The sequence below is a fragment of the Pristiophorus japonicus genome, chromosome 10, assembly GCF_044704955.1.
Source record: "Pristiophorus japonicus isolate sPriJap1 chromosome 10, sPriJap1.hap1, whole genome shotgun sequence".
Taxonomy (NCBI): Eukaryota; Metazoa; Chordata; class Chondrichthyes; family Pristiophoridae; genus Pristiophorus; species Pristiophorus japonicus.
This window is the reverse complement of record NC_091986.1, coordinates 165,739,993-165,884,171: the sequence shown is the minus strand read 5'-3', so window position 1 is coordinate 165,884,171 and position 144,179 is coordinate 165,739,993. Positions and strand designations below refer to the sequence as shown.

The 144,179-nt window shown below is 44.1% G+C and overlaps 1 protein-coding gene across 1 annotated transcript; it reads left to right on the top strand.

Annotated features, from left to right (window-relative positions):
• Positions 1-40,278: 40,278 nt before the first annotated feature.
• On the top strand, positions 40,279-136,416 carry flt3 (fms related receptor tyrosine kinase 3). The gene is made up of 25 exons (XM_070891319.1): positions 40,279-40,351; positions 42,059-42,183; positions 45,100-45,193; positions 45,365-45,515; positions 55,730-55,845; positions 57,680-57,794; positions 58,900-59,057; positions 74,847-74,998; positions 75,097-75,247; positions 80,716-80,881; positions 89,273-89,379; positions 91,898-92,000; positions 107,558-107,742; positions 109,533-109,630; positions 113,615-113,747; positions 114,957-115,061; positions 117,579-117,689; positions 117,781-117,934; positions 120,040-120,176; positions 121,306-121,427; positions 121,515-121,637; positions 127,025-127,136; positions 127,229-127,328; positions 134,742-134,847; positions 136,178-136,416. Exons 1-25 carry the CDS (start codon positions 40,279-40,281, stop codon positions 136,322-136,324), a joined length of 3,144 nt encoding a protein of 1,047 aa, XP_070747420.1. The 3' UTR covers positions 136,325-136,416.
• The last annotated feature ends 7,763 nt before the right edge of the window (positions 136,417-144,179 follow it).

Below are 144,179 nucleotides of genomic sequence, written 5' to 3'. Positions count from 1 at the left end.
GCGATATGAGCGGCTTATGGTCAGTTTCTAACTCGAACTTGAGCCCAAACAGATACTGGTGCAATTTTTCACCCCGTAAATGCATGCCAGAGCTTTTTCAATCATGCTGTAGGCCCTTTCGGCCTTGGACACACTCCTGGACGCATAAGCCACCAGTTGTAATGTTCCCGATTCGTTTGCTTGTTGTAACACACACCCGACACCGTATGAAGATGCTTCGCAAGCTAGCACTAAACATTTACATGGGTCATTCAAACAAGCAGTTTGTTGGAACATAACAGATTTCTGGCTTTCTCAAAAGCAGTCTCTTGTGATTTCCCCCATACCCAGTCATCTCCCTTGCGTAGCAACACATGTAGAGGTTCTAGCAAAGTGCTTAACCTGGGTAGGAAATTACCAAGATAATTGAAGAGTCCCAGAAATGACCGCAGCTCCGTCACATCTGTGGTCTCGGCGAATTCTTGATGGCCTCCATCTTGGCGTCGGCGGATCTGATGCCGTCTGCCGCGATTCTTCTTCCTAAGAACTCGACCTCTGGCGCCAGGAAAACACAATTCAAACGTTTCAACCTGAGTCCCACACGATCTAGCCAGTTAGAACCTCTTCCAGGTTCTGCAAGTGTTCGATGGTATCCTGACCTGTGATCAATATGTCGTCCTGGAAAACCACAGTGCGCGGAACCGACTAGCAGACTTTCCATGTTCCTTTGAAAAATAGCTGCGGCCGATCGAATCCCAAACAGGCATCTATTGTAGATGAACAGACCTTTGTGTGTGTTGATGCAGGTGAGGCCTTTCGAAGATTCCGCCAGCTCCTGCGTCATGTAGGCCGAGGTCAGGTCCAACTTGGTGAACGTCTTTCCTCCTGCCAGCGTCGCAAATAGGTCCTCTGCCTTGGGTAGCGGGAACTGGTCCTGCAGCGAAAAATGGTTAATCGTTACGTTATAGTCCCCACAAATTCTGACTGTGCCATCACCCTTGAGAACTGGAACAATCAGACTGGCACACTCGCTGAACTCAACCGGCGCAATGATGCCCTCTCGTTGCAGCCTGTCCAGCTCGATCTCCACTTTCTCTCGCATCATGTATGGTACCGCACGTGCCTTGTGGTGGATGGGTCATGTACCGGGAATCAAGTGGATCTGCACCTTTGCCCCAGAGAATTTTCCGATGCTTGGCTCAAACAACGATGGGAATTTGCTCAAAACCTGGGCACAGGAGGCATCGTCGACGGATGAAAGCGCTTGGAAGTTGTCCCAGTTCCAGCGGATTTTTCCCAGCCAGTTTCTGCCGAACAGTGTGGGGCCATCTCCTGGTACAATCCATAGTGGTAGTTCGTGCACCACTCAGGCATAGGAGACCTTTACTGCTGCACTGCCAATTACAGGGATCAGCTCTTTAGTGTAAATTCTCAGCTTGATATGAATAGGGCTCAGCTTGGGCCTTTGTGCCTTGTTGCACCACAGCCTGTCGAAGGCCTTTTTGCTCATGATAGACTGACTTGCACCCGTGTCCAATTCCATGGATACTGGAATTCCATTCAGTTCAATTTTTAACATGATCGGTGGACATTTTGTGGTGAAGATGTGTACCTCGTACACTTCTGCCTCCTCGGTTCAAGTCTTTAGTTCAGTTTCAACCACCATGGATTGGTCTTCCTCTGCAACATGGTGGTTTGCAGGATTTGCAGCTCATCTGCACATTCACTGGAGGTGTCCCATTGTTCCACAGCCTTTGCATGCATAGTGTTTGAAGTGGCATTGATGGGCTCGATGATCACCTCCGCAGCGCCAACAAGGTGTTAACTGCCTCGCATTCACACTTGATGGCGGACTCTGAGTCATCTGAGGTTATGCAGCTGCAGGCGTGTACGTTCTGCCATATGCATTCCTGCCTGAAAACGACGTTACTTTGTGTACAGTGCTTGCCGATGCATCTTTTGTTTGGTGTTATCGCTGGTGGACATAAATGCCTGGGCTATCGTTATGGCTTTGCTCAGGTTTGGTGTTTCAACAGCCAATAGTTTGCGAAGGATAACCTCATGGCCAATGCCAAGCACAACAAAGTCTCTTAGTATTTGCTCCAGGACTCCACTGAATTCGCAATGTCCTGCAAGGCACCTTAGTTCGGCGACGTAGCTCGCCACTTCCTGGCCTTCAGACCGTTGACATGTATAAAATCGATACCTTGCCATCAGAACGCTCTCCTTCGGATTTAGGTGCTCCCGGTCCAGCATACACAGTTCTTCATACGATTTGGTTGTTGGTTTCACCGGAGCAAGAAGATTCTTCATGAGGCCATAGGTTGTTGCCCCGCAGACGGTGAGGAGGATTGCCCTTCATTTGGCAGCATTCTCATTCCCTTCCAGCTCGTTGGCCATGAAGTATTGGTCGAGTCGCTCCAAGAAGGCTTCCCAATCATCACCTTCTGAGAATTTCTCCAGGATACCAACAGCTCTCTGCATTTTCACGTGATGGTTCGTTAGCTATTACTCGTCACCAGTTATGTCTCGAATAAAGCAATGTGACTGAGTACTGTAGACTTGAGTAAGTGTGACATTAGTCTCTTTATTCTGACTCCAGAGTGCCGGCACAGCATGGGAGACCTGCTTATATGCAATGCTCCCAAGGGATGCTGGAATCCCTTGGGACTCCAACAGATGTGCCCTCTGGTGGCGGTAGAATGCTGGTTACAAGGTATTACATACATAACATCATGAGTCATGGCAGGTACAAAGTGGCAACTGAAAGCTCCATCCTGCCCCAGTGTTTTGTACTGAATACTCATCATTACCTTGCCTATGTTAGATACGTTGTGTTGGTTTAGGATCTAAATCTGTAGAATGTATATTCAATAACAACTACTTGCATTTATATAGATGCAGGAAGAATGTTCCCAATGTTGGGGAAGTCCAGAACCAGAGGTCACAGTCTAAGGATAAGGGGTAAGCCATTTAGGACTGAGATGCGGAGGAACTTCTTCACCCAGAGAGTGGTGAACCTGTGGAATTCTCTACCACAGAAAGTTGTTGAGGCCAATTCACTAAATATATTCAAAAAGGAGTTAGATGAGGTTCTTACTACTAGGGGGATCAAGGGGTATGGCGAGAAAGCAGGAATGGGGTACTGAAGTTGAATGTTCAGCCATGAACTCATTGAATGGCGGTGCAGGCTAGAAGGGCCGAATGGCCTACTCCTGCACCTATTTTCTATGTTTCTATGTTTCTATGTAATAAAACATCACAAGGCACTTCACCAGAGTGTAATCAGACAAAATATTACACTGAGCCAAAGAAGGAGATATTATAACAGCAAAGAGGTAGGTTTTAAAAAGTATCTTAAAGGAGGAGAGAGACATGGAGAACCAGAAAGATTTAGGGAGGGAATTCAGAGCTTATTGCTTGGACAGCACAAGGCACGGCCACCAACGGTGGCGTAAAGGAAGTGAGGAATGCACAAGAGGCTAGAAGTGGAAGAACGCATAGTTTTCAGAGGATCATAGGGCTGGAGAAGGTTACAGAGATAGAGAGGGGTGAGGCCATGAAGAGATTTGAACATGAGGATGAGAATTTTAAAATAGAGGTGGTAGTTGACCAGGAGCCACCTATTGGAGACAAGGAGAATAACGTGGCAGTATTTGGTATATTTTAGAAAGCCTGCATAGAATTATAATGGTTCTCAGTTTCATCTCTGGGTCTTTCTGTAATTTATCTAGACATTGAGCTGTTAAAGGCACAATCTGGATCATAGAGACATGAGGTCTGCTTACATCAAGGATCAGTGACACTGATGTAACACTAAATACAATACAGTATGATGTCTCAAGTCGCTGGAGAAATACCACCAACGATGTCTCCGCAAGATCCTACAAATCCCCTGGGAGGACAGATGCACCAAAGTTAGCGTCCTCGACCAGGCCAACATCCACAGCATTGAAGCACTGACCACACTTGATCAGCTCTGCTGGGCAGGCCACATAGTTCGCATGCCAGACACAAGACTCCCAAAGCAAGCGCTTTACTTGAACTCCTTCACGGCAAATGAGCCAAAGGTGGGCAGCGGAAACGTTACAAAGACACCCTCAAAGCCTCCCTAATTAAGTGCAACATCCCTACTGACACCTGGGAGTACCTGGCCAAAAATCGCCCTAAGTGGAGGAAGTGCATCCGGGAGGGCGCTGAGCTCCTTGAGTCTAGTCGCCGAGAGCATGCAGAAATCAAGCGCAGGCAGCGGAAAGAGCGTGCGGCAAATCAGTCCCACCCACCCCTTCCCTCAATGACTATTTGTCCCACCTGTGACAGAGACTGTGGTTCTCATAGTGGACTATACAGCCACCTAAGAACTCATGTTAAGAGTAGAAGCAAGACCTCCTCGATACCGAGGGACTGCCTATGATGGATGGACAGTATGATCATTCATAAACAAACTTCAAATATGGAAAATGTAAAAATCTTGGCTGACTCATTGTCTTCAACACAATTTTTTACTCATGAAATCCGCATTTGTTTCTATATAATTTATTTTTGTTCTACAAGGTGAGGGATGTTCATACTGGGGTATTGTACTCTCCCCATACCAGGCATCCAGTGTCAGCATTAAGCACTGCTAAGTCAGATAGAAAATAGGTGCAGGAGTAGGCTATTCGGCCCTTCGAGCCTGCAGATATAGCATAGACAGATACAAACAGGAGTTTTATTAAATATAATCAGAGGTGTCCATGCCCCTCATGCAATTTCCCAACGTATGCAGGTGAAAATGTATTCAGGCCTCCCAATTGACTCTTTGGGTGGGTGCCGCGGGTGCATCACTGATGTCACGCCAGTTTAGCATCCAACCCAAAAGTCTCCCCCGATGTAAGACCAACAAATTGAGAGCTATTTATATTATGTCTGCAATTACCATCGACTAACTCCACGAGGCCTTGTACTGTGAGTAAGAGCTGTGCGACTTCAGTCCATTTAATACAACTACCGGTACATAGTGAGGAGCAGCATGGCTGGCTGCCTTTTATATGCCCCTGCACACCCTGGGCAGGAAACCACTGAGCCTCCAACAGCAGTGCCCTCAGGTGGTACATCGTACATAGTTACATAGTGAATACAAAGAGTTTGCATACATGACATCATTTCCCCGCCCCCGAAAGTCTTTGATGCGAGTTGATTACAGGTTAAGGCGAACCGGAGCCCTGCGCTGCCTGGTTGACTGTCTGAGTGTCGCTTCTGGCCTGGGTGAGTTGGTTGGGCCACTGCTGTCTTGCAGCTCGACTGGTTGGGCTGGACTGTTGGGGATGGTGGGATCATCCTTGTGGTTGGCAGCGAGGTCTGTTGTCGACTGGGCATGTGTCGGTGGGTCACTGAAGATGAGGTCCTCTTCCTGTGGTTCCTGATTATCTGTGAATCGTAATTTGGTCCGGTCTAAATGTTTCCTGCACATTTGACCGTTAAGCAGTTTGACAACAAACACTCTATTCCCCTCCTTGGCTAATACAGTGCCGGCGACCCATTTGGGGTCCTGACCGTAATTCAGCACAAACACAGGGTCATTTACAGTGATGTCATGTGATACAGAGCGCGATCATGGTATGTGTTTTGCTGATAATGCCTATTTTCCACCTGATCACTGAGGTCAGGGTGTACTAAGGAGAGCCTGGTTTTGAGTGCTCATTTCATTCATAATTCAGCAGAGGGAACCCCAGTAAGTGAGTGGGGCTGTGTCCTATAGCTGAGCAGTACCCGGGACAGGCGGGTTTGTAAGGAGCCTACCGTGACATGCTTCAAGCTCTGCGTTATGGTTTGGACTGCTTGCTCCGCTTGGCTGTTGGATGCAGCTTGAACGGAGCAGATCTGACATGCTTGATGCCATTACAGATCATGAATTCATTGAATTCCGAGCTGGTGAAGCACGGACCATTGTCACTGACAAGAAGGTCAGGTAAGCCATGGGTGGCAAACATGGCCCTGAGGCTTTCAATGGTGGCTGCGGACGTGCTGGATGCCATTATAGCACATTCAATCCATTTGGAGTAGGCGTCCACAACAACCAGGAACATCTTTCCCAGAAAGGGGCTTGCATAATCCACATGGATCCTGGACCATGGTTTTGAGGGCCAGGACCAGAGACTAAGTGGAGCCTCCCTGGGAGCATTGCTCAGTTGTGAGCACGTGTTACACTGGTGCACGCACAACTCCAGGTCCGAGCCAATGCCAGTCCACCAGACGTGGGACCTGGCGATAGCTTTCATCATGACTATGCCTGGGTAGGTGCTGTGTAGGTCACATATGAAGGTTTACCTGTCTTTCCTTGGCAAGATAACGCGGTTGCCCCATAAGACGCAATATGAATGGATCGACATTTTGTCTTTACGATGGTGAAATGACTTGATCTCGTCTTGCATGTCTCTAGGGACCACTGACCAGCTCCCATTGAGGACGCAACTTTTTATAAGGGATAGCAGAGGATCCTGGCTGGCCCAGGTCTTTAATTTGGCGGGCCGTTCGCTATCAAAGGTATCCATGGCCAGTAGCAGGTCTGCGGGTTGCGCCATTTCCACCCTGGTGGTGGGCAACAGTAGTCGGCTGAGAGCATTGGCGCAGTTTTCAGTGCCTGGCCTGTGGCAGATCACATAGTCATAGGCAGACAGTGTTAGTGCCCACCTTTGGATTTGAGACGAAGCATTGGTGTTTATGCCTTTGCTTTCTGAAAACAGTGAGATTTAGGGGCTTGTGGGCCATCTCTAACTTGAACCTGAGTCCAAACAAATATTGGTGCATCTTTTTTACACCGTAAGCACAGGCTAAAGCCTCCTTTTCGACCATGCTGTGTAGCCTCTTTCGGCCTTTGATAGGCTTCTGGATGCATATGCAACTGGTTGGAGCTTGCCCACTGGATTGGCTTGCTGCAAAACACACCCGACACCGTATGACGACGCATCACATGCTAAAACTAGATGTTTACATGGGTCATATAACACCAGCAACTTATTTGAACACAGCAGGTTTCTGGCCTTCTCAAAGGCGGCCTCTTGATTTTTACCCCAAGCCCAGTCGTCTCCCTTGCGTAACAACTTGTGCAACGGTTCCAGCAAGGTACTCAACCCTGGAAGAAATTTACCAAAATAGTTGAGGAGTCCCAGGAACGAGCGCAGTTCCGTTACATTTCGTGGTGTGGGTGCATTCTTGATGGCCTGTGTCTTCGAGTCCGTGGGTCTGATGCCGTCTGCTGCAATCTTCCTCCCCAGGAATTCTACCTCTGGCGCCAGGAAGATACATTTGGATCGTTTCAACCGGAGTCCAACTCTGTTTAGTCGACTTAAAACCTCTTCCAGCTTGTGCAGGTGTTCGGAAGTGTCACGGCCAGTGATGAGCATGTCGTCCTGAAATACAATGGTACGTGGAACCGATTTCAACAGGCTCTCCATGTTTCTTTGGAATATGGCCGCAGCCGAGCGTATCCCGAACGGGCACCTGTGGTACATGAACAGTCCTTTGTGCGTTTTAATGCATGTTAATTTTTTCGACGACTCATGTAAGCGGAGGTTAGATCCAGCTTGGTGAACGCCTTTCCCCCTCCTAATGTCGCGAAAAGGGTATCGGCTTTGAGTAGTGGGTATTGGTCCTGTAACGAGACTCGGTTGATCGTTACTTTGTAGTCGCCGCAGATTCTGACCGTGCCATCGCTCTTTAGTACCGGGACAATCGGGCTGGCCCACTCGTTGAACTCGACTGGCAATATGATTCCCTCACGTTGAAGTCTGTCCAATTCGATCTCCACTTAATCCCTCATCATGTAGGGGACTGCTGGAGCCTTGTGATGAATGGGCCATGCCTTGGGGACCAAGTGGATCTGTACTTTGGCGCCTGTGAAGTTGTCAAAGCCTGGTTCAAATAAAGATGGGAACTTGCTCAGCACTTGAGCACAGGAAGCATTGTCCACTGACGATAATACTTTGACGTCTTCCCAGTTCCACCGAATCTTCCCCATCCAGCTTCTGCCAAGCAGCGTTGGCCCATCTCACCTGGTACAATCCACAGTGGCAGCTCGTGCGCCTCTCCATCATAGGATACTTTTACGTTCGCACTGCCAATAACTGGTATCAGTTCCTTGGTGTAAGTGTGCAGCTTTCTCTGGATTAGGCTCAGCTTGGGTCTTTGTGCTTTGTTGTTGCCCCACAGCCTTTCAAATGCCTTCTAGCGTCGGCGGCAGTCGGGAGCAGCGTCGAGGAGGTTCGTTGGTGAGGCCTATAAAAGGCACAGCAGGGAGTCCGGGGTCCAGCGTCGGCGGCAGTCGGGAGTTCGTTGGTGAGGCCTATAAAAGGCACAGCAGGGAGTCCGGGGCCCAGCGTCGGCGGCAGTCGGGAGCAGCGTCGGGAGTTCGTTGGTGAGGCCTATAAAAGGCACAGCAGGGAGTCCGGGGTCCAGCGTCGGCGGCAGTCGGGAGCAGCGTCGGGAGTTCGTTGGTGAGGCCTATAAAAGGCACAGCAGGGAGTCCGGGGTCCAGCATCGGCGGCAGTCGGGAGTTCGTTGGTGAGGCCTATAAAAGGCACAGCAGGGAGTCCGGGGCCCAGCGTCGGCGGCAATCGGGAGCAGCGTCGGGAGTTCGTTGGTGAGGCCTATAAAAGGCACAGCAGGGAGTCCGGGGCCCAGCGTCAGCGGCAGTCGGGAGCAGCGTCGGGAGTTCGTTGGTGAGGCCTATAAAAGGCACAGCAGGGAGTCCGGGGCCCAGCGTCGGCGGCAGTCGGGAGCAGCGTCGGGAGTTCGTTGGTGAGGCCTATAAAAGGCACAGCAGGGAGTCCGGGGCCCAGCGTCGGCGGCAATCGGGAGCAGTGTCGGGAGTTCGTTGGTGAGGCCTATAAAAGGCACAGCAGGGAGTCCGGGGCCCAGCGTCGGCGGCAATCGGGAGCAGTGTCGGGAGTTCGTTGGTGAGGCCTATAAAAGGCACAGCAGGGAGTCTGGGGCCCAGCGTCGGCGGCAGTCGGGAGCAGCGTCGAGGAGGTTCGTTGGTGAGGCCTATAAAAGGCACAGCAGGGAGTCCGGGGCCCAGCGTCAGCGGCAGTCGGGAGCAGCGTCGAGGAGGTGCATTGGTGAGGCCTATAAAAGGCGTACTTGTGCAGCTACAGGGAAAAGGCTAAAAACAAGTAGAAAGAAACAGAAAGGTGACATCACAGCCAAGGGGATAAGTGATTGTCTGGATTGGTGAGTAGTTTTTCTTTTTTCTCTCCGATAACAGTAAGTAACTTGTTCACATTGTTATCGCCAATTTAAGTGTATCTAAGGGTTAAGTCATGACAGGAGAGCTCGGTCACGTGATATGCTTCTCCTGTACCATGTGGGAACTCGGGGACACTTCCGGTGTCCCTGACGACTACGTGTGCGAGAAGTGTGTCCGCCTCCAGCTCCTGATGGTCCGCGTTGCGGAATTGGAGCTGAGGGTGGATTCACTCTGGAGCATCCACGATGCTGAGAATGACGTGAGTAGCACGTGTAGCAAGCTGGTCTTACCACAGCTGAAGGGTCCACAGCCAGCTAGGGAATGGAAGAGCAGTGCAAAGAAGGTAGTGCAGGGGTCCCCTGCGGTCATCCCCCTGCAAAACAGATACACCGTTTTGAGTACTGTTGAGGGGGATGACTCATCAGGGGAGGGCAGCAGCAGCCAAGTTCATGGCACCGTGGCTGGCTCTGCTGCACAGGAGAGCAGGAAACAGAGTGGGAGAGCGATAGTGATAGGGGATTCGATCGTAAGAGGAATAGATAGGCGTTTCTGCGGCCGCAGCCGAGACTCCAGGATGGTATGTTGCCTCCCTGGTGCAAGGGTCAAGGAGGTCTTGGAGCGGGTGCAGGTCATTCTAAAAAGGGAGGGAGAACAGCCAGTTGTCATGGTGCACATTGGTACCAACGACATAGGTAAAAAAAGGGATGAGGTCCTACGAGACGAATTTATGGAGCTTGGAGCTAAATTAAAAAGTAGGAACTCAAAAGTTGCAATCTCGGGATTGCTACCAGTGCCACGTGCTAGTCAGAGTAGGAATCGCAGGATAGCACAGATGAATACGTGGCTTGATCAGTGGTGCAGCAGGGAGGGATTCAAATTCCTGGGGCATAGGAACCGGTTCTGGGGGAGGTGGGACCAGTACAAACCGGACGGTCTGCACCTGGGCAGGACCGGAACCTTGGGGGAGTGTTTGCTAGTGCTGTTGGGGAGGAGTTAAACTAATATGGCAGGGGGATGGGAACCAATGCAGGGAGACAGAGGGAAACAAAAAGGAGACAAAAGCAAAAGACAGAGAGGAGATGAGTAAAAGTGGAGGGCAGAGAAACCCAAGGCAAAAAACAAAAAGGGCCACTGAATATAAAGGGGCTGCAGGAGGGGTCAAAACTAAAAATCATGGTTTAAAAACTAGGAGTAAAACACTCTATCTAAACGCATGCAGCATTCAAAATAAAGTAAATGAGTTGACGGCACAAATCATTGCAAATGGATATGATTTGGTGGCTATTACAGAAACATGGTTACAGGTTGGCCAAGACTGGGAATTAAACATACAGGGGTATCTGACGATTCGGAAAGATAGACAAGAAGGGAAAGGAGGTGGGGTAGCTCTGTTAATAAAGGATGATATCAGGGCAGTTAGGAGGAATTCATAGAATGCATACGGGATTGTTTCTTAGAACAGTATGTTACAGAACCTACAAGGGAGCAAGCTATCTTAGATCTGATCCTGTGTAATGAGACAGGAAAAATAAACGATCTCCTAGTAACAGATCCTCTCGGAATGAGTGATCACAGTATGGTTGAATTTGTAATACAGATTGAGGGTGAGGAAGTTGTGTCAGAAACGAGCGTACTATGCTTAAACAAAGGGGACTACAGTGGGATGAGGGCAGAGTTGGCTAAAGTAGACTGGAAACAAAGACTAAACGGTGGCGCAATTGAGGAACAGTGGAGGACTTTTAAGGAGTTCTTTCATAGTGCGCAACAAAAATATATTCCAGTGAAAAAGAAGGGTGGTAAGAGAAGGGATAACCAGCCGTGGATAACCAAGGAAATAAAGGAGAGTATCAAATCAAAGACCAATGCATATAAGGTGGCCAAGGTTAGTGGGAAACTAGAAGATTGGGAAAATTTTAAACAAACCAAAGAATGACTAAAAAAGCAATAAAGAAAGGAAAGATAGATTACGAAGGTAAACTTGCGCAAAACATAAAAACAGATAGTAAAATCTTTTACAGATATATAAAACGGAAAAGAGTGCCTAAAGTAAATGTTGGTCCCTTAGAAGATGAGAAGGGGGATTTAATAATGGGAGATGTGGAAATGGCTGAGACTTTAAACAATTATTTTGCTTCGGACTTCACAGTGGAAGACACAAAAACCATGCCAAAAATTGCTGGTCATAGCAATGTGGGAAGGGAGGACCTTGAGACAATCACTATCACTAGCGGGGTAGTGCAGGACAGGCTAATGGGACTCAAGGTAGACAAGTCCCCTGGTCCTGATGAAATGCAGCCTAGGGTATTAAAAGAGATGGCGGAAGTTATAGCAGGTGCATTCGTTATAATCTACCAAAATTCTCTGGACTCTGGGGAGGTACCAGTGGATTGGAAAGCAGCTAATGTAACGCCTCTGTTTAAAAAAGGGGGCAGACAAAAGGCAGGTAATTATAGGCCGGTTAGTTTAACATCTGTAGTGGGGAAAATGCTTGAAACTATCATTAAGGAAGAAATAGCGGGCCATCTAGATAGGAATAGTACAATCAAGCAGATGCAGCATGGATTCATGAAGGGGAAATCATGTTTAACTAATTTACTGGAATTCTTTGAGGATATAACGAGCATGGTGGATAGAGGTGTACCGATGGATGTGGTGTATTTAGATTTCCAAAAGGCATTCGATAAGGTGCCACACAAAAGGTTACTGCAGAAGATAGAGGTACGCGGAGTCAGAGGAAATGCATTAGCACGGATAGAGAATTGGCTGGCGAACAGAAAGTAGAGAGTCGGGATAAATGGGTCCTTTTCGGGTTGGAAATCGGTGGTTAGTGGTGTGCCACAGGGATCGGTGCTGGGACCACAACTGTTTACAATATACATAGATGACCTGGAAGAGGGGACAGAGTGTAGTGTAACAAAATTTTCAGATGACACAAAGATCAGTGGGAAAGTGGGTTGTGTAGAGGACACAGAGAGACTGCACAGAGATTTCGATAGGTTAAGCGAATGGGCTACGGTTTGGCAGATGGAATACAATGTCGGAAAGTGTGAGGTCATCCACCTTGGGAAAAACAACAGTAAAAGGGAATATTATTTGAATGGGGAGAAATTACAACATGCTGAGGTGCAGAGGGACCTGGGGGTCCTTGTGCATGAATCCCAAAAAGTTAGTTTGCAGGTGCAGCAGGTAATCAGGAAGGCGAATGGAATGTTGGCCTTCATTGCGAGAGGGATGGAGTACAAAAGCAGGGAGGTCCTGCTGCAACTGTACAGGGTATTGGTGAGGCCGCATCTGGAGTACTGCGTGCGGTTTTGGTCACCTTACTTAAGGAAGGATATACTAGCTTTGGAGGGGGTACAGAGACGATTCACTAGGCTGATTCCGGAGATGAGGGGGTTACGTTATGATGATAGATTGAGTAGACTGGGTCTTTACTCGTTGGAGTTCAGAAGGATGAGGGGTGATCTTATGGAAACATTTAAAATAATGAAAGGGATAGACAAGATAGAGGCGGAGAGGTTGTTTCCACTGGTCGGGGAGACTAGAACTAAGGGGCACAGCCTCAAAATACGGGGGAACCAATTTAAAACCGAGTTGAGAAGGAATTTCTTCTCCCAGAGGGTTGTGAATCTGTGGAATTCTCTGCCCAAGGAAGCAGTTGAATGTATTCAAGTCACCAGATAGATAGATTTTTAACCAAAAAGGGAATTAAGGGTTACGGGGAGCGGGCGGGTAAGTGGAGCTGAGTCCACGGTCAGATCAGCCATGATCTTATTGAATGGCTGAGCAGGCTCGAGGGGCTAGATGGCCTACTCCTGTTCCTAATTCTTATGTTCTTATGTTCTTATGTTCTAGCTCATAATTGACTGACTCGCCCCTGTGTCCAGCTCCATGGATACAAGAACACCATTTAATTTGAATTTTATCATCATGGGAGGACTTTTTGTGGAGAGGGTGTGCACCCTGCACTCTGCTCCCTTGGGCTGAGTTGCCTCTCTAGCTTGTCCTTTGTGATCCATGCTGGATCGGGACTCTTCTGCCGACTCCACTGCTAGGTGGTGAGTCGCAGTATGTTTGCACATTCGCTGGAGGTGGTCCCTTGTTTTGCAGCTTTTACACGCATAGTCTTTAAATCGACATTGGTGGGCCCCATAATTACCGTCGCAACGCCAGCATTGTGTTAATGATTTTGCATTTACACCCCTTGGCGGCCTAGCAGCAAGCATGTAGGCTCTGCTCTGTACAGTTCTTAATAGTTCAACAGTTCTGCCTGCAATCGGCGTTATTTTACGAACAGTACTTGCCAGTGAGCTCCGATTCTGGTCGGAAGTCATCTGTATGGTATTGCGAATTAGTTCAGTCAGCTCATTGTATGTCTTATCCTTGGCCTTCGTGTGTGCCAGCAAGTCCCTGACGAGGCGGTAGACCTCGGACCCACAATTGGTCAGCAGTATAGCCTTGCACTTCCCCTCCAATGTGTCCGTCTCCCCTTCCAGGTCGTTTGCCACAAAATATTGCTCGAGCCTTTCCGTGAAGGCATCCCAATCATCACCCTCTGTGAAGTCTTTTAGTGTGCCAAAGGTAGCCATAATCGCATGAAAGTCCGTATTCTCGTCGCCAGTTATTATGTCTGCAATTACCATCAAATAACTCCACGAGACCTTGTACTGTGAGTAAGAGTGACTTCAGTCCATTTAATATGACTGCAAAGTGAGGAGCAGCATGGCTGGCTGCCTTTTATATGCCCCTGCACACCCTGGGCAGGAAACCCCTGGGCCTCCAACAGCAGCGCCCGCAGGTGAATACAAAGAATTTGCATACGTGACAATTTATACTTGCAATTCAGGCATGTCTTAAAGCAGTGCAAAGCAAATTAAAACTGACTTACATCTAAAGACAAAATTTGGCCCTCAGGTATCCAGCATCCGATTTTTATCTTTGGATGTAAGGCTTAAGGTGGAAGTTCATTTACAGAGCACAGCAATGCTGTTACAAGTAGTCAGTGTGAAGCCAAAGAAGTGTGATGGCTGCAAAGTGATGCTAAATTGCAGTATAAAATATAATTGGGGTGTGACCTGACTCCAGAGACAAGCATTGTGAGACCCTCTGGAGACAATACTTTAAAAAGGATTCGGTGGTCCATTAAACTCCTTGGGCATTTTTTAAACCTACTTGGAATTAATGTAACTGATTAGAGAATGCAGACACTTCCATCCACAGTCTCTAAACAGTTAAATGTAAACTGCTGGCACAGGATTCTGCACATGTATATACCGCGCATTCAAATAATTCTCTGCTGGCCGGAAAATTGCATTTTCAGGCAAGCTGTATTAATGAGGTACTCTCTGGCTAGAACCAATATTGCAGTCATTAATTAGAGACTATTAGCTCTGGTATAAAAACAGAATACTGTCTGGAGGTGGCATCCGCACACAAACTTATAATTACTGTATAATTTCTCTATTAAAATATGATTGAACTAAAGGAAAACTCAACCCTGTCCAAACATATAACGCCCCCCCCCCCACCCCACCCCCTCTTCCCCCCCCCCCCCCCCGCACATTGTGGATGCATTGGTTGTAATTTCCCAAAATTCCCTGGATTCTGGGGAGGTCCCAACAGATTGGAAAACTGCAAATATAATGCCCCTATTTAAAAAAGGAGGCAGACAAAAATCAGGAAACTATAGACCAGTTAGCCTAACATCTGTGGTTGGGAAAATGTTGGGGCCCATTATTAAAGAAGCAGTAGCAGGACATTTATTTGGTAAAGCAAAATTTGGTCAGGCAGAGTCAGCATGGAATTATGAAGAGGAAGTCATGTTTGACAAATTTGCTGGAATTCTTTCAGGGTGTAATGAACAGGGTGCATGAAGGGGAACCAGTAGATGTGATGTATTTGGACTTCCAGAAGGCATTTGACAAGGTGCCACATAAAAGGTTACTGCACAAGATAAAAGTTCACGGGGTTGGGGGTAATATATTAGCATGGATAGAGGATTGGCTAACTAACAGAAAACAGAAAGTCAGGATAAATGGTTCATTCTCGGGTTGGCAATCAGTAACCAGTGGGGTACCACAGGGATCAGTGCTGGGACCCCAACTATTTACAATCTATATTAACAACTTGGAAGAAGTCAAGTTTGACTTCTTGACTTCAAACGTAGCCAAGTTTGCTGACGATACAAAGATGGGAGGAAAAGCAATGTGTGACGACACAAAAAATCTGCAAAAGGACATAGACAGGCTAAGTGAGTGGGCAAACATTTGGCAGATGGAGTATAATGTTGGAAAGTGTGAGGTTATGCACTTTGGTCGAAAAAAATCAAAGAGCAAGTTATTATTTAAATGGAGAAAGATTGCAAAGTTCTGCAGTACAGTGGGACCTGGGGGTACTTGTGCGTGAAACACAAAAGGTTAGTATGCAGGTACAGCAAGTGATCAGGAAGGCCAATGGTATCTTGGCCTTTATTGCAAAGGGGATGGAGTATAAAAGCAGGGAAGTTTTGCTACAGTTATACAGGGTATTGGTGAGGCCGCACCTGGAATACTGCGTTCAGTTTTGGTTTCCATATTTATGAAAGGATAGACTTGCCTTGGAGACAGTTCAGAGAAGATTCACTAGGTTGATTCCAGCGATGAGGCGGTTGACTTAGGAGGAAAGGTTGAATAGGTTGGGCCTCTACTCATTGGAATTCAGAAGAATGAGAGGTGATCTTATCGAAACGTATAAGATTCATTGGGGGCTTGACAAGGTGGATGCAGAGAGGATGTTTCCACTGATAGGAGAGACTAGAACTAGAGGGCATAATCTTAGAATAAGGGGCCGCCCATTTACAACTGAGATGAGGAGAAATTTCTTCTCTCAGAGGGTTGTAAATCTGTGGAATTCGCTGCCTCAGAGAGCTGTGGAAGCTCGGACATTGAATAAATTTAAGACAGAACAGACAGTTTCTTGGAGAACGGGTAGGGAAGTGGACCTGAGTCCATGATCGGATCAGCCATGATCGTATTAAATGGCGGAACAGGCTCGAGGGGCCATATGGCCTACTCCTGCTCCTATTTCTTCTGTTCTTATGTTCTTATGAGGCTCCACTGAGGCAGAGAGCTTTGCTCCTGATGAAATCCTAAATTTAGATACGCGTCTTCAAGAATCCAGTTTGTAGTGTATAATTTTACAAGTTGAAATTTTTGCGGCAGAATAAAGGCAGCACCACAGGCACGCACAACCCATATTTCAATTGTAAAATCAATCAAAGTCAGTTCCACACTGAATTTCATGGCTTTGGGTAAGAATATTGTTGTGTATCTGTAAAGCATGCACTCCCATGTTCCGCCACCAGGGAGTGCATCCCCTGAAGTCCCATGGGATCCCAGCATCCCTTGGGAGCCCTGTATATAAGCCAGCACCTAAGGGCTGTTCCTCACTCTGGAGTGTCTTAATAAAGACTGAGGTCACTGTTACTTTAACCTCCCTGTGTGCAGTCTCATCTGTGTTAGGGGAACACAATAACTGGCAACGAGTATACGAATCCAACGCAAAGATGCAGCAAACTGTGGGCATCCTGGAGAAGTTCTCGGAGGGTGAAGACTGGGAAGCCTTTGTCGAACGGCTAGACCAGTACTTTGTCGCCAACGAGCTGGATGGAGAAGGAAGCGCTGCAAAAAGGAGAGCGGTCCTCCTCATGGTCTGCGGGGCACCGACCTACAGCCTCATGAAGAATCTTCTGGCTCCGGTGAAACCCACAGATAAGTTCTATGAGGAGCTGTGTACACTGGTTTGGGAGCATCTTAACTCGAGGGAGAGCGTGCTGATGGCGAGGTATCGGTTCTACATGTGCCAGCGATCTGAAGGTCACGAAGTGACGAGCTATGTCGCCGAGCTAAGGCGACTTGCAGGACAATGTGAGTTTGATGGCTACCTGGAGCAGATGCTCAGAGACTTTTTTGTACTGGGCATTGGCCAGGAGACCATCCTACGAAAACTTTTGACTGTAGAGACACCGACCCTCAGCAAGGCCAATGCGATAGCACAGGCGTTTATGTCCACCAGTGATAACACCAAACAAATCTCTCAGCACACAAGTGCTAGCAATGTTCTTAAATTAACTGGAACTGTGTTTGCGAGCAGAAATGTACAGGGCAGAAACCACGAGTCTGCAACTGCCAGCAGGCCTCAGGTGACCCAGATGACTCAGAGTCCGCAACAAAGGATAAATGCAAGGCAATTCACACCTTGTTGGCGTTATGGAGGCTTCCATTCAGCCTATTCATGCGGCTTCAAAGGGTATGTTTGCAAGAGCTGTGGAACAATGGGGCACCTCCAACGAACTTGCCGACGGGCTGCAAGCTTTGCAAAACCTGCTAACCACCACGTGGCAGAGGAAGATTGGTCCATGGTGGATCAAAGCAATTTCAAGCCTTAGAGAGAGGAGGCAGATTCAAAAGTACATGGGGTGCACACATTTTCGATAAAATGTCCACCTATAATGCTAAATGTAAAATTGAATGGCTTACCCGTAGCCATGGAACTGGACACTGGCACTAGCCAATCCATCATGAGTAAAAAGATGTTTGAGAGACTGTGGTGCAACAAGGCACTCAGATCAGCCCTGAACCCCATCCACACAAAACTGAGAACGTACACCAAAGAGCTTATCACTGTCCTGGGCAGCGCCATGGTCAAGGTCACCTACGAGGGCACAGTGCATGAACTGCCACTCTGGATTGTCCCGGGTGATGGCACCCACACTGCTTGGAAGGAGCTGGCTGGGCAAAATCCGCTGGAACTGGGATGACATCCGAGCGCTATCACATGTCAATGAGGCCTCATGTACCCAGATTCTTAACAAATTTCCTTCCCTTTTTGAGCCAGGCATTGGAAACTTTTCTGGGGTGAAGGTGCGGATCCACTTGGTCCCAGAGGCATGACACATTTACCACAAGGCGCGAGCAGTATCTCACATGATGAGGGAGAGAGTGGCAGTCGAGCTGGACAGGCTGCAACTCGAGAGCATCATCTCCCCAGTGGAATTCAGCGAGTGGGCCAGCCCGATTGTTCCAGTACTCAAAAGTGATGGCACGGTCAGGATTTGCGGCGATTATAAAGTAACTATTAATCGTTTCTCACTACAGGACCAATACCCACTACCAAAGGCAGACGACCTATTTGCGACGCTGGCAGGAGGCAAGACATTCACCAAGCTCGACCTGACTTCGGCCTACATGACACAGAAGCTGGAGGAGTCTTCGAAGGGCCTCACCTGCATCAACACGCACAAGGGACTGTTCATCTACAACAGATGCCCATTTGGAATTCGGTCGGCTGCAGCAATCTTCCAGAGAAACATAGAGAGCCTACTCCAGTCGGTACCACGCACAGTGGTTTTTCAGGATGAACTCATTGAATGGCGGTGCAGGCTAGAAGGGCCGAATGGCCTATTCCTGCACCTATTTTCTATGTTTCTATGACATATTGGTCACGGGCCGGGACACCGTCGAGCACCTACAAAACCTGGAGGAGGTCCTCCAGCGACTGGATCGTGTAGGGCTGCGGCTGAAAAGGTCGAAATGCGTCTTCATGGCAACAGAATTGGAGTTTTTGGGGATAAAGATCGCGGCGGTCATTCCTGGGACTCCTCAACTATTTTGGTAACTTCCTACTGGGGTTAAGCACCCTCTTAGAGCTCCTACATGTGTTATTGCGTAAAGGTGAGAACTGTGTATGGGGGGGAAAAAAACAAGTAATTGCTTTTGAGAAAGCCAGAAACATTTTATGCTCCAACAAGCTGCTTGTATTGTATAACCCTTGTAAAAGACTTGTGCTAGCATGTGATGCGTCGTCATATGGAGTCGGGTGTGCATTACAACAAGCTAACATTGCGGGGAAATTGTAACCTGTCGCCTATGCGTCCAGGAGCTTGTCTAAGGCCGAGAGGGCCTACAGCATGATTGAGAAAGAGGCATTAGCGTGTGTGTTCAGGGTAAAGAAAATGCATCAGTTTGGCCTCAAATTTGAGCTGGAAACCGATCACAAGCCCCTCATATCCTTGATCGCTGAAAACAAGGGGATAAATACTAATGCCTCAGCTCGCATACAAAGGTGGACACTCGCGCTATCAGTGTATAACTATACCATCCGCCACAGGCCAGGCACCGAGAATTGTGCGGATGCTCTCAGTCAGCTACCATTGCCCATCACGGGGGTGGAAATGGCGCAGCCTGCAAACTTGTTGATGGTGGCGCAGCCCGCAGACTTGTTGATGGTCATGGAATCGTTTGAAAATGATAAATCATCTGTCACAGCCCGCCAGATTAGGACTTGGACCAGCCAAGATCCTCTGCTGCCCCTAGTAAAAAAACTGTGTACTGCATGGGAGCTGGGCCAGCATCCCCGTTGAAATGCAAGAACTAATCAAGCCGTTCCAGCGGCGAAAGGACGAGCTGTCCATTCAGGCAGACTGCCTGTTGTGGGGTAACCGCGTAGTGTTACCTAAAAAGGGCAGGGAGACGTTTATCTTGCATCTCCACAGCACACACCCGGGTATAGTAAAGATGAAAGCGATAGCCAGATCCCACGTGTGGTGGCCTGGTATCGATTCTGACTTAGAGTCCTGTGTACGGCAATGCAGCGTGTGTGCTCAGTTGAGCAACGCGCCCAGAGAGGCACCACTAAGTTTGTGGTCCTGGCCCTCCAGACCATGGTCAAGGATCCATGTCAACTATGCGGACCCATTTCTTGGTAAAATGTTCCTGGTGGTGGTGGATGCTTTTTCAAAATGGATTGAATGTGAAATAATGTCGGGAAGCACCACCACCGCCTGCATTGAAAGCCTGAGGGCCATGTTTGCCACCCATGGCCTGCCTGACATACTGGTCAGTGACAACGGGCCATGTTTCACCAGTGCTGAATTAAAAGAATTCATGACCCGCAATGTGATCAAACATATCACCTCGGCCCCGTTTAAACCAGCCTCCAATGGGCAGGCAGAGCGGGCAGTACAAACCATCACATAGAGCCGAAAACGGGTCAGAGAAGGCTCACTCCAAACCCACCTGTCCCGAGTACTGCTCAGCTACCGCACGAGACCCCACTCGCTCACAGGGCAGTGGTGCCCCCAGCTGAGCTACTCATGAAAAGGACACTTAAAACCAGACTCTCGCTGGTTCACCCCAACCTGTATGATCAGGTAGGGAGCAGGCGGCAGCAACAAAATGTAAACGATGGTCGCGCCACTGTCACGGGAAATTGATCTGAATGACCCTGTGTATGTGCTAAACTATGGACATGGTCCCAAGTGGATCGCGGGCACGGTGATAGCTAAAGAAGGGAGTAGGGTTTTTGTAGTCAAACTAGACAATGGACAAATTTGCAGAAAGCACCTGGACCAAACGAGGCTGCGGTTCACAGACTGCCCTGAACAACCCACAGCAGACACCACTTTCGTCGAGCCCACAACACACACCCAAAGGATCAACGACACCATCCCGGACCAGGAAATCGAACCCATCATGCCCAACAGCCTGCAGGGCCAACAATACGCCAGCCCAGCGAGGGCACAGCCAACACACCAGAACAGACATTTGTACCGAGGCGATCCACCAGGGAAAGAAATGCTCCCGATCGCCTCATCTTGTAAATAGTTTTCACTTTGACTTTGGGGGGGAGTGATGTTGTGTATCTGTAAAGCATGCACTCCCATGTTCCGCAACCAGGGAGCTCATCCCCTGAAGTCCCAAGGGATCCCAGCATCTCTTGGGAGCACTCTATATAAGCCGGCCCCTAAGGCTTGTTCCTCACTCTGGAGTGTCTTAATAAAGACTGAGGTCACTGTTACTTTAACCTCCCTGTGTGCAGTCTCATCTGTGTTAGGAATACAATAAATATAACCCCAGCATACACTTTGCCTATATAAAATGGATGCATGTGCACTCAATGAGTCTGGCACACTTTGACCTAATTCTTAAAGTACAGTTATCATTGTTTGAGTTAGTATAGCTGTGTTAATTTTCTTTCGCTAGTGAGAATTTATTTCACATACTTTTTCCACTTTCTACTTCTGTCTTTTTGCCACGTGTCTTCAGTTCACTGAACAAGTCTTTCCTGTCATATTTGCAATGACAGCTGCATTACAAATTTTGGCTAATAAAGCCAGGGGTAGGATCCTTTTGCCTGTTTCATTGTGCTTCATAATTGGACGAGGAGAATATATTCAGCAGAGAACAAAATCTTCAGGTTGAACAATATCTCAGGTGATATGTTCACTTCTATCAATACCCAAGGAACAATCATAATTTATAATGTCACTTCTAGCTGTGCATGTTGGAGGGGTATTGTCTTTGCTGCCTCTGCTTCACTGCAAAAGCAGTGATTACACTCTACTAACAGCTGCAGGCTGACTTGCATACTCAAGGGGCTTGCTTTTTCCTCCCGTGGCAGGAGAGAGGCGGGCGATGTCCGAGGCGGGCTGCGATACCCGCTCCTGGTTCCATGACAGTGCCCCCCACGACTTTCCCCAGATTGGGTTCGTTAAGCCCGCCTGTGAAGTTCTCAACCAATTAAAAAGAAGCGGGTCTGATGATGTCATCTGATGATGCATCATCAGCTGGTTTCCTTAAAGGGACCATGCCCACATACATTTTGACTGTTGTGCTGTCTGTGTTCTACAGCATTGAGGTGCTGCACACACTGACAAGCACTGCACAAAGGTGCACAGCTCACCCAAGCTCTCCCATGACTCCCTCCATATGTTTATGTGCATTATATAGTTGCACAATGTACAGGAGGGCACAAGCAGGGGTGTTGTCAGGTGGACCTGGCTGCCGTGGTGTAAACCTTTCAATGATCTCATGAAATGTTACTGCAAAGCCACACTCAACATCATCCTGCTGTGCCATTCATCACATCCACATCACCCTGCCTTCCCTACCCTACCCCTGCACATCCTTACTCACACCAACTTAACTTGCACCTCTGCCCATCCCTCTGTTTCTATCTAAATTATCACATCCCTGTCTCACTCGCCACCCCTCACACTCACCCTCATCCTTGTCCAGTCATACCAACTATCAACAAACAAGGGTAGGTACTTGGGTACTATCGCCAATGCTGATGTAAAGTTTCTGCTAATGTGTTGTCAAACAGTGAAATCTTTATTTTCAACATTTTGCCTTCTTGGACAGATCTGTGTGCATCTTTGGAAGTGGCTCAGTGAGTTATAGTGAATGGTGAGACATAATGTCCCCCCCCCCCCCACCTCGCTCCACAATGGTGTTAAGTGCGAAAGGGATGGCTTGGCCATTGTAGGGCTGCTTTATGGTCTTTGTGTAGGGTGGTGCCAACCTGGCGCATCATGTGACAGCCAGGGTGTACAGCGTCAAGTGAAGTAAATGTGGCCATGGTGAGATCATTCCTGGCGTCCCGGGCAGCAATGTGATCAGGTGCTATTAACCTGTGTCCTGTGCGGCATCAGGTGTTTGCGAAGAAGGTTGGTGTTGTTGTTGGTGATGCTGATGTGCCTAGTGCTTTTGGTATTGGGGCTGATCATGGTTGGATTCTGAGGACCAAGATCATAACCAGACCATAAGAAATAGGAACAGGAGTAGGCCATACGGCCCCTCGAGCCTGCTCCGCCATTTAATACGATCATGGCTGATTCAATCATAGACTCAGGCCCACTTTCCTGCCCGCTCCCCATAACCCCTTATTTCCTTATTGGTTAAGAAACTATCTCTGTCTTAAATTTATTCACTGTCCCAGGTTCCACAGCTTTCTAAGGCAATGAATTCCACAGATTTACAACCCTCTGAGAGAAGAAATTCCACCTCATCTCAGTTTTAAATGGGCGGCCCCTTATTCTAAGATTATGCCCTCTAGTTCTAGTCACCCCCATCAGTGGAAACATTCTTTCTGCATCCACCTTGTCAAGCCCCCTCATAATCTTATACGTTTCAATAAGATCACCTCTCAATCTTCTGAATTCCAATGAGTGGAGGCCCAACCTACTCAACCTTTCCTCATAAGTCAACCCCCTCAACTCTGGAATCAACCTAGTGAACCTTCTGTGAACTGCCTCCAAAGCAAGTATATCCTTTCGTAAATATGGAAACCAAAACTGAACGCAGTATTCCAGATGTGGCCTCACCAATACCCTGTATAACTGTAGCAAGACTTCCCTGCTTTTATACTCCATCCCCTTTGCAATAAAGGCCAAGATTCCATTGGCCTTCCTGATTACTTGCTGTACCTGCACACTAATCTTTTGTGTTTCATGCACATGTACCCTCAGGTCCCGCTGTACTGCAGCATTTTGCAATCTTTCTCCATTTAAATAATAACTTGCTCTTTAATTTTTTCTGCCAAAGTGCATGACCTTCCAACATGATACTCCATCTGCCAAATTTTTGTCCTCTCACTTAGCCTGTCTATGTCCTTTTGCAGATTTTTTGTGTCCTCCTCACACATTGCTTTTTCTCCCACCTTTGTATCATCAGAAAACTTGGCTACATTACACTCGGTCCTTTCTTCCAAGTCGTTAATATAGATTGTAAATAGTTGGGATCCCAGCACTGATCCCTGCGGCAACACCCACTAGTTACTGATTGCTAACCAGAGATTGAACCGTTTATTCCAACTCTTTGTTTTCTGTTCGTTAGCCAATTCTCTATCCATGCTAATATATTACCCCCAAACCCATGAACTTTTATCTTGTGCAGTAACCTTTTATGTGGCAAATTGTCAAATGCCTTCTGGAAGTCCAAATGAGGTTTTAAACACCACATCCACTGGTTCCCCTTTATTCACCCTGTTCGTTACATCCTCAAAGAATTCCAGCAAATTTGTCGAACATGACTTCCCCTTCACAAATCCATGCTGACTCTGCCTGACTGAATTATGCTTTTCCAAATGTCCTGCTACTGCTTCTTTAATAATGGACTCCAACATTTTCCCAACTACAGATATTAGGCTAACTGGTCTATAGTTTCCTGCTTTTTGTCTGCCTCCTTTTTTAAATAGGGGCATTACATTTGCAGTTTTCCAATCTGTTGGGACCTCCCCAGAATCCAGGGAATTTTGGTAAATTACAACCAATGCATCCACTATCCCTGCCATTACTTCTCTTAAGCCCCTAGGATGAAAGTCATCAGGTCCAGGGGATTTATCTGCCTTTAGTCCCATTATCTTACTGAGCACCACCTCCTTAGTGATTGTGATTGTGTTAAGTTCCTCCACCCCCCCCCCCCCCCTATAGCCCCTTGACTATCCACTATTGGGATATTGTTAGTGTCCTCTACTGTAAAAACTGATACAAAATATTTGTTCAGAGTTTCTGCCATCTCCATGTTCCCCATTACTAATTCCCTGGTCTCGTCCTCTAAGGGACCAACATTTACTTTAGCCACTCTTTTCCTTTTTATATACCTATAGAAACTCTTGCTATCCGTTTTATTCAAGGGCACTGATGGCAGGTGAACTTGAGATGGCAGAGGCGATCTGTCAATGGTTAGATAGGTTGCTCCAAGGAGGTGACACTGAATAGAGAGTTCGCTGTAAACACTTCAAACCTCCATAAAGCTGAAATGTGTATTCCAAATCCTGAAGCCTCCAGCTTATTTGAGTGAAAATTAGAACAGCTGTGAAATGGTAGCTTCTATACCACTTCTGTAGCTATCAACTAGTCAAACCAATCCAGAGTTGTTGAGAACCCAACGCACTTACCTGATGCGATATCCGAGGAACGTGAACCTCGTAAAAATCTTGGAAAAAATTTTTGAACCTGGTAAAATGCTGCTTAAATAGCTTTAAGCAGCTTCTTACCAATCACAATTACCTGACACGCCGCTTAGTGCCGAGTCTTCAAACCGCAGCCAAAGCCAGCACTTTGGAAATTCACAAGGAGGCAGGTTCAGAGCGGACTTCTGCCCCGCTGTCAATCACGGCTATTTTAACAGCAGACCCACCTCCAAATTCACACTTACCGGGCTGGTAAGAGGAGTGGGAGTCAAGGAGTGGGACGGCTCTTCCCATGGCTGTGAGAGTCACAACAGCATCAAGCTTCTATGCAACAGGATCATTCCAGGCCACCGCAGGGGTCATCTGTTAGTTAAGACAATTTGCAGTTCATAACTGATGTCATTTGCCAGGAAAAACACCGTTACCAGTTTTCCAGAGGAAACGAGACACCAACTGTAGAGGGATCAGAACTATTATCGGCTGGGAGGTTTGCCAAGAGTCCAGGGAATTATAGATGGAACCCATGTGGCCATCAGGGCTGTACGCATCAATGATAATGCACACATGAACAGAAAGGAATACCACTTCATGAATGTTGAGGTAACATCTGACCACAGAAATGTGATCTTACACATCAATGCTCAGCACCCGAAGAGGTACCGTGATGCTTTTATTCTTCAGAAGTCCACAGTGCCAGCATTATTTGAGGTACCAAGTAAATTAATAGATGGCTGTTGGGAGACCAGGGCTATGCTTGGCAGCCATAGCTCAAAGCCCCTAATCCGAAGTCCCTCCCCCCCAACATAAAAGCAGGTCACAAATACAATGAGGCCAGTGCCACCACTGGAGGTCTTGTTGAGCACACCATGGGGATATTAAAGTAATGATTCCATTGTTTGGAATTTTTAAACAGGGTACTGCAATACCATCCAAAATCATCACGGTCCATTGCATGCTGCACAATTTTGTCATCAAACGAGAAGGGGGGCATGCGGCAAGATGATGAGGGACTCCCTGGGAAGTGAGGAAGAGGACGATGAAGAGGAAGAGAGCAATAGAGAGGGAGAATGATGTAGAACTCTGATATAAAGCTACTTACAGTAATGGACACAGTCTGCCACTGGCCAACTTTGGTTTTGCTAGGAAGGCTCATACAAGAACATACCAAATATTACCTCCAGTGAAATTGAACTACTATCTTTCAATCCTGTCCCAGCACTTACAACTTTTCTACTCAATAAACACTGTCCACATTAATTAGAAATAAAAAAAACAACATTTATTTTGTGCTAATTGCATTAATTGCATGAACTCATTGAATGGCGGTGCAGGCTAGAAAGGCCGAATGGCCTACTCCTGCACCTATTTTCTATGTTTCTATGTTTCTATGTTTCTAATTGCATGCTTTAATCTTTCCCTTGCACCGTGTGCTTGTCATACTATACAATCTGAGACTGTATCAAAGCCCTTCCTGAGTGGGGGAAGCAACTGTGGTGGCAGGTGTACCCTTTCGGGAAGGTTGTGGCCTTGAACCTCTGGGTGTAGGGTCATGAGAGTCCCTGCAAAATCTGGAGACACGTCTTACAATGCATTGACTGCCAACACCTGCCCTTTGCAGGGACTCTCATGATCCTGGGACTTAATTAATCTTTTGAGGGTCCTGGCTAGAGTGAGAGGATGTGCAGGCACCCTGAGATGTCTCAACGAACCCTTCTCCTGCCATGCCCGCAGTCCTGGGCACCCTACCTGAATGATCAGTAATCTTCATGAGAGTCAAACAGGAAGAAGTTATAGATTCATGTAACTAGGTACCCAAGTTCTCAATTGTACTGCTCACATCATTCATGAGAGGATTCAAGGAACAAAGTAAAACAGCGAGATCCATTTATTTTAACTTTTGTTCTCCTCTTCCACTTCTGATTCCTTTGGTGGGGTATGGTTTCACATATGCTGTTCCTCTCCAAAGTGGGCATTGTGCATATGTGAATCTTGACTGTGACTGTTGGCATGCTATTTGACTATGAGGGCATGTCAGCTGAGTCTCTTCCTTTGTTATCTGAATAAGTGCATTTCTGGCAGGGAATACTGATCAGGGACAAGAACCCGGACTGATTTTCCCCTTCCTAACCTAGGGGTATTAGGCAGATTAGCTCTCCTAAATAAATGGGTTCCAGGTACTCTTTCAAATGTCTGAAGGACCATCCTAACTGAATCATAACATGCACATATGATAACTGAGAATGACTTGAACTTGCAACCTGGAATGGAAATAGGAAGAGAGATTCTGACAGTGGGTACAGACACTATCTGGTACAAATACAAAATAAAACTACAATTTTCCATCAAGCACTTACTTTCACCAAATCGCTGTGAAGAGCCTGATCTAACATTCTTGTTTCTACTAATTTTAGTGAAAACGGCAACATGATTTTATGCAGGGAACACAACTTTATACTCATGCCAATTTTTTATTGCGAAAATTGGCAAAGGCAGGAATTTCAATCCCCTCTCCCCTGTCCCGCCCACTACAAGCCTGTTAGGTGCTAAACCATTGTAAGTGATCACTATTTCAAAAAAATATTTTCATTAACATTGATTCCTGATTTAATTTGTATATTTTAACCTCAAAAGGGATACCTTTAATGCCAGGTTTCTGGCCCTTTTATACATGATGCACATTCTGGTGCCAAATAGGCAGTGCAAAAAGCTCCAAATAAAACAGATGAGAGCAAAAAGATTTAATTGAAAGGCTGCAATCGGCCTGAATCCAGTAGCAGCTCCAGGCCTTCTGCAGCATAGCCCCTCACAGCATAGTGCCAGTATTCGTATCTCTCAGCTATGCACAAATTGCTGCAATTCAAGCCTTCAGCTGCAATGTTACTTCCTCAATAGCTGATGAGCTTGTCCAAATGAGGTGAGAGACGGTCATCGGTTTCCTTGATGTCACTGCTGCAATATGGTTTGCTCACCCACATATCAGTGGGCAAAACCCGTGGAGGCCATAAGCATGAGCTGGTTGGAACTGGCAATGGATGATATCACTGTCTCTTCCGACAGCCAGATATCCATATCAGTCCAACACCCCTCTCACCTCTCTGTCACAATGCCTGCCCAGAAACCTGAAAACAGGAACACCCTCTGCACCAGAGAAAGAGCAACAGCCTGAAGTAGGCCCACCTGGGTGGATCTTATTGACAGACTACGGGAACCATTTCGGTCACATGAGCCACTCAGTGGCACTCAGCGGCCAGTTGCCTGCTTGGTTTCCACTCCAGAGCTAGCACCAAGAAGAAGCAAGAGAATAGGCAGGAGAGCCCAACACTATGAATAGGAAAGGTGGGGGAAGACACTAGTTTCAGGCACACTTCTGTTTTTGGTAATTAAATATTTTAGAACAGTACTGTAGTGTAGTTTCACCTTGAGTTGTGAGGCTGAGGTCAAGAATGTGCAGAGAAAGAAGTTGCTGGGGATTGAGTAGAGTGAATGAAAGATATCATTCAATCAATATACAGGTGGCCGCAGACCACTACAACAAAATAAGGTCGGTTACTGCTAGATCCTCCTGCAGCAACCACAATACTTTTATCTTACAATCGCTAATGGAACAGGACAAATGGCTGACTGGCTGTTGGGGGACCAGGTACATCCCTTGCAGCTCTGGCTATTAACACCATTCCAGCACCCCCGTACTGATGCAAAAAGAAAATGTAATGAGACTTCTGGTTCCACCAAAATTCTCATTGAACATAACATTGGAATGTCAAAGCAGTATTTCTGATGCATTTGCTGTGTTTTGTAAAACATTACAATTACAAGAAGTGAAACTATGAAACCAGAAAGGCTGGAAGGTGAGCCTTAGCGTTGTAGAGGAGGAATAAGCATAAGAGGTGGAATACGAGAAAGAGTGAGCGACTAATGAGGCTTTTATTAAAGGGAAACCAACTGCCACAACATGTGATCCTATGGGCCTTTCTGAACTCACCTCAAACCTGCAAGCTGGGTCAATTCTCCATTACCTGCACAGCCATCCCTATGTTTGCCTCAAACACCAACAGTCATATGTTCCATTGGGCCAACAAATCATCGGCAGCCATTCCAAAGAAGCTCCAGTCAATGAATTTTTCTGCTTCATATCATTCAGCACCAACAGTCATAGGTTCCTGTATCAGTTTTCTTCCATGGTGCTTGCCCTTGATGATAGTATGGGGTACATGTTGTCCACTTTCTAATCGATCGCTAAGTGCCACCTCAATGGGAGGAGCAAGTGTGGTGACATACCACTCATCAATGGGAACTGCATGACGTGTTTGCAATGACTGCCCAGTTTCTGCTGGGTCATGCGATAGTCTTGAAACTACTGACAGCATTTTGGTGTCTGCACTGATTGGCTACTGTTGTGCCCTATATACCTCTTGTAGTCCTCAGAGATGACCAATTGGGATAGGTGGATGCATCCTCACCCAAGGAGGTGAAATTCTCTCATTCTGCCATTGCTGACTGCAACGTGTGGACCACCAGAGATTTGTATAGGAACAGACACTTGCTAGAAGCCTGCCATCAAATTGTTGTCAAGCTGATCCCCTTGCCTCTGTAGAACATACGTAAGTTCCTCTTGTAAGTTGGAAACCAAGTGGACAATGTATTCTGGCGCATTATCAACCTATTTACTCAATCTGTACTTATACTGTAGGTTCATGTTAATCAAGTAAAAAATTGTTATGGTAACATGAAAGGAAAAATAATTTTACACTGTGCAAATCAATGCCACAAAGCAATGTTCAAATTAAGTTGTGTACAAATTACCATGAATCACCTTGGAACTTTCCTCCAAGAACCAAGTTACTATCTTTCACTATTAGCACACATTAGTGCTGTTAAATATCATATTTGTAGCTGCTTTTATACTGCAGTTCAGATCTTGTATGAGTGAACTAATTGAGCCACTTTCCTACATTTCTTTTTGCAATGTATATTTGATCTTCCTGTAAACCAGATGCATTATGAGAGTCCCACATGCTCAGGCTAGTTGTGATATTTTGGTGAGCATGCTTGCATGGAGCAGTGACATCATAACATTGTAATTTTTCTGCCATTCCACCCTATCTAGACTAATATTTTTCTAACTTCTGCCATTACCATCTCAAGTCAGCCCATCATCCCTTTTGTCTCTCTAATCTCTCCTGTCTTCCACCCTATCACAGACTTTTGTTTTTGTTCTTTCCTCCCGTCCCCCTTTTAGGGCTCTTAACAGTCTGTTCATTTCAAACATTCGCCAGTTCTGACGAAGGGTCATCGACCTGTAACTCCGTTCCTCTCTCCACAGATGCTGCCTGACCTGCTATGATTCTATGAATTTGATTCCTTTTCGTTAACATTTATACTGTCATTCAAACCAAATAACATTCCATTATCATTAGTCATTCCCGTTAAATCTGCTTCCCTAGACTGTTGAAGAGTCTCTGGAGGTGAAATTGGATCTCGTCAGCCTGTTTTCCAGGCAGAAAGCGAGGCATATAGGTGCAAATTAGGGGGCCAACCTCTCAATATGTCATTATCTATAGGACGTGACTGCTGCCAACGAACCGGAAGTAGCTGCGCATACTCCGATTATGGAATGGGGTCTTGTTTTATGTTATGATGTCACAGTAGGATGTTGTAGCTCAACTTCAATTGAACATGTTTTTACCTCATCTTGTCTTTGCGCGATAGCGAGTCGGTAGCCTGTTTTACATCTCTCTCGATTTTTATCGTCTGATGCTATGTTGTTTCAGGTGCTGTAAATAAAATTGGATAATAATTGATTCATAGCTCCAACCCTGAGATCCACGTACCATTCTCCTGATTGGTATACATTGTTATTAAAATTTCATTTAGAATTGTACTGATAATATTAATAAATTCTGCCCCTGATACCAACTAGCCATGACGCAGGTAAAGATTATATAAGCTACAGTAATAAATCTCAATATGTCATTATCTATAGGACGTGACTGCTGCCAACGAACCGGAAGTAGCTGCGCATACTCCGATTATGGAATGGGGTCTTGTTTTATGTTATGATGTCACAGTAGGATGTTGTAGCTCAACTTCAATTGAACATGTTTTTACCTCATCTTGTCTTTGCGCGATAGCGAGTCGGTAGCCTGTTTTACATCTCTCTCGATTTTTATTTCCATTGGAGACCTCCTCTGCTGTTCTTCAAATAGTGCCATGGGAGTTTATATGCACATGAGAGGGGTGCACTTGGTATAACTTCTCATCCGAAAGATGGCACTTCCAACAGAGAGAGAGAGAGAGAGAAAGAAAGAAAGAAAAAAAGAGAGAAAGAAAGAAAGAAAGAAAGAAGAAAAAAAACAAGAAAACTTCCATTTACATGGTGCCTTTCACGACCTCAGGTGTTTTGAAGTGTAGTCATTGTTGTAATGTAGGGAATTGCAGTAGCCTAGGTCCCACTAACAGCAGTGAGATAATGACCAGATAATCTGTTCTGGTGATGTTTGTTGAGGTATAAATATTGGGCAGAACACCAGGAATCCTCACTTGCTGTTCTTCAAATAATGCCATAGAAACCGTTTACGTGCACTTGAGGGTAGATGTGGCCTCAGTATAATGTCTCAGCCAAAAGAGGGCACCTCCTCAGTACTGCACTGTCATGGTAGTCTAGATTATATGCTTAAATCTTTGGAGTGATAGTAGAGCCAATGACCTCCTGATTAAGAGGCATGAGTTCTACCGCTGAGTTAATGCTGAATTAACAGCCATGTTAAACCATTGTCATGAAAGAACATGCTATTTCCTGTCTCGGGAGAGCATCCTTGATGCATCATGCAATATTATCTTTCTCAATATTATTAATCTTGTTCTTTCAAATTTTTAAATGAAATTACTGAATTTTACTCTATTAACTCATATCAAGTAGACTTATAGGACTTACAATAGGCTTGCTTTAATTATCCCCAACACTTATGCCTACCTCCCCATTGAATACATCAATTGCATTTTTTAACTCCTTCTACTTCTAATGTACCCGGTATTCATTAAAACATTCTACTACTGACTGATCTCTATTGTCATATAATTGTTTATCCATTTCCATGATATTGTGGGGGGAGGGGGGGATTAAGTTTCTGTGCAGGTGCATAGAGCATAGAGAATGTTGGGGGGAAATTTCTTCCACTGAATAAGTGAGAGGGTAAAACTTGGCAAGCTTTGCCTGAGATGAATACATCAACACTAATGCTTCAGGTGAAATTACTTTCACCATGTTATCATTCTACCAGAAATGTTAGAGATCTCTTAACTGTTTCACATTTAGTTTTTATCGGCTCCTTTTCCTCTCCAAGGTCCTTGAACTTGGTCACCTCCCAGCTTCGTGTGCATCTCTCCCACAACTCCCAGTATGAATATCTCCAATTTGGCTTCACCCCTTCCACAGAACAGAAAGGACAGTAACCAAAGACACAAACAGCATTCTCTGTCACTGTCGTGAATTATCCATCTTTGTCTTCCTCAACATCTCTGCAGCCTTTGACCTGGTTAACTATACCATCTTCCTCTGGTGTCTTCCTTCATTGTTTATCTATATGGGACTGCTCTTTTTTGGTTCTATTCTTATGTATCCAAATATAGCCAAAGCATCGCTGCCAATGGCTTCTCTTCCCACCTCTGCAATGTCATCTCAGAAATCCCAAAAGATTCATCATTGGTCCCTTCTTCTTCATCATCTACATGCTAGCTGTCAGCTTCCACAGATATATAGATGACACCTCCACTGCTTATGTGCTGTCATATTGCTTGTCCGACATCCAGTCTTGAATGAATTAAATTTTCTCTTGTTAAACATTGGGAAGACCAAAGCCATCATTTTTGGAACTTGATACAACTCCCACTCCATTCTCCTTATCAGCCACTGTCTTGGGTTGAACCAGATTGTTTTGAACTGTGGTGTCCTATTTAACCCAGAGTGGAGTTCTGATCCATAGCCTCGCCATCAGAAAGACTCCCACCTCTACTACCACCTCCATAATGGAGGCGGCTCACCACTGCCTTCTCAAGGGCAATTAGGGTTGGGCAATAAATCCTGGCCTTGCTAGCAATGTCCACATCCCGAGAATGAATAAATAAATAAATAACATCACACGCTTCCGCCCTGAACTCAGACCATTTGATTCTCAAACCCTCATTCATGCCTTTTTTATCTCCAGACTCTAATATTCCAATGATCTTCTGGCTGGCCTCCCATTCTGCAACTTCCAAAACTCCAGCTCATCCAAAGCTGTCCTACACCAATTCCTATTCAATCATCACCCATCTGCCATGGCTCCTTATCCTCCAGTGTATCAAATTTAACATCCTTACCTTTATGTTTAAATCCTTTCATGGTCTTGACCCTCTCTATCTCTGTAACAATCTCCAGTGCTACAAACCCCTCCAAATTCAATTTGAGGTAGAGGAACAATGGGATTGCGGAGTACAAATACACAAACCACTAAAAGTTGCAACACAGGTTAGCAAGGCTATATAAAAAGCAAAAAAAGCAAACCAAGGTACTAGGGTTTATTTCTAGAGGTATAGGAGCCAAAATTACCCCTTCCGATAGGCCTCTGACCATCTGAAAGTGGTGGCCACGGCGGGGGGGGTGAGGGGGAGGGGGCACGGAATGGCCACTGACTCTCTGTGGAGGGGCCTTCATTTTGTGAATTGCCCGTCCTCAGGAGTGGAGTGGCGTGCACGCGTCGACCCCTTACCATCTGGTGGGGATCCCCTTGCGAAATTGCCCCTTACCCAAAATTGCCCCGCGGGAGCGGCCTCGCCACTGACCGGTGCCCCTGACATCAATGTCGGTGCACTCTGTGGGAAATGGCGGTGCGGCCGCCCTTGAAGGGGAGGGCGCACTACCACGGCTGTCATGTTATTTTTCTTTGTCGGGCCAACTACAAAGTTCAGCCAGGTCGCCAACTGACAGCCTGGCACCCCCTTTTGGGTGCCAGGCCACTGGCCCGGCCAAAACCCTCCCTGGTGGCCCAGTGGGCACCACTGAAGTGGCTACAGAGTTTGCAGCGGCTCTCCCCTTTAATTGAAGGGGAGAGACGTTGTGACGCGTCAGCGCGATGTGACATGTCCGCGTCACGCTGACATCATCAGCGCGGCGCTGATGACTGATCGGGGCGGCGGACCCGCTGCGAGGGCACTTCCGCCCTGCACCCGACTGGATCACCACACCACGGAGAAAAAAAAAACAAAGTGCTGAATTTCTCCGGTATCACGAAGAAAAACTTTTCAAAAACGGTAGGTGTGCCCCGTTTCTGGTAGAAGGCAATTTCTACCCCATAGAATTAAAAAATAGAGACGTTATGCTCAACCTATATCAAACCTTGGTTCGACCACACTTAGAGTACTGCGTACAATTGTGGTTGGCACACTATTCTAAAAAAATATAGAGGCACTAGAGAGGGTGCAGAGAAGATTTACAAGGATGATACCAGAAATCCGAAGGTTTACATATCAGGAAAGAATGAACAGGCTGGGTCTCTATTCTCTTGAAAAAAGAAGACTGAGGGGTGACCTAATGGAGGTCTTTAAAATTATGAAAGGTTTTGATAGAGTGGATAGAGAGAGAATGTTTCTACTTGTGAGGAAGAGCACAACTAGAGGCCATCAATATAAGATAGTCACCAAGAAATCCAATGGGGAATTCAGAAGAAACTTCTTTACCCAAAGAGTGGTAAGAATATAGAACTCGCTATCTCAGGGAGTGGTTGAAGCAAATAGTATAGATGCAGTTAAGGGGAGGCTAGACAAGCATATGAGGGAGAAGGGAAATAGAGGGTTATGCTGATAGATTTATATGAGGATAGACAGGAGGAGGCTCGAGTGGAACATAAATGCCCGACATGGACTGCTTGGGCCGAAGGGCCTGTTTCTATGCTATATATCCGATGTAAATTCTCTCTTATTCTGATTCCACCCTCATGTGCATCCGCCCTCCATTTGCCCTTCCATTGATGGCAATACCTTCAGCCACCAATGTTCTACTCTCTGGAATTTATTTTCTAAATTTGGAGAAATTCCCTCTCCTCTTTTAATACCTTTCTTTAAGTGTCAGCTGCGGCTCAGTGGGTAGCACACTCGCTCGCCCCTGAGTCAGAAGGTTGTGGTTTCAAGTCCCACTCCAGAGACTTAAGCACATAAATGTAGGCTGACATTCTAGTGCAGTATTGAGAGAGTGCTCTGTACTGGGCTCTTAAAGACACTTAAATCTTGAATAAGTGCCTCATTAATATTCTACAGAATATTGATGCTCTTTAAGATAAAATCAGCACAGTTTATTCTAGTGGTAACTGTCATGTATCCTACATGGCTACTGTTGGTACTATCACAAGGTGTGCCACCAGAGGGCACAGCAGTGGGAGACTTGTAGGTTACCTGTACAGGTGTGCCTGGCCTAGTATAAAAGACAGGCCACCAGGAGTGATCCTCACTCTGGAGTTAACAAATAAAGGACTAAGATCACTGCAGTTCAAGTACAACACATTGCCTCATGGAGTCATTACTAGAACATCTAAGGACACAACAATTGATTTGATGAGATTACGCACTTTCACGCGAAAATGGTTACCCTTGGTATGTTGCAGCAGTTCGCCAATGGTGATGATTGGGACGTCTTTGTGGAGAGGCTAGAACATTTCTTCACAGCAAACGACTTGGCAGGAGACAACCCGGCCACACTGGCTGATAAGCGCCAGTTGTGGGCCCACCGTCTATGGCCTCGTCAGGGACTTGCTTGCACCAGCGAAGACAACGACCAAGACGTATAAGGAGCTCATAACCCTGATCCATGAGCAACTCAAGCCCAAGGAGAGCATCCTCACAGCCAGGCACCGGTTCTATACCTACCGACGGCCCGAAGGCCAGAAAGTCGCGAAGTATGCCGCAGACCTCAGGAGGCTGGCTGCACCGTGTGATTTCGGTACCCACCTCGACGAAGTGCTGCGGGACATTTTTTTCATTGGAATTGGTCAGTCATGAGGGCCTTCTTCACAAGCAAATGTCGGCGGATACCACAGTCACACTGCAGAAGGCCACCTCTGTGAACCAGTCATTCATGACCTCGACCTGTGGCTCTAGGCAGATGGCTCACCCTCGGGACTCAAACTCGGCAGGTACTGTGCACAGAGTGGCGCCGTTTGGAGGTTGGACTGTAGAGCGCGAATCCTCTCAGGGAAGAGAGAACAGGCCCCCGAGTCCCTTAGCTCAGAGTCCACCGAGGGGGCTAATCGAGTAGCACCATGCTGGCGTTGCATAGGGATTCACAGGGCTCACTAGTGCCGCTTTAAAGACTATATATGCAAAAGCTGCAGCACAAAGGGCCACCTCCAGCGAATGTGTAAGAGAAATATGACTCACTGTGTCGATGAAGAGTCTGCAGATGGCCAGGAATCCAGCGTGGATTATGAATCGATAGGCAGAGAGGCAGCCCAGTCCCACGGGGAGGTATATTGCATGTTTACCTGCACCACCGTATGTTCCCCGCTGAAGATGGAAGTCGAGATAGAGGGCATTCCAGTCTTCATGGAAGTGGACACGGAGGCGAGTCAGTCAGTAATGAATCAAGAAGCCTTTGAGAGGCTATGGGACAATCAAGCTGAATGACCCAAGATGGTCCCGGTTCAGGCAAAGCTGCGCACCTACACCAATGAAATCATCCCAGTCGTTGGTAGCGCGGATGTAATGATACTCCATGATGGCGCGGTGCACAAGTTACCTCTGTGGATTGTTGCAGGTGATGGACCAACGCTGCTCGGCAGAAGGTGGATGGAGAAGATCCATTGGAAATGGGAAAACTTCACCCCTCCAGCGATTGACGTCCTTTGCGCTCAGAGGCAAAGCAAGCGCTCACCTGAGGGTGGACCCGGCACCAGAGAGCAGACCAGCACAGCACCCGAGGCACAGACCGCTCAGCACGACTGCGTGGAGATGATCCAGCTGAGACGACCCGAACGCACCTTCCAGGCTCCAGTGGCAGGACTCCGGAGGAAGAAAATCGGATCCAGAGGCAACTTCCCAGCTTCGGAGGCAGAACCGGGGGAGAAGAGGATCACAGCAGTCGACATTGTGGATGGAGGAAAGATGGCGCCCAAACCACGAGGTGAGGCATTGAAGACAAATGTGGCCGCGGCCAGAACATGAGGTGCAGCGCTGATGGAGCAACACATGGCATCAAACGGAGAAGCGGATTGGGATAAGGATAAAGAAAGCAAGGCTTTCTTAAAGGAGGCCTGAAACCCACTACAATTAAAGGGACAGTTCCACACACTTAAGCAATGTAACAATAATTGCAAGTCAGAGGAAAAAGGTGTAATTGATCATGTAAAATGTGCAACTGATAATCTGAATTGTATATATGCAACCAGCGAGGAAAAGTCGCGCGATTATGTAAAATATGTAATTGATGATCTGAACTGTGCATATACAGCCAGCGAGAAAAAGTCACGTGATCGCAATCGGACCCACAGTATGTCCAGCATAAGTAATGAAAAGTTGTGCGATGCAGGGTTTCAACTGCACGCAGCCAATGCAGCGGGCAGACACCCATCAGGAGCACACAGGTCCAGCGAGCTACCCAATGCTGTAGCCTGCGCCCCGGAGGCCAGAGTCATGCACCATGGAGTGTGGCCACAAGCAGCCAACACACACGAGCTACAGAGCAAGCGGCCTCAGCAGGGCAACGGTACCGGTATTGATACCACGATGCCCCCGATCGGCTCCACTTCTCAGCCACCCGCTGGCACCAACTGCCACGAGCCTGTACTGCTAGGAGCAGACTGTACTAAGGCGCAGTCCCCAGACCCTATCACCACCAAGACCATACCCCTAGATGCAGGGTCACCCACCACACTTCCCCCAAAGGGAATCGGCACCAGCCAGGATACCAAACCAAACGACGCCCAGGCCAGCGAGTCAGCAGTTCCCTCTGCACTGCTAGACGACAGCTCCTCAGGGAGCAGCAGCTCCAGGGCGCAAAGAAAGAACAGGGAGGTCACAGGCATCTGTGAACCAACCCGACACTAGGGACCACGGCAACAGCCCCGAAAGCAGGCTACTCGAGCCAACCGGGTTCCCACTGCCAGCACCGGGCACTGAGCCACCACCAGACTGCAGGGACACCACCAACAGCTCCGGAACTAGTTTGTCCTCACGCACCGGTCACTGCATCGATAAGGCATCTAACGTACTTGTCACACTATGGAACCACAAATATAATGCAAAACCCATTTTCCTGAACTTGAATGCTAGGAGCCCCGCCATAATCAATGTGGAGGGGGGGGGGCGGGGGCGGTGGGGGCAATGGAGTGGTCAGGGACACACACACAAACAGCAACCACCAGCACGCTACTGCACCAACCGCTCATCCCAGATTGAAATGACCTGCCAAGGGTCAACCAGACAGAGCCCACATATAGCACAGTTAAAGCAGAGGCGATTTGCACTAAAGGCTCAGGGGAGAGTGATGTCACGTATCCTACATGGCTACTGTTGGTACTATCACAAGGTGTGCCACCAGAGGGCACAGCAGTGGGAGACTTGTAGGTTACCTGTACAGGTGTGCCTGGCCTAGTATAAAAGGCAGGCCACCAGGTGTGATTCTCACTCTGGAGTTAACAAATAAAGGACTAAGATCACTACAGTTCAAGTACAACACATTGCCTCGTGGAGCCATTACTAGAGCATCTAAGGACACAACAGTAATATATTTTTTTAAATTGCTTCTTTTGAAAAACGACCAAAGGTGATGTGCTGGCAAGCACCATCTATTACTGCAGCAGATACTGGAAAGAAGTCTCTGGTATAGTCGCCGTCTTTCAGATAAGATGTTAAACCGAGGCCCCGTCTGCTCTCTCAGATGGACGTAAAAGATCCTATGGCAATATTTCAAAGAAGAGCAGGGGAGTTATCCCCAGTGACCTGGCCAATATGTATCCCTCAATCAATATAACAAAAACAGATTATCTGGTCATTATCACATTGCTGATTGTGGGAACTTGCTGTGAACAAATTGGCTGCTGCGGTTCCTACATTACAACAGTGACTACACTTCAAAAAGTACTTCATTGGCTGTAAAGCGCTTTGGGACGTCTGGTGGTCATTAAAGGTGCTATATAAATCCAAGTCTCTTCTTTTTTTAAAACCCATCTCTTTGACCAAGCTTTTGTCCACCTTTCCTAATTTCTCTTTCTGTGGTTTAGAATTATTATTGCACCTCGATAAAGCACCTTCGGACCTTTTTTTTGCAAGAACGGTTCTGTACACTTGCAAGCTGTTGTTGTTACTCAACAATTTCCCCTGACTTCCTTTACCCCACCATTGGTGACGGTGCCTTCAGCTGCCTATGCCCGAAGCTCTAGAATTTCTTCCCTAAACTTCTCTGCCTCTCCACCTTGCTCCTCGTTTCAGATGCACCATAAAACCAACTCTTTGACCATGTCACCTGTCCAAATGTCTTCTTCTTTCGCTCGGTGTCAATTTTTGACTGGTTACGCTCCAGTGAAGCACCTTAGTTTTATTATGTTTAAGGTACAATGGGCTCAAAATTCCACATGGACTTTTTTTGGCGCAGTTGTAGAGGTACATCTGATTTTTTAGTGGCCCGACTGCGCCAAAAATAAAGTTCCAAGTTTCGTCGGCATAACCTTTCATTTTGGAGAGGCGCAGATTGACCTTAAGCTCTGTGGGTGGAGCTTAAGGTCTGCGCCGAAAAACTGATATTGCCAGGGTAACGAGGGACTGTACCTTGACTGTATCAAAATGTGACATTTATTATTGCCTATTTGACATATATATGCTCCCAGGGCTTACACATTTTTAGAGCTTTCTTACTCAGATGATTCTTAAGTTATTGAGATTCTGTGTTATCTTCCCGCTCCAAGCTAATTCAGGATTCACTGTACTACCTTAAAAAAAAGTTTCAGGATACGTTTAAACAAATATTTCAAAATGCTGGTGAATAAAATCTAATTCTAAAGTTGAGTTCTATTCTGTGCCCTTTTGTGTTGTTTCATATAGTTTCTGGGATTCAATGAACTTGTTCTCGATTATCCTGGTTGCTGCTTCTATCCCAGGCCAAAAGGCCCCCCGCACCCGGTTGCTGGTGCCACTCCTATCCCGGGCCGAAAGGCCCCCCCACCCCCGGTGCCGTGTCTTCAGCTCCGCTAAACCAATGGTGTCTTCTCTGCGCTGATTTTCTCTTCCCTGCACCGATTTTCTTAAGTGTAGGTAAGGTTTTCCAGAATGGTGCACTGTGCCGCTTTTTGAAAAAATCCTACTTGGCCAAACTCGCTTAAATGGTCAGAAATGGTGTACCTGGCAGGTTCCGTCCCCGTGACGTCAAAAAATCAGGAACTAAAAAATTTGGAGGTAAGTACTTTAGAATGGCGTAGAAACTTTGGCGAAACTTGCAGATGTTAGTCTGCTCCAAAATAAAACAACGTAGGCCAAAAAAACGGCGCAGAATGGGGGTGAAAATTCAGCCCTATATACATTTTATTGTTTATTGTATATTGTTAAGTGAGGTACTAGTAGGAAGAGAATGTGTGGTAGCTTCCTGAGCGGTCTACTATGGATCTCCTTGAGATGCTGTTGGTCATTAACCTCAATGTGTTGCAAACCGCAACAATTCTGCCTATGTGTCAGGAAGAAGCTATCCTATTCCAGCTGGGAAGTCTTCATGCTGTTACTTTCTCAGATGCAGTTGCTGGCAAGGGAAGAATGATGTCTTGAGCCACCTGCCTGTTCCTGTGCTTCTGCACATATGTTGCTGCCTGAGGATGCTTCACTGTTGCACTGGTGTGAGGTCTTTGAATCCCTTCCTGATGGCTCATAAATAAGTAAATCAACATCCTCTGTTCCACTCTGGTGGTTAATATCACAACACTGATGTTAGGTATCAATTCCCAACATTCTGGAATCAAGAAAAGAGTTTGGAGTGTATCTCTTCATTATGTGCCAATGAAGAAATGCTGTTGCCCAGCAAGGTAAATCCTCTCTGCAGATTTGGCACTGGTGTCATTAAGGTACACCTCCAGTTGCTATCAGGAGTTACTTTTCAGATCAGGATCTCCGCCACTGAAATTTCAACTAACACGACTTGATACTGACCAAAGATAATGGCACTCAGCACTGATGTTGCTCACCATCCAAAAGTAAATCTTCGAAAGGATGCCAGCTGCAGGAAATCATTCAACACTTGGTGGTTCAGGGATTCCTAACTTCAGCTCCAAGTTGGACTTCTCTGCAAGATTCCCAGCACAACTCAGCCATTTGTGCTGGTTGATATCGCTGAACCAACCAGTACTAATGGTGCAGGTCGAATAAATCAGGTAGTAGGGGATTATAATCCTTTATTGCCTGTGTGGACTTAGCCCACTACTACAGACTTGTAACCCACTCTTGTCAGCGGATAAACTAACTTTTATTGATTGTCAGTCACTGTCCAGCTCATCTCATAAGAACATAAGAACATAAGAAATAGAAGCAGGAGTAGGCCATATGGCCCCTCGAGCCTGCTCCGCCATTTAATACGATCACGGCTGATCCGATTATGGATTCAGGTCCACTTCCCTGCCCGCTCCCCATAACCCCTTAATCTCTTTTCAGTTAAGAAACTGTCTATCTCTGTCTGTCTCATACTTGGGATCTCCTAGAATGAGGGACATACATTTTCATTTTTGGCTGTGCAAAATGTTTACACCAACCTCGCCCAACCACTTTACTCAACTGAAAATTCTAGACTTGTCACAGCTTCCTCTTCTAGTTTCATCTCCACAATGGCTCACGAACTGTTGTGCACTCTGCCTATCCAGCAGAGGTGGGGGAGGTGAGGGTAAGGAATATTCACCCTATGATATTGAATTTATCATTTTTGAATTGTGGGACCAGTATAATGTCATGTTTCCCACCACATCTTTTACGGGCTTTTGCTAGATAATTAACAAAGAAAAGTCCCAAAACGGAATCTAAAAACTTTGCTACTATTTCTGTACAGTTGAGCTCATAGGATACTTTCATTGGGTATGTGTGTGTGTGTGTGGGAAAAGTACTTAAGAACAATTTCATTTTCAACAGTGGTAAATGCTGCACTCCCTGTGGTTTCCGAACAAACAGTAAACAAACGACCATCTAAAACGGAATACATTTTGATCTATCTTACCAATATGGATCATCTGGAATCATCACAGGTATTAAACAAGGTAAGTCATTGTTTGTTCTGGTCTATAATTTTTTTCTCTTCTGCTGTAAAAAATAAATATTTTCTTTTTCCACTTCTGAAGTTGCTGACTCATACTTCTCTACAGCCCACAGGTGCCAATAGCCCTCTGTGTAGCTCACTAAAGTGACCACTCTTCATGTGTTAACTCACACAATGTCAGTCAGCTATTAAATAACTGGGGCATCACAGCTAAACCCAATCCTGTGCTCAGTCAACATCCACAATGGGTATTTTTCAGTAGGAATCGGTGGACATCAATCAGAATGGGAACATTAATTAATTTTTGACCCTCCAACCCAGGGCAGTGAGACCGAAGGTAGCATGTCCACTATAATAATAAAAGCAGAGAATGCTGGAAATCTCAGCGGGTCAGGCAGCATCTGTGGAGAGAAAAACAAAGTTAACATTTCGGGTTGACGACCCTTCGTTAGCATCTCCAATAATGCACAGGCTAATACCAGCAAATTCATCAAATTCCTCCAATCAAACCCAGGACAATCCGGGTATGTACGGCTTAGTACCGCACAAAGCAATACATTTATGGACTAAATATCAGGGTATCTCTATGTAATCTTAAGATTTAGAATTAAATAATGTTGTTCATTTGAAAGCGTAGATGCTGCTGACTATTGATCTTTTCAACCGATGTTATCTGAAACAGTTTTTTAAATTTCTTGTTCCAAGCAATAGTAAAGATTCCCACCTCACACATACATTGCCACTTTCCTCTGAAATAAAACTAATATGGCCCAGAAAATCTGTGGCCCTTCCTACACATTCCTGTAATGACATTGGCTGGAATCGGTCAGAAGATCTGCAAAATCTGCCGGGTGTTGTTCTAACGTGAGAGGTTGGCTTTGTTGAGATAGAGTCCTACACAATGAGTTCCCGTGTTCTTGGTCCTCAGAGGGACTCGGCAAAGGAGCAGCAGTCACCTGGTGAGATCAGGTGTATCTATTTGCCAAAGGGCAGAAGTGTTTCCCACCTACTCCAAGCTGGGATCATGGCCAGGACCCCCAAAGGAATATAGTCAATTTTCTTTTACTTTTCAAATAGAAGCCTCATTAAGGAGGCTGTGGGAGTCATATAATGATAAGCTCAAAAGGAGTAATTCCTTAATTTTTTTTTTGCATTTCAATTTCATACTCTTAGGTAATTAAAAAGTGAAAAAAATACGGTAATGTTTCACAAGGCTCCAATCACTGTCTGAAGCTGAATTCAGTATGAAATCACAATAGTAACAAAGGCAACTCTAACATAGCCCAACATTCTTTAGGTGACAATTGAACATGCATTTCAGATGATCTGCTAGATTAGGAATTGGCTCCAATCCTGTAGCCACAAAGTTGTAGTCAACGGTTGTGAATCAGCCTCGAGACAGATTACTAGTGGTGTCCCCTTGGGATCAGTATTAGGTCCACTGCTGTTCACTGTTTTTATGAATCCCCTGGACAGTGGTGTTGATGGTGTGGTCAGTAAATTTGGGGATGATACTAAAATTTGTGCAAAGGTTAAGACAGTAGAGGAGTACAGTCCTTTGCAAAAAGATTTGGATGCTAATGTAATGGGCAAAACAATGGCAAATGGCATTTAACTTAGATGCCATGCATGTAGTTAGTACCAATACAGAATACATTTAACATTAACAGAGAATGATACTGAAAGTGGTTGAGAGAGAAAAGGATCGAAGTGCTACTGTGCACAGATTACTGAAGGTTCACGACCAATGCAGAGACGCTATAGCCAAAGCAAATAGGGTATTGAATTGTATTAATAGAACCATTCAATATAAATCAAAGGGCACCATTCTGTCATTATACAGGCATTGGTTAGATCACATCTGGAGTACTGCGCCCAGTTTTGGTTCCCTCACATGGTAGGTGATCTAGTGACCTCTCAAAGGATTCAGAGAAGAGCTATGAGACTGATTTCGAGCTTAATGAACCATAGTTACTCAGATAGGTTTAAAGAGCTGGGTCTGTTTACTTTAGAGCAGTGTAGGCTTAGAAGCGACATGATAGAGGTCTATAAAATAATGAAAGGCCTGGATAGCCTGCCTACTGGTAGATTATTTCAGTTTGACATGTTGGGGGGGGACCAGGAGACATGTATTTAAACTACACAGAAGTAGGAATTGGTGAGATGGATAGGCAGTTCTTCTTTTCCCAGAGAGTAGTGTGCCTCTGGATTGTGCGGTGAGTCCCTTCAAAAGGGAGCTGGACCGGTTCTTGGCAGGGGCAGAGATCACATCATACAGAAGATAAGTGGATTAACCGTTAATTAACATTGTCAATGTAATCTGCTGGACTGGTTTTGATCGCCTGAGGGGGCCGGAGAAGAATTTTCCAGAGTTTTATTTTTCCTTATTGGTCCTGTTTTTTCACCTCTCCCAGGAAATTACATGCCCACGGGGGGAGGGGAGATGGGGCAAGAAATGATGCTCCAGGCATTATGTTTGTAGGAAGGCTTGATGGACCAGATAGCCTTTTCCTGCCCGCCATTTTGTAGGATCATATGATCTCAAGATCAGTATCAACTATCTGCATGCAGAGAGAGATTGTATAAATGATAATGTGCTCCATCAAATTGAAGCCATATGCTTAACATCACAGGATATTATGGATGAGGAAAGCCATTCAGTCCACCTAAATTCATCCATCCAGAGGAACCTGCAGTCCCTCATTGGGGCATACATTTGTTTCTTAAATAAATCCACATTTTTTCTTGTTCCAGTATCCTACCTGGAAGATTATTCCACATGTTGAACTTCAAATGTTACTGACCACATGTTCAGCTGTATTTAGTGTTTCAAATTCATTCTGTTCATACGAGCAAATTATAAAAAATAGATACCAAATATATATGAGGCATTTAATTTCAGATCTTTTTTTTATAGACATTTGCCATGGATGAAAATCCTAACCAAAATCAAGACTGTTTGAACATGAACAATTCAACAAGAGGACCAGTTTGGATGAACAAAACCAATGGTATGAATTATGTGATCGAAAGTGATTTTTTTTGTACTATGTTAAACTATTTATTAATGTTTCAGTAAGACATGCTTCTTTAACCAAGGATTATAACTAAAAAAAACTTTCAGATTTCCAGAATTTGCCATTTCTTTTCCACAAATTACTTTGACACATAATATGATTTAGAATTTCAGGTTAATGGCAGCAAAGTGGTAGTTAATGTTTTGGACACCATAATACTGAAAGTGATCATGAATATTTCCGGGAATATATCTTGCCATTGGGACTTTAAGAACAACAGAACTCAGTGCAATGTGAATTATTGCACCATGCACAGGTATTTTTTAATATTCTTTTATATTACAGATTAGGCCGTACATTAGAAGTTGTTAAGTGGTGTTCCTGATTTGTAATGTGAACTGACATTTGTATGAGAAAAAGATCATGTTTCTACAAGCACCATGATTCATAGGAGCATAGGAACAGGAGTAGGCCATTCAGCCCCTCGAGCCTTTGCCACCATTCAATTATATCACGGCTGATCTTCCGGGAATGATAGCATAGTGATTATATTGGACTATTCATCTGGAGGCCTGGACGAATGATCCAGAGACATGAGTTCAAGTCCCACCACGGCAGCTAGGGGATTTAAATTCAGTTAATTAAATAAATCTGGAATAAAAAGCTAATATCAGTAATGGTGATGATGAAACCATCGGATTGTCGTAAAAACCCATTTGGTTCACTAATGTACATTAGGGAAGGAACTTCCGTCCTTACCCTGGTCCGGCCTATATGTGACTCCAGACCCACAGCAATGTGGTTGACTCTTAATTGCCCTCGGAAATGGCCTAGCAAGCCATTCAATTATAAAAAAATTGCTACAAAAACAATAATGAATAAAACTGGATGGATCACCCGGCACCGACCTCGGCACTGGCTACGGACACTACAACGGCACACCAAACTCAGTCAACCCTGAAAAGTCCTCCTCACCAACATCTGGGGACTTGTGCCAAAATTGGGAGAGCTGTCCCACAGACTAGTCAGTCCGACATAGTCATACTCACAGAATCATACTTTTCAGCCAATGTCCCAAACTCCTCCAGTACCATCTCTGGGTATGTCCTATCCCACCGGCAGGACACACACATCAGGGTTAGTGGCACAGTGATATATAGTCAGAGGCCCTCGGAGTCCTCAACATTGACTCCAGACTCCATGAAGTCTCATGGCTTCAGTTCAAGCATGGGCAAGGAAACCTCCTGCTGATTACCACCTACCGCCCTCCCTCAGCTGTTGAAAAAGAAAGACTTGCATTTATATAGCACCTTTCATGATCACCAGATGTCGCAAAACATTTTACAGCCAATGAAGTACTTTTGGAGTGTAGTCATTGTTGTATTGTGGGAAATGCGGCAGCCAATTTGTGCACAGCAAGCTCCCACAAACAGCAATGTGATAATGACCAGACAATTTGTTTTGTTTTGTTGATTGAGGGATAAATCAATTATGTTGATGAGGAAATATATTGGCCAGGACACCGGGGATAACTTCCATGCTCTTCTTTGAAATAGTGCCATGGGATCTTTTACGTCCACCTGAGAGAGCAGACGGGACCTCGGTTTAATGTCTCATCTGAAAGACGGCACTTCTGCAGCATTCCCTCAGTACTGTACTGGAGTGTCAGCCTAGATTTATGTGCTCAAGTCCCTGGAGTGGGACTTGAACCTTCAATCTTCTGCCTCAGAGACGAGTGTGCTACTCACTGAGCCACAGCTGACACGAATCAGTACTCCTCCATGTTGAACATCACTTGGAAGAAGCACTGTGAGTAGCAAGGGCACAGAATGTACCCTGGGTGAGGGACTTCAATGTCCATCACCAAGAGTGGCTCGGTTGCAACACTACTGACTGAACTGACCAAGTCCTGAAGGACATAGCTGTCAGATTGGGCCTGCAAGAGGTGGTGAGAGAACCAACATGAGGGAAGAACCTACTTGACCTCATCCTCACCAATCTACCTGTTGCAGGTGCATCTGTACATGACAGCATTGGTAGCAGTGATCCCTGCACAGTCATAAGAACATAAGAACATAAGAAATAGGAAGAAGGAGTAGGCCATACGGCCCCTCGAGCCTGCTACGCCATTCAATAAGATCATGGCTGATCTGATCATGGACTCAGCTTCACTTCCCTGCCCGCTCCCCATAACCCGTTATCCCCTTATAGATTAAGAAACTGTCTATTTCTGTCTTAAATTTATTCAATGTCCCAGCTTCCACAGCTCTCTGAGGCAGTGAATCCCATAGAATCACAACCCTCAGAGAAGAAATTTCTCCTCATCTCTGTTTTAAATGGGCGGCCCCTTATTCTAAGATCATGCCCTCTAGTTCTAGTCTCCCCCATCAGTGGAAACATCCTCTCTGCATCCACCCTGTCAAGCCCTCTCATAATCTTATACGTCTCGATAACATCACCTCTCATTCTTCTGAATTCCAATGAGTAGAGGTCCAACCTATTCAATCTTTCCTCATAAGTCAACCCCCTCATCCCCGGAATCAACCTAGTGAATCTTCTCTGAACTGCCTCCAAAGCAAGTACATGTCATTGCAGAGATAAAGTCCCGTCTTCACACTGAGGACATCCTTCATCATATTGTGTGGCACTACAACTGTACAGATCTAGCAGCTCAAAACTGGGCATCCATGAGGTGCTTTGGGCCATCAGCAGCAGCAGAATTGTATTCCACCATAATCTGTTACCTCATGGCCCGGCATATCCCTCACTCTGCCATTACCATCAAACCAGGGGACTAACCCTGGTTCAATGAGTGTAGAACAGCATGCCAGGAGCAGCACCAGGCGTACGTAAAAATGAGGTGCCAAACTGGGGAAGCTGCAACACAGGACAACATGCATGCTATACAGTGGAAGCAGCATGCTATAAACAGAGCGAAGCGATCCTACAAACAATGCATCAGATCAAAGCTCTGCAGTCCTGCCACATCCAGTCGTGAATGGTGGTGGACCATTAAATAACTAATGGGAGGAGGAAGCTCCATGAATATGAATGCAAAAGATAAGGCTGAAGAGTTTGCAACCATCTTCAACCAGGAGTGTCGAGAGGATGATCCATATCGGCCTCCTTCTGAGGTCCCCACCATCACAGAAGCTAGTCTTCAGCCAATTCGATTCGCTCCATGTGATATCAAGAAACGGATACAGCAAAGTCTATGGGCCCGATAACATCCCAGCTGTTGCGCTGAAGACTTGCACTCCAGAACTAACCGTAGCTCAAGCCAAGCTGTTCCAGTACAGCTGCAACACTGGCATTTATCCGACAGTGGAAAAATGCCCAGATATGTCCTGTCATACCTGGACAAACAGGACAAATCCAATCCGGTCAATTACTGCCCAATCAGTCTACTCTCAATGATTAGCAAAGTGGAAGGTGTCATCGACAGTGCTATCAAGTGGCACTTACTTACCAATAATCTGCTCATTGATGCCCAGTTTGAATTCTGCCAGGACTACTCAGCTCCAGACCTCATTACAGCTTTGGTCCAAACAGCTGAATTCAAGAGGTAAGGTGAGAGTGACTGCCCTTGACATCAAGGCAGCATTTGACCGAGTGTGCCATCAAGGAGCCCTACTAAATTTGAAGTCAATAGGAATCAGGGAAAAAACTCTCCACTGGTTGGAGTCATACTGAGCACAAAGGAAGATGGTTGTGTTGCTTGGAGGTATATCATCACAGTCCCAGGATATCGCTGCAGGAGCTCCTCAGGGCAGTGTCCTAGGCCCAACCATCTTCAACTGCTTCATCAATGACCTACCCTCCATCATAAGGTCAGAGTGGAGATATTCGCTGATGATTGCACAGTGTTCAGTGCCATCTGCAACTCCTCAGAAAATGAAGCAGTTTATGTCCACCTGCAGCAAGACCTTAACGACATTCAGGCTTGGGCTGATAAGCAACAAGTAACATTCGTGCCACACAAGTACTCGGCAAGGACCATCTCCAACAAGAGAGTCTAACCACCGCACTTCGATATTCAATGGCATTACCATCACAGCATCTCCAACCATCAACATCCTGCGGATCACCATTGACCAGAAAGTTAACTGGACCAGCCACATAAATATACACCTCCTGACTCCCCAAAGCCTTTTCACCATCTTCAAGGCACAAGCCAGGAGTGTGATGGAATACTCTCCACTTGCCTGGATGAGTGCAGCTCCAACAACACTCAAGCTTGACACCATCAAGGACAAAGCAGCCCGCTTGATTGGCACACCATCCACCACCTTAAACATTCAGTGCCTCCACCCCCGGCGCACTGTGGCTGCAGTGTGTACCATCTACAAGATGCACTGCAGCAATTCACCAAGGCTTCTTCGGCAGCACCTCTCAAACCCATGACCTCTACCACCTAGAAGGACAAGGGCAACAGGCGCATGGGAACACCACCACCTGTAAGTTCCCATCAAAGTTACACACCATCCTGACTTGGAAATATATCGCCGTTCCTTCATTGTTGCTTTGTCAAATTCCTGGAACTTGCTCCCTTCACCTCACTGCAGAGGTTCAAGAAGGCGGCTCAGCATCACCTTCGCAAGGGCAATATGGGATGGGCAATATATGCTGGCCTTGCCAGCGAAACCCACATCCTATCAACGAATAAAGTAAAAATCTGTATCTTAACTCCATCTACCCACCTTGGTTCCATAACCCTTAATATCCTTACCTAACAAAAATCTATCAATCTTAATCTTGACATTTTCAATTGACCTAGCCTCAACTGATTTTTAGAGGAGAGAGTTCCAGATTTACACGACCCTTTGTGTGAAGAAGTGCTTTATGACATCAACCCCTGAATGGCCTATATCTAATTTTAAGTTTATGCCCCCTGCTCTTGACTCTCCCACCAGAGGAAATAGTTTCTCTCTATCTATATCAAATTCTTTAATCATCTTGTTATTCAATTAGATCATCCCTGAGTCTTCTATATTCAAGGCAATACATGCCTAGTCTATGCAACCTGCCTTCATAATTTAACCCTTTTAGCCCCAGTATCATTCTGGTGAATCTGCACTGCATCCCTCCAAGGCCATTATATCCTGAGGTCCAATGCTCAGAACTGAATACAGTACTCCAGATGTGGTCCAACCAGAGCTCTGTACAGCTGTAAGATAACTTCCACCCCTTTGTTATCCAGCCCTCTTGAGATAAAGGCCAACATTTCATTAGCCTTTTTAATTGCAAGATTCACAAGTAAGAACCAAAAAGATACTGTAATGCTTGTTGTATGTATTGTACTGTAAGGAGCTGTGTTGTGCCAAACATATGTCCTGATGCAGTTCACCGGATTGGGGTCTCAAGCTCAGGTCAGGGTGGCCACCAACTGGTGGGCCACAATGGCAGAAGGTGGGGGTCCAGGGGTGGCAGCAGCCCAGATTATTTTTGTGGGCCATGGAAAGCACTCCTGCTCCTGTGGGGCCCAGAAAAATAATTCAACTTTTACCTTTGGCAGGCCTCTTTGGTTCCATCACCCGTAGAACTGGTCGGACCCTCTACGATGCACACTTGGATCAGTTACGACCAAAAATGGCAATCAAGGTCCTATTTACATCATTTGGTATGTGGTTTCTTCACTGCCCTTCATGAAATATGAAGGGTAAGCTAACTTGGTCACCTTGTGCCTTTTTAGTGGAACTAATTTTCTGACTTCTGTAAAGTCCTGTCCCTGCAGTACAGACTCACACGAGGCACATGCTGAAGTCAAGGTCACTCAGGACCTGCACCTTTATTTCTCAGCTCTCCAATCCCGCACTTGCCTGAGACCTGTCTTTATATACCTGTGTGGAACAGGTATGCAGTGTCTCCTGCAAGTGCATCCCTGGTGGTAAGGTATGCTTGTGGTTACAGGTCATATCTAGTTACAGTCATGTATAGCATGGTAAGATACAGTTATGTACAGTAGTGTGAGGTACATGACATCACCCTCCCTCAAGGTCTTATTGTCTTTATAGGTTCAGTCTCTCAGGTGGTCTACGCTCTCGCGTGGAGCGTCTTAGTTGTGGTTCAGTTGTTTGCCTTGTTTTTCTTTCAGTGTGATTGCTGGTATCTCACCTGGGCTGTCTGTTGAGATTACCCTTTCCTCAGGTTGTTCTCTCTGTCTGTCCACCAGGTGTGGTGTGAGTTCCACATTGTAGTCTGGTTCTGCAGTGTTGTTGGTGAATCTACATTTGACTTGGTCTACATGCCTCCGGCAGGTTTGGCCATTGTCCATTTGTACCACTAGTAGCCTGTTTCCTTCCTTGCCTATTACTGTCCCTGCAAGCCATTTGGGACCCCTGCCATAGTTTAGCACAAACACTTTGTCCCCTATCTCATTCCACCTCCCTCTCGAATTTCGGTCATGGTACTTATTTAGCTTACGGCGCTTTGCCTCAACGATTTCATGCATGTCTGGGAGGATTAACGAGAGCCTTGTCTTTAAGGTCTGTTTCATCAATAGTTGCGCGGGGGGAATCCCCAGTCAATGAATGCGGACGAGACAGGCGGCCCTGCAGCGTGGGACCTTGGATTTTAAGCATACCTTGTTTAATTATTTGCACTGCTCGCTCCACCTGGCCATTGGAGGCCGGCTTGAAAGGTGCCATCTTAACATGATTTATGCTATGGTCAACTATAAAATCTTGAAATTCTGCGCTGGTGAAGCACGGACCATTATCACTGACCAATATGTCAGGAATTCCGTGCGTTGCAAACATGGTTCCATGGCTCTTCACAGTGGTGGAGGTGGTGCTCGAGTTTAAAATTCGATCCAATTTGAAAATGCATCGACGACTACGAAAAACATTTTGCCCAGGAATGGGCCCGCAAAGTCTATGTGCACCCGCGACCACGGTTTGGTGGGCCAGGGGCTCAGGGGGGCCTCCCTGGGGGCGTTACTGAGTTGGGCACAAATGGTGCACCGTCGGACGCAGAGCTCCAAGTCCGCGTCAATGCCATGCCACCAGACGTGGGATCTGGCTATGGCCTTCATGAGAACGATCCCCGGGTGCTCGCGGTGGAGCTCCCGGACAAATGCCTCTCTGCCTAGCAGAGGCATATCTACTCGGCTGCCCCACATCAGGCAGTCTGCCTGTAGTGATAGCTCATGCATGCGCCTATGGAAAGGTTTGATCTCCTCGGGGCAGGCATCGCGAGCCTCTGCCCAGTCACCAGTTAAGACACATCTTTTGACTAAAGATAACGTGGGGTCGCTGGTCGTCCAGGCTCTGATTTGGCGAGCCGTCATGGGCGAACCTGTGGACTCAAAGGCATTGATTGCCATGACTATCTCACAGTCCTGTTCGTCAGACCCTTCCGTGGTCGCCAGGGGTAGCCTGCTAAGCATGTCGGCACAGTTGTCTGTGCCTGGTATGTGCCTTATTGTGTAGTCGTAAGGCGCCAGCATGAGTGCCCACCGTTGAATGCGTGCTGAGGCGTTGGCGTTTATTGCCTTGCTCTCGGATAGCAGGGATGTGAGGGGCTTGTGGTCGGTTTCTAACGCGAACTTGACCCCGAAAAGGTATTGGTGCATCTTTTTGACACCGTACACGCACGCGAGCGCCTCCTTCTCCACCATACCATACCCGCGCTCCGCCCGCAAAAGTGACCTGGAGGCATAAGCTATGGGTTGTAATTTGCCCGCACTATTGACATGTTGCAAAACGCATCCGACCCCATACGCTGACGCATCGCATGTGAGAACTAGCTTTTTACCTGGGTCAAAGAAAGTTAAAACACTGTTGGAACACAGAAGGTTGCGTGCCTTATTGAAGGCGCGTTCCTGGGCGTCCTCCCAAAACCAATCGCACCCCTTTCTGAGTAGCACGTGGAGAGGCTCCAGCAGCGTGCTTAAGTTCTGGATAAAGTTCCCAAAATAATTGAGTAGCCCGAGAAAGGCACACAGTTCTGAGACATTCTGGGGCTTGGGTGCCAGGAGAATTGCTTCTGTTTTGGACTCTGTTGGACGGATTCCATCAGCAGCAATCCTTCTGCCCAAAAGTTCAACCTCGGACGCGAGAAACAGACACTTGGATTTCTTAACTCTTAGGCCTACCCGATCCAACCGCTTTAGTACTTCCTCCAAATTGCGGAGATGGGAGTCAGTGTCCCTGCCTGTGATAAGTATGTCGTCTTGAAACACAACCGTCCCCGGGATGGACTAGAGCAGACTCTCCATGTTGCGCTGGAATATAACAGCTGCCGACCTGATGCCGAATGGGCATCGATTGTACATGAAAAGGCCTCGACGTGTGTTGATGGTGGTGAGTAGCTTGGATTCCTCGGTCAATTCTTGCGTCATATACGCAGATGTGAGATCTAGTTTCGAGAAAATTTTCCTCCAGCCAATGTGCCAAATAGGTCCTCCGCTCTGGGCAGAGGGTATTGGTCCTGTAAGGAGACTCTGTTTATGGTAGATTTGTAATCCCCACAGATTCGTACGGATCCATCAGGCTTCATGACTGGGACGATGGGACTTGCCCAGTCGCTAAATTCCACAGGTGAGATAATGCCTTCCCGCAGAAGCCTGTCCAGTTCATGTTCAATCTTTTCCCTCACACATAGGGCACAGCTCTAGCCTTGTGATGGACCGGTCTAGCATCCTGTGTGATGTAGATTTTAACTTTAGCCCCTTTGCAGGTGCCCACACCTGGCTGAAAGAGATGTTCAAATCGACTTAGAACTGTTGAGCAGGAGGTCCGTTCCTCTGACGACATGGCGTGAACATCATCCCATTTCCAATTTAGTTTTGCCAGCCAGCTTCTCCCCAACAGTGCTGGGAGATCTCCGGGGACAATCCACAGGGGAAGTCGGTTCACTGTCCCTTTGTGTGTGACTGAGAGCATGGCGCTGCCAAGGACTGGGACGATTTTTTTGGTATAGGTCCTTAGTTTGGTGTCGATCCTTGTGAGTTTTGGTCCGTTGCTTTTGTGCGGCCACAGCTGTTCAAATTGTTGAGCGCTCATGAGAGATCCAGTTCCATGTTGACGGGTATCCCGTTGAGTAGGACCCTCATCATTATTGGAGGCGTCTTATTGTAAGAACAGTGGCCATTGATCATGTTGACCCGCTGTACCTCGGTATCCCAGGCACTGTCCCCACCATCTTCTGGTCCGCTTTCCGACCCTTCCGATTCGTATACCAGCCGAGCTGCTGTTTTTCTGCACATGCGGGCCAGGTGCCCTATATAGTTGCAATTTCTGCAAACGGCATGCTGAAATCGACACCCCCTTGATGAGTGCCTTCCCCCACATCTCCAGCACAGACTGCTTCCATTGTTTCGAAAGGATGAGCTGCATCTGGCTGATCTCTCTTGAGCTTCTCTCAGTTTACAGTTGATTGCTCGCATTGTAGGTTGATGAGGTGTGAACGGCCGTTCATGTGGCCCTTGATGGCTTCTGGTGCCACTGCCTGCTGTTGAGAGCCTGCTCTCCTGCCTTTGTCTGTGTGTGGCTTGTTTCACGCTGTGAACCCCTTGTTCCGATGTTTCGTTAGTTGTCGTACCCGCAGTGTAGATCAACCTCGTTTCTTCTTCTCCTGCCAAGAATATCTGTGCAACCAGTGCTGCTGCCTCTAGGGTCAAGTTCTTGGTCTCTATGAGCTTTCGGAATATGCCTGCATGGCCTATTCCTTCAATAAAAAAGTCTCTCAGTACTTCTCTCCTTAGTTCATCAGAGAACTCACATAAACTAGCCAGCCTCCGAAGTTCCGCCCCAAAGTCGGGTATGCTCTGGCCCACACAGCGTCTGTAGTTGTAGAACCTGTGTCTGGCCATGTGTAGGCTGCTCGCTGGCTTCAGGTAGTCTCTTACCAGTGTGCTCAACTCTTCAAACGACTTGCTTGCTGGTTTCCCGGGTGCCAGCAGGTCCTTCATTAAGGCGTATGTTTTCGAGCCACAGCTGGTCAAGAGATGGGCTCTTCTCTTGTCTGCCTTATCGTCGCCTAACCAGTCTTTGGTTACAAAGCTTTGCTGGAGCCTTTCTATGAAGTCCTCCCAATTATCTCCAGCATTATATTTTTCATCTGAGCCATTGGTCGCCATTCTGTGGATTCTGTGATCCCGTAACTCGTCGCCACTGTAAAGTCCTGTCCCTGCAGTACAGACTCACACGAGGCACATGCTGAAGTCAAGGTCACTCAGGACCTGCACCTTTATTTCACAGCTCTCCAATCCCGCACTTGCCTGAGACCTGTCTTTATATACCTGTGTGGAACAGGTATGCAGTGTCTCCTGCAAGTGCATCCCTGGTGGTAAGGTATGCTTGTAGTTACAGGTCATATCTAGTTACAGTCATGTATAGCATGGTAAGATACAGTTATATGCAGTAGTGTGAGATACCAGACAACTTCTACATTTTGTCTAGTGAGGGGAGTGAAAATGCATTAAAGAGTAATAATGCAGCAATAAAGAACAATTTCACAAATTACATTACCAATGTGCAATACTCTTATATGTTGTTAACTTAATATAATTCTTACTTTTCTTTACAGTCAAGTTATTACATTCACAATTTCTCGAGTCAGAGAAAAGCATATTGGGATATACACCCTCACAGTTGAAAGCGGAAACACTAACTATTCAATTAGCTTTACAGTTCTTGTTCGAGGTACGTAATGAATAAAATAAATATAATTTTAAGTATGTGCCAAACTACTGGCTTCTGTTCAACCACATATCCACATCAATAGTGTTCCACTTCTCAGATTTTCTCCTGATTTTACCGCACATTTTGACGGAGTCAATGCAGACTGAGGTGGTACCAGTAAATTAAAAATAGGCTAATATAGTGCCCATATCAAAATAGAGTGACAAAATAAACACAGACAGCTACAGACCCAATAGATTTACTTCCATTCTATGTGGAATGCATTGTCGCTGTCTAATTTTGTGGACATCACGCCCACCACTTCTTGATTGATTCCTTTTATCCTGGATTCCATCCACCCACTTTGGTGACACTGCTCTGGTCAATTACTAATTACATTTAATGTGACTGTAACTTTTCTGCAATGCTTTCTTCTTCTGTGCTTGCAAAGTCACCTCTGGTGTAACCTAAAGTTCCAATCTTGGCTTCCTCCTATTTCTTATCTATATACTGTCAGTCGGCAATGTTATCTGTTAGAATGGAGTCAGCATTCATGCATAGGCTGATGAAACCCGGCTGTACTTCTCCATCACCACCAACCTTGATTCCACGATTGTCGCCATGCTGTCCAGTTGCCTATTTTGCATCAAGTTGTGGATGAACCAGAGCTTTCTACAGCTTAACAATGACAAGATCCAAAGCCAGCCTGTAGGACCCCCTTCAGAAACAACGCATATAGATCCTGATTCCATCCCCATTCTTGAATGCCCACTCAAGCTGAACTTGATGATACGCAACCATAGTTCCCTTTTAAACCCTTTAACTTCAAACCCCACATTCAGTCTATCACCAAGACCACTATCAGTTTTGAAATATTGTCCTTCTCCATCTCTATCTCAACCCCACTGCCACTGAAACCCCCTTCGATGCATTTATTACCTACAAATCTGATTTCTCCAATGCCTCCTTCACTGGTCTTCCAAACTCTACCTATGAAAATTCCAACTCATCCAGAACTCTGTCTATCCACACAAAGTCACATTCACTGATCATCCCTATCTTCACCAACGTTCATTTGTTTCCTTATCCCTCATTGAATCAGTTTCAAAATCCTTTTCCTTGTCTATGTTTGTCTCCACAGACTCACTCCTTCCTACTTCTGCAGCCTCTGCTCTTCCAGCTCTGACCTGCTATGTGTTCCCTCCTCCCTATGCTCGAATCATCATTGGCAGAATCTTAGCCATCTTGCCCCTCAGTCTGGAACTCTCCTGACAAACTCTTGTGTTTTTCTACATTTCACACCACTTTCGAAAGCTTCTTTATAGCTTTGACTGTGCCTTTAGTCACCTCCCTAATTCTCCACTTTTTTCTTGCTTTAAAAATCATCCTGCAGATATGGGCCTCACAAGCAAGGCCAGCATTTATTGCCCTGGGTGGAGATGAGCCTTCTTCTTGAACTGCTGCAATCCATGTGGCGAGGGTACTCACACAGTGCTGTTAGGTAGAGAGTTCCAGGTGTAGCTTCTTGTGATGGTTTGCGATGTTAAAAGTACCATAAGTTGTTATTCTTGTTGTTGATTCCTGTACAAATGTTTTGACATTTAAACATGATATTTCTGATAAAATTTGCTCAGCGTTGCCAGACACGTTGAACCTTTTGACAAGCCAGAGATTCAATTTCATGGCCTTATAGTAGGGAGCCAAAAGTTCCATAATTTGAGTGAACTGGGCATTCTCACAAACTATCATTAGTTAACTGTACAGACTTCCTTCATTAATGTGAGCTGTAAAGTGTTATGTGTTTCTGTTGCCCAAATGAATTCTCCCATTAATGTTCTGTAATTCCATTCGGCAGCAACACCCAGGAAACCAAAGATAACTATGAAAACAGAGGGAAATAATATTACATTGGATTGCACATCAGAAAGTTACCCTGCTCCTGTCCTCAGTTGGAAACCTAATTGTGCAAGGTATGCTTTTCACTTTCATGATTTAGTTATTGCCACCTTCATTTGATTTCTTTGTGGCATGCACTATTCCTCAGCTTAAAAGATGGGCAGGTAGCATATCCCCAGGCTTTTACTTAGTCACTCTTTAATAGGCTTCTGGGGAAGTATGTATGAGGTTGAGCTGGGATAAGTTTCACACTGTTGTGACTTCCTCCTTCCCAATAGGGAAGTACTTGACTTCTGCATGTAGCACCCCTAATAACTAAATCTGGGCCAGGAAGTCACCATGTGGCAAAATCATGGTGCAAACATGCATCCTCCCACTCTGTGGTTCAACTTATTGATACGCGAACTCAACTGGTGCCATTAGTCTTAACCACTCTGCTGATAACTTTGTTAGAATTACTCTGCTTTTATTGTTTTGTTCTTTGATAGTTTATAAAACATGTAAATGCTAATATTTATAAAATCTGTGTGTATATTTTAATGTTTATTTAAATATACCAAGTTTTAAATAGCAGATCAGACTGCACAAAGGAAGCATTTATTAATCATGTAGCTGAGGTATCACAATATGTTTACATCATTTTTCAATTTGTTTGAGTCAAATCCTATAGGAGTATATTTCCACCGAGTTCTCCCACTTGACTGGCATAACATAAGAACTGTGGAAACCCAGGAAAATGGTGTAATTGCTGTTTACGCTGTTTTTCCTAGGATTTCCATGGCTCTTCCGCTTAAGCTACAACTGACGATGGGGCGAACTCCCTCAGAAGTTAGCTCCCATAGCCATTTTTCTGGGGTTTCTGTCGCTCTTCCACCAGAGTTAACGAGGAAAAATGAGTGGACCTTGCCCTACAGAAACTTACCATGTTGATCCTCATGGTCAGACAGAAAAGCTTTATAATATGATTCAAATGACATACTATTGCTATGGGCAGGTGGAAAAATAGTTTAAGAATACTGGCTGTTCAATAAACTTCACTTTTGAAGAAAATTTCACAGGGCAAAATGCTGCAATATAATTTCCACAATTGGCCACGTTGTTGGCGTTACATATTTTATAAAATGCTGCCGTAAATAATTTGGTAGTTTGCTGCAATAACAATATATTTTGAAGTTACAGCTCTTCAGAAATACCATACAGGTGTGTTGAATCCACTGACACCTTTGGAGTGACGAGAATTAAGAAAAAGGTTTCTACAAAGGATCTCCTTTATCGTAATGTATGCTGCTGTGCAAGTAATAGTCTTGGATCAGAGTGTTCAAGACTTTACACTCAAGGTAATTATAACTCAAAAGCCAACATCAATAACAGACATTGAAGAGTGAATTTTAAATGATAATTCCATGCAGGAATTCTGATAATGTCATAAAATATGATAGAACTTGCAGTGAAATGACTACCTCTTGCTTCCTAGTGTTTTATATAATATTCTGTGTACTTTGGACTGTGACCCTAAAATTCTCGGGACTGGAGATGCCAGAGAGCCTGAGTTCTGGCAGGGGTGAACCTGGAATATTGGTTGGAACCTCGTAAGGCTGGAATTCCATCCCATATAACCTGGCCTTTTAAATTCTGATGGTTGTGGGAGTGGGGGTGCTGGGTAGGGGGTATGGGCAGATCTTTGGCCCCACCTTCATATCAAGGGGGTGTGTCAGGGTGAGTTCTTGTGCTACCCTGGGAACTCTGCTCTTTACACCATGAAAATGCCTTCGTCGAATTCATTCCAGCTGGTGTGAGTCTCCTTGAGGCCTTCTGAAGCCCCAAACCTTATTTAGGCTAAGGTAATCAATACTGGTGAGCTCAGTTAGATTGTCTGGAGGCAGAATGGCTCCTTTTGTGGCTAAAGACTGACAAAAAAAAAATTGCCTTTTTTCGCAACCCTGTTGAGCAAAGAGGAACCTTAAGCAGAACGGCTGTGGGCTGCTTGCCCTTATTATAGGGTGGATCAGGTTAGGTGCCACTGATGCACCTTTCAGGCACAAGTGGCCTGCCTTGATTATGGTGATGATTCTGTCCCCAGGATTTGGGATGGTGTCTAGGGTTACTGGCACTGACAGATCCTCAGGAATCTTGGAACCTGTATCTTTTATTCTTCCACCTACTAAAGTCAGTATTTTTACAGAGGAGATGGGTGCGAATGACTGTGATTGTTGCCGCATGTGAAGAAGTTATTAGTTATCAAGAAATATAGAAACTCTACTAGGCCATTCGACTCATGAAACTTGCTCCACCATTTTGTTAGCCATGTCAACTCTGTATTTTTAATCCCAATTTCCTGTTTGTCCACATCCCTAGACACAATTGTTCCTAAGTATCTATCTCTCTTTCAAATACCTCAGTTGGCTGCATATTTATGGCTTTCTTGGGCTGTGCAACATCAAAACTATGGGCTCACCTTTGACATGTACAGTGATACCCAGTTCTACTTTGCACTTCCTCTCTGGACCCTCCACTACCTCTGGGCTATCCCAGTCTTGGATGATCCATAATTTACTCGAGCTAAATATTGGGAAGACTAAACTCAACATCTTCAGCCCCTGCCAAAAATGTTTCACTCTTTCAATTGACACCATCTCCCCACCAACCCTCGCCCACCCCCCACACACTCCCAGCCCACCCTGCCCAGCTACTGTCTCAGGCTGAAGTAGATTGTTTGCAACTTTGGTGTCCTATTTCACTGATGTTCTGACCTCATATCCTTTCCATCCACTTCTATAACGTTGTGCATTTCCATCTCAACCCTCAGTCCATCTGCCACTGAAACCCTTATACGCTCCTTTGTCACCTCTAGACTCAACTATTCCAATGCTCTCCTGGTCAGTCTCCCATCCTTCATGAACTTTAAGTCACCAAAAACTCTGCTGCCTGGATCCTATCCCACACTAACCCATCGCACATGTGCTCACTGATCTAAATTGGTTCCCAGTTTTCCAGTGCCCCAAATTTAAAATTGTCATTCTTGTGATTAAATACTCCCACGCCCTGACCTTCCCTATTTCTGTAATCTCCTCTAGTCTTAACAACCCCCAGCATTCCCAAAGCTCTTTGTTGCTCCAATTCCAGCTTTTTGTGCAACAGCCCCCTCCCCCCATCATTGGTGCTATGCCTTGCTATCTAGGCCCTACACTCTGTACTTGCCTGTCTGAATCCTCTCTTTCCTCCCTTAAGACTCTCCTTAAAACCATCTCTTTGACCAAGCTTTTGGTCACCCACTCCTAACACCCTTTCTTTGATTCAGCGTCCATTTTTATTGCATCTCTATGAAGCGCCTTGAAAAATGTTTCCACATTAAAGACACCACATAAATGCAATTTGTAGTTTCAGGTTTTTTTTGGATTGACTTTTAACCACCTTCATTCGATTACAAAGATTATGCCCCTTTGTTCTCGATTCCCCTACTACAGGAAAGTATCGTTCCCTATCTATCGTGTCAATTCCTTCACTATTTTAAACTTTTCAATTAGATCATCCCTTAACGTCCTCATTTTCATGGAATGTGACCCAAATTTACCCAGTCTCTCATCAAAACCCAGTCATTTCATCTCAGGTGCACTTTTACTAATATGACTAAATAATGACAGTATGATTACCTATCAAATATGGACATAGGTTTTTTACAAACAAAAAATATTTTTTAAATGAACAACTTGAAGAAATGCAATGATCTTTTCAATATATTTGTTTTTATAATCAGTTCTTTTGATGGTAGGCTGTTATTTTTCTTAAGACAGAAAACATAATGGTGGGCACGTGACTTGGCATGTCACAGCTCATCGCTACATGTAAATCCTTATTGTCCACTTGAGTATTGAAGGGAAGATTTCTTTTTACCATTTGCAGCAAAATTGTAAAGGTGTCCTTCACAACTAGATTTATGGTTTCACTACAAATAGTACGCAGAGAAACTCTTCTTCCTCAAGTGATTCGACCACTTACAAAATAGAGTTGAACAAACCATACTACAGAAAAAAATAAATCTCTTTTCACTTTTCATATATTTGATATGAATTAAATCTAGTACTTAGAATCAGCTAGGAACGTGACATTAATTAGCAATGCCTGAGACATGCCATGTCACTTGGCAATACTGAAAAGATCATTAGATTTCTTCAAATTGTTCATTCATAACAAATATGTTTTTTTGTAAAAACTTATGTGCATTTTAATAAGCAAACATGCTGTCATTATTTAGTGGTGGGAACTGGACCAGTAGCATTTAAATGAGGCCTGGGAGTTAAAATACCTCCCAGGCCTGAAACTTAGGCCAGCAAGACCCCACATGCCCAAAACCTACCCCTATATTCGCATCCAGTGGACGTGAAAGACGCTATATGAATGCAAGCCTTGCTTTCTTTCTGTATATCAGTACAGTGGGTTTTTTGCATATGACTTTTTAAGAACTTCAGCTTCCCATCCTGTCCACATATGTTCTTTGCTGCTACTTTACAACAATCTTCACACCTTACCTTTGTGAACTTCTTTATTCTGGCCTCCAGTCAGGTTCTCTAAGTAGTTAACACAAAGTTCACTCTTTCAGTTCCCTATGTAGGGGATCATACTCCCCACCAAAAAGGTTATTGCAATGCTCCATTATAGAAGTTGTCATTGCCGGGATTAGTTAATATATTGAGCTTTTCACAATTATTTTTGAGCCTAAGGGCAGAATTTCCTGCTCAATATACCAGTTTTTTGTTAGATCTCCAATGGATGTGGGGTAGGCATAATTGGTTACCGGGCTCTTCCATTATCTCCCCACATCCTCCGCTATTTCCAGAAATTTCTGTCAGAAGTGACATGAAGTGTCGAATGGATCCTAAGGATCTATGTAATTGATAATCAATTGCATAGACCAAGGTGTTTGATGACTTTTACAGCTACTTTCCTTCCACCCCAAGCAGCTCCCGAGTGTAGGTGGGAATCCTGCTGGAATCTCACCTCACGTACTTTAATAACCACAACCCCGGAAAATTAGCTGCAATTGGATGGCCTCTGAGTGTGAATAGAGTGGGAAAAGTTGCTGCAGGATTCTGTCAAAGTAGAAAATCCCAACCATAAAATACAGGTCGTGCAAATTTCACAGCTGCATCATCAAACTTTTGACATTTATCTCAGTTCTGTAATAAAATGCACAGTTACAGCAAGATAAGTTTTAAATGTTCGATTATGTTGTTGTTTAGAAAAGCAAAAAGCAAAAGAAAAATTGCCTGAGAGATTGGGATGCTGGAACATTGCTAAGCGAAGTCAAAGATAATTATACAGCACTGTGTTGGCCTTGTCTCCTGATCCAACCTGACATTACAATTAAGTAATTATGTATTAGACAAATTCAAATCAGGTTAGAAAACAGCTTTATTTCAAAGTTGTAAAATGTAATATTCAAACATATTTATCATAGTTGCAGTTTTATCTATTCAATTGTTTTATACATATTTTTATTTGCAAAACCTGTGAAGTACTTTAAGAGTAATACATACAAGAATTTCAGAAAAAAAACACAAACCAGTGCTGAATACTTCACTCCACTGGTGATTATAAGCACAAAGCATTTAAATGAGATGCTCCTATACCAAGGTCTTTGGCTTTAAATGATCATGTACTGCCTGATAAGGGGTTATTGTTACTTATTATGATGTGACTTATATAACAGTAAACCCAGTTAGGAGGGCATTGTGATCACTAATGGCTCTGAACAAGCAATAAAGCCTGTTAACATGGTCTTTAGGGCTTATCATGATCATACTGCTCTAAAACTGTAAAATTATGCTATGGTAATAGTATTCCTTGCATTGTCATGATGTGAGCACTAACAATCAGGTAACAGCTTTCATGATATGAATCTAGTTTTTAGTTATTGCAAACTGGTATTTTAAATATCTGATTCACTGAAAGGGTTTGATAGGGTAAAGGTAGAGAAGATGTTTCCAGTTGTGAGGGAGATCAAAACTAGGAGCCATAAATATAAGATAGTCACTAGTAAATCCAATAAGGAATTCAGGAGAAACTTATTTACCCAGAAAGTGGGTAGAATGTGGAACTCACACCACTGGGAGTAGTTGAGGTGAACAGCATAGATGTATTTAAGGGGAAGCTCGATAAACACATGAGGGAGAACTAAATATGCTGATAGAGTTAGGTGTAGAGGGGTGGAAGAGGCTCGTGTGGAGCTGGCATGTACCAGTTGGGCCAACTGGCCTGTTTCTGTGCTATACATTCTATGTAATTACATTTAAATAACTTGGATACTATAAAAGATTTATAAATTCTAGAGGTAAGTGAGACCACACTTCAATTTTTATGATTTATAAATTTACAAGAGAATTTTATTAGTTTACACAATTAGATATACTCATTTGACATTTTCCCATCTTTATCGTCAGCCAGAACTTGAGACAAGACATAACAGGATAATTATTGTTGAGGAAGAGCATTTGGTCTATCTTAGTTCATCCATACATAAACACCCTAAAGTCTCTTCTATCATAACATTAAATTATCTCCTAAACAATTTCAGGGTTTTCACTTCCCCTGTTTTATCGAGGAGTCCATTTCACCTGTTGATTATTCTTTGCGTGAAGAACTTCCCGATATCAGTTATAAATTTGCATTTTCTTAGTTTGAACCTGTGTCCCTGGGCGCAAAATTCAGATACATAGTGATGTTTTCTGGATGCTACAAGAGCCCTTAGAAGTCCAAAATGGCATCCGCGGTGCACGGACACATCTGGTGTGAGTTGCGTCGAACGCCATATTGGTGTGGACGTTAACGCACGCAGTGAGGGTCTGCCGGAAGTATGCAGAAGAGGCAGGTCAGCGGTGCCATTTTGGAGCTCAATGATCCAGCTAATACCCTCTCATAATCATGCACAACTGAACAAGTGTTCAGCAACAGGAAAGACCGCCCCCCCCCCACTCTCCCCAACCAACGTTATTTAAAGGGACCATCACAAACTTTCAAGTTAGATGCTGATTGATTTCTGTTGGCTGTTGCTATGATTGTACAAGTGTTTGATGCTTTCTAGAGTTCTTTAAAGTTGCTAAAGGGACTGGTGTGGCAGACGCTGAAGGACATGTCCTGATTTCAAGGCTTCTGCACAAACCAGTTGCTCCCAGACATGGCTGCACTAGTAGGAATTTCTCTTGGAATGCAGCGTGACTTGAAGAATAAGCAGAGGGCTCGCAGGACAGGGCAAGCTGCTGGAAAAGGGAGGAGGAGCCGGCGAGAAGGGCTCTCAGCAGGAGACCATATCTGCCCAGGGTGTTCAGGGAGCAATTCTTCTACCTGAACCACAGTGAGGAGCAATGTGTCAGACATCTGTGCTTCAGTAAGGACGACCTCACTGAAATCTGCCACTTGCTGCAGCCACAATTGCAACCACAGAGCAGGCCAAGGATCACATAGCCAGTGGCTGTGAAGGTGACCGTGGTGAAGTACTTTTATGCGTCGGGCTCCTTCCAGAATGGAGCTGGAGATATTTGCAACATCTCACAGTTTGCCGTCCACTGTTGTATAAGGGAGGTCACTGAGGCTCTGTATTCAAAGAGAGCCGACTACATTTCATTCTCTTTTGCTAGAGAGCAGCAGGCAGAGCGAGCATGTGGCTCGAATTGCAGGCTTCTCCATGGTACAGGGAGCTTTGCGGGTGGCGTATGTCAACTCTGCCATAAAACTGAACCGAAAGGGCTATCACTCCGTCAATGTCCAGCTGGTGTGTGACCATCGGCAGCTAATCATGCAGGTCAGTGTCCGGTATCCTGACAGCAGTCATTCTGCGGCAATCCGCTGTGCCAACTGCATTTGAGTCACCACGGCAAACCAAAAGGTGGCTACTGGGCGACAAGGGCTATTCGCTGACAACATGGCTTATAACCCCAGTGTGCAACCCATGCACACGTGTGCAGCATGCATACAATGATAGCCATGCCACCAGATGAAATATGATAGAGCAGACCATTGGTGTGCTGAAACAATGCTTCCGCTGCCTGGACCACTCTGGAGGAGCCCTGCAATACTTGGCAGAGTGTGTCTCAAGATTTGTGGTGGTCTGCTGCATTGCTGCACAACCTCGCCATCATGAGGCCACAAACCTTGCCACCAGCTATACGACGAGCAGCTGCGGAGCAAGAGGGGGAGGTGGAGGGGGAAGAGGAAGAGCAAGGGAGGAGGCACCCTCGCCAGCCCCTTTCTGGCCGGGCTGTCCATGAAGAACTCATTCAAGTGCAATACCAGTAAACACAACCCCAATTCCCATTCACCAACAGTCCCACACCTTACCTTCCCTCTGTCATGGACCATCATAGCGTCCGCTTGGCCACAATGTAAAAATAAAAACCAATACTAAATAAACATTCCAAAACAAATTTATAAATGAAATCATGCCATTTTGCGTACAAATGTAAACTAGTCATTCTTATGAGTGCATGCCCTCAGTGCCTATCTTCCGTGTCCCTTTGCCAGTCGTAGGGCTCCTACGCGGTGTTACCCTGAGCAGCATGTCTGATCGAAGGCTGCTGACTTTCAGTGGAGGAGACTGCAGATGGCCTTGTAGGACAACCCCAAGCAGCTCTGGCCCTAGAAGGACTGCACCATCTCAGCGTGGGCAGCAGCAGTCTGGACTGGCTGGCTGACAGGACAGGCAACAGCATGGGCAGTGGTGAAGTGGCAGGGGTAGGAGGATGAATGCTCTCATCCTGAGAGCGGATGGCAGGTTTGTGCACCATGGAGCCACTGCTACTCCCCCAGGGCGGTGCCTCAGTAATCCTAGTAATCTGTTGGCGGGCAGAACGCTGGACTGCTGTGACACCCTATGTTATGTTCAGAATAAATCCACAGGGCTGTATTGTAAGCTCAAAGTGTTGTGACCTTGGCCTCTTTATTCAGACTCCAGAGTGCAGAAGCAGCGTGGTGAATCACCTTTGATACCTGCTTGCCCCAGGTGCACAGGTGACCCTTAGGTCTCCCACAGGTGTGCCCCCTAGTGGCAAGTGTTACATATTGGTGAGGTTTACATACTTACATAACATCACTCCCCTGCCCCCCCCCCCCCAAAGTTTTATGTACGAGTTATTTGCAAGTTGAGGTGATCTGGTGCCCTGCATCCCTGGGTCGATCGCCTGAGTTGAAGTCCTGACGTTGTGGGTTCATCCTTGTAGTTGACAGCGAGGTCGATCGTGTTAGTGGGTCGCTGGGGGCCAGGTCCTTTCACAGTGGTTCCTGATTATCTGTAGTTCGCAGCTTGGTCTGGTCCAAATGCTTTCTGTTTTTGCCCATTACATGGTTTAACAATCAAACGCTCCATTTTCCTCACACACACTCCATTCCCCTCTTTGGCTGGTGCAGTGCTAACGGCCCATCTGGGGCCCTGAACATGGTCTACATCATTTATTCTGATGTCGCGTGGAGGAGTCATGCGACCATGGTACATTCTCTGCTGATAGCATACGGAAGGCATGGTTCTGAGTGCTTCTGTCTGTTGACTACATAGCACCAGTGATAGCCGGGTCTGTGGAGAGTCTACCGTGACATGTGTGGTGCTTGGCTTCGTGATTTGTGCTGCCCGCTCCGGCCTATTGTCGCTGACCTTAAAGTCTGGCAAGCCCAAGATGGCCACTATGGCCTTGAGACTTTCAGTAGTGGCGGGAGGCCGCATGGTCCCCGTGGAATCTGGGCCATGGTATGGAGGCCCCGGACCACCGACTGTGTGTAGCCTCCCTGCCTTTCTTTGCAACATTGCAGGGTTGCCCCATAGGGGGCAATATGATGGGATGAGCCTTTCGTCTTTGCGACGGATAAGCTGCAACATCCCGTCTAGCGGTTCACCGTTGGTGGGCGGTAATATGGGATCCTGGCTGGTTCAGGTCCTAAACTGGGGGGCCATTACGGTTGACCCCTCGCTTTCTAGCACTTCCACGGCAACGAGTAGATCTGCAGGCTGCGCCATTTCCACCCCAGTGGTGGGCAACTGTAGCCAACTGAGGGCATAAGCACCGTTCTCAGTGCCTGGCCTGTGGCGGATCATGTTACAATGCATCGACAGTGTTAGACATTCTTGAAACAACGCATCGATAATGGTGCCTCTGCTCTCCCAAAACTGGGGGACGAGCAAATACTGGGACATTCTGGTACGTCTCTTTTGTCCCGTGAGCCCAGGCTATTGCCTTGGTTAACTTACTGGATACATGTACGACTGGTTGGGGCTCGCCCGCTACTTTGGCTTGCTGCACAACACGCCCAATCCTGTGTGGTAACACATCACTTGCTACAATTACTTTGTTAGATACGTATACAACTGGTTGGAGTTCGCCCGCTACTTTGGCTTGCTGTACAACACACCGACCCCGTGTAATAACACCTCACTTGCTACAAGTACTTTGTTAGATACGTATACAACTGGTTGGAGTTCGCCCGCTACTTTGGCTTGCTGTACAACACACCGACCCCGTGTAATAACACCTCACTTGCTACAAGTACTTTGTCAAATACATATACGACCGGTTGGTGATCGCCCGCTACTTTGGCTTGTTGTAAGGTACCCTCGACCCCATATGATAGTACATCATTGGCCGTGAAAGAACGCTCACATGGGTTACACAATGCAAACAACTTATTGGAACGTGGTGGATTCCTGGCCTTCTCAGCGGCCGCCCCTTTACCTTTGCCCCAAACCCAGTCGTCTTCCTTGCTGGGCACCACATGCCTCTTTTTCGTTGCGGCAACATCCCGTGGTCTGGATGCACTCTCGACCCGTGGTCTGGATACTCTTTTGTTCTGTGGTCTGGATGCACTCTTGTCCGTGTCCGTGATGTCGACTGCCGCGATCTACCTCCCCAGAGATTTTGCCTCTGGCGTTGGGAAGGCGCATTCGGATCATTTCGGCCGGAGTCCCACTCTGCTTGGTTGACCTGGAGCCTCTTCCATCGTCGCGAGGAGCTCGTCGGCTTCAGGTGGTGGGTACCGCGCCTGTATCGCTGCTCGGTTGATCTTCACCTCCCTGTGGTCGTGATGAGCAGCCTGTGCCTCGGGGATCTGCAAATGGATCTGCATTTCAATGCCTGGTTCAGCTGAAGGTGGGGCTTTGCTCAGCCTTTGAACAAGAGAGACATCGTTTGCCGGAGATGGTACGCAGAGGTCTTCCTAGTTCCATCGAATCTTCCCCATCCATCTTCTACCAAGCAGTGTTGGCCCATCACCTGAAACAGTCCACAGTGGTAAATTGTGCACCGCTCCCTCATGGGATACTCTTATGTCCACACTACCAATAACTGGTATCAGTTCCTTGGTGTAGGTGTGCAGCTTTGCTTGAATCGGGATCAGCTTGGGTCGTTGTGCTTTGTTGCCCCACAGCCTTTCGAATGCCTTCTGGCTCATAACTGATTGACTCGTCCCTGTGTCTAATTCCATGGAGACTGGAGTGCCGTTGAGTTCAACTTTTAACATTATCGGAGGGCTTTTGGTGGTGAAGGTGTGTATCCCATATACTTCCTCTTCATCCTCAGGTTGAGTTGCCTCTCCTGCTCGTTCAGCGTGATCCTCGCTGGATTGGTCATCCTCCCCTGACTCTGCCATGTGGTGAGTCACAGGTCGTTTGCACATTCGCTGGAGGTGCCCCATGGTTCCACAGCCTTTGCACACATAGGGCTTGAAACAACATTGATGAGCTCTATGACTGCCCCCGCAGCACCAACATGGTGCTAATGGATACGCATTCATGCCCCATGGCGGACTCTGAGTCACTCTAGGCCTAGGTCTGGCCTCTGCGGTCATGTAGGCCCTGCCCTGTACAGTTCTGCCTGCTGAAAACATTTTGTGCACTGTATTTGCCGGTGAGCTTCGATTCTGTGAAGATATCTGTTTTGTGTTATCGCTAGTGGATACGAAGGCTTGGGCTATCGTGATGGCCTTGCTCAGATCTAGGGATTCGGCATACAGCAGTTTGTGAAGAATGACCTCGTGGCCGATTCCAAGCATGAAAAAGTCCCGCAACACTTCCCCCAAAGATCCTGCAAATTCGCACTGTCCCGCAAGGCATCTTAGGTCGGCGACAAAACTCGCCACGTTCTGGCTGTCGGAGCGATGGTGCGTGTAAAAGCGATACCTGGCCATTAAGATGCTCTCCTTCGGCTTGAAGTGTTCCCAAACCAGCGTACACAGCTCTGTGTAAGTCTTGTCTGTTGGTTTGACCGGTGCCAGCAGATTTTTGAGGAGGTCATATATCGAAGACCCACATACGATGAGGAGAATCGCCCTGCGCTTGATCGCCGTCTCAGCCCTGTCCAGTTCATTGGCCACGAAGTGCTGGTCGAGGCACTCAACAAAGGCTTCCCAATCATCACCCTCAACAAATCTCTCAAGAATACCAACGGCAGCCATTACTGCATGAAAGTTCATGATCTGTTGCTTGTCGGCAATTTGTTATGTTCAGAATAATCCACAAGACTGTATTGTAAGCTCAAACTGTTATGACCTTGGCCTCTTTATTCAGACTCCAGAGTGCAGAAGCAGCATGGTGAATCACCTTTTATACCTGCTTGCCCCAGGGTGCACAGGTGACCCTTAGATCTCCCACAGGTGTGCCCCCTAGTGACAAGTCTTACACATTGGTGAGGCTTACATACATCCATAATACCCTGCAAGCCCCTTTTCACACTGTAATCCAAACCATGATGGCAGCAGTCTGACCTTGCATGACAGCAGCCTGAGCTTCCTCTGCAGTACTCAGACATCAGAAGGCTGCTGCTTGTGCTGCAGTGGAAACGGAGACCCCGATATTGATGGCCTTACCGCCCACTGCCACCTGCTGCCGCTGACTATCGCCAAGTTTTGTTGCCAGTTTCCCTTCTTTGCCATTTTCCACTTGGGTTGGAGCAGGCAGGAGGAGAGTACCGCCAGGAACCGTCCGCTGAAATCCTCTGACGGCCAAGTAGCACATGTGACCTCCCGCCCGCCGAGCTGCCAGATTGGTGCGGGCAAGAGTCTACGGGATTCAGCGCCAGCAGGGGGAAGGATCGCTGCGTGGAGGCTGTTCTAACCCCGATGGTAAGTACAAAGAACGGAATTAAAGGTTAGTGAACTTATTTAAAAAGCAATTTTTACAGCGACTTACCTGGATGGAGTCCCCTGAAGGTGTTGTAGTGGTTTTTTTTGCTATGATTTTATTTTCACCCTCCCTGGGCCTGACTCCATCCTCGGTGACACTTGGGCGGCAAGATTGAGAGTTCCCGCCTGCTGCCACCCAGATTGACAGTGTAAGCCGTTGTTCTGCCACCGGGCTGTATTGCCACCTCTTTTAGAGGAATCTTCCAGGCAAAGTATTGCCCGGTTTCTCGGCGGCCATCGGCGATCCGTTGGGTGGCAAATAGGCAGGCCTTGGCTTTGACCGAGTTCGGGCCCTGAGACATTGGGCAACAGATGCTGCATCATGGTTGGGTCCACAAGTGTGCTCATGGAGTTGGCCACCACTTCGATGCTGGAAAGGATGGGCTCCAAGCTATGTGCAAAGCCTTGTGCCAAGTTAGTATCGGACTCCTCCATGCTCCTTGACATTGCGCACAGGCTTTCTGACAGGGTTCCCAACACACCAGACATTTCATTATACATACCCATCAGCCTTCTTCTGTAGCCTGCCCCATCAAAGCGCTTATTTGAGTCCTCTGCAGCAGAACTAATGTGTGACCTCGCCCTCTGACAAGCTGGCACCTCTGCTTTCTGTGTCCCCTTCCCTGGCTGACGACCACTCATGCCCGGTGTATCACCACGTGCAGATCGCACCTCTATGCTCGCCTCTAAATTACAAACATTGTGCGTATCTGAGCTGGTGGCTGCAAGTGTGAAATCGAGTGATGGTGTTTTTTCATCATCACTGTCTTGTTGCTCTTCCACCTGTTGCTCTTCCACCACAGGCTGGCCAGGTTGCAGCTCTGGGGTATCTCAAAGGAGAAAAGCACAAAGGTAAGGTTGTGGTGAGGCGGAGGGAGCGGGGGGGGGAGGCAAAAGCTAGAGTTGAATCCTTACACCATCAGCAGCTTGTAAATCAGAAGAGATTGTGGGATAAGAAGGAAGTGCAATGTGAGAAGGATGATTATGTATGAGGACACCATCATGCTCAATGGTTTCAGCCCCGCCACCGGCCATGGCCTCAGCAATGACCGTTCCAATGATGGTGAGCACCGTCTCCACCATGGGGTTAAGGATATGCTGGCGTATCTGTCCCCCGCCGATTAGCTCCTACCGTCTCTGGTTGTGCAGCACCTGCAAGACAGAGCAAAATGTGTCAGTGAGTGTGGTGCAATCTGTTTGGGTGATGTACCTGTCATGATTCAATGTGAGGCTTGCAGCACTACTAAGTGTGTGAGGGTGAGTTGAAGCTATAAATGTTATGTAGGAGTTCTGACTGATAGAGATTGTTGGTAGGTGAGTGATGGGGGTGTGGTGCATTGAGCAGTGGCTGAGGCTAGTGGTGCAGTTGGTGGGATATGGCATTTGAAGATGCATTCACTGACTTTGAACACTTATGTGAGGTTATTGAACTTTTTGCGGCACTGCATCCAGGTCTTCGGGGCTTGACTTCTGGCATTGACCGCCATGGCTATGTAGTCCCACAGCCTTCTAAGCGCTTGTCTGGAGGGCCTCCTGGTCCCCTGTAAATAAAACACAACTCTCCTCCTTTCTACCTCCTCTAGCAAGGCCTCCAGTCAGAAAACCTTGGAGCACACTCCTATGTCATGACATTATTGAACGTTGCCCATGTCAAAAATCAGTTGTAGAATGATTTCCACCACCTACTCCAGCCACAGTGCACTCACACCAATTGGTTTTGACACCACATGGAGTTAACTTCAATCTGGTGTCAAACCAGGTTCACAAAGTGCTCAGAATATAATTTCAACCTTCTAGACATTTTATAAATATAATCAGAATTTATTTAAATGTTTTGAGAGTCTGGATACTCTAGGTTGAATTGTTAGAGGGCTTGATAGGGTAGATGCTGAGAGGCCTTTTCCCTGGCTAGGGAGTCTAGAACTAGGGGTCATAATCTCTCAGGATAAGGGGTCGGCCATTGAGGACTAAGATGAGGAGAAATTTCTTTACTTAGAGGGTTGTGATTTTTTGAAATTCTCTACCTCAGGGGGCTCATCCATTGAGTATATTCAAGGCTGAGATTGATAGACTTTTGTGCATTAAGGGAATCAAGGGATATGAGGATAGGGCGGGAAAGTGCAGTTGATGTAGACAATATTATTGTATGGCGGAGCAGGCTCAAGGAGCTGTATGGCCTACTCCTGCTCCTATTACTTAAGTTCTCATTTTAATTAGCGGATGGCTGACCGGCGGAGCATACTGACCAGCCATGCGATCCTGGGCAGAAGGCCCGGTTCATTTTGAGGTCCAGGCCTCATGACCATGCCACCGGCAAGATGCGGGCACCAGACTGAGGCCTCCCTGCAGCTCGTCATCTCCAGACAGGGTAATATCTAACGGCTAGAGGCTGACCCAGTTAGCAGGAATATGTAGGTCTGGTGGTAGGAGCCTAGGGCACCTGCTCTTCTCGGCCCCACAAAAATCGTTTTAAACATATCTTTTTGTTGCCTCTTTTGCTGTATCGACTGGTAAAACTGGATGGAGCATGTGCAGCAAATGCTCCGTCCAGTTGTCCAACAAAATTACAATTGGAGTCCTAGCAGAAGGCCCCTTTGAGGATGGCAACAGCATAAACAGGGCAGACAGCCATTTTAGGGCCACTACTGCCGCATTTACATTGGGTAAAGGTAAAAGTAAAATCTAGACCTTTAGGTTTTCCATTGCAAAATATAGAAGTGCTTCTTTGGTGTGTTCAGTAGCAAACTGTACTGGACACACTCATGCCAAGCATTTCCCATTGTTCTTAGAGTTTATGCTTTTGTGAAGATTTTTGTACCGATAAAAATATCCATTCTCTATTTGTCAGGATTTCTTTCGATAATTGGAGAGAGAGGTCAATGTGTTCACATTTTCCATTTAATCAAATATTTGCATCGAAAACACATAAGGGAGCTATTCAATTGTTTTTTTTAATTAATAACAAATAAGATCATAATGAAAGCAAATTAAATGTTGCAGTCGGTGCACCATAGAGTATAACTAATGACATTCTGAATGCGGTGATTGATTCAGACAGGATTTAAAGATTCTGCTGCTATGAAACATTGCTTAGACTCTGAACCCCCAAGGTTACCTCTCAGCGACTTTGGAAGTGTCCATTTCAAAGGGGATTCATCCAAAAGCTTCATTTTTACCCCTCTTCAAATCACGACTGAATTATAAACACAATAATGTAGGTCACATTATTAGTGAATCAGCTTAGCAGCTGTTACAGATAAGAGAGATCTTTATCTCCAAAACCATTTTTTTCTGGTCTGGTCACCATCTTTTAAGGATAATTTAGCAAAATGCATAACCTATAACTTTTATACAACTTTATTTCAAATAATTGCACTACTATTTTGATAGCAATTACTTTAAAGTGAACAAATTAGCCTGTTATAATTAGATCAGGATTCCTGTTCATCTTATGTCTATCTTTTCCCTATACCATCTATTACTTTCCCACCATTTTCCTCTCTGAAGTCACAATCACTTCCCTTTGCTATTCTTCCTGTCCTGCCACCACTTCTCTTTTCCGAGACTACCTCCACTTCTCTCTCGAAGGACACCGCTGCTTCCCTTCTGGAGATCACCTCAGCTGTCATTTGTGAGACTATAGCATGTCCTTCCCCAGCAGCACAGCTACTCTCATCAGGGCCAGCAGTACCTGCTCCTACAATCCATACTAGTGCAACTGTAATTAATCAGCTGAAAATGTATTAACTGCAAAAAGACTGATATTATGGACATCTACACATCCAGCGCAAAGGATACTTGAAATTGATTTTAAATCCAAACATTTCTATCTGAAAATTAGTCACGGAAATTTATTTCCCTGGCTAAAGCTGAATCTTCTTAATTCATTTCTGTGGTGTCGGGTGTTGCAAAGTCTCTTGTAATTGAACACCTTCCAAGTCATTTTATAATATTGTTTTCTCTCTGAATTGTAGATCTTGATATCAAATCAGATAAAGAAAGCTCAGTCTTGAATGTTTTCCTCAAAGTTGGTGATCCATTTCTGATAAGATGTGTTGCTTCATATAAAGACTACAGATTCAGCATAGATTGGACTAGTAACACAAAGGCAGGAAAAACCACAGAGGTATGACACTGACTTGAGATTGCCTATTACCTTAGTGTGTAATTAAGTTTTACTTAATAAAGTTCAGCACAGTTTTTGTTGTTTCAACAATGATACAGGTCCAGGAAAAGGAAGAATCATTTATAACACAATCTGGACATAAAAGGATTCAGTTCCTGTTCATTAGTTCAGTACATGTGGAAGATAGTGGATCATATACATGTGCTTCTCGCAGTCATTCAAACAAGACAGTCAGATTAACAGTATTTGGTAAGTTTATGCTTCACAATTGAACAGTCTGTTAATTAGGGTTGTAAAGTTTCACAATATTTTAAATCAGTGTTGAATTTTACAATGTGCTTACATGCGAATACAGAAATAAATATATAATTGCATAATCTTCCTAACAGCACAGTGGATGTAAGGTTTGCAGTCACCATGTTTTACAATTCTGACCTTCCATTGATACAGCATACTTGTTATTGTTAAGATTTTGAAATAAAGCTTACTTTTGACAGAATTTTATTTCAACATATTAGATATGCACATAGGATAACTGCTTAAACAGATATATTCTCTCTTATTTGCAGCATAATGAAAGTTGCTTCAGTCCCAGTTATATTATTAGTATCTAATTAGAAACCACACAGAAATATTTTCTATTGTATTAGTGGGAATATGACATCGTACCTAATTTAATATTCCTTCACACATAAGCCACACTTTCATACAGGTTTTTGTAGCCTGCAAACAAGGGATATGACTTATGTTCTGGCATTGACTATACAATCTTTTATGGAAATTCAACCAGGTGCATATGCTCATAAATGCTTATAATCCAGCACATAATCAAATCACTATCGTTTTGTTGGATATAGAGCTTAGTAGAACTGATAATGTAATGATTTCGTTGAGGCATATGAAACCCTTCACATCTGTACTATGCTTCTTTTATAATCTAATTTCAGATGCAATGCATAATAAGAAATGTTGGAAACCTTTCTGGACTGTGTGTCTGTTCTTTCTAATCAGTCACTTTTAGTTGTTGTTGTATTGTGGCTTCATCATTCTTTTTTTGATCTAGTTGGTTTATTAACAAAGTTTTAACAATCAAACTACACGTTAACAGTTCATCCACTAGGCTCACAACTGCATACCTCATCGTGGATGACCTAGACTCAACTGACTGGGGTTTTATTGAGTCTTGTGAACATCATGTGACTGGCTAAGCCACTCACAATGCAACAGCTCTACACCTTGTTTAAATTATAACTTTAATCCAAGTGCCTCCTTTGGTAAGGGCACGAGAACACACAAAATAACAAATAAACTTTAAGGGAACCTTAACAAATCAAATAAAAATTCTGTTCCCTACTGTAATGATGCACTCCAGTTCCTCCGGTGCCCACCTGTCGCAGAAGGCTGCGAGTGTCCCGGTGGACACCGCATGCTCCATCTCCTGGCACGAACGTAGCTACGGAAGAGAGGCAGGCAGTCGGGCTGAATGACTCCCTCGACTGCCCCATGCCTGGACCTGTTAATGGCCACCTTTACTTGGCCCAGGAGCTGTCATACGAGGAGGCCCTCCCACCTGCCTGCTCCCCTCCCTGGGTGCCCAAAGATCAGGAGCATGGGACTGAAGTGCAGCCAGAAATCGAGAGCAGCCCCTTCAGATAATGGAAGAGGGGCTGCAATCTCAGTCACTATATAAAAACATGGAACACGGACTCTTCAGACCTCAGAAAATGCAGGCGGCTTGGGAGTTCGTGAACCGACTTAAAAACTTATTTCAGGGGACTGCCCCATGCAACACCCTCCAGGCCAAGTCCCCAGTAGATAAGGAGAGGACTCCCACATAGAGAACCCTCTGGATGGCAATGCCTGTCCGGACGGCAGACGAGGATGGCAAAATGGAGGGTGCACAAGAGCAGCCCAACAGGACTCCCCTTGCAACAGTTCTGCAAGCCTGTGAGCATTACAGTACCCTTCTAACACTGAATCAGTCCACCACATGAGGCTGGAGTGACAGACATGTGTCCAGCTTTCAGATTATAAGAATCTCAACCTCATGGGAATTTGTGGTAATGTTACATTGGTATTGTAACAACTTTAAAAATGGTTTTATATGACTACTGACCGATAACAGCATGCCTTTGAAGAGGTAGAGCATGTCCCCATCCCTGGCATCAGAGAGTTGTCTGATCTCTTAATGTCCTATTAAAATCTGCAGAGCTATAGAGAAAGAGCCGGGGAGTGGGATTAATTTGATAGCTCTTTTAAAGAGTCGGTACAGGCACAATGTCCACATTCTGAGATTCTAATGTGGACTGCTTAACAATTATTGGGAGACACAAAGTCCACTCAAGTTGAACAATGAGCTAGCTATAAGTTGCTTATACTTGCATCTGTGGACGTGCAGTGACCCATCACGGGATCCTGCAAGCAAGTCTCTCAGTTTGACTATGCGATGTGAATTACTTGTCTTGTTTTGGGGGACTGCTCCAATACAGGTGAGGACTAATTTGATTAGCATGTCTGTCACTTCAAGGAGTGTTTTTGCTTTGATTAATTGTGAACGATAGCCATCTACTTTCTTTCTGAAATCTGAATCAAAATACAAGACATTAATAAACTTGCAGAATGGATGTATAGATAGCCAATGAATTTCAATATAGATAAATGTGAGGTGATATATTTTGATAGGAGGAATACAAAGGCCACATACGAATCTAAATAGGTAGAGGAGCAAAGGGATCTAGGGGTATAGATTCATGAATCATTAAAAGTAGCAGCACAGGTTAACAAAGCCATAAAAATTACAAACAAAACACTGAGGTTTATTTCCAGAGGAATAGAATTAAAAAGTAGAAAAGTTATGTTAAACTTATATAGAACCTTGGTGAGACTAACTTAAAACACTGTGTGCACAGTTCTGGTCTCCATATTACAAAAAGGATATAGAGATTTACAGGAATTATACCAGAACTGAATGGTTATAACTGATGTACAAGAATGATACCAGAACTGAGAGGTTATAACTGATTTACAAAAATGATACCAGAACTGAGAGGTTATAACTATCAGGGAAGATTGAACAGGCTGGGGCTCTTTTATCGAGAAAAGGGAAGGCTGAGGGGTGACCTAATAGAGATCTTTAAAATTATGGAGAGGTTCGTTAGGGTAGACGTAGATAAGATGTTTCCACTTGTGGGAAATCCAAAACTAGGGGTCATAAATATAAGATAGTTACTAATAAATGCAATAAGGAATTCAGGAAAACCTTCTTTACCGAGAGAGTGGTTAGAATGTGGAACTTAGGGCCCAATTTTAGCCATGACTTGCATCAATTTTTTTGGAGAAAGTTGTTTTTCCTGACGTAAGTTAAAAAATGCCATTTCCCCCCCAAAATTTGCTCCAGAGTAAGTCAGTTAGGTACGATTTTTTTTAGTTCAGTTTTTTTTTCAAAAGGGGTCATTCCCAGCCACTTACGCCAGTTTTGGCCATTTTTGCCACTTTGGCCAGCTAAAACTTACTCCAAATCCACTTAGGTCAGAGTATGTGGCCAGCTCTGAAAAACCTTGCGGGCAGTTAAGAAATCGGCACAGGTTAGTACATTTAAAACACCAAGACTTACAAAGCACTAAACAAACCACAAAAAGTAATAAGCAATTAATCAATAACAAATAAAAAATAGAAGTCCTAACTTTATGCCAGAATCAAGTTTTTTTTAAAAAAAAGTCCCCCCACTCCCGTCCCACCAAAATACTTTTTTCCCCCCTTCCCCCAAAACATTTTTTCTCCCCCACCTCAAAAAAACCTCTCCTCCTTCCCCCCCCCCCCAATCAAAACTCTCAAGCACAATCATCAATGAATAAAAAATAAAACTGAAGTCCTACCTCGGCCCGGGAACTCAGCGGGCCGGCTGGCTGATGCTGGAGGCCACTCGGCCGGGGACAGGGTGCGGCGAGATCGGGGCGTCCCTTCGGCTGGGGATAGGGGCTGCGAGCATCGAGTCCTGCTCACAGCTCACAGGTCACGCTGGGAGGGCAGGAGCATGCGCGCAGTCTTCACTGCGCATGCGTGCAGGTGCCGTCACTGTTTTTGGCGCTGGCCTGTTGCTCCGCCGCCCCACTTCACAATGCACGTCACACTGGGACTCTGGGGACTCGGAAGAGTGGCCAGGATGGGGCGACTTTTTTCCAGCGCCATTTCCAATGCGCAGTGCACCGAAAAAAGGGGTGGGCAAAATTGAGCCCTAAATATGGACTTAAGGGAGAAGTGAATAGAAGGATATGGTGATGGGATTAGATGAAGAGCAAAAGGAGGAGGCTCGTTTGAAGCACAGACCAGTTGGGCTGAATGACCTGTTTCTGTACTGTAAATTCTATGTAAATCAGCAGCCTTATATCCAGGGTGGAAGTCTCTTACATTTTTTATCTTCTCATCTCCATCTAGCCTACATTGGAGTCCAAATTTAAGTAATTGTTTCCTCCACTTGTCTTGCTTCCTCTCCTGAGGCACTAAAATGCTGGAGTAGATTTCTACAGGTGTCAGGCTTCCTCTGGGACCACACCTAGATGGCTAATCTTTTGAACAGCTCAGACAGTGAGTGCCAGCAGGTAATTCAATCACAGGAACATCAGCATATGTTTGATTACCTTTAGTGAACAGGAACATTTATATGGAACTTTCTGTCAGGAAGTTAAATGGCCAGAGCACAATCTATGATAGGGTAGAAGAAGGTGTTGCATTTCTATCGTATCTTTCCAGTCAAAAGGATGTTCCAAAGTACTCACAGCCAACAAATTACTTTTGAAGTGTAGTCTCTGTTGTTTTGTTAACAAATAATTAATACTCAGCAAGGTCCCACAAACAGTAATGAGATAAGTGACTAGCTAATCTGTTTTGGTGGTGTTGGTTACGGGATAAATATTAGGCAGGACAACTCAGCCTGTTCTTTCTCAAATATTACTAAACGATCTCTTCCATCCACCTGAACAGCCAGATCGGCCGCAGTTTAGCACCTCATCTGAATGGCACTTTCAACAATGCAGCGCTCCTTCAGTACTGCACTGATGTGTCAGCCTAGATTATGTACTCAAATCGCTGGAGCTATGCTTAAACCCACAAATTTCTGACTGAGGTGAAAACCACTGAGCCAAGCTGACACGCCGATATGGAGGAAGCAACTTGATGAGCCAAGTGGCTTTTCCTTGATCTATTACAAAAGTAAAATACTGTGGATGTTGGAATCTGAAATAAAAACAGAGAATGCTAGAAATCTCAGCGGATCAGGCAGCATCTGACGAAGGGTCTTCACCCGAAATGTTAACTCTCTTTTTCTCTCCACAGATGCTGCCTGACCCGCTGAAATTTCAAGCATTCTCTGTTTTTATTTCCTTTTTCTATGTTTTCTTATGTTTTAATCAAATCGGAGTACTATCCTCAACTGATATCCAGCAGTGATCACTGGATAGCGCTCAGGAATGGGAATATTTAAACAATTTCCACTAACCAAATTTAGAAATCCAGGCTGGGGCAGCATATCTTCCTCTATGTAACATCGTACAAACTATTTTAATTACGTAATATTTGTTACTAATGTTAAAAAAGAAATGGTGAGTTAAGTTTAATGCAATTTGAATACGTTAATAAATGTAAAGGCTTTTTAAAGTAATATATGGTAAAATGATAAAACATTACAGTAAATTGGTACTCTGGTTATTTTTTTCTTACAGCGGAAGGATTTATAAATTCATCAACTATAAATGAAATCCATACTTTTGGTGAAGAGGAAAACTTTTGCTTTAAAGTCAGACTGAATGCATATCCACTTGTAAGATGCCAGTGGTATTTTTCCCAAAATGTTTTCTCATGTTATCTTACGAATGCATCTGGCAACAGGTAAAGCTTTTTGAATTTACTGGATAGTTTACGAAAATGTAATATTCTTTGCAAAAGAGTACATTTCAAGAGGAGTTTATTACAATATTCATACTGTCTGTCGTGTTCTGCCCTAGGGCAGGTCCTAACTCAAGTCTCACAGATGAGACTCTTGTGTGAGGGAAGAGTAGCTGAGATAGTTTCCTGTTGTCTTTCTCATGGTTTTAATTTTCAGGATAGTTTCTTCTAGGTGGGCTGCAAACAAGGCCAAAGAGCCTCACCTAATCTTTTCGATGGGGGTTGCCCATATTCACCATAAGCAAGTACTTGTGCTCAACATCAACCCAGTATTTAGAGACCATGGGGTGAAATTCATTATCGCCCCTTTTGGAGACAGTAACAATTGGAAGGCATGAAACTTAGTGGCAGGCGCTAAAGTCTCGCCCCTCTCAAAAAAGTTGGGTTATCGCCCCCAGAAGGAATTGGAGCGTTAAATCAAGCTCTCCACTTCCTTCTTGGAGCGCTAACGGAGCAGACGCCTCAGCAGCACTGCACACTGGGCTGTGCAATGTGCTGTGTCCAAGGGGCTCTTCCCTCCCTTAAAGGGAAGGGCCAAGTTGCAGGCTCTGCAAAGTAAAGAGGGACCTACCTGGACCACCATTTGAGCGAGGGTGCCGTGCGATCAACCTGGCACTCAAGCAGAATGCTGAGCTGAGCGATCGTGGCCAGAACCCTTTGAAGAAACTGGATCAGCAGCGCGAACAACAAGGTAAGTTTTTTTTTAATTTCCATCGGCCACCTCACCTTTAATTTTCACTCCTGTTTTAAAAATTTATTATTGATGGTTTTTATGCTTCTTTAATATTGTTTTGAAGGTGTTTAGTGCTTTGCAAGGTCCTCTCCGCTTCCCTTCCCCCCCACCCCCCAATCTCTGGCTACCACTAAGCCAAATACTCTTATTCATGCTGTAGCAAAGTTATATTATCTAAAAGATAAAAATTGGCATATTACAAATCAGGAAAGCTAAAATGGAGTGCAGTTAATCCTATGCATATACATGATCCAACCTTAGAATTCCAAGGTACCAATTCACTTCCAATTTCCTTCAAATACACTGAATTTCTGATGTAACCATTGGACTGGGATACAATCTGATCTAACTAAAGCATGTATCTCCATGTACCCAGTTTTTTAAGTCCATTGCCAGAGGTCACTTAGGCATAGCAGTACATTAAATGAGTTGCAATACTGAGTATCAACTGAGTATCTGAATCTGAGTTTAGATATAAGTGTTGTCATCTATACCTAGAATTTTTAAGCAACCTATTTATGGGGTTGTCAAAATTTGACTGAAATTCCCTGTTAATTTTGTATCCTTTTAAAAAAGCTTTCCTTTAATGTGTTTTGAATATACTCTAAAAATACTTTGATAACTTGCAATAGTGCAGAAAATTAAAGTGTCTACATCTATAAAAAAAAAATTTAGGCATTGTAAAATGCATTTCTCTGTATTGTATATATCCATGTTAGTTGCTACTTCTGTTTATTTACTGCTGCACCATTGCCCACTGGAGTAAGATGTGCTGTTGACTTTATTCCAGAAAGGAAGTGTAAGTTGAAGCAACTGAAATGTATTTATTTGAGAAAATATTCTTTATGGCATTTTTAAAATATGTTGACCAAGGTGCTTAAAAGGAGAACATTTTCAATTTCTTGTGGTGACTTGTTAGGCGAGGTTATTAGAGTTACGAAATTAAGGCGGGTAGTGGGAGTTAAGATACCGATCAACCATGATCTAAATGAATGAGGGAAACAAGCGCGAGGGGCTGAATAGCCTACTACTGGGCCCAAATTTGGCCAGGAGTTGCTCTGTTTTTGTTGGAGCAACTTGATTTTTCTGGAGTATCTTAAAAATCCCCATTCTGCACATTTAATTTGCGCCAGTGTAAGTTAGTTAGGATTTTTTTTAGTTTAGTTTTTTTTTCAAAAGGGGCATTACCAGCCACCTAGCTTGTTTTGGCCATTTAAGCCAGTTTGCACAGCTAATAATTCCTCCAAACTAACTTAGGCCAGCGTATGTGGTCACGTGGCCCGCACAGAAAACCCTTGCGGAGAGTTAAGATATCAGCGCAGGTTGCCAGAGATGGGGGGGAAGGGAAGTGATAGGACCTTGCAAAGCACTAAACACCTCCACAACAACATTAAAGAAGCATAAAAACCATCAATAATAAATTTTTAAACAGTAAATAAAAAATAAAATGTCCTACCTCGGCCCTGGGAAGTCAGCGGGAGAAGGCACCGTCCTACCTTCGGCCAGGGCTAGGGGTGGTGGGTAGGAAGCCCGGGTGGGAGAGCAGTGAACTGGCCACACACCCAAGATGCAGCAGGCTGGGCTCGCAGAAAGTGGCTGGCAGAAGGGACCTTAAAGCGGGGCTGGGAACACACAGGCTGCAGGAGGGAACTTAAAGGGGGGGCTGGGCTCGGCAGAACACATAGATTGCAGGAATGAACCAGGTTGCAACAGGCTGGGGGGCCGGGGGGGAGGGGGGGGCAGGATGGGTGATGAGGAGGGAGAGAGAAATCACATGACTGAAGGGGGGAGGGGGAGAGAACAAATATGCATAGATGACCTGGAAGAGGGGACAGGGTGTAGTGTAACAAAATTTGCAGGTGACACAAAGATTAGTGGGAAAGCGGGTTGTGTAGAGGACACAGAGAGGCTGCACAGAGATTTAGATAGGTTAAGCGAATGGGCTAAGGTTTCGCAGATGGAATACAATGTCGGAAAATGTGAGGTCATCCACCTTGGGAAAAAAAACAGTAAAAGGGAATATTATTTGAATGGGGAGAAATTACAACATGCTGCAGTGCAGAGGGACCTGGGGGTCCTTGTGCATGAATCCCAAAAAGTTAGTTTGCAGGTGCAGCAGGTAATCAGGAAGGCAAATGGAATGTTGGCCTTCATTGCGAGAGGGATGGAGTACAAAAGCAGGGAGGTCCTGCTGCAACTGTACAGGGTATTGGTGAGGCCGCACCTGGAGTACTGCATGCAGTTTTGGTCACCTTACTTAAGGAAGGATATACTAGCTTTGGAGAGGGTACAGAGACGATTCACTAGGCTGATTCCGGAGATGAGAGGGTTACCTTATGATGATAGATTGAGTAGACTGGGTCTTTACTCGTTGGAGTTCAGAAGGATGAGGGGTGATCTTATAGAAACATTTAAAATAATGAAAGGGATAGACAAGATAGAGGCAGAGAGGTTGTTTCCACTGGTCGGGGAGACTAGAACTAGGGGGCACAGCCTCAAAATACCAATTTAAAACCGAAGGAATTTCTTCTCCCAGAGGGTTGTGAATCTGTGGAACTCTCTGCCCAGGAAACAGTTGAGGCTAGCTCATTGAATTAATTCAAATCACAGATAGATAGATTTTTAACCAATAAGGGAATTAAGGGTTACGGGGAGCGGGCGGGTAAGTGGAGCTGAGTCCACGGTCAGATCAGCCATGATCTTGTTGAATGGCGGAGCAGGCTTGAGGGGCTAGATGGCCTACTCCTGTTCCTAATTCTTATGTTTTTATGTTCTTATGTTCTTAAAAGACCTTTGGCTGTGGTCTATATACATACCTTGGGTGGAGAGGGAGAAGTGCTGTGCTGTCATTTTTCACCTTCTTTGACCTTTGAAAGTTTAAGTTTTACTTTAAGTATGGGTGCTGCAACAACAGGCACCAAAAATCAATGAGAAGGCTTGCCCTTTAAAAAAGGCCGATTACCAATGTTAGTCCCCCATTGTGCATGCGCGAACACTCCAATGCGCATGTGCAACACTGCTGGCACTGTTACAGACACTGGCCCCTAGCCCCGCCCCCTGCTGGCTCTCTTTCAGCAGCAAGGCCCTAGCTCCGCCCCCCACTGCTTTTGCCACGCCACGTCAAGCCCTCAGACGGTCCACGGAGCGGGGAGAATACGGAGCTACATTTTCGGCGCCGTTTTCAGAGCAGAAAGTCGGCGCACCTCAGGCAAGTGCGCCGAAAAAAACGGAGGGCCAAATTTGGGCCCATTGTTCCTATGTTCCAATGACATTACTTGCCTTCCCTTGATGAGCAAAAAACTTCACCATTTCTTTTTTGTAAGATAAAAATCTGAAAAATCTCTGCCAATGTCTTTGGCACAATTACACACTTAACTGCCAAAAATAGGAAACACCACATAAATATCCTACTTAAATTTAAATATATATGCAGTTCATATTTACACTTGCAGGAGATAACAAATATCTATTTTGGTACAGATAAGCAGAGTACTAACTGCATGAGTGTATCCACTGAATTTATGATGCTGAGATGTCCAGTTAAATAACCTCCAGATAAGTTTTTTAACTTTCCGTTGTGGGTCCAGGAGGAGCACGAGTGCTCTGCCAAGCCCCGCAAAAAAGTTTATGTCTCCCATGCCTTAGACCCTCAACCCCATTCCTTCTGGCCCCTGTTCCAACCCTGGAACCTCCTTTCCTCACACTGAGGCAGGCAGCTGTTGGCGGACTGATATTCCGGAGGCCAGCAGCCTCCAGGCGGGAAGTGGACCAGTTACATGAGGCCCGGCGGTTAAAATTGCCATGGCCTCATACTACTGTGAGCAGGTGAGAAACTAACTGAAACCAGCGGTGGAAACCAGCTGGCTGTTAAAATCCGCCCAAGGTGTCAAAGGTTAGCTTTTGATATTGTTAACCATCGCCTAGTTGCATGCATATAATTAGCACAACAAAGACAGTGATTATTTTTAAGGTGAACCTTTAATAAACTGGTATTGCATGCAGAGCATCAGATGCACTGCACCAAAGTGTCCCAGAACACAGGTTGATGTCAGCAGTTCAGAATACCCAATTGCACCATCAGGGAAAGATGTAGAGTGGCGGTCAGGTGCTTTATGAGAGGCAGTGAGGCACCTCAGGCCATTGTCATTAGCATCTAGTTACCTCCCAAATGCACGACCTCTACCACCGAGAAGGACAAGGCAGCAGGCGCATGAGAGCACCACCACCTCCAAGATACACGCCATCCTGACTTGGAAATATATTGCCGGTCCTTCATCATCGCTGGGTCAAAATCCTGGAACTCCCTCCTAACAACACTGTGGGAGTACCTTCACCACAAGGACTGCAGCGGTTCAAGATGGTGGCTCACCACCACCTTTTCGAGGGCAATTAGGGATGGGCAATAAATGCTGGCCTCTCTCGCAACGCCCACATCCCAGAAACGAATAAATAACAAAAAAGAATGTCATTGACAGAGACCTGGTGGTAGATTAGTTGTTTGCCTGGTATAGGGAGTCTTACGACAAAAGAAGAGGAGAAAATATGAAATAATGAGTAAAGCACAGGACTGTACATAAGAACATAAGAACATAAGAATTAGGAACAGGAGTAGGCCATCTAGTCCCTCGAGCCTGCTCCGCCATTCAATAAGCTCATGGCTGATCTGGCCGTGGACTCAGCTCCACTTACCCGCCCGCTTCCCATAACCCTTAATTCCCTTATTGGTTAAAAATCTATCTATCTGTGATTTGAATACATTCAATGAGCTAGCCTCAACTGCTTCCTTGGGCAGAGAATTTCAGATTCAGAACCCTCTGGGAGAAGAAATTCCTTTTCAACTCGGTTTTAAATTGTCTCCCCCGTATTTTGAGGCTGTGCCCCCTAGTTCTAGTCTCCCCGACCAGTGGAAACAACCTCTCTGCCTCTATCTTGTCTATCCCTTTCATTATTTTAAATGTTTCTATAAGATCACCCCTCATCCTTCTGAACTCCAACGAGTAAAGACCCAGTCTACTCAATCTATCATCATAAGGTAACCCTCTCATCTCCGGAATCAGCCTAGTGAATCGTCTCTGTACCCTCTCCAAAGCTAGTATATCCTTCCTTAAGTAAGGTGACCAAAACTGCACGCAGTTCTCCAGGTGCGGCCTCACCAATACCCTGTACAGTTGCAGCAGGACCTCCCTGCTTTTGTACTCCATCCCTCTCGCAATGAAGGCCAACATTCCATTTGCCTTCCTGATTACCTGCTGCACCTGCAAACTAACTTTTTGGGATTCATGCACAAGGACCCCCAGGTCCCTCTGCACCGCAGCATGTTGTAATTTCTCCCCATTCAAATAATATTCCCTTTTACTGTTTTTTTTCCCAAGATGGATGACCTCACACTTTCCGACATTGTATTCCATCTGCCAAACCTTAGCCCATTCGCTTAACCTATCTAAATCTCTGTGCAGTCTCTCTGTGTCCTCTACACAACCCGCTTTCCCACTAATCTTTGTGTCATCTGCAAATTTTGTTACACTACACTCTGTCCCCTCTTCCAGGTCATCTATGTATATTGTAAACAGTTGTGGTCCCAGCACCGATCCCTGTGGCACACAACTAACCACCGATTTCCAACCCGAAAAGGACCCATTTATCCCGACTCTCTGTTTTCTGTTAGCCAGCCAATTCTCTATGCATGCTAATACATTTTCTCTGACTCCGGGTACCTTTATCTTCTGCAGTAACCTTTTGTGTGGCACCTTATCGAACGCCTTTTGGAAATCTAAATACACCACATCCATCGGTACTCCTCTATCCACCCTGCTCGTTATATCCTCAAAGAATTCCAGTAAATTAGTTAAACATGATTACCCCTTCATGAATCCATGTTGCGTCTGCTTGATTCCACGATTCCTATCTAGATGGCCCGCTATTTCTTCCTCAATGATAGCTTCAAGCATTTTCCCCACTATAGATGTTAAACTAACCGGCCTATAGTTACCTGCCTTTTGTCTGCCCCCTTTTTTAAACAGAGGCGTTACATTAGCTGCTTTCCAATCCGCTGGTACCTCAACAGATTCCAGAGAATTTTGGTAGATTATAACGAATGCATCTGCTATAACTTCCGCCATCTCTTTTAATAACCTGGGATGCATTTCATCAGGACCAGGGGACTTGTCTACCTTGAGTCCCATTAGCCTGTCCAGCACTACCTCCCTAGTGATAGTGATTGTCTCAAGGTCCTCCCTTCCCACATTCCCGCGACCAGCAATTTTTGGCATGGTTTTTGTGTCTTCCACTGTGAAGACCGAAGCAAAATAATTGTTTAAGGTCTCAGCCATTTCCACATTTCCCATTATTAAATCCCCCTTCTCATCTTCTAAGGGACCAACATTTACTTTCGTCACTCTCTTCCGTTTTATATATCGGTAAAAGCTGTTTTTATGTTTTGCGCAAGTTTACTTTCATAATCTATCTTTCATTTCTTTATTGCTTTCTTAGTCACTCTTTGCTGTCGTTTAAAATTTTCCCAATCTTCTAGTTTCCCACTAACCTTGGCCACCTTATACGCATTGGTTTTTAATTTGATACTCTCCTTTATTTCCTTGGTTATCCACGGCTGGTTATCCCTTCTCTTACCGCCCTTCTTTTTCACTGGAATATATTTTTGTTGAGCATTATGAAAGAGCTCCTTAAAAATCCTCCAATGTTCCTCAAATGTGCCACCGTTTAGTCTGTGTTTCCAGTCTACTTTAGCTAACTCTGCCCTCATCCCACTGTAGTCCCCTTTGTTTAAGCATAGTACGCTTGTTTGAGACACTACTTCCTCACCCTCAATCTGTATTACAAATTCAACCATACTGTGATCACTCATTGCGAGAGGATCTTTTACTAGGAGATCGTTTATTATTCCTGTCTCATTACACAGGACCAGATCTAAGATCGCTTGCTCCCTTGTAGGTTCTGTAACATACTGTTCTAAGAAACAATCCCGTATGCATTCTATGAATTTCTCCTCAAGGCTACCCCGTGCGATTTGATTTGACCAATCGATATGTAGGTTAAAATCCCCCATGATTACTGCCGTTCCTTTTTCACATGCCTCTATTATTCCCTTGATTATTGTCCGCCCCACCGTGAAGTTATTATTTGGGGGCCTATAAACTACGCCCACCAGTGACTTTTTCTCCTTACTATCTCTAATCTCCACCCACAATGATTCAACATTTTGCTTATTCGAGCCAATATCATCTCTCACAATTGCCCTGATATCATCCTTTATTAACAGAGCTACCCCACCTCCTTTCCCTTCTTGTCTATCCTTCCAAATTGTCAGACACCCCTGTATGTTTAATTCCCAGTCTTGGCCACCCTGCAACCTCAGAGTTTATTTTAAGACCAACATGAATGATGCAGAAGAAAGCAGAAATTCTAAAATGTTCCTTGTAAGATCAAAGAATCTCTCATACTAATTTCAGTTTAAGAATTGTATTTAGTAATTAATAATTGATAATTTGCTTTAAATGTTTTGTTTGAAGATTGTTTTCTGCTAAGGATATGTTGCTTGTATATTACATAATATTGTCATTCTCATTCTTTCTACTGGTTCCCAGTTTTTCTGCATCATTTTGCGAGCATGGACATAAACCAGGAATCTATGAATTCTTTGCAGAAAATGAGGCAGCAGAATTTCAGACATTTGTTACTTTATATATAAAGAGTAAGTCAAGTTATAGTTAAATTTGTTATTAAAGTGCCAGGTGTACATTTAGTTTGAATTTCTTATCTATTTAATCGTAGCCAGAGAATCAACTGCAACGGTTTCTCTTCCCACCCCCGCATCGTTACCTCTGATGTCCCCCAAGGATCTATCCTTGGCCCCCTCCTATTTCTCAGCTACATGTTGCCCCTTGGTGACATCATCCGGAAACACAGCATCAGTTTCCACATGTATGCTGATGACACCCAGCTGTACCTCACTACCACTTCTCTCGACCCCTCCACGGTCTCTAAATTGTCAGACTGCTTGTCATACAACCAGTTCTGGATGAGCAGAAATTTTCTCCAATTGAATATTGGGAAGACCGAAGCCATTGTTTTCGGTCTCCATCACAAACTCTGTTTCCTAGACACTGACTCCATCCCTCTCCTCAGCTCCTGTCTGAGGTTGAACCAGACTGCTTGCAACCTTGATGTCATTTTTGACCCTGAAATGAGCTTTCAACCACATATCCGCATCATATCTAAGACCGCCTATTTCCACCCCCCCGTAACATCGCCCGTCTCCATCCTTGCCTCAGCTCATCCGCTGCTGAAACCCTCATGTTTCCTTTAGACTTGACTATTCCAATGCACTCCTAGCTGGCCTCCCATATTCCACTCTATGTAAACTAGAGGTGATCCAAAACTCAGCTGCCCGTGTCGTAACTCGCACCAAATCCCGCTCACCCATCACCCTTGTGCTCGCTGACCTACATTGGCTTCCGGTTAAGCAACGGCTCGATTTCAAAATTCTCATCCTTATTTTCAAATCCCTACATGGCCTCACCCCTCCACTAAAAATGTAATCTCCTCCAGCTCCACAACCCCCTGAGATGTCTGCGCTCCTCTAATTCTGCCCTCCTGAGCATCCTTAATTATAATTGCTCAACCATTGGTGGCTGTGCCTTCTATTGCTTAGGCCCCAACTTCTTGTCTCAACCTCTCTGCCACTCGACCTCTCTTTCATCGTTAAGATGCTCCTTAAAACATACCTCGTCACCTGCGCTAATTTCTATTTATGCAGTTCGGTGTCAAATTTTTATTGTATAATACTGTGAAGTGCCTTGGGACGTTTCACTACTTTAAGGCAATATGTAAATGCAAGTTGTGGTTGTTACTTTGAGAAGAAGGATGGTGCAGTTGGTTACCTAATATTCATAAAAATAAATTATGGAATTAGAATGCTAAAAGCCTGAAATAAAATTAACTCTAGAACATAGAATTTTCCTCTTGACCCTATTAAACTCTCTCAGTTTTTTTGGTGTAGAATGTGCACTCAATGCTTATGTCTAAGAAATTGCCAGGCCTTTGGCCATTGACAACGGTGAGGCATTATTGTGTTGATCTTTTTGTGAGTCTGTTTTCTTCTGAACATGCTGATCTTTGTTGAGCTATTGCCCTCTGGTACCTTGGTCAGATGGCCATTCTTCAAGTGTGAGTGAACTGGTTATTCTGTCATGGAGGACATTGCAGACAAGCTCAATCCTGTCCTTATTCAATTTCCATACATGTGCACTCTCCAGCTGGAGTCACTGGATAACAATCAGGAGTAGGAACACTTGCTGATTTCCCCTGCAGTTGCGTTGGGGCTAATTATGATGCTGCAAGTGCTGCACTGACTGAGATGAGCTAACTCAGCAGAGTGAGGATTATCTATGGTTTAGTACACTACTGTGCCATTATCCACCAGACTATGATACTCATCTTGTTAACCTTCAAAACATATTGTGAAGAAAATAATGATCAATGACTGTAGTTTCTTACTTTCTTTTGAAAATGTTAACATTTTTAAGTGCATCCATTGTAGTATCTGTCAAACATCAGTGCAGCAATTGTAACTTTAAAGATTCAGACAGAAAGACCTAGAAATTCAATCACTCTGCGCTCATTTTACATGTGTAAAATTGGCCCCGAAGAATCCAATATGGCAGGTGGCGTGCATGCACTCAGTCTGCGCCGGAAGTGTGCCGCCCTCCATACTGGACAGGGCTCCTCTGTAGGTATCCAGGGCGAGCGCCGGAATCATTTAAAAAGCCTTGTTATCATATTTAAATAAGGGCCCTGCACTTGTTGCAGGAGCCTTTTGTGAAATTGGTCAGCCCCAATGCCTTACTCGCCATGCGATTAATTCTGCATCCCTGCATCATTATAATGAGCTGGCAGCAACAACTTAACGTGGTTCCTGTGACCACGTGAACAGATGCATGCCCATTTTCGAGCACAATTGAATTTCTAGGCTAATGACAACTTATATTCAATAGGCCATTTTTATGTTATTCACTTCTAAACAACCTGTACATACATTGCAATTAGGAAACTATCATATCTGTATTCAACTAGTAGAAATATGCAGACTAGCAATTATATCTGTGACATTGATTTTTTTGTTACTGTAGTAGTTCAGATGAACCTGATAACCTCTACATATGGTCACAAATGGGACATTCCACTAAATTTGTAAACTGCACTTTCTACAGCAAAACCGTCTCTAGAGCTTTCGCCGACAAAAAATCATATTTCATGCATGGCTGAAAGCCATCCTTTAGCCAGAGTGACTTGGACAAAATGCAATGAAAAACTGTAAGTAAAGAAACAAGCAACAAGATTACACTATTAAAGTAATAGAGTGAAAGTTGTCCCGTTGACTAGGAACAAAAGAAGTTCCGGACCCATTTACTCTGTGTAAACCGGCCACAGCTTTTAAAGGGCTTTGCATCTGACTTACCCAACACAAACACAACCACAGATTTTGGGAGCACAAATGTGTTTTTGTGTGTCAATGTGTGTAAATCAGATATCTACCCCATTAATGAAACAATCCAATTGTTGTAATATTTTGCAATTTGGGTATTGTCATAACCATCAAAGTGAAATGTATACAAGGCATGGGACACTCACAGTGGATAATGGTCTGGTCCTCAACTTTTAATTTTGGAATAAATTAACGGACAACATTTTAATTAAGGGTCAGTGGTTGGGCTCCTACATCAATATAAACAGGACTTTTGTTTGTCCAACAAGTAAGTTTGGGGCAACCAGTGCATACCACTTCAGCACTCACAATTTAGAATCAGTCTCTCTCAAATATGAGCCGGCAAAGCAAAATTCCTACGGTCAGTTGGAGCAGAGAGGAGTACCAAGTGTATGACATAAACCTGTCAACACTTGTATTGCCTATGTGCATCATTGCACTCAAGACCAAAAACTGACCATAGATAGTACCAATAAACAGGGGCACTAAATAAACAACCAAAAGCCAAAATTTGTGTGTGTGTGTATGTAGTTCTGTGCCCAGAGGGAATTTCATTTTATCTGATTACAATTGCTTATCAGCAAGGCCACTGTTTTTTCTGTTTTCATGAAAAAATGGATAAAATTGCAGAATATGATCTTTAAAACAGTGGTAAAAATCATATAATCCATGTAATAAAAATGTAATTTGAATATTCAGTCACTGTAAACGAGTGTTCTTTATTAGAACATCTGTAACTTTGTATGTTAAGCATATTGATTGCTATTTTCATGAAAAAAATTACAACTCTAAACCACCTGTAAAAGACTCAATAGAATTTTCAATAGAATTTTAACAGATGTTTAAAAAAAAACTCTACAAATCTTTTCATTTTCTGGAATCCAGAGGCTTCAGAACAAATTTAAGGTTATTTTGAAGTCACGGGGATAGAAATTGGCCTCTGCCCGAAACGGGCCGCATCCTCTGTTTTTTGAAGTTTTTTTCGCCGCATGGGCCGTTGATATTTGACACGTTGTTGTTTTTTTATGGCTCGGGGTGGAAGTCGTGGTGGTTGAGGGGCGGTTGTGGTTCCGCCGCCCCGATCAGTCATCAGCGCCGTGCTGACGCATCACAACTTCTCTCTCCTTCAGTTAAAGGGGAGAGCTGCTGCGAACTCTGCAGCCATTTCAGTGACAAACACTGGACCATCAGGGAGGGTTTCAGCCGGGCTAGCGGCCTGGCACCTAAGAGGGGGTGCCAGGCTGCCTGTTGGTGGCCCGACTGAACCCGGGGGAAAAATTGTCGGGCCGACCTGGCAGTTGGCCGACAATTACAAATATAATGGCGTCACTGGCAGCGCCACCTCCCCTTTAAAGACGGCCGCGCCGCCGACCAATAAGAAGTGCACCGACAGAAAAAGCTGTCGGGGGCACCGACTGGTGGCGGCACCACTCCCGTGGGGCAATTATGCAAAAGGGATATTTTCCAAGAGCCATTTTCGGGAAGGCCACTGCGGAGAGTCGCCGGCCAATCTATTCCGCCCCATGGCTGCTGCTTTCAGGCGGCCAGAGGCCTTATCGGGAGGGGTAATTTCGGCCCCAAGGATTTCCCACTGTTGTCAATTGAGCCATTTGATGATGCACTCCAGAATGATTCTGCCCATTAATGATGTCATGAAGCAGTTTAGCAGGGAGAGAGACCTGACTTGAGAATCTCCATGCAGGTAAGATATTTGACATTTTTAAAATAAACATTCATCAAAAATGTCCTGAGTTTCATATTCTCTTCTACAAAACAGGAGAGTACGTTGAACAAAAAGTACTTTCCCTAGATTTTTCTAACCCTTCAAGGAATGGAGTATTTGTGTATTGAGCCACACTACTCCTTTGAACTCCAATCTGGTTTGTGTCTGATGACAAGGACTGTGAATAAGGATGAGAAAAGATCATCTGGTCCACGAAGCCTGCCCCATTCAGAAGGTGCATCCTTGTGTACTATTGATCTCATCTCCCCCTTTTGGACCCACTTCCCCACCCCCCACCACACCCCCACTCAATCAATCACACAATCTTCTATAAGAAGCAAAAACTCTGAGTAAAAAATTCTAGCCAATTTAGCATCAAACTCTGGGAAATTCTTCTCTGACCTCTTAAGCATGCTCCAGAAGTCTACAGTAATTCCTGAGTATCTTTTTGGCAATCCATTCCAGAGGGTGAAGACTCTCTGTGAAACAAATACTGCCGAGCATCTAACCTAACTCTTTGCTTATGTATTATATAGAAACATAGAAAATAGGTGCAGGAGTAGGCCATCCGGCCCTTCAAGCCTGCACCACCATTCCAATAAGATCATGGCTGATCATTCCTTCAGTACCCATTTCCTGCTTTCTCTCCATACCCCTTGATCCCTTTAGCCGCAAGGGCCATATCTAACTCCCTCTTGAATATATCCAATGAACTTTAACAACTCTCTGAGTGAAGAAGTTCCTCCTCATCTCAGTCCTAAATGGCTACCCCTTATCCTAAGACTATGTCCCCTGATTCTGGACTTCCCCAACATCGGGAACATTCTTCCTGCATCTAACCTGTCCAGTCCTGTCAGAATTTTATATGTTTCAAGAGATCCCCTCTCATCCTTCTAAACGCCAGTGAATATAGGCCCAGTCGATCCAGTCTTTCAACATATGTCTTTCCTGCCATCCCAGGAATCAGTCTGGTGAACCTCCGCTGCACTCCCTCAATAGCAAGAACATCCTTCCTCAGATTAGGAGACCAAAACTGAACACAATATTCCAGGTGGGGCCTCACCAAGGCACTGTACAACTGCAGTAAGAATTCCCTGCTCCTATACTCAAATCTCCTTACTATGAAGGCCAACGTACCATTTGCCTTCTTCACCGCTTACTGCACCTGCAAGCCAACCTTCAATGACTGATGAATCATGACACCCAGGTCTCGCTGCACCTCCCCTTTTCCTAATCTGCCGCCATTCAGATAATATTCTGCCTTCGTGTTTTTGCCCCCAAAGTGGATAACCTCACATTTATCCACATTATACTGCATCTGCCATGTATTTACCCACTCGCCTAACCTGTCCAAATCACCCTGCAGCCTCTTAGCATCCTCCTCATAGCTCACACCGCCATCCAGTTTAGTGTCATCTGCAAACTTGGAGATATTACACTCAATTCTATCATCCAAATCATTAATATATACTGTAAAGAGCTGGGGTCCCAGCACTGAGCCCTGCGGCACTCCACTAGTCACTGCCTGCCATTCTGAAAAGGATCCGTTAATCCCGACTCTCTGCTTCCTGTCTGCCAACCAGTTCTCTATCCACGTCAGTACATTACCCCCAATACCATGTGCTTTCATTTTGCACACCAATCTCTTGTGTGGGACCTTGTCAAAAGCCTTTTGAAAGTCCAAATACACCACGTCCACTGGTTCTCCCCTGTCTACTCTACTAGTCAAATCCTCAAAAAATTCCAGAAGATTTTTCAAGCATGATTTCCCCTTCATAAATCCATGCTGACTTAGACCTATCCTATCACTGCTTTCCAAATGTGCTGCTATTTCATCCTTAATGATTGATTCCAACATTTCCCCCACTCCTGATGTCAGGCTAACCGGTCTATAATTATCCGTTTTGTCTCTCCCTCCTTTTTTAAAAAGTGGTGTTACATTAGCAACCCTCCAGTCCATAGGAACTGATCCAGAGTCGATAGACTGTTGGAAAATTATCACCAATGCATCCACTATTTCTAGGGCCACTTCCTTAAGTACTCTGGGATGTAGACTATAAGGCCCTGGGGATTTATCGGCCTTTAATCCCGTCAATTTCCCTAACACAATTTCCCGCCTAATAAGGATATCCTTCAGTTCCTCCTTCTCACTAGACCTTTGGACCCCTAGTACATCGGGAAGGTTATTTATGTCTTCCTTTGTGAAGACAGAACCAAAGTACTGGTTCAATTGGTCTACCATTTCTTTGTTCCCCATTATAAATTCACCCGAATCTGACTGCAAGGGACCAACATTTGTCTTCACTAATCTTTTTTTCTTCACATATCTATAGAAGCTTTTGCAGTCATTTTTTATGTTTCTGGCAAGCTTCCTCTCGTACTCTATTTTCCCCTTCTTAAGTAAACCCTTTGTCCTCCTCTGCTGTATTCTAAATTTCTCCCAGTCCTCCAGCTTGCTACTTTTTCTGGCTAATTTGTATGCCTCTTCCTTGGATTTAACACTATCCTTAATTTCCCTTGTTAGCCACGGCTGAGCCACCTTCCATGTTTTATTTTTACTCCAGACAGGGATGTACAATTGCTGAAGTTCATCCATGTGATCTTTAAAGGTTTGCCATTGCCTATCCACCGTCAACCCTTTAAGTATCATTTGCCAGTCTAATCTAGCCAATTCGCGCCTCATACCATCAAAGTTACCTTTCCTTAAGTTCAGGACCCTAGTTTCTGAATTAACTTTGTCATTCTCCATCTTAATAAAGAATTCTACCATATTATGGTCACTCTTCCCCAAGGGGCCTCGCACAACAAGATTGCTAATTAGTCCCTTCTTATTACATATCACCCAGTCTAGGCTGGCCAGCTCTCTGGTTGGTTCCTCGACATATTGGTCGAGAAAACCATCCCTAATACACTCCAGGAAATCCTCTTCCACCGCATTGCTACCAGTTAGGTTAGCCCAATCAATATGTAGATTAAAGTCGCCCATGATTACTGCTGTACCTTTATTGCACACGTCCCTCATTTCTTTTTTGATGCTGTCCCCAACCTCACTACTACTATTTGGTGGCCTGTGCGCAACTCCCACTAGCATTTTCTGCCCTTTGGTATTCCGTAGCTCCACCCATACCGATTCCACATCATCCAAGCTAATGTCCTTCCTTACAATTGCATTAATTTCCTCTTTAACCAGCAATGCCACCCCGCTTCCTTTTCCTTTCTGTCTATCCTTCCTAAATGCTGAATACCCCTGGATGTTGAGTTCCCAGCCTTGGTCACCCTGGAGCCATGTCTCCGTGATGCCAATTACATCATACCCGTTAACTGCTATCTGCGCAGTTAATTCGTCCACCTTATTCTGAATACTCCTCGCATTGAGGCACAGAGCCTTCAGGCTTGTCTTTTCAACACACTTTGACCCTTTAGAATTCTGCTGTAAAGTGGCTCTTTTTGTTTTTTGCCTTGGGTTTCTCTGCCCTCCACTTTTACCATTCTCTTTTCTATCTTTTGTTTCTGTCTCCATTTTATTCCCCTCTGTCTCCCTTTATAGGTTCCCATCCCCCTGCCATATTAGTTTAACTCCTCCCAAACAGCACTAGCAAACACTCCCCCTTGGACATTGGTTCTGGTCCTGCCCAGGTACAGACCATCTGGTTTGTACTGGTCCCACCTCCCCCAGAACCGGTTCCAATGTCCCAGGAATTTGAATCCCTCCTTTCTGCACCACTGCTCAAGCCACGTATTCATCTGAGCTACCCTGCGATTTCTACTCTGACTAGCACGTGGCACTGGTAGTAATCCTGAGATTACTACTTTTGAGGTCCTACTTTTTAATTTAACTGCTGGCTCCCTAAATTCGTCTTGTAGGACCTCATCCCGTTTTTTACCTATATCGTTGGTACCTACATGCAACAGGACAACTGGCTGTTCACCCTCCCTTTTCAGAATGCCCTGCACCCGCTCTGAGACATCCTTGATCCTTGCACCAGAGAGGCAACATACCATCCTGGAGTCTCGGTTGCAGCCGCAGAAACGTCTATCTATTCCCCTTACAATCGAATCCCCTACCACTATTGCTCTCCCACTCTTTTTTCTGCCCTCCTGTGCAGCAGAGCCAGCCACGGTGCCATGAACCTGGCTGCTGCTGCTCTCCCCTGATGAGTACCCAAAGCGGTGTATCTGTTTTGCAGGGGGATGACCGCAGGGGACCCCTGCACTACCTTGCTTGCACTGCTCTTCCTGTTGGTCTTCCATTCACTATCTGGCTGTGTACCCTTTACCTGCGGTAAGACCAACTCACTAAATGTGCTATTCACATCATTCTCAGCATCGTGCATGCTCCAGAGTGAATCCACCCGCAGCTCCAGTTCCGCAATGCACTTCGTCAGAAGCTGGAGGCGGATACACTTCCCGCCCATGTAGTCATTTCCCACATGGTACAGGAGGAGCATAACACGTGTCCGAGCTCTCCTGCCATGACTTAACCCCTAGATTAACTTAATTTGGCAACAACAATGCTAAAGGTTACTTACTGAAATAGAAAAGAAAAAGAAAAACTACTTACCAATCAACAGCCAATCACTTACCCCCTTGGCTGTGACGTCACCTTTCGATTTATTTCTACTTTTTTGCCTTCTCTCCCCGCTGCAGCTGCACAAGCACGCCTTTTATAGGCCTCTCCATGCATCCCGGACTCGCACTGCTCGAACTGCCGCTCCTCCTCCGGCGTTGGGCCTTTTATAAGCCTCAGCACGCACCCCGGACTCGCGCTGCTCGAATCATATGATCATATTCTCTAGTTCTTTCAACCCTATTAATCTTAAATAGCCTATCCAACTAGATAGAATCTATTTTCTTCATTATTTTAAAATTATCTCTCCTGGGTCTGCATTTCTCTGTTAAAAATAATGTCAACCCCTGGTGCCTATCTTGATAGCTAAGAGCCCTAAGACTGGCTTTCTTTTTGTTTGCCCTTTTCTGTACCATATCCAGGGCCACGATATCCCCTGCCAAATATGTGGACCGAACTGGGCATAATACTCCAAAAGAGGGCAAGAAAAGTCTTGTACATTTAAATACAGTGATGGATTTTGCTCTCAGTGACGAATGAATGGCGTCCAACAATAATTAAAAGCTGAAGGTTGTAAAAGTTAATTTTCAGTGCCAGAGAGGTTGTTTGGCAGTAATTTTTGTTGTTGTTATTCGTTCCTGGGATGTGGGCGTCGCTGGCAAGGCCAGTATTTATTGCCCATCCCTAATTTCTCAGAAGGTGGTACTGAACCTCCTTTTGAATCGCTGCAGTCAGCATGGTGAAGATACTCCCGTAGAGCAGCTAGGGAGGCAGTTCCAGGATTTTGACAATGAAGGAATGGCAATATATTTCCAAGTCAGGATGGTGTGTGACTTGAAGGGGAACTTGGAGATGATGGTGTTCCCATGCGCCTGCTGCCCTTATCCTTCTAGGTGGTAAAGGTCGCGGGTTTGAAAGGTGCTGTCAAAGAAGCCTTGGTGAGTTGCTACAGTGCATCTTGTAGATGGTACACACTGCAGCCACAATGCGCCAGTGGTAGAAGGAGTGAATGTTTAAGGTGGTGGATGGAGTACCAATCAAGCGGCCTGCTTTGTCCTGGATGGTATCGAGCTTCTTGAGTATTGTTGGAGCCACACTCATCTGGGCAAATGGAGAGAATTCCATCACATTCCTGACTTGTGCCTTGTAGATGGTGGAAAGAACATAGGAACATAAGAATATAAGAAATAAGAGCAGGAGTAGGACATTTGGCCCTTTGAGCCTGCTCCGCCATTCAGTAAGATCATGGCTGATCTAACCATGGACTCAGCTCCACTTCCCTGCCCACTCCCCATAACCGTTTACTCCTTTATTGCTCAAAAATTTGTCTATCTCCACCTTAAATATATTTAATGACCCAGCCTTGACAGCTCTCTGGGGCAGAGAATTCCATAGATTTACAACCCTCTGAGAGAAGAAATTTCTCCTCATCTCAGTTTTAAATGGGCGGCCCCTTGTTCTAAGAATATGTACCCTAGTTTTAGATTCCCCTCTGAGTGGAAATATCCTCTCTGCATCCACCTTGTCGAGCCCCCTCATTATCTTGTAAGTTTCAATAAGATCATCTCTCATTCTTCTGAACTCCAATGTGTATAGGCCCAACCTACTCAATCTATCCTCATAAGTCAACCCCCTCATCTCCGGAATCAACCTAATGGACCTTCTCTGAACAGCCTCCAATGCAATATCCTTCCTTAAATATGGAGACCAAAACTGTACGCAGTACTCTAGGTGTGGTCTCACCAATACCCTGTACAGTTGTAGCAGGACTTCTCCGCTTTTATACTCTACCCCTCTTGCAATAAAGGACAACATTCCATTTGCCTTCCTGATTACTTGCTGTAAAAGGCTTTGGGGAGTCAGGAGGTGAGACACTCGCCACAGAATACCCAGCCTCTGACCTGCTCTTGTAGCCACAGTATTTATCTGGCTGGTCCAGTTAAGTTTCTGGTCAGTGGTGACCCCCAGGATGTTGATGGTGGGGGAACTTGGCAATGGTAATGCCGTTGAATATCAAGGGGCGGTGGTGAGACTCTCGCTTTTTGGAGAAAGTCATTGCCTGGTACTTGTGTGGCGTGAATGTTACTTGCCACTTATCAACACTCTGGGATAAATGTTTCTGGTGCAGCAGCCCAATCAATTCCAAGTGCTTTAATTCTAGCCAAAAATATTTTTGCATTTACCTCTGGAATTGACTTTAGGAAGACCCTTATTTGTAACCATTGACACCGTCAAGTCATTTCCAACAGTAAAAACATATGGAAAGTATCCATTTAGCACTTCAACGCTATATTGGTCAGCAAACTAACCTGCCCTGCAGTCTATCAAGGGACCGAAGTAGCCTTTAATCACATTAGGAGTAAAATTCAACTTCTGTGGGTGTGCGAAATGGATGGTAGCTGATTAGCCGTCCGTATACACCCTGCCCACTTTTCCTTTCCAAGTCAATGGGAAGTAAAATTGAGTGCAGTATTTAATGGATGGCCAATCCACTACCGTTTGTTTACGCCCCTGCCAAGTTGAATCTTATCCCTGTTTTGTCTCCTGACATAATTGGATAAAGCGTTACTATTGCTACTACCATCCACAATCCTTTTCTTTAGCATTCCTAATAGTAACTTTAGTTATTCTCAACTGTATTGTAAACTTGGCCCTATGCTCTTGATGGTTTGTTGCTTTACCCTGGTGAAATATTCTTTTTTGATGTTCTTTACCCTACAAATCTACTTGTTAAAACATTTGGGTTTGATTTTTAAACCGACCCTCAGTTTTATCTGAGAAATGTACATTTGCTTTGGAGAGGAAGTTCCCAGATTTTTTTCCCCAAGTTGGCCTCAGTTTTTCTTGTTTTTCTCCTCTCACAGGAGATCACCTGGGCTAGTCTCTGGTGAGGTGGGGTGTGAATATATTTGCTACACAAGGCATCACTATTATATGGGACAGACTGGATGGACCTAAAATGGAAGAAGAACATAAGAACATAAGTATATAAGAAATAGGAGCAGGAGTATGCCATATGGCCCCTCGAGTCTGCTCCGCCATTTAATATGATCATGGCTGATCCGACAATGGACTCAGGTCCATTTCCCTGCCCGCTCCCCACAACCCCTTATTCCCTTATCGGTTAAGAAACTGTCTATCTCTGTCTTAAATTTATTCAATCACCCAGCTTCCACAGCTCTCTGAGGCAGCAAATTCTACAGATTCACAACCCTCTGAGAGAAGAAATTCCTCCTCGTCTCAGTTTTAAATGGGCGGTCCCCATTCTAAGATTATGCCCCCTAGTTCTAGTCTTCCCTATCAGTGGAATCATCCTCTTTGCATTCACCTTGTCAAGCCCCCTCATATATTTCGATAAGATCACCACTCATTCTTCTGAATTCCAATGAGTAGAGGCCAAACCTACTCAACCTTTCCTCATAAGTCAACTCCCTCATCTCCGGAATCAACCTAGTAAACCTTCTCTGAACTGCCTCCAAAGCAAGTATATCCTTTCTTAAATATGGAAACCAAAACTGTACGCAGTATTCCAGGTGTGGCCTCACCAATACCCTGTATAACTGTAGCAAGACCTCCTTGCTTTTATACTCTATCCCCTTTGAAATAAAGGCCAAGATTCCATTGGCCTTCCTGATCATTGCTGTACCTGCATACTAACCTTTTGTGTTTCATGCACAAATACCCCCAGGTCCCGCTGTACTGCAGCACTTTGCAATTTTTCTCCATTTAAATAATAACTTGCTCTTTGATTTGTTCTGCCAAAGTACATAATCTCACACTTTCCAACATTATACTCTGTCTGCCAAATTTTTGCTCACTCACTTAGCCTGTCTATGTCCTTTTGCAGATTTTTGTGTCCTCCTCACGCATTGCTTTTCCTCCCATCTTTGTATCGTCAGCAAACTTGGCTACTATACACTCGGTCCCTTCATCAAAGTTATTAATATAGACTGTAAATAGTTGGGGTCCCAGCACTGATTCCTGCGGCACCCCACTAGTTACTGATTGCCAACCTGAGAATTAACCATTTACCCCAACTCTCTGCTTTCTGTTAGTTAGCCAATCCTCTATCCATGCTAATATATTACCCCGAACCCATGAACTTTTATCTTGTGCAGTAATCTTTTATGTGGCACCTTGTCAAATGCCTTCTGGAAGTCCAGATCCACTGGTTCCCCTTTATCCACCCTGTTCGTGACATCCTCAAAGAACTCCAACAAATTTGTCAAACATGATTTCTCTTTCATAAATCCATGCTGACTCTGCTTGATTGAATTATGCTTTTCCAAATGTCCTGCTACTGCTTCTTTAATAATGGACTCCAACATTTTCCCAACCACAGATGTTAGGCTAACTGGTCTATAGTTTTCTGCTTTTTCTCTGCCTCATTTTTTAAATAGGGGCGTTACATTTGCAGTTTTCTAATCTGCTGGGACCTCCCCAGAATCCAGGGAATTTTGATAAATTACAACCAATGCATCCACTATCCCTGCTGCTACTTCTCTTAAGACCTTAGGATGCAAGCCATCACGCCCAGGGGTTTTATCCGCCTTTAGTCCCATTTCATACTGAGTACCACCTTCTTAGTGATTGTGTTAAGTTCCTCCTCCCCTACAGCCCCTTGACTATCCACTGTTGGGATATTGTTAGTGTCCTCTACCGTAAAAACTGATACAAAATATTTGTTCAGAGTTTCTGCCATCTCCATGTTCCCCATTACTAATTCCCCAGTCTTGTCCTCTAAGGGACCAACATTTACTGTAGTCACTCTTTTCCTTTTTATATACCTATAGAAACTCTTGGGTAACCAAGGCTGGGAACTCAACATCCAGGGGTATTCAATATTCAGGAAGGACAGACAGGAAGGAAAAGGAGGTGGGGGTAGCGTTACTGGTTAAAGAGATTGATGCAATAGTAAGGAAGGACATTAGCATGGATGATGTGGACTCTATATGGGTAGAGCTGTGAAACACGAAAAGGCAGAAAACGTTAGTGGGAGTTGGGGATGGGATCAAACAGGAAATTAGGGACGCGTGCAATAAGGGTACAGTAGTTATCATGGGTGACTTTAATCTACATATTGATTGGGCTAACCAAACTGGTAGCAATACTGTGGAGGAGGATTTCCTCGAGTGTATAAGGGATGGTTTTCTAGACCATTATGTCGAGGAACCAACTAGAGAACAGGCCACCCTAGACTGGGTCTTGTGTAACGAGAGAGGATTAATTCGCAATCTTTGGGGAAGAGTGACCATAATATGGTAGAATTTTTCATTAAGATGGAGAGTGACACAGTTAGTTCAGAGACTATGGTCTCTGGTGAATTGGCTAGGATAGACTGGAGAATGATACTTAAAGGGTTGATGGTGGATAGGCAATGGCAGACAGTTAAATATCATATGGATGAACTACAACAATTGTACATCCCTGTGTGACATAAGAATAAAAAAGGGAAGTTGGCTCAAACGCGGGTAACAAAGGAAATTAGGGAAAGTGTTAAATCCAAGGAAGAAGCACATACATTGGCCAGAAAAAGCAGCAAACCTGAGGACTGGGAGAAATTTAGAATTCAGCAGAGGAGGACTAAGGGTTCAATTAGGAGGGGGGAAATAGAGTTGAGAGTAAACTTGCAGGGAACATAAAAACTGACTGCAAAAGCTTCTATAGATATGTGAAGAAAAGATTACAAAAAAGATTAGTGAAGACTAATGTAGATCCCTTGCAGTCAGAATCAGGTGAATTTATAATGGGGAACAAGGACATGGCAGACCAATTGAACAAATACTTTGGTTGTGTCTTCACTAAGGAAGACATGAATAACCTCCCGAAAATACTAGGGGACCGAGGGTCTGGCGAGAAGGGGGAACTGAGGGAAATCCTTATTAGTCAGGAAATAGTGTTAGGGAAATTGAAGGGACTGAAGGCCGATAAATCCCCAGGGCCTGATAGTCTGCATCCCAGAGTACTTAAGGAAGTGGCCCTAGAAATAGTAGATGGTTTCGTGGTCATTTTCCAACATTCCATGGACTCTGGTTCAGTCCCTATGGATTGGAGGGTAGCTAATGTAACCCCACTTTTTAAAAAAGAAGGGAGAGAAAACAAGGAATTATAGACAGGTTAGCCTGACATCGGTGGTGGGGAAAATTATTAAAGATGTAATAGCAGCGCATTTGGAAAGCAGTGACAGGATCGGTCCAAGTCAGCATGAATTTATGAAAGGGAAATCATGCTTGACAAATCTAGATTTTTTGAGGATGAAACTAGTCGCGTGGACAAGGGAGAACCAGTGGTTGTGGTGTATTTGGACTTTCCAAAGGCTTTTGACAAGGTTCCACACAAGAGATTAGTGTGCAAAATTAAGGCATATGGTATTGGGGGTAATGTGTTGACTTGGATAGAGAACTGGTTGGCAGACAGGAAGCAGTGAGTTGAAATAAACAGGTCCTTTTCAGAATGGCAGGCAGTGACCAGTGGGGTGCCGCAGGGCTCAGTGCTGGGACCCCAGCTATTTACAATATACATCAATGATTTAGATGAAGGAATTGAGTGTAATATCTCCAAGTTTGCAGATGACGCTAAGCTGGGTGGCGGTGTGAGCTGTGAGGAGGATGCTAAGTGGCTGCAGGGGGACTTGGACAGGTTAGATGAATGGGCAAATGCATGGCAGATGCAGTATAATGTGGATAAGTGTGAGGTTATCCACTTTGGTGGCAAAAACAGGAAGGCAGATTATTATCTGAATGGTGACAGATTAGTAAAAGGGGAGGTGTCATGGTACATCAGTCATTGAAGGTAGGCATGCAGATATAGCAGGCAGTAAAGAAAGCAAATGGCATGCTGGCCTTCATAGCGAGGGGATTTGAGTATAGGAGCCAGGAGTGCAGTTGTACAGGACCTTGGTGAGACCACACCTTGAGTATTGTGTGTAGTTTTGGTCTCCTAATCTGAGGAAGAACGTGCTTGCTATTGAGGGAGTGCAGCGAAGGTTCACCAGACTAATTCCCGAGATGGCAGGACTGACATATGAGGAAAGAGTGGATCGGCTAGGCTTATACTCACTGGAATTTAGAAGAATGAGAGGGAATCTCATTAGAAACTTATAAAATTCTGACGGAACTGGACAGGTTAGATGCAGGAAGAATGTTCCCGATGTTGGGGAAGTCCAGAACCCGGGGTCACAGTCTAAAGATATGAGGTAAGCCTTATAGGACCTAGATGAGGAGAATCATTTTCACCCAGAGAGTTGTGAACCTGCGGAATTCTCCGCCACAGAAAGTTGTTGAGTCCAGTTCATTGGACATATTCAAAAGGGATTTAGATGTGGCCCTTACGGCTAAAGGGATCGGGGGGTATGGAGAGAAGGCAGGGTGGGGTACTGAGGTTGCATGATCAGCCATGACCATATTGAATGGCGGTGCAGGCTTGACGGGCCGAATGGCCTGCTCCTGCACCTATTTTCTATGTTTCTATGTTTCTATCTGTTTTTAAATTTCGTGCTAGTTTACTTTCATAGTCTATCTTCCCTTTCTTAATCATTTTTTTAGTCATTCTTTGCTGGCTTTTAAAAGCTACCCAATCTTCTGTCCTCCCACTAGTTTTGGCCACTTTGTATGCCCTTGTTTTTAATTGGATACTGTCCTTTATTTCTTTAGTAAGTCACTTTTTAATGAAAAGAAAAGATTATTATGTTATATTATTGTGCTGGTTCATGGAAGATTTCACGTTTGTGATTATGCGAATTATTTTTTTAAATAAAGACTTGCATTTATATGGTGCCTTTCATGACCACCAGATGTCTCAAAGTGCTTTATAGCCAATGAAGTACTTTTGGAGTGTAGTTACTGTTTTAATGTAGGAAATTTGAGTGGTGACTTTAATTGTAACCCAACCAGCGCAATTTAAAATGCATTTTCGACACCATTTGCGTGCAAAGCGGAAACTCTACCCCTATGTTCTTCTAAAACTGTCCATGTGATTTGACCAAATATATTGATACTCTTCTCTATTGTAAACAAGGGGCAGAAAATTCCAGCCTCACTAGGTCCGGCGAAACCTTGCAAAAGCCGATATTCGGATCGTGATGCGAATGCATCGAAAACCGGCTTTTCTGATCTGTCAAGATTTCTCTTGACAGATCCTCCGCATCCCTGGGAGAAGGATATCCGCATGGGAGAGATTGGGCTATTTGCCCAACTCATGCCCAGCGAATGTCCTTCAAACTCTTACGGCTGGTAAAAGCAGGCGCATAGCTTACTTTTACCAGCGTAAGAGTTTTAAAACATATAAAAATTAAATTTAAACACTCATTTTTATATTAAAAATCCTGTCCATTAAGGTAAGTTTATTTTTAACCCTATTAAAACACACTTAAAAAATTCCAAAAAATATTTATTTTTTCTACAATATTTAATTACATTTAATTTCAATTCATTTTAACTATGTGAGGTGTTTTATTTATTTATTATGCTGTGTTTCGGTGTTTTCGGGGATTTTCTCATTGACAGTCATGGGAGTCCGTACAAACAGAGCTCCTATTTTTATTAATGAGAATACTGCATAGTGATTGGTGGTCCAGACCCACGTGACTCTAGCTTGTACATATGTACTTGAAAGACATCTTCCCATGCGCTGCGCAGCGAATCTTACGTTCCTCTGGGACCACCAGGTACTTTTGTAGGTTTTTTTCGGGTGGGAGGCGTTCATGCGAAGGAAGCCTCAGACCGCAATTTTCCCCCCAAGAAATCGGAAAAAAATGATGTAATTTTTCTAAATATTCTTACAATCATGAAAAGTATTGTGATACCGTTATCCTGTTTTTTAATCAATGGCCAAAGCAAATAATTGCAACTGTAACCCAAAGTTACCTCTACAGCACGATTCTTCTAATTTTGGCTAATTTTTCTATATTCTCACGACTTTTAACACAAAGCTGAAACAAACAAAATAAAAATCGAAGTTTTCAAGAATAAACATTTGATCGGTGTCTTCTGTCCACTGCACTCAAATGAACGACAATTTGATTAAGACTATTTGATACCTGAAAGATTCAGTAACGTAAATATTTTACTTGGCCTGTTTTTGTTGTTATATTTAAGCTGCGTTAAAGAAGAAAATATTACTGAGGGCATTCAGACTGAGGTGTCAGATGGAAAAGAATTTGGGTCCAAAAATATAACAAGTGTACTGGACACAAGCGACATGGTGGGTGGGCTTTACATAAGGTGCTGTGCGAAGAATGCCGTAGGCTCAAACTGCGAGAAATACTATCTTGAAAAGAAAGGTAATGTCGTTTGTATAAGTTTTGAAGCTATATTAATGGTAACATTCTGAACTAATTATGATACATCCCTAAATTTGCATATTTCTCTAATCTCTCTATCTCCCCTCTTGTCTTTTCAAAGCTCATTTTGTCAATAAGACCGATTTCCTGCTCTCTCGAACTTACTCCGACTAAATTGCTGACCATCCAACTTTCCTTCCTGGCTCCCATGTTAACGGATATTGTTGATGGTTCTCTCTCCTCAGATATTGTCCCCTTTTCCTTCAAATCTGCCATCATCACCCCTCTCCTGAAAAAAACAACCCTTGACTCTCCGTCCTTGCAAACTATATCGCTCCATCTCCAACCTCCCTTTCCTTTCCAAAGTTCTTGAATGTGTTGTCACCTCCAAATCCATGGCCATCTTTCCTAGAACTCCTTGCTTGACTCCCTCCAATCAGGCTTCCTCCCCCGCCACAGTATTGAAACAGCTCTTACCAAGGTCACAAATGACATCCTAATTGACTGCGACAAAGGTAATCTATCCCTTCTCATCCTTCTGGACCTATCTGTAGCCTTTGACACGGTTGAACACAAAATTCTGCTCCATGCTTCACTACCACTGGATGGGACTGCTCTCACTTGGTTTCATTCCTATCATTCCAGCCGTAATGATGGAATCACCTGCAATGGCTTATTTTCCTGATCCCGCACTGTCACCTCTGGTGTCCTAAAGGATCTATCCTTGGGCCCCTTCTTATTTCTCACCTACATGCTGCTCTTCAGTGACATCATCCGGCAACACAACGCGAGTTTTCACATGTATCCTGATGATACCCAGTTCTACCTATCCTCCACCTCTCTCGAACCATCCACCATCTTTATGCTATCAGACTGCTTGTCCAACATCCAGCACTGAATTAGTAGAAATTTCCTCCAATTAAATATCGGGAAGATTGAAGCCATTGTCTTCGCTCCACGCCACAAACTCGGTTCCCTTTTTCCATTGATTCGATCTCTCCCCCCGACAACTGTCTTCGGCTGACCAAGTCTGTTCGCAACCTTGGTGCCTTATCACAAATTGAGCTTCCTACCTCAAATCCATTCTATCACTAAAACCGCCCATTTCCACTTTCGTAATATTGTTCATCTCCATCCTTACTTCAACTTATCTGCTGTCAAAACCCTCATCCATGTTTATCATCTCTAGACTTGACTATTCTAATGCATTCCTGGCTGACCTCCCTCGTTCTAACCTCCATAAATGTGAGGTCATCCAAAACTCTGCCGCCCGTATGCTAACTCGCAATAAGTCCCGCTCATCCATCTCCCTGTGCTTGCTGATCTACATTGGCTCCCAATTAAGCAATGCCTCGATTTTATAATTCTCATCCTTGTTTTCAAATCCCTCCATGACCTTGCCCCTCCTTACCTCTGTAATCTCCTCCAGCCCCATAATCCCCTAGACCTCTGCATGTCACCTATTCTAGCCTTTTGAACATCTCCAATTTTAACCATTGGCAGTCATTCCGTCTGCTACCTAGGTCCTAAGCTCTGGAATTCCCTCCGTAAATCTCCCCACCGCTCCACTAACATCTCCTTATATGGCTGGTGTCAATTTTGTTTTTGATAACACTCCTGTGAAGTGCCTTGGGACGTTTTATTGCATTAAAGGCGCTGTATAAATATAAATTGTTGTTGCTCTTGTTGCAGGGGTAAGTAGTCTGTAATAGAATGCACATGGAATAGTAATGTTGGTACTGCATTGTGTTATTTTCACACATATATAAATACCCTTTTCTTTATTCCAGGTACACAAATCCAGGAGTCTATTTTCTACATGACAGTTGGAATCTTTGTTATTGTTACATTCCTGTTAATAGTTTTCATATTCTACAAATATAAAAAGGTAAATAAGCACCATTGCTTATTAATAATGTATCTCTGAATTTAATATTTTATGAACATCATATCACTAAGCCAAAAATTGTGCTCACTCTGCAAGTGATTGTTTTTCTGCATGAGCTCTGAAATGGTTGCTCAGATCACAGAGCAAACAGTTTAAATCTAGTTGACAAACAGTTCTAGAGGATTGTGGGAGATATGCAGGGTGTGTCTCAGTCGGCGCCAATTGGTTTGTGATTGCTGATACAAAAACTGGGAAAGGAAATAAGGTGTAAATCAACTGTTTAAATGTGCTCTTCAAAGCAATTTTTTTAATGATGAAAAATTATGGTACTTTCATCCCTTCCAGAGAATATTTTGCTGTAATATTTCTATGTAGATTTTACTATTTTTTCCTGCACTATGACAGCATACCTTTAACTTTAATCATACCCACTGGTCCTTGAAATTCTAGTACCTTGGTTATAGTAAGAGATGCAGTAGTGAGACTATAGAGTTTGTAGGTGGCAGTGGGGTTGTGGGGGGGGGGGGGGGGCGGCGTGGGGGGATATGTAATTGCAGTTTCCTTATCCTGCCCTTGTAGAAAATAATTACTGTGAAGACACAAATGGGAAATCTTAACTTTGGCCGATATTGTAAAATGCGCAATGTTACATCAGCCTGATTGTACAACTCTCCTGATTTTAATTTCCATTGATTTCAATGGGAGTAAAAATCAGGAGAGGGGTATAACGTGCAGTCCATCTGATATTATTCATTTTACACTATTGCCAAAAGTTTAAATTACCCTAAGGGCCCCGCTATTCTTCTCTGTGGCAAGTGGACATAAAGCACCTCTCACACAGCCTGAGCTGCCTGGAATCCCTTCAATGTTCCTCCTTTCATTCTTCCTAACTACTTAGATAAGAGGATTAATACTGGGAAACCAATTGGTACCTGTAATGGAGCCATGGGCAAATGTAGGGGGGAATTTTAACATGAAAAACCAGGTGGGCTGGAGACGGGGATGGAGGGTGTGGGTTGAAGTTAAAGGGGGCAAAATTGTCCGCCACCTGTTTCAAGGCGGATAATTCGAATTATTTCAATTATAACCGGCCAGCGGAAGGCGGGAAATTGCGCTCTTTAAACAAAAAAACTGCCTCCCAGCATTTTTGGGCGCTGGGAGGTGGTAGCGGCGCGGAATCAGGGCGGTGTCCATCAGCGCGACGCATGAGGTATCGCAACGTCCCTCCCCTTCACTTAAATGGGAGGGACACTGCGAGGTCCAGTGAGGTCTCCATGGAGTGCACTGGGCCACCAGGGAGGGGTTTGGCCAGGCCAGAGGCCCGGCACCCAAGAGGGGATGCCGGGCTGCCTGTTGGGGGCCCAGCCGAACTAACAGCCGCCATTGTCGGGTCGATTAAGGAGACGACTGACAATTCAAACAAAATGATGGCCGCAGTGATATGTCCTCCTGTTTAAGGGCAACCACGCCGCCCAGCCACCTGCAGCTCTATGCCCCGCAAAGGGGTCGACACGGGTCGGTGCGCACAGCGATGACATCATCATCGTGCGTGCGCCGGCCTGTGCGCAAATCGCGGGGCACGTGCTACCAATGCAACAAACCCCCAAACCTCCAACAACATTTCCCTGGAGGCGCTATCGAGCCCTTCCCCCGGGCAATAACCTCAACTGCGCCCCATTAATGCCACCCCAGAGGTGCTAATGGGGTTATAAAATTTCACCTCAAAAGTTAAAAAAAATCTAAAACCTGCCTACTTTCACCTTTTACTCAGGTGGGATAGGGGAAGAGCAGCCAACCTGCTGTCAGAAAGCGGATTGGCATTTTTAGTATGAGAATGAGGCCAGAAGCCACTGCTTTAACCTGCTGTGCAGGTTTTCCTGTGGGTGACCAGGGATCTCGGGGCTCGGGATTCCCGGTAGCTGCAGTGAGCCAAGCACAGCCACGGGGAGCAATCCCTGTGGGCCAGGAGTGCTTACTCCCAACTCCCGAAGATCACCCACCAGCAGCCCGCCCCTATTCCCGGGATCGATCTCTCCCCCACTTGGTCGGGAATCAGCCCCCCCCCCCCCCCCCCCGGGATCAGACCCGCCTTCAGGGCTTGGAACCCCCTCCCCCACCGTACCCTGCACCTACCTCGTCAGCATTCCCCACCTAACTGGAGCCCAAACCTGTCAATTAGGCTGGCTTTTGGGTGGGGAACCTGCCAGTAATGTCACATGCACGCTGTGTAGTTAAAACTCCTCAGCGAGTTTGGAGACTCGAAACTCCGGGTTTCCCGCAGTCTACTGCCTCTCTGCCCCCCCACCCCCCCCCCCAAAGTGTTTGCAGAGATGAAAAAAACACCAAAAAATCCAGAAATGGCCATAAAAACCCATCTTTATATTACTGGGTGCTTTAGACAAAGTGCCTCCCCACCTCTTAGTCCCTAGCAACCTAATTTTTGCAACATTGTTTTTACACGATGTCCTGCACACAATAATATTGGGGAAGTGCATGCAAGATGCCTCTGTCACCGTTCCCATTCCCATTTTGATATTAAAGTGCATCTTGTACCTCTGCTGCCCACTCCAAATCCCATTTGCAAAGCATTATGGTTCTGAAAATCCTCAGGCCTACTGTAGGTGCTGCAGAGTATCTACAGCCAATCTGTGCTCCTTGGGGTCAGGACGGAATCATCTCATTTATATCGCTTCAGTGGGTGCTTGCATAGTTCCTACATAGCAATTAAAATGTAGTGTGAGGGTTTGGTAATAATTGGAAATATATCAGCCCAAATTACTGGAGAGAAATATGCTTTCAAGTAGGTTTGATATGCTACCTCTTTTATCACCTAGTTGAAATAACCATAATACATTCTTTTGCCAAAGACATCAATTGACAGGTTGTCACACTGAGGAATGTATTCAAATTATTACTGAGCTCCATTCACACAACTAAATAGTGCAGTAAAAAGAATAATCTGAGACATTCACATTGAATATAAAGCACTAGAGAAAAAGACATGAATGCTTATCACCAACATTCATGATAGCTTTTCAGAATTGTATAATCAAATTCAGATTACACTGAATGAGGTAGATTTTACAACTTAGTCTTTCTGGCACAGAGCTTCGTGTGATGAGGCCTCTGTCAGTACCACTTGGTAACCAGCCACCAGGGATGTGTGAAAGTAGCTGTCTTTCTCATCGTCCTTTCTGTGCAGAAGTGTCTGGCTTCCATTCAGCACTTCCCCTAATGGCACAGCCAAGACTAGGATCTCAGGGTGAGGGAAATTATGTACAAGACTGCGCCATGACACATTCCATTGGAGAATCAACACACAGAACAGCTTAGGTGCACAGACTGGCTTATTATTCTTTTGTGGCCCATGTGGCAGCTTTTAATCATATTAAAGAGCTTATCTATTTTGTAGCAATGCAATAGCAGAGTGATTTGGAATGAGCGAGTGGTGGTATCTGAGTTTACCCTTTGTGGTTCAACCACCAGTAAATTCCCAGTTCTGTCACTGGAGGGAAGTGTTGAGTGCAGACTACATGTTGCTTCACATAGGAAAAGGTGAAACTAGCACGGCAGTCGTCATCTGTCTGCTCTCCTCATTTGCAAGTATCTGGTTCATAGCTGTATCAGTGGATGCCAGAGAATAAATTACCTATTCCATTCCTCAGACACAGTTGCTGCACGAGCCATGGCAACAAAGGAAGAGGAAGGAAATAGAGAGTAGTCTTATCCAACTAAAGTATTTTAGTGTTCTTTCCAATAAGAACTCTTCATAAAATGGGAAATGGGATTAGAGTTGAGACTAGCATTGGATCTGTGGATCTAGCAGTGACGCAGTGTCCCAGCTGTGTTGAAATTTCTATGATTCTATAATGAAACCTTTTCTTCTTCAGTACAGTTGTTTATAATATATTGCATAATAACTGATGGCATATCAGAAATTTGTACATTGATTAATATACAGTCTCTATCTGGTGTTAATTTCAGCAACCTGGCTACGAAAGACAGCTCATCATGATACAGGGTGATAGATCCTCTAGGAACGAATACGTTTATGTTGATTTTAGCCACATTGAATATGACATAAAATGGGAATTTCCTCGAGAAAACTTGGAGCTGGGTAAGTAATCTGTTCCAAAGTCTAATACAAAATAAATATTTTCACTAAAATAGCATGAATGGGCCTAAAGTGACAAAATAAGACAGGCCCAGCACCAGAACATTTTTTTATATTTAACGTGGTTTTTTTCATATTTTACTGAAAGTGTACATTAAAAAGAAATAACTCACCTTATCTTTCAAAACTATTAGTTATTTGAAAACATTAACAAGACCACGTGAGGTTTCAGTGCTTCCTCTTGTATACAAAGTAATCTCACAGCATTGATTATCAATGACTAACAGCTTCTGCTGTTGAACCTGCACAGCAGAATCATAGACAGTCCCTCGGAATCGAGGAAGATTTGCTTCCACTCTAAAATGAGCTCTTAGGTGACTGAACAGTCCAATACGAGAACCACAGTCCCTGTCACAGGTGGGGCAGACAGTCGTTGAGGGAAAGGGTGGGTGGGACTGGTTTGCCGCAAGCTCTTTCCGCTGCCTGTGCTTGATTTCTGCATGCTCTCGGCGACGAGACTCAAGGTGCTCAGCGCCCTCCCGGATGTACTTCCTCCACTTAGGGCGGTTTTGGCCAGGGACTCCCGGGTGTCGGTGAGGATGCTGCACTTTATCAAGGAGGCTTCGATGGTGTCATTGAAACATTTCCTCTGGCCACCTTTGGCTCGTTTGCCGTGAAGGAGTTCCGAGTAGAGCGCTTGCTTTTGGAGTCTCGTGTCAGGTATGCAAACAATGTGACCTGCCCAGCGGAGCTGATCGAGTGTGGTCAGTGCTTCAATGCTGGGAAAACAGCAGGATAGATAAGGGTTGAAAACACGAGTTCAAGTGAAGCGGGTCTGTATTTGATAATTCTTAATCTGAAAATGGTTTCTGAGAAAAAGAGGAAGAACAATGAGCCATCCCAATAATTTGCAAATATTCATTTTTCTTTGAAAAAGTGCTTACCTTTTAAACTAAACTCGGCATCATCTAAAATAAAAACACAAAATGCTGGACATTCAGAGCAGATCAATCAGCATCTATAAAGAGAAAAGGCAGGTTATGACATTTTAGGTGTTTATCGAATTGACATCCAAAATACAATCCCAATTTATTTTATTATTTCATGTTTGTAATCCACAATAAGATAACATTCCTGATACCATTGTTCAGTATACGTTTAAACCGTAGAGAAATTTGGTACGGTTCTTCGTAAATTGTTTGTGCCCTACAGGGAATGTACTTGGCTCTGGTGCATTTGGAAAAGTAATGGAAGGCACGGCATATGGAATTAGTAAAGCAGATGTCCCTGTCCAAGTAGCTGTGAAGATGTTGAAGGGTATGTGCAATTTATGCCACGCTGCTCTAAATAGAATGTTTATGTTCAATATTGTACAAATATTGACTCACACTCAGATAGCCATGCAAATATGAATGATGTCATTTTTCAAAATATGGATAAAATTGTGTATTCAGCAGAATGAATAATGAATATCAATTTATTAAATGATTGTATTTTGGTTCATATTTGTCAGTTTAAATAAAACAAAGAAGTAAAAACTACAACTCACAGTGACCATTGCTGATAGCATTTTGCTAGTTGCAAGCATTTTGTTGTTGTTCTTGTACCGTATTTTTGGAATATTATTGAGTTTAACAGAATTAGCCTCGCCAATATGTTTTTATAGACAGTTATGTTTAAACTTGAATTGGTCCACCTTTAAATGCATTGCATTCAACATAGCAGCTCTAATTTTAGCAGGTGCTCGGAAGAAGCCATGATGAAAGACCGTTTAAATAAAACATTAAAAAGATTGTGTTTTATTTTCCTACATTACAGATTAAGTAATTATAATGAACTAATTTAAAGCTTGAATAAATAAGTCCAACTGGTTGGATAACTCCTAAATGACAAAGTTATAAATGAAGATGAGTGTTGAAACTTTGCCAGTCGGAGGCTACGACAGGCAGATAATAATGAAAGATAAGAAGCCTCACTTCTTAATTCAGTCTTTTTGTGGGGCATCTTTCTATAGAATTAGCTATTGGAATCTTGGAAAGGATTTTTGCTTAGATCAGAGCAAATGGTGAAGGTAGATGTGGAGTAAACAGCAAATGTCATGTTGCCACCAAAGCAGCAAGGACCATATTAGACCAATATGAAAGATACCATCTTAACACCTACCAATTGATAGCTTGGAAGAGAGGATATCTGAACACACAAACACACACTTAAATCTTATCACTGCCATTGATGTCTTCATTTGGAAGTCACCGTTAACATTTTTGAGAGATTCTGGAATCAGTCCACCTAGAGCAAAAGTTTGGCCTTACTCCAGATACAGAAACATCCGAATAGAGTGACTATCAATTCATACATGCTCAACTGTACATTTTTTCTGCAATGTAATTGCGTAGATGTAATCAGGGTGGAGCAAAATTGCTGAGGCAAAAGAGGCATTACATGAATATTACAGGGCAGAAATTTTAAATCAGTGGGCTTCCAGCAAATAGAGGTCCCAAAAATTTAACAACTGATTTGGAGCCTTGGATATTTAACTCAAAAAAGTTGAAATCTCCATGTGCTGTATTTTAACATACTGGTTATCATGTCAGTGTTAAAGACCTATGTGCACCATCTTAAGAAGTATGTTAATCCATTCAAAATAAACAGATTAATGACTTTAATAAAGTAGCACACACAGGAATTTCAGAAGAAGATAACCAATATGCTAAAAGCAATTTCAGCTCATTAATATCACTCTTGTCAATTATCTGAGAAGGTGCATTCATTGACAGAATTACTGTCTGATGGCAAATCTTCTGTCTTGAGTCATCCATACATTTCTCCTAGAGGCATTTGATGAACTAAATAAGCATCTTGAAAATCTAATTTATCTGCCTAGAAATTCAGGCGCGCCCATTCTTGATGAGATCTTGATGAGGTGCCCCTGCTATTGAACAATAGTATGCAAAGGGCCTGCTTCAAGCATAGGTAAAGAATGCCTCTTGTTTTTCCTTACCTACTATGTTGGGCATTGCACTTCTCGATGGAATTGTGTGCCTGACACGTTGGGGCCTCAGACATCCTTGCAGTGCTCGAAAAATGGGCGCTATGCAATACAATTTCTAGGTTATCTTATCCAAACTAAAGGCAAGCTGGAGAAGGCAAAGGCCACTGAGGTGTTCAGATATTTATGGGGGTAAAATCAGAGGCAACTAGAAACTGGTTTCAAGTGTGGCTTATTCTTTATTTCTTTAAAGGTATAGTGAGATTGAAATATACACAAGTTGATATCTCTTTATCTGTTTAATATCAAGGATAACTAACAATGTAATATATTCTGTTTATTAATTTAGCAATTTTGTAAAGGAGTATAATGCAAAACAAATCTAGATGTGATTTAAAATTCTGATTTGCATTATCAAGTTCAAATCCCTCCACTGCAGTTTGAGAATTTGAAGTCAGTTTTAAAAATTTGCAAAAAAAAAGCTGGTATCATTAAAAATGACCAGAAAGCTGTTGGATTGTCCTAAAAACTCAACTGGTTCACTAATGTCCTTTAGGGAAGGAAACCTGCTGCCCTTACTCGGTCTGGCCTATATGTAACTTCAATCCCATACCACCGTAGTTGACTCTGATGTGGCCTAGAAAGCCACTCAGTTACCATCACTTTCTCAGGGCAACTAAGGATGGGCAGTAAATGCTGGCCAGTATATCCCAAGAATGAATTTTTAAAAAGAAACTAGTTGCGCAGATATTTCAGCAAGTTAACAATATCAGACAGTGCCTTGAATAATAATTAAAATTAAATGAGCATGGACTCATGAATATCTTTTATTCTTCACTTAAAAGAAAAACATGAACCTTCTGAAAAAGATGCCTTAATGTCTGAACTGAAAATGATGATTCATATGGGACACCATGAAAACGTTGTGAACCTTTTAGGAGCTTGTACTCTTTCTGGTAAGAAGCTATTCCTGAAATCTTTGTTTACATATCTAAATCATGCTATTTAAATTTTCTTACTAAATGTTTTAATTATGTGCTATTTTAGGTCCAGTATACTTAATCTTTGAATATTGTTGCTATGGAGACCTTCTTAATTACTTAAGAAATAACCGGGAGAAATTTCATAAGACATTGACAGATGTCTTTGCACACAACAACTTTAGCTTCTATCACAATCTTTACAATGATCAACAATTCAGGTAAAATATATTTTTACTGAATTTACTTCTGGTTAATATTGTTATTTTCCAGTGCCTTTTATTATTTCTGCCATGTTTGTTATCAACAAATGTAAGCACATAGCAATAAAAATGTTTTAGTTCCATATTTAGTGAAAAATGTTATTAAACTCACCAATATATAAATCAGATTGTTTCAAATTTGCCTTAGATTCCTATTCACTAATATTCTGTAAGTGTTAGCATGGCTCAGTGTTAGCACTTACTTGAGTCAGAAGGTTATAGGTTCAACTTCCATTTCAGAACTAGCCTGACATTCCAGGCTGAGAGGGTGCTGCATTGTCAGCACTGCTGCCTTTGGATGTAGACTTAAACTAAGGTCCTTATACAAAAGCAAAATACTGTGGATGCAGGCAATTTGAAATAGAAACAGAAAAGTCTGGAAATACTCAGCAAGTCAGGCAGCATCTGTGGAGAGAGAAACAAAGTTAATGTTTCAGGTCGATGTGTTTTGACGAAAGGTCACCGACCTGAAATGTTAATACTGGTTCTCTCTCCACAGATACCAGACCTGCTGAGTATTTCCAGCATTTTCTGTTTTTAAACTAAGATCCTTTCTGCCTGTTTAGGTGAATGTAAAAGGTCCTATGCCACTATTTGCAATAGAGAATAGTACCTGCAATTATCCCTCAGCTAATACGCCCAAGACAGATTAATTGGTCATTTATATTCTTTATTTGTGGGACCTTGCTGTGTGCAAATAAGTTGCTGCATTTGCCTACAGCACAACAGTTCAAAATTAATTGATTGACTGTGAATCACTGACATATCCTCAGGACATATATAAATTCAAGTTCTTTCTTTCCGTTATCAGTAAATGTAGTTTGTATTTGCTGAAAACCATTCAGTCACTATTCACAAAGGTTTTGAAAAATGTTTTGCGATTATAGTGAAAAGAAATAATAATGGCCATGAAAATAATATACAAAGCACCCTTAGATAATCAATGGAGCTGAAAAAATGATTTGATCCTTGCTGTCACAAACAAATTGCATAATCATGCCAAGGTGCTTATTTTTTCCCAAAACATGTCCTCATTCTGACAGAAGGGGGTTGATTTTCCTATCCACTGGGTCCCAGCATAAACTGGACAATGCACATTATGCAGAGATCTTACTGCGACTTGTTTGAACTCACCCATATTTTTGGGTTCACCGCTTTTAAATATGTTGAATGAGCATCAGCAGCACTACTACCTGAGAATTGATGCTCACAGCAAATCGTGGGAGGGCAGTTGTACACTGCTGCAGGTCGTGAAGACCTGTAGCAGTGCAAGTGCCCAGTGATGTTTTGGCATGTTGTCTGCTGTACGTCAGCAACCTCTACCACTCGTTTTTTTTGGGTGATCTTCAGGGCAGGCATCTACTGGATGGAATCCCTGGAAAATGCCATTGGAGGCGTCACTGCCCTGTCATAAAATGCGTGCTAAGTGCCAAAAGGACAGAAACCTGGTGTTACGGGGCTCTGCTCCTTTCTCTTCTTTTCTACCAATTTTCTCCCCTCCCCCTTTCTCTCCTGGAGGCATTCACTCCATGGTAGGTTACCGTTCCACTGTAACAGTCTCCCTGATGTACCTAAACCAACTGGCAATTATTCACACGTGCGGCTGCACTGTGAGTGTCAGTGGGCAATTACACCAGTGGTGTCACAGTCAAGTGATTATGTTCTCTCTCAACGTCTATCCACACGCACTTCCAGCAAGGTTTTCTGGATAGCGATCAGAAACAGGAATCCTGGTTTATTTTGTCCTCTCTGTCCCGGGTCACTGCCGCCTTGCCAGAGATCAGCTAACTCAGCAGATTGGGGATAAAACCTGGAATCTCCCTCCCTCCCTCTCTCAATCTCCTCAACTACTGCCTTAACCAGCTGATTCATTTTAAATGAATATCGTACAAGATCATTCTTATTTTCAAATTTACTGCTCAAGTGTGAATTAATTACAAGCAGTAATACATGTTTATTTTATCACAGGATATATAATATGTAGATATTTACTTTGTAAGAAAAAGCTTTTAAGTAGGAAGTGTACCTATTCTCTTAGTATCTTTATTTCATATTTTGAACAGCTGCAAAACTAGAAATTTTCTGCAAAATGAATCTTATGTACCAATGAATAGAAATCCTGATACTGGCACCATGTCACAAAGGGGTGATTGTGATTTACAATGCAGCAAGGATGAACTAAAATGCCCATTAACTACAGGTAAGAAGTTTTGTATGCAGAAATCAAAACAGTTCTTAAGCAACTGGCTCTTTGGTACTGCAAGTATAAATACTGAGAAGTAGAGCATATGTGATTAGTAACAATAATAAATGATCTGTTGTTTATTTGAGCACACATGAAAAAGCCATAGTCAAGGTCAGTGCTTTGTATGCTGCAAATGCAACTAGTTCATATGGCATCTCATACAGTTCAATAGGAAGCAATCACTATTGCTCAATGTGTATGTGTGATATACATTTATACTGTATATATTGGATTGCAATTCAAGTATGTCAACTGACAAGAGAGAAACATCATATCAGGCTACTTCTTCCATGGCTGAGCTGTAGGAGGACGCACTGATATGTGAGCAAGCTCCCAAAAGTGGTGCAGAGAATGTTCCCTAGAGAATACTTGATGTAAAACAGTGACATATGCAGGTTACTTCGTGAGTAAGGAAGACCTTGTTACAGAGTCACAATTTGCTTTATTTACCCCAAGAAATAATGTATACTCATATATACTATACTAATCAAAGATTTACTTTTAATTATACTAAACACTTACATGCATGGAAAGGCTATTAAATATCAAAGAAGCTATTATTGGGAAAGTAATTTCCACTAATCATTTTTATTGTCTTAAAAGAACAAAAATGGATTCCTGGCTACTCTGAGTATATGCTTATAGTATAATAAATTCCACTGTGAAACAAACCAAAGTTTCAACAGGAGATTCCAGCCTTAAATTGAATTATTTTCTGTGTAATCTCTATACAAAGCGTCAGAGAATATATTCTAATCTGAGGAAGTTTTACCCTAGCATTGAAAACATTTCAAAAGGTTAATATTTATTTTGTAGGTACTTGTCCTTTTTAGAACAAATTGGCAAACTTAATCATCTAACACTAGAGTAAATGTATGGCAAAACGTCAATAATCTAATATTGAGCTGCAACTTTGTCTGTTCTCCAATACAAATAGCTGTGGCAGTTAACAAATACGATATAAAGATTCCAACAAAATGTAAGGTGCAGGTTAGTATCTAGAGAAGAGCACACAAGAGATTCCATGAATGCCAGTTACTCACAATCACACAATCAATACATTTTGAGACATTTCTTTATATAGAAGTTAACTATCAGAATTCCAGGAGATACGAAGATGAAGATTTACACGTTCTTACATTGGAGGATCTTCTCAGCTTTTCCTATCAAGTTGCCAAGGGGATGGAATTCCTCACTTCACGAAGTGTAAGCTTACTTAAACAGTCTTTGGGCCAAATATTCAAAGTTGCTGATCTGCCTTACCATAGTAAATTAATCATTGATTTTTGTTAGTGTATTCACAGAGATCTGGCAGCTAGGAATGTGTTAGTGACACATGGGAAAGTAGCAAAAATATGTGATTTTGGATTGGCCAGGGACATCATGCAAGATTCTAACTACGTCGTCAGAGGCAACGTAAGTCCATGCACATGATTTTTTTGTCCTCTCCTCACTTGACATCTACACACACTGGGAGTAATTTTAACATTTGGCGATCGTGTAAACCGGACGATAGCGGATTGGCCCATTATACACCCCTCGCAATGCAAACGAAAATCGGGAGAGGTGGTTAATGGATGGCCGATCCACTATCGTTCGCTTTTAACAAAAGTTAAAATTATCCCCACTCTCTTCCAGTAGCGGTTGCTGGATAGCAGTCAGGAGCAGGAATCCTAATTTTCCACTTCCTAACCCAATAGCAACACCTTAATAATCACTGTCACAGCTAATTCAGCACAGGCTGAGGTTTGAACTTTTTAGGGCTTACTCGCTTGCCCAGCTATTCACTAGCAAAATTAATAGATATATCACGGCAAACAAATGTTTTTAATGTACATTCTTTAAAAATTCACACAAATATTGGAAATCTGATATAAAAACAGAAAATACTGGAAATGCAAGCATTTCCATCAATATTAGTAAAAGGAAATAAAGGTTAATGTTGCTGATGTGACCCTTCATCAGTCCCCTCAAGCTCTCAAGGAGCTAAATAAGTTGCTCTTCATGTCTGCTATGCTATCTGAACTGAGGGAAGGACCTACGGTAGTGCTGAACACAATTTATTTTATTACTCGTAGATCTTCCACGATGTTACCCAGAGTGATGTAAAATCTGAAAGAAATTTTATTCAATTAAATTTTAAATCAATTTTCCTGAAAAATATGGTGAGAAATCAAAATGGCACCTGGACCTGGGCAACCCACCATAGTGTCACTAGTGGTGGGAGGACTGAATAATAACAACAATAACAACTTTTATTTATATAGCGCCTTTAACGTAGTAAAATGTTCCAATGCGCGTCACAGCAGTGTTACAAGACAAAACAGATACATTTGACACCGCGCCACATTATAAGAAATTACGGCAGATGACCAAAAACTTGGTTAAAGAGGTAGGTTTTAAGGAGCGTCTTAAAGGAGGAAAGAGAGGTAGACAGGCGGAGAGGTTTAGGGAGGGAGTTCCATAGCTTAGTGCCGAAACAGCTGAAGGCACGGCCACCGATGGTTGAGCAGTTATAATGAGGGATGCTCAAGAGGACAGAATTTGAGGAGTGCAGACATCTTGTGGGGTTGGGAGGCTGAAAGAGATTACAGCGATAGGGAGGGGCAAAGCCATAAAGGGATTTGTAAGCAAGGAAGAGAATTTTGAAATCGAGGCATTGTTTAACCAACGTAGGTCAGCAAGCACAGGGTTGATGGGTGATCGTGACTTGGTGAGATTTAGGACATGGGCTGCCGAGTTTTGGATGATCTCAAGTTTACGTAGTGTAGAATGTGGGAGGCCAGCCAGGAGTGAGTTGGAGTAGTCAAGTCTAAACAGGCATCATAGTGTTAATTAATAAGAATGTTAGAAGTAAGCATTATCTCAGTGTTAGTTAAGACAGTACACTTTACATAAGAACATAAGAAATAGGAGCAGGAGTAGGCCATACGGCCCCTCGAGCCTGCTCCGCCATTTAATACAATCATAGCTGATCTGATCATGGACTGAGATCCACTTCCCTGCCCGCTCTCCAAAACCCCTTATTCCCTTATCGTTTAAGAAACTGTCTATTTTTGTCTTAAATTTATTCAATGTCCCAGCTTCCAAAGCTCTCTGAGGCACTACATTCCACAGATCCACAACCCTCTGAGAGAAGAAATTTCTCCTCATTGCAGTTTTAAATGGGCGGCCCCTTATTCTAAGATTATGCCCTCTAGTTCTAGTCTCCCCTATCAGTGGAAACATCCTCTCTGCATCCACCTTGTCAAGCCCCCTCATAATATACATTTCAATAAGATCACCTCTCATTCCTCTGAACGCCAATGAATAGAGGCCCAATCTACTCAACCTTTCCTCATAGGTCAACCTCCTCATTTCTGGAATCAGCCTAGTGAACCTTCTCTGAACTGCCTCCAAAGCAAGTATATCCTTTCGTAAATATGGAAACCAAAACTGAATGCAGTATTCCAGGTGTGGCCTTACCAATACCCTGTATAACTGTAGCAAGACTTCCCTGCTTTTATACTCCATCCCCTTTGAAATAAAGGCCAAGATTCCATTGGCCTTCCTGATCACTTGCTGTACCTGCATACTAACCTTTTGTGTTTCATGCACAAGTACCCCCAGGTCCCGCTGTACTGCAGCACTCTTCTTATTCATATGATGTGATGACCTTGTTTTACAACAATCCATCTAACACCTTCTTGCAAGACCACAAGGAATCTGTCTTACATAAGAACATAAGAAATAGGAGCAGGAGTAGGCCATCTGACATCTTGAGCCTGCTCCGCCATTCAATAAGATCATGGATCTTTGAACTACTTCCAATGCAAGTATATTCCTCCTTAAATAAGGAGACCAAAACTGTACGCAGTACTCCAGATGTGGTCTCACAAACGCCCTGTACAGTTGTAGCAGGACTTCCTTACTTGCAATAAAGGCTAACATTCCATTTGCTTTCCTAGTTACTTGCTGTACCTGCATGCTAACTTTTTGAGTTTCATGTACAAGAACCCCCAGATCCCTCTGTACCGCAGCATTTTGTAATCTCTCCCCATTTAAATAATAGTTTGCTTTTTTATTTTTCCTACCAAAGTGGATAACCTCATATTTTCCCACATTATACTCCATCTTCACTTACTCCTCTGGAATTCTGCTCCACAGGTCAAGTATCCTCTGGGAAAAGTAAAAATCCAGGCATCCAACCTCATCCTCTACTTCCACAGCTTGTATGGGTGGCCTCTACTTCTAGCGAACCTCATCACATCAAACGTTCTATCTTTTTTCATAATCGCCATTTGATAGTGCTGAATACCTGAATCAGATCTCCTCTAAGTCTCCATCTGCCAGGAAATATAAGCCCAAGACATTAAATCCATTTTCATAGCTCAGTGTCCTCAGTCTAGTGTTCATCCTTGTTGCCCTTCTCTATACTTGCTTACTTGCTCTTTTGCCACAATATTCTACCTGAGTTGTCTGTGGGGTTGGGGTCACAAAAACTAGACACAGTAGTCCGAAGGTGGCTTGCCAAAGTCTGATATAACTATGTTACTGTGGTCCTAGCTTTACAATGAATTGTCTTGGCAATACAGCCCAAGATTGGGTTTGCTTTGGTTGCGGCCTCCTGAAAACAGATTGTCACTCATTCTCTTAGTCAGGGAATGGTGGACAATATAAAGCAATCTACAAAATAGTTTCAACAAGTGGAGCAATCCAATTTGAGAATTCTGAGCATTATTGAGGTGGTACAGAAATTTCCACTTCTTAAATGCAACCCAAGGTACAGCTTAATCTGGTTTGCTGGTTCATCCAGACAACGCCACCTGTTTGTAGCAGGTACTTTGTAGCATCTTCCAATTTGGTTGTTAATAGAATATTAACTCCAGATTGAAGGAGAGGATCTGAATTTGTGTTTGAGTGTTTCAAAATCTGCAAATAGCTCTCTTATCTCTCTGGCAACATGCTGAAGCACTTCTTGGATAAATACTGGAAGAAAATTGAGGTGTGTACTTTCAGATCACATGCTTTGTTATTATTCCAGTCTGTGCTTCCTTCAAAATAGTTCTTTAGACTTTTCTGTACTCTGCATTATATCAAATTTTCTAGGATATAGCAAATGCTCCACATAATTTAACAAAGAAGGCTTTATGATTCTGCTGGATAATCTGTTGCTTTTATAATATAGAAAAGCAGACTTGCAATGATATGATACCTTATCATGTCACTCAAAAATGCCTCAAAGAATTTTGCATGCCATTAATGTAATTAATGGCTGTTACTGTGTGGGAAAATGCAGCACCTATTTTGCACACCGGATCCCACAAACAGTAATGTGATGAATTGTCTTGGCAATACAGCCCAAGATTGGGTTTGCTTTGGTTGCGGCCTCCTGAAAACAGATTGTCACTCATTCTCTTAGTCAGGGAATGGTGGACAATATAAAGCAATCTACAAAATAGTTTCAACAAGTGGAGCAATCCAATTTGAGAATTTTGAGCATTATTGAGGTGGTACAGAAATTTCCACTTCTTAAATGCAATGAATCTGTTTTTTTGGTGGTGTTGGCTAAGGGAGGAATGTTGACCAGAATCATAAAAAGCTCCATCATCCTTTTACTTTCTTAAGGTCTTGTTTTTCAATTTAGTGCCTAACACCTTACATTCTTTCTACAACACCTCAAACATATGTTAATTTATGTCATTAGTTTTAACCTGTACCATGACTTTGAGCTGTTTCTCCCTGCCTTTCCAAACGGTTTTCTAACCCTTCCGTGATGTCCTTCACCAGTGAGGCTTTTGGGACTGCCAGTTATAACTACAAATATAGCTGTCCATACCCTGACTATAGAATCCCCCACTACTACCACTCTTTTATTCTTGTAGTCTAACTGTCTCTCGCCTCCCTGGGTAATCCCTTGCTCTATGGTGCAGCAATTTTACTCAGGATTACCTTCCTCTGAGTGACTGTCACTGTCCACCTCATATTTATCCAATACTAAGGGAATGAAATTGGTGTTTGGTGGTAGCACAAAATGAATGCTAGCGAATCGGCAGCACATTGTACACTATACTCAGCGCTTAGTCATCCAATTTTCTCTTTCTAAATTTCCTGAACCATCTAGCACTGCTGCTTGAATAGCCATATTATGAAAAGTACAATCCAGATAGCTCTCATCCTCTATGATGCTGCCAAGTTTGCCGTTTGCTGTTTGAGCACAAAGATCCTCTGCCTCAGAGACTTGATTTTCTAACACTTCAGGCAAATGTGCTACCCTTGGATACACTACTGATCCCATGATGGCCCACATATCTCAGTTCAAAATTAAGGCACTAAATTAATAACTTTAAACAGCTCTTAATATTGAACAGCTAAAATGGAATCAATTGAAATACATTTAAATTCAAAATAGAGTAAAATACATAAATTAAAATGTCAAAACTTATTTTTCAATCTCTCCCACTGAGGCTAAACTCCACACTCTTCTGATCTTTCACACTCCACGAGCCTCTTGAAGCTCAAGGGTAAGACAGAGGCAGATGTTCCTGTGAGTTGAAAAGGTAATCCAACAACTGCAGAATATTTTTGTGGAAAGGCCTAGCTTTGTTGTGGAAAGTAGTGTCTCCTCTTGCCCTGTGATACTGTGAAGACAGCAGAGGCTGTGCAAAGAGGTGACTGATGAAAGGAAACATTCCCATTTATTGCCACAGAAGAATTTCATTATTGTGCCTCTCTCATTATATTGAGAAGAGGTAACTTATGGTAGCCCATAATATAAGTTAACATATTTTAATTATTAACTTTTGTTTCCCCATAAAATTTAGGCACGGCTGCCTGTCAAGTGGATGGCTCCTGAAAGCTTGTTTGAAGGCAGTTACACAATTTGTAGTGACGTCTGGTCATATGGAATCTTATTATGGGAAATATTCTCACTTGGTAATTATTCATTTTTCATGATAATGCAAATATTATCCCATGAATTCTTCTCAGTTGTGTTGCTTAATGTCACATTTTCAATATCTGTTCAGGTGTCAATCCATATCCTGGAGTTCAAGTAGATGCAAATTTTTACAAGCTAATTCAGAGTGGGTTTAAGATGGACCAGCCGTTTTATGCTACTGAAGGGATGTAAGTTTTTCTACCTTCAGTTTTACATAAGAATTTAAAACTCTGGCATAATTGTTCTGACACATTGGCCCGGAATGTGCAGTCAGCAGCGAAGCAAAGGTGTTCGCCACTGGCCCCGAAGAAAGCTGCCCTCAAAAATCTCGCGATCCCTGTGGCGAAACGTTTGCCTTTTTTGATGCATAAGTGATTTCAATGCAGTATAATGGGGATTTGCTAACGTGAGCAGATGTGACATCAACAAGCTGTCTAAGCAGCTAATCACATTGCAGAATTCTCACAGACAGGGTAGCAGGAAATGAGAACCTGTTTTTAATCCCAACTTTTAAAACATGCTACCGAGAGCTAAACAAAGATTGGGGATCTCGCAAGGGGATAAGGTAGAACCTGAAATATCATAAACAATTTCTTAAAATTTGTAAATTTTATCATGATGGAGAAATTTGACACTCCACAAAATTAAAATTAGTTTTTCAGGGCCATAACATTTGTTTCGCAGTCAATGGGCCGGATTTTCGGCTTTTGTTTTTTTTGGCGAAAACAGTAGCGATACGTGAAACTTACTGTTTTTGCTGCGCTGCCAATTTTAGGCCGAACTTTCAGGTTTTTACGTAAGGGGAGTGTTGCACGAGGCTACGGGCGCAAAAATGCGAGCTTCGCCAAATTTAGTCCGGGGCCGGGAGCACTGCGAGAGAGGCCTTGGGAGGAGGGGAAAAAAAATCCCAAAAACATTTACAAGACACTTATCTATCGAATCGCTGAAAAAAAAACTTTAACTTACCTTTTTTGCAGGTTTTCATACTTACTGCTGTTGGCAGGGCTGCACCGACAGGTTTGATCCTGTCGGTTTTTTGAGCACAGCATACGGGTGGGGAGAGAGCCGAAAGTCTGACGGTAACGCAATTCGTAGCATTGCCTGTCGGCGCACCTCTTCCTGGTGGTACATCCCATCGCCGCAGCAAACAACGAGCCGAGGATCCCGCTCGGGCTTTGCAACCAGATTTTCACCGTGGAGGGTCAAATCGCGGCAAAAACCTGGTCGCAAACTTCTAAAATTCCAGCCCAACGCGTTGTTAAAACCCCAGTTACACCTAATCCAACAAGGCCTAACATTTAATAGGGTATTTAACAGTTATATTACCATGGAAAAGCCCAAGTTTTCATCAGTTTCATTAATTTCCCTGATTACTCTGATTGCTGGCTATGGGGGCGGGGGGTGGGCAGGGGGAGGGGGGAGGGGGACCCAGTGTCAGAGCAGTGAGTGACTGACCACAACTTCAGGATTTCCGCATTTAGATGCGCGTGCGCTACATCCTGAAGTTACAGTCTGTTTTAAAAGGATAATTCCAGCGAATGCAGCTAGTTCACTGTTAGTACCCATCGCAAATTCCGGTCCATAAAATCAAAATTTTGTGTAACTTGTTTTTGATAATATTACAAAGGGGAAGAAAGTAAAGCTAAAATTGAATCCTTGAGGCAGTTTTACCCTGTTGATATTGTTATATATGTAAACCTGTAAATACTTGTTTAACCACCAGAGGGCTCATCCCGTGGAGTCCCAAGGGATCCCACAATCCCTTGCGAGCACCTGTACTTAAGGAGGCTTCACAAGCTGGAGAGGTACTCTGGAGACCTGCAATAAAAGACTAAGGTCACACTTTACTTTGAGCTCACAGTATCTGGTCAGATTCTTTATTCATACACCACAACTGGCGACGAGATACAGATGACGAACCCCACTGCAACGATGCAGAGAACAGTGGGCATCCCGGAGAAATTTTCGGAGGGAGATGATTGGGAAACCTTCGTGGAGTGACTCGACCAATACTTCGTGGCCAACGAGCTGGAAGGAGAAGCGAACGCTGCCAAATGAAGGATGATTCTCCTCACCGTCGGCGGGACACCAACGTATAGCCTCATGAAAAATCTGCTTGCTCCAGCGAAACCCACAGAGAAATTGTATGATGATTTGTGCACACTGCTCCGGGAGCATCTTAACCTGAAGGAAAGCGTTCTGATGGTGAGGCACTGGTTCTACACGTGCAAGAGATCTGAAGGCCAGGAAGTGGCGAGCTATGTCGCCGAGCTAAGACGTCTTGCAGGACATTGCGAATTTGAAGGATCTTTGGAGCACATGCTCAGGGACTTCTTTGTACTTGGCATTGGTCATGAAGTAATATTTCGCAAACTTTTGACTAGAGAGACCCCAACCTTGAATAAAGCCATAGCGATAGCCCAGTGACAAATCTCTCAGCACACGAGTGCTGCTGCAAGTACTGTGAACAAAGTAACAGAGAAACATAGAACATAGAAAATAGGTGCAGGAGTAGGCCATTCGGCCCTTCGAGCCTGCACCACCATTCAATAAGATCATCGCTGATCATTCACCTCAGTACCCCTTTCCTGCTTTCTCTCCATATCCCTTGATCCTTTTAGCCGTAAGAGCCATATCTAACTCCCTCTTGAATATATCCAATGAACTGGCATCAACAACTCTTTGCGGTAGGGAATTCCACAGGTCAACAACTCTCTGAGTGAAGAAGTTTCTCCTCATCTCAGTCCTAAATGGCCTACCCCTTATCCTTAGACTGTGTCCCCTGGTTCTGGACTTCTCCATCATCGGGAACATATTTCCAGCATCTAACCTGTCCAGTCCCGTCAGAATTTTATAAGTTTCTATGAGATCCCCTCTCATCCTTCTAAACTCCAGTGAATACAGGCCCAATTGATCCAGTCTTTCCTCATATGTCAATCCTGCCATCCCGGGAATCAGTCTGGTGAACCTTCGCTGCACTCCCTCAATAGCAAGAACGTCCTTCCTCAGATTAGGAGACCAAAACTGTACACTATATTCCAGGTGAGGCCTCACCAAGCCCCTGTACAACTGCAGTAAGACCTCCCTGCTCCTATAGTCAAATCCCCTAACTATGAAGGCCAATATACCATTTGCCTTCTTCACCGCCTGCTGTACCTGCATGCCAACTTTCAATGACTGATGTACCATGATACCCAGGTCTTCTTTCACGTCCCCTTTTCCTAATCTGCCGTCATTCATATAATATTCTGCTTTCATGTTTTGCCACCAAAGTGAATGTTGTTTTCGAATCATAACGTACAGGACAGGCCTCACATACCTGCAGTTGCACGTCCGCAGATGTCTTGAGTCCACCATCAAGGGCAATGAATGCTAGGCCATTAACACCTTGTTGGTGCTGCGGGGGTGATCATCGTTTCCATTCATGCCGCTTCAAAGGATACATTTGTAAGGGCTGTGGAACAATGGGACATCTCCAATGTATGTGCAGGCAAGCTGCAAACCCTGATAATCCTGCAAACCACCATGTAGAAACATTGAAACATAGAAAATAGGTGAAGGAGTAGGCCATTCAATGAGTTCATGGCTGAACATGCAACTTCAGTACCCCATTCCTGCTTTCTCGCCATACCCCTTGATCCCCCTAGTAGTAAGGACTTCATCTAACTCCTTTTTGAATATATTTAGAATATGTTGCAGAGCAGGACAGATCCATGGCGGATCACAATGAACTAGAGCCTCAAACTGAAGAGGCAGAGGTATATGGAGTGCAGACATTTACCACAACATGTTCTCCGTTAATGCTGAAGGTTGAATTAAATGGACTTCTGGTGTCAGTGGAGCTGGACATGGGCACGAGCCAGCCCATTATGTGCAAAAAGACTTTCGATAAATTGTGGTGGAGCAAGGCCTCAAGGCAAGTCCTGACTCCCATTCGCATTAAACTGAGAACTTACACAAAGGAATTGATTCCCGTAATCGGCAGTGCTACCGTAAACGTCTCCTACGATGGAGCAGTGCACAAGTTATCACTCTGGGTGATACCGGGCGATAGTCCCATGCTGCTCGGCAGGAGCTGGAGCAGTACCGTACATGATGAGAGAGAGGGTGGAGATCGAGCTGGACCGGCTGCAACGAGAGGGCATCATTTCGCCAATCGAATTCAACGAGTGGGCCAGTCCGATTGTTCCAGTCCTCAAGGGAGAAGGCACCGTCAGAATCTGCGGTGATTACAAAGTAACTATCAATCGTTTCTCCCTGCAGGATCAATACCCACTACTAAAGGCAGCCGACCTTTTTGCGACGCTGGTGGGAGGAAAGATGTTCACGAAGCTGGACTTGACCTCGGCCGACATGACGCAGGAGCTGGAGGAATCATCGAAGGGCCTCACCTGCATCAACACGCACAAAGGTCTCTTCATTTATAACAGATGCCTGTTTGGGATTCAATCAGCCGCGGCGATATTCCAGAGAAACTCGGAAAGTTTACTGAAGTCGGTCCCGCGCACCGTGATCTTCCAGGACGACATCTTGGTTACAGGTCGGGACACAGTGGAGCATCTGTAGAACCTGCAGGAGGTTCTTAGTCGGCTTAATTGCATGGGGCTCACGTTAAAACGCTCGAAGTGCATTTTCCTGGTATCAGAAGTGAGGTTCCTGGGTTCGCGGCGGATGGCATCAGGCCCACCGATTCGAAGACGGAGGCAATCGAGAACGCACTGAGGCCACAGAACGTGACGGAGCTGCGGTCGTTTCTAGGACTCCTGAACTACTTCGGTAACTTCTTACCGGGTCTCAGCACATTGTTAGAACCACTGCACGCTTTACTGCGTAAAGAAGACGAATGGGTATGGAGTAAAAGCCAAAATAATGTCTTTGTAAAAGCTAGAAAACTGTTATGCTCAAACAAATTGCTTGTGTTGTATGATCCATGTAAGCGTTTGGTTCTAGCATGTGATGCGTCGTCATACGATGTTGGGTGTGTATTGCAACAAGCTAATGAATCTGGGAAATTGCAACTGGTTGCTTATGCATCCGGAAGTCTGTCTAAGGCTGAGAAGGCCTACAGCATGATTGAAAAAGAAGCGTTAGCGTGTGTTTATGAGGTAAAGAAAATGCATCAATATCTGTTTGGGCTCAAATTTGAATTGGAAACTGACCATAAGCCACTAATAACCCTCTTTTCTGAAAGTAAGGGGATAAATCCGAATGCATTGGCCTGTATCCAGAGATGGGCGCTCACGTTGTCCGCATACAACTACGTCATCTGCCACAGGCCAGGCACAGAAAACTGTGCCGGTGCTCTCAGTCGGCTGCCATTGCCCACCACGAGGGTGGAAATGACACAGCTCGCAGATTTAGTTATGGTAATGGAAGCATTCGAGAGTGAGCAGTCACCTGTTATCGTCCGACCGATTAGAACCTGGACGAGTCAGGACCCCTTACTGTCCTTAGTAAAAAAACTGTGTGCTTCACAGGAGCTGGTCCAGTGTCCCATTAGAAATGCAGGAAGAAATAAAGCCGTATCAGTGGAGCAAAGATGAAATGTCTATACAGGCAGACTGCCTTCTGTGGGGCAATCGGGTAGTGGTACCAAAAAAGGGCAGGGACACTTTCATCAGTGATCTCCACAGTACCCACCCAGGCATTGTAATGATGAAAGCGATAGCCAGATCCCATGTGTGGTGGCCCAGTATCGATGCGGACTTAGAGTCCTGCGTGCACAAATTTAACACGTGTTCACAGTTAAGCAATGCACCCAGGGAGGCGCCACTAAGTTTATGGTCTTGGCTCTCCAAACCGTGGTCGAGGGTTCATGTCGACTATGCAGGCCCGTTCTTGGGAAAAATGATCCTGGTGGCTATAGATGAGTACTCCAAATGGATTGAATGTGAGATAATGTTGGCAAGCACATCCGCTGCCACCACTGAAAGCTTGTGGGCCATGTTTGCACGCACGGCCTGCCTGATGTCCTTGTGAGTGACAACGGGCCGTGTTTCACCAGTGTCGAGTTCAAGGAGTTCATGACCCACAATGGGATCAAACATGTCACATTTTCCCCGTCCAAACCAGCATCCAATGGTCAGGCAGAGAGAGCAGTGCAAACATCAAGCAGAGCTTGAAGAGGGTCACTGAAGGCTCACTGCAGACTTGCCTATCCCGAGTCTTGCTTAGTTATCGCACGAGGCCCCAATCGCTCACTGGGATTCCACCCGCTCATGAAAAGGGCACTTAAGAGAAGGCTCTCGTTAGTCCACCCCGAACAGGTAGAGAGAGCAGGCGGCTTCAATAAAGTACATAATGATAGTGCAAATGTGTCAGGCGAAATTGAGATTAATGATCCTGTATTTGTGTTGAACTATGGACAAGGTCCCAAGTGGCTTCCTGGCACTGTCGTGGCCAAAGAGGGGAGTAGGGTGTTTCGAGTCAAACTTTCAAATGGACTCATCTACAGGAAACATTTGGACCAAACCAAACTCAGATTCACGGACTATCCAGAGCAACCCACATTAGACCCTATCGTTTTTGACCCCCCAACGCACAGACCAGTGGCAACCGATACAGCGGTTGGCCACAAAGCAGAACCCATTACCCTCAGCAGCCCAGCAGGACTCGCCACACCAGGCAACCCAGCAAGGCCAGCTGCACAGCAGGCCAGCGAGGGCCCAACAAACGACTCACCAAAGCCAGCATTTTCACCGAGACGGTCAACCAGGGAAAGAAAGGCCCCAGATCGACTCAACTTGTAAATAGTTACACTATTGACTTTTGGGGGGAGTGTTGTTATATAGTTAAACCTGTAAATACCACCAGAGGGCTCATCCCCTGGAGTCCCAAGGGATCCCACAATCCCTCGGGAGCACCTGTACTTAAGGAGGCCTCATAGGCTGGCAGACACTCTGGAGACCTGCAATAAAAGACTACGGTCACACTTTACTTTGAGCTCACAGTATCTGGTCAGACTCTTTATTCATACACCACAGATATACTCCTGGTTGCTTTGCTAATACATCTGCTTTAGTTTTCTTCTGAAGTAAATAAGAAAAAGTTTGAATATTTAATGTTAGCGGGTACACTGGTTCAGTATGATGTACCATATACTGGTAGGACATGAATTCATGCTCATGATTCTGAATACGGCATGTTGCCAATCTCATGGGGTGGTGGAAAGTGGAAACAAGGTTCTTCCTTACAGGAGGATATTTTGGAAGTTGAGCTGTCCAAGTGACGCTAGTATCTGATCAACAGCTGCAGTGGTGGAGGCCTATGGCTTGACTGTCTGCCTATCTTCTTCATCAGGGTCTGATGTATACTGCAGAGCAATCTAAAGAATGTAAAAAACTACTTTCAAATGAAGGAAATAAACAAATAAATATTGCATTGCAATGTCTGCTAATGACACTTTACATTCTACTTTGACCATTATTTCAGTCTCCACTAGATGTCCCTCACGGGCAGCAATGCTGACCTGTCCAATTATTTTTTAAACAAACATCTTGAATATTTGAATATATTGTTTAAAGTATTTATTGCAGTTATGTTATTTATGTGCAATGTATTACTGTTCCTACTTCCTAACATCCAGTTCCATGTTTTCATAGATACAATGTGATACAATCCTGCTGGGCTCTTGATCCGGGAAAAAGACTCACATTTTCAGACTTGGTTTCTATTTTTGAAAAGCAGCTTACAGATGCTGAAGTAGCTGTAAGTGAACATAATCCTACAGGAACAGCTGATAGTATAATTACAGTACTTGAAATGAAGGCTTTTGTCTACATAAGAAAGAACATACTTATATAGCACTCTTTATGTCCTCGGGACATTCCAAATGGCTTCACAACCAATGGGTTGCATTTGAAGTATAGTCACTGTTATATAAACAAACATGGTAACCAATTTGTGCACAGAAAGATCTCACATACAGTAAATAGGTTAGGTGACCAGGTAATCTGTTTTTAATGATGTTGGTTGAGGGATAAATACTGACAAGGACACCAGGAGAACTCCCCTGCTGTTTCTCAAATAGTGCTACGGGATCTTTGATGTCCATCAGCACAGGTAAATGGGACCTTGGCTTAAAATCTCATCTGAAAGACATGACCTCCAACAATGTAGCACTCCCTCAATATTCTACTGAAGTGTCAGTCTAGATTGGGGTAGGCAATTATTTGGGTTGGAGGGCCACTTAACAAGTTTTGGAGAACAGTTGAGGGTCGCAACCAATGTTCCCCCATAGGTGCACAGCCGTACGGTCGTGCACCAATCACAAGGTCCTGCGTAGGCCATTCACCAGCTCCTGCCACTGGAAGAGATACCGTGCAGCAAATTTAAAGGGACCGCGCATGTTGTGCTGAGTACAGGAGCCCGAGGCTTCGCAAGGCCTGAACTACAATCACGTGCCAGTACCTGGAGTCCTTGTGCTCCGTGATCTACTCCTGTGTCTAAGACGGCGATAAGAACCCTTCTGCTGTCATAATCTGAAGAGCTGGAAAGGAAAGACACAGTGGAGAAGTGTCATCAAGATGAGCAGCCATGACTCGACTCAGACTAATATGTAGTGCGAGCTTCGGCTCTTGTTCTATTTCTGACCCATCCAGTGAGCCAGATACAATGAACTGACGAGCCGGATGCGTAGTTGGGCTGTATTTTGCCCACCACTGGCACTTGAACGCACAACCTTCTGAATCAGGTGAAAGTGACATTATTGGGCCCAGATCTAATAACTTACTGTTATTAAATTGCCATAATTATCTCCCGAACGGATTCATTATTATCTCACTTATTTAATTCAGTTTAAGCTTGTGGTTTGTGCTGATTTTTTTGTTACTTCATCCTATTATTATTTGTTCTGTTTTTCACTTTTGCTAGTGGGCCAATATTTTTAAAATATTTGTAAGTTTTCAGCACATTGTGAAATATTATCACCGAGCAGTTTTACAAAAATCCTTACTGTGAGATCCATTCTTATACATGACAGATCTGATAAAAATATTCTTTTCATGCTAATTTATTGTTTCATTTTTTTTTTACTCAGCTTTACCATAACGTAAAGGTGTGCAAATACAATTCAAACCATAAAAACCGGCCTATCAGCTCTCAGGAGTGTACCCAGATTCAGTCTGCAAGTGCCACATCATCACTGAATGAAAGCATTCCAATGAATGAAGATTTACAAATGTAATTTTTCTGCTGTACTGACCACCAAGACAGAGGTGGTTTCACTGGACTTTGAATGTTTTCTTTTTAATCACTAAACTAATCAATGACTCTCTAAGCTGCTAACATAAAGAAGGCTGCAATTGTTGAAAGTGTTTGATTTTTCTTGTGTTGCAGTTCAATTGTTTCTGGAAGACTGGGGCCTCATAAATTGACAATTTCCCCTTTGTATTATACAGAGTATCGACAAATGGTAGATTTAAAAACTATACAGAAATTAAGCCATGTTGAAATTAATTCATGAAAGTTAACTGCTCAAAGTTGACAAAAATTATAATGAAAAAATGGGAGAGACAATGAGCTAGCTTTTTAAAATGGATCATGTAGAAGCAAACTGCATTTCTAATTTGTACTGTGAGTTTAAAGCTGGAGGACCCACGATAAAATTAACAAGTCTCAAGCAACAATTGATATTCAGAGGAATTCCCGGCCCCCTTACCCACTCCTAGTATACACAGAGAGATGGTTATGTGAAAAAAGGCCCCATCTAAAGGTGATAACACTTGAAAAAGAAGAGCTAGATACAAATCTGGTTAGAAATGGGATTAAGGGATATGAGGATAGGTACAGATAGAGATAATGAAATTCTGCGTGAAATATAATGGTTCCGAAATCACCGAGACTAAGGAAATATCATTACAAAAAATTGCACATTACAATCACTGTCATTGCTGGTCTTGGATATATATAATGTAGAATGTAAGATTAGGTAGGTATTAGGGGAATTTGCTTGATTTACGAGAACAACAACTTGCATTTATATACAGGTAGTGCCTTTAGCGTAAAAAGTCCCAAGGCGCTTTATGGGAGCGTAATCAGACAAATATATATACCAAGTCAAAGTAGGAGACATTAGGATAGCGAGGTAGGTTTTAAGGAACACTTTGAAGGAGAGAAAGGTGGAGAGGTTTGGGAGGAAATTCCAGAGTTTAGGGTCTCTCGGAGGTTATAGGGCTGGAGAAGGTTACAGAGATAGGGAGGGGCAAGGCCATGGAGAGATTTGAAAGCATGGACGAGAATGGGAATACTGCCAGAGAGCATTGAACAACTTTTTATCATCTTTCCTCAGTGATTAAATGGGTTGGGTAAAGTGCATAATAGAGAATGTGTGTGTTCTGTGGAATGCATTTAGTAAACTGCTGCCTTATGTTCTTATTGTCATTACCACATTTGTTGTAAGCAGAATAACCTAAACATTTCTCGCTTTAACATATAGAGTACACATTTTTCTAAATGCTAATGTATGTCTAATATGAAGAAAATGTGGACTGTCAATTTTAGATGTCCTACAGGATCTTGTATCTACCCAATTTGATGAAATGTTCTTAACCCTTCCACATACAACTCCTTAGAGGGTGGATAGGCAACAAACCTGAATCTCTCCCAATGCCATCTGAGCCAGCTACTAGGATGTGTGTAAGTGTGGTCCAGGGAGACTAGCCCTTCAAATTTTCCTTTTCCATATGTGAAAAGGGCTGGCACCTGCTTGCCATTTTCTACTGCCAGCATGACTGAGATCAGAAACCTGCCATTTGGTGAATCATATACAAGAACTTATGTCCTATTATTCCAGGAATTGGCATGGCAATGAGCTCCACCATCACATCAGCTTCTTGGGTTTACAAAAATTGACCTGTGCCATACTGTAGGATTTTATTATGATATCAGTCAGAAATGTAGCCTTTTAGCAACCAAACTGACTTGTTAAGCTTAAACAGTTTTGTTGGCATGAATACAAGCAATCAATCTGAAGTATTCATCTCCAGTCTATTTGTAAAAAACAAAATTCAGTCAAGAACAGTTTGACTGCTGAGTTGTGGGGACAGTGGGTTCATTCAGGTGGTTACATTCGTATCTTTAACGTGTGATCCTGGGAATTAATGCTGCTCATTTTGCAAGCTTTATATTGCAATGTTGGAAAAGGCACAATGCAAATATGTCAAGCCTTTGATAATCAAGATAAATTATGTTGATCAATTGAGTTTGATTGCCACATTCTCAAAATGCAATTTAAAACTTTTTTCGCGTTTTTATCTCTTCCCACATGTACCATTACCCAGCTGAGAGGGCAGGCAGATGACCAGGCCTTTGCTATTGGGTGAGCTACTAGAGGTCGAGGAGGCTCAGGGTAGTTTCCCCCCTATTTTCCTATTTCCATGTAAAGAAATACCTGGTTTTCAGTCAGCATCTTTCTCTAATGACACAGCTAATATCATGAATGCACTGTGTGGGGAATCAAGTGGGTGAAACAGCAATCTGTCATTCTGTGGCATCAGTGTACATCATCACCATGCTGCTCTTGCAACAACCACTTTCAATTTTGTTGTGAGATTGGGGACAAGTTATTTATATCTTCCAATGAGCATTGTATCAGTGCATCTACTCCAGCATATAGTATCTCTCAGAAGTGGGCCTAATACATGCTTAGTTACAAATATTACATTGCTGCAACACATATTACTATATTTATCAATAGTCTTAATTTTTGGATGTATGCTTTTATATTTTTGTATTGTTTAAGATTGTATTTATATTACTGGGCTAACAATGTCTTCACATCTCAGGAAGCACTTAGCCATTCCAGTCATGTATGTAGCATGTCTCACCAGCGCTCAATAAACATGTTCAGTTACAGGTGACAGTATGGCACAGAAATAAATATAGCCAAAGCAGACATAATAAGAATGTAAGAATTAGGAGAAGGAGTAGGCCATTCAGCCCCTCGAGCCTGCTCCACTATTCAATAAGATCATGGCTGATCTTCTATCTCAACTCCATTTTCCTGCACTAATCCCATATCTCTTGATTCTCTAAATATCCAAACATCTAGTGATCTCTGTCTTGAATATACTCAACGACTTAGCCTCCACAGCCCTCTGGTGTACAGAATTCCAAAGATTCACCACGCTCTGAGTGAAGAAATTTCTCCTCATCTCAGCCCTTATTCTGAGACTGTGACTCCTGGTTCTAGACTCCCCAGCCAGGGGAAACATCTCCCTGCATCTACCCTGTCAAGCCCTGTAGGAATTTTTGTATGTTTCAATGAGATCACCTCTCATTCTTCTAAACTCTAGAGAATGTAGGCCCAGTCTACTCAATCTCTCCTCGTAGGACAATCCCCCCATCCCAGGAATCAGTCTGGTGAGCCTTTGTTGCACTGCCTCTATGGCAAGTATATCCTTCCTTGGGTAAGGAGACCAAAACTGTACACAACACTCCAGGTGCGGTCCCACCAGGGCCCTATATAATTGCAGTAAGACGTCTTTACTCTTATACTCAAATCCTCTTGTAATAAAGGCCCACATACCATTTGTTTACCTAATTGCTTGCTGTACCTGCATGTTAACTTTCAGTGATTCATGTACAAGGAACCCAGGTCCCTCTGAACACCAACATTTCCCAATCTCTCACCATTGAAAAAATACTCTGCTTTTCTATTTTTCTACCAAAGTGGTTAACTTCACATTTCTCCACATTGTATTCCATTTGCCATGTTCTTGCCCACTCACTTAGCCTGTCTATATCCCCTTGAAGCCTCTTTGCATCCTCCTCACACGTTACATTCCCACCTAGTTTTGTAAGATCAGCAAACTTGGATATATTACATTTGGTCCCCTCTTCCAAATCATTGAAAACATTTTTAGGTTGAATGTGAAGTGGTCTAAATAAAAATAAGTTTGGATCATTTGAATCATCCATACTGTCCAATATTTTACCAAGCTGGTCCTTAATTTATTAATTATGAAGGATTTGAAAAAAATGGAAATGGCAAATTATTACAAGTCGGAGATCCCTCTGCAGTTGGGATTAATGCACATTGCTGAGCAACATGGCAATGCTGCATGGATGAATATGGGTTTATACATCTGGCTCCCCTACATTAAAAAAAATAGGCATTTTTAGAAAGAGTAAAGACTCTCTGGTTCAAAATGCTCATCCCTTTTTGATCGATTTGAACCCCACCTACGTGCTTTCTCACCGTATACTTCAATCCTTCCCGTTCCTGAATTGTCCCTTGACCCCATTTGTACAGTTCGTTTCAAATTCCTTTCCTGATAACCTAGTTCTACTAGTCCTTTATCCGTAATATTCTTAGTATTAAAAAAAGTTCTGCCTGGCTTCCCTTACTGCTAACTTCCTCATTTTTAACTTGTGCCCCATTATATTTGAACTACATGGTAAGTTCTCAAGTTTTTTCAGCTTGTGAAGGGCTGGTGCAGCGTGTAACCCAGATACTCTTCTGTAGAAAGAGGAAGGAAATTCGAGGGAGAGCAAATCTTTGCTGCTTCCATGCACCTCTTGGCAGTTGGCATAAGCAGAGGCCTGTGATCCGGATGCTTAACTTCCCTTTTGGCTATGGATGGTGCACGGTACACGGTGGAAAATGAAGTTGAAGGAGTGGATTGTTGGAACAGCGTAGAGAGAGATTTGCATTGCAGCTGATTTGTGTCATACTAACACTTGGAATGCTTTATGCTGTTATCACTGAGTGTGCAGTGGGGAAATAATTACTCAAACAATCGTTCCTCAGCTTGATGGGTGCTCATCTTGAAAATGTAAAAAGCATAATTATTTACATATTACAGCTGCAAGAATGATTAGAATGCTACAACATGATGTGTTTACTGCTATTATATCATAGAAATAGCTCTCTATGACTTTGTATTTCTATCTTCCTACATCGTTATGGATAATATTTATATTAATAAGGTGGTACTGAAAGCTGTGTTTTTTGCTAGTGTTCTTTTTTTTATTGCATTTGAATAAAATTGGAAGTTAAACTAAATCTCTTGTCACTGTTGTAAAATGCATTTGTTTTATTCATAATCTTTAGAGAAAGTAAAGACCTTTAATTATCCTTTGGATCATTAATATACAATGAATGTATATCAAATGTATACATTCTTTTATACTGTCATTTACATCCCTACAATTTTGTCACCAATTGTACTAAAAGCACACTTGCAGCCTGTGATATGATTTTATATCAGAGTGCCTCAGTGCTAAGCAGTGCAAGTGTGTTATGTAAAGTGTATGCTAATGAACCATTTTTTCCCTTTTATAAGATGCCAACTTTCTAAAAACAATGCAGGGTTCAGTGAGAATAGGATGGACAAAAACACTTTACTTTTCATGGGAGTATTTTCTGGATGTTTCATTCTTTTTCTATAATTTTATATTTGGTTGCCTAACTTGACACGTCCACGATTGAGAAGGCGGGTGAACAGCTTGCCCTCAGGTTTACTTTGTAGCCAGCTATTTTTTGACACCAATGCCCCAGTAACCAGCTACTTCGAGGCCCCAGACATCACCCGTGCACGATAATCATTTCCAGTTGTCTCTTGTCCTGCTGGGTGATTTTGCATCTTCCACTTTGTGACTTCCCATTTAACATGGCTCAAATCAGGAACTAAGCAGAGCAGGACTCAAATCTGTCCATCTTTGACAATCTTCACAGCCTTATCAAAAGGCTGTTTTTGAAAAAAAAAACATAGCTTTTATAGTTGCATTTAACTGTACCAGCTCAGGGAACAGATAGGAAAAGATCTAATTGCTGGAATCCATGAAACCCCTCAGCAGTTCGGTATGGAAATAGGTTCTGAGGAAACAAACCAGAAATTTACCTGCGTCCCTCAAAGGCAAGTGACATACAACTGATTTAGAGCAAGTCAGCCACTTCAATCAGCTGAGTTCCATGTTCACGTGATAAAAGACACATGGGGTATCAAGGTACTGTACAGCACAAGTGCTGAACATAATGAGAAAATTGAAATGGATATAGAATATTGGAAAAATGGAAGTCATACTAAGTACATAACTTTAAAAAGGCTACATTTGGTGAAATGTGGGATTGACAAAAGCAAATATACTGGAGGAAGTTGTTTAACAACACCAGTACAAGACACTGGAACACCTGTAATGTTTCATGCCTGGAATTTCTTCAGTGATTCTCTGCTGCAAGATTGGTGTAACCTCTAGAAATATGGTGTAAGTGGTTGAAACCAAGGTCTCCACTGATCTTCCACCAAAATTATGGTGGGAGATTGGGAGCACGGCATGGAAATTCTTCCTTATAATGTTGATCATGCAGGACAAGTACATTCCCAAAACCAACAACCTTAGAATTGGCAAACTCAACCCTAAATGGATAAACAAGCAAATTAAAATTGAGATAAATGGGGAAAATGGCCTGTACAAATCCTGCCATGAGAAAGGAGAAATGTCTCAATGGGGCGAATGTAGTAAAATGCAAAAACACCTTAAAAGAATGGTTAGAGAGAAAAAAGAAAGACTTGCATTTATATAGCGCCTTTCACGACCACCAGACGTCTCAAAGCATTTTACAGTCAATGATGTACTTTTGGAGTGTAGTCACTGTTGTAAAGGGGAGGACAGAAAGAAACTTGGAAAAATTCACAAGGTTAAGCACAAAAACAATCTTTCAGTACTACAATAGCAAGAGGGCACTCAGAGGAGAGGTGAAAGTCATAAAAGATGCAAATGGTCTTGAGAATGAGCATAAAGTAGTAAATATTCTGAATGAATGCTTTCTCCAGTTATTCACAACCTATGATCAAAGTGCCCTCTCCAGACAAAGGTATTCCAAGTATAATCAATTACTTTATTATAAAAGAGCTGGAAGTTCTAGACAGGTGAAGTGAGCTCAAAACAAATAAATTTACAACGATAGATGGTATTTATCCCATAGTGCTGAAAGAGACTGGGAATGGGATCTGTGTGGCACTGACAATCATTATGATGGTATCACTGGATACTAGGGAGGTACCGTACACTAGAATGGAAACTTTATAGTTCTCTGGTCAAACAGCATCTTGAATATTGCATCCAGTTCTGGTCGCCAAGTAATAAAAAAGACATTCAAACTGTTGTGTATGCATTAACTGTTAGACTAAGTACTGTTTAACTCCAAGAGGTATAACCTTGGCTCTGCTTTATTAAGGCCCAAATTGACTATTATACAAAATGGCTGGCCTTTTATATTTGGGCTGCACACCAGTGCGTGCAGCCCAATGGCCCCCAACAGTGATGCCATCTAGTGGCTAATGATCCCAAAAGTACATACACCCCTCTGAGATAGTAACAGTCTTTTACAAATTGAGATGGTCCGGTGTTTTACGCTCCCGGGCTGACCGTTTCAGGTTAACTCCAGCCTTGGGGGTAAGTGTTCAGAGTCTGTTGTGACTGGTGGTTGGGTGGCTGACCTGATGGGAATGGCAATGGCCATGAAGGCCGATAAATCCCCAGGGCCTGATAGTCTGCATCCCAGAGTACTTAAGGAAGTGGCCCTAGAAATAGTGGATGCATTGGTGGTCATTTTCCAACATTCTATAGACTCTGGATCAATTCCTATGGACTGGAGGGTAGCTAATGTAACCCCACTTTTTTAAAAAAGGAGGTAGAGAGAAAACAGGGAATTATAGACCAGTCAGCCTGACATCAGTGGTGGGGAAAATGTTGGAATCAAGATGTAATAGCAGCGCATTTGGAAAGCGGTGACAGGATCGGTCCAAGTCAGCATGGATGTATGAAAGGGAAATCATGCTTGATAAATCTTCTAGAATTTTTTGAGGATGTAACTAGTAGAGTGGACAAGGGGGAGCCAGTGGATGTGGTGTATTTAGACTTTCAAAAGGCTTTTGACAAGGTCCCACATAAGAGATTAGTGTGCAAAATTAAAGCACATGGTATTGGGGGTAATGTACTGACGTGGATAGAGAACTTGTTGGCAGACAGGAAGCAGAGAGTCGGGATAAACGGGTCCTTTTCAGAATGGCAGGCAGTGACTAGTGGCGTACGGC

Bases quoted from the DNA above. Each gene is read 5' to 3' on its own strand.
- flt3 (XM_070891319.1), top strand. From the start codon at position 40,279: ATGGTCAGAAATGGTGTACCTGGCAGGTTCCGTCCCCGTGACGTCAAA. The intron at 40,352-42,058 runs GTAAGTACTTTA...CATTTTCAACAG, and splicing joins AGGAACTAAAAAATTTGGAG to TGGTAAATGCTGCACTCCCT. The intron at 113,748-114,956 runs GTAAGTAATCTG...TGTGCCCTACAG, and splicing joins TCGAGAAAACTTGGAGCTGG to GGAATGTACTTGGCTCTGGT.